The 121,896-nt window shown below is 52.9% G+C and overlaps 3 protein-coding genes and 1 long non-coding RNA gene across 8 annotated transcripts; 1 reads left to right on the top strand and 3 right to left on the bottom strand.

Annotated features, from left to right (window-relative positions):
- Positions 1–207: 207 nt before the first annotated feature.
- LOC135421255 (transforming growth factor beta activator LRRC32-like) lies at positions 208–6,718 on the bottom strand. 2 transcript variants are annotated; one of them, XM_064669531.1, is made up of 4 exons: positions 4,050–6,718; positions 2,818–3,968; positions 2,435–2,692; positions 208–2,252 (listed from the first exon to the last, which is right to left on the bottom strand). In XM_064669531.1, exons 2-4 carry the CDS (start codon positions 3,388–3,390, stop codon positions 270–272), a joined length of 2,814 nt encoding a protein of 937 aa, XP_064525601.1. In that variant the 5' UTR covers positions 3,391–3,968; positions 4,050–6,718; the 3' UTR covers positions 208–269. The 2 variants fall into 2 exon arrangements, with proteins under 2 accessions (XP_064525601.1, XP_064525602.1); XM_064669532.1 differs by lacking the exon at positions 2,435–2,692 and having other exon boundaries at positions 2,818–6,718.
- Positions 6,719–6,831: 113 nt separating this feature from the next.
- On the bottom strand, positions 6,832–72,017 carry EDA (ectodysplasin A). 4 transcript variants are annotated; one of them, XM_064669541.1, is made up of 8 exons: positions 71,663–72,017; positions 33,109–33,214; positions 16,932–16,961; positions 13,734–13,913; positions 12,417–12,451; positions 12,269–12,320; positions 9,960–10,081; positions 6,832–8,094 (listed from the first exon to the last, which is right to left on the bottom strand). In XM_064669541.1, exons 1-8 carry the CDS (start codon positions 71,936–71,938, stop codon positions 7,843–7,845), a joined length of 1,053 nt encoding a protein of 350 aa, XP_064525611.1. In that variant the 5' UTR covers positions 71,939–72,017; the 3' UTR covers positions 6,832–7,842. The 4 variants fall into 4 exon arrangements, with proteins under 4 accessions (XP_064525611.1, XP_064525613.1, XP_064525609.1 ...); XM_064669543.1 differs by having other exon boundaries at positions 9,966–10,081; XM_064669539.1 differs by having other exon boundaries at positions 9,960–10,090; positions 71,663–72,014.
- A 189-nt stretch (positions 72,018–72,206) lies between these two features.
- LOC135421189 (uncharacterized) lies at positions 72,207–75,568 on the top strand. Its single transcript, XR_010433891.1, has 2 exons — positions 72,207–72,738; positions 75,269–75,568. It is a non-coding gene; the product is annotated as an uncharacterized LOC135421189 (long non-coding RNA).
- A 6,261-nt stretch (positions 75,569–81,829) lies between these two features.
- Positions 81,830–107,094, bottom strand: NALF2 (NALCN channel auxiliary factor 2). The gene is made up of 3 exons (XM_064669530.1): positions 106,312–107,094; positions 89,678–89,849; positions 81,830–89,211 (listed from the first exon to the last, which is right to left on the bottom strand). The coding sequence occupies exons 1-3, from the start codon at positions 107,068–107,070 to the stop codon at positions 88,799–88,801; spliced, it is 1,344 nt and encodes a 447-aa protein (XP_064525600.1). The 5' UTR covers positions 107,071–107,094; the 3' UTR covers positions 81,830–88,798.
- Between the last annotated feature and the right edge of the window lie 14,802 nt (positions 107,095–121,896).

Here is a 121,896-nt window from a genome sequence, read left to right as displayed (position 1 = left end):
TTTCCTGCCCCTCACCAGACTGAGGAAGGCTTCAGAAGCAACAGCAGGTATTTAGCAGAGCTATTAAACCTTCTTGAAAGGCAGACAGGGACTTCTGGGAAAGCTGGGAAACACCCAGGTGGCCCCAATGGAGACAACTCCCATCCCACAGCAGAGCATGATTGATTTAAAGGGATCCTGCAGGAACCAGTGAGGAGACCACAATAATATGATTAATATTAATATTATTAATAATAATTAGAGTTCTGACTGATTGCTACAGTTCTAGGCTACACTTTGGTGACCATGTCTGGTGGCCTCTCCTGGGCTGGCCCCTCTCCTTTGGGGTGGGGCAGGGAGACCCCCACCCTGTTGCTCCGGAGTCCCGCACAGCCCGGAGCCTTCTGGCCTCTCCTCAGGAGGCAGAAAGCCCCAGCACTGAGGAGGGAGAGGCCCACCAGGACCACGAGCAGAGCCAGCGAGCCAGTGCCCTTGGGCTGGGGACAGAGCCACCGGGGAGAGCTGGTGATCCCAGCTGAGATGTTCCAGCTACGGTCCTGGAAGGAGCACCGGGCATCGCCCAGGTCCCGCACGGCCACGCCGGCCGCACGCAGCGAGTCCAGCCAGCCCAGAGAGCAGCAGCTGAAGGGGTTCCCGGCCAGGAACACCTCCCTCAGCCTGTGGGACCGGCTCACGAGTTTTCCCAATGTCTTCAGGCTGTTATTCCGAACGTCCAGGCTTTCCAGTGGGGAGCAGGACAGACCTGCAGGCAAAGCGCTCAGACGGTTCCCGGCGAGGTCCAGGACTCGGAGTGTGCCCAGGCAGGGCAGCGCTGCCCGGCTCTCGTCCATCTGGTTGCCCCTCAGAAAGAGTTCCTGCAGGGAGAGCTCCAGCCCCCCCAGGGCTCCCGTGGGCACAGACAAGTCCCTGTTCCCCGACAGGTCCAGGGAGAGCAGCGGGGTCCTGTGGAAGGCGTGGGGGTGCAGCCTGGTGATGTTGTTCTCGCGAAGGCTGAGGTGCTTCAAGCGAGGCACATTGTAGAAGGGGGTGCAGGTGTCTCCAGGGGCTGGAACGTGAGACCTCCCTCCCAAATCCCCTCCCTGGTCACTTCCCTGGCCCTCGCAAGGCTGGAGGTGGTTAGAGCCCAGGTCCATGGTTTCCAGCTGAGGCAGAGAATCGAAGAACCAGCGTGGCAGCACTCGGAGGGCATTGCTGTGGAGGTCCAGGGAGCACACGGAGAGCTCAGTGCGCTCTGCTGGAGCAGGAGAGGGGTCAGCAGACTCTGTGCCATTGGTGAGAGACTCCCTGGCCACCTCCTGGAGACAGTTCATAGCCAGGCTGAGGCTGTGCAGGGAGCCCAGGCTGTGGAAGAAGGTAAATGGGAACAGCTCCAGGCGGTTATTGCTGAGGTCCAAGTCAGCCACGTGTGACAGAGCGGCCGCGGGACGCACGGTCCTGTTGAACCGCCCCATCTCCTTGTAGGGCAGGACAAAGTCCTCCAGCCGGTGTGAGCCTGGGAGCAGGGAAGCAATAAGGTTGTTGGAGAGGTTTAAGTGTGTGAGATCATTGACTTTGGGGAGCTCTGGGAAATAGAGGAGTCTGTTATGGCTCAAGTCGAGCACTTGGAGCAGGTAGGGCTCCACTCCCTCCTCGGAGGTGAAGAGCTCCAGGGCGTTGTGGCTGAGGTTTAAAACTCGCAGCTGTGTGAGGCTGAAGCCAGAGATACACTGGATGGAGTTCAAAGCCAAGTTTACCACCTCCAGCTTTTGCAGAGGCTCAAAAGCTCCCTCCTGGATTTCCATGATGTAGTTGTTGCTGAGATCGAGCTCTCGCAGCCCTGGAGTGCTCCGGAAGGTCCCTGCCAGCAGCTTGGTCATCTTGTTCCTGGAGAGATCCAGCACCCTGAGGCTGGTGAGGTTGCTGATGTACCAGCCTGCCATGTGGCTCTCCAGGTTATTCCCTGACAGGTCCAGGACCTCTATATTCCTGAGCAGATGGAAGGCTTCCCCATTAGCCAAGAAATTCCGGTCTAGGTGGTTTGACCCCAGGAGGAGCGAGCGCAGCTGGGGCAGCTGAGCCAGGGTGGTGGCTGACACGGCTTCCAGCTGGTTGCAGCACATATCCAGGTACTCCAGCTGCCCAAATCCTGGAATGTAGCTGTCTGACAGGTTTCGGATGAAGTTGTTGGAGAGTTCAAGGTGCTTAATTCCTTGGCCAAGCTCCTCGGGAAACTTCTGCAGGCCAACTCCTTTGCAGGACACCTTTGTGGGGCTCTGTGGAAAGACAGGAGAGCTGTGAGCACGAAGGGGGGGCTACAAACCACAGCTCCAGCCAAGCCAGCTGCTGTCCAAGATGGGAATGAGCAAGTGGAAATGAGACTGTTCCCTCTTCCCATGCCCAATTGGTTCAGAGCATCCCTGTTTAGGCAGAGGAAAAGTGCTGTGGTGGGCTCTACCTTCCCTCTCGCTCCAAACTGGTTTCCTCTGGAATTGGAAGCCTGGATGGGGAGCAGCTGATTTCTCTCTGGGGGGGACAGAAACCAGCTGTTCCCCATCCAGGCTCCCAAATGCCTTTCTAACATCGATGGCAGCTGTTGGAATCCCTGTGCTCCATCCTGCCTTTGAGCATCTTGGGCACGGCAGGGACATGGTAACAGCTGGATGCTGGGATCACCTCGCAGGAGACTGGTTCGCAGATAGGAAAAGAGGAGAGGCTGGGAAGGTTAAAGAGATGGAGGGAGGTGAGAGCCATGGGGAGGAGACCCAGAGGGATGCTCACAGCCCCAGCGATGCTGCTGGAGCCATACCAGCCCAGGTGCTCCTGGGAAAACAGCCTTACCTGCTGGCAGGGCATGGACCTGGGCCTCGAATCCGTGCTAGACCAGGCTCTGAGGATGGATGGGAGCAGCCAGAGCAGCAAGCATCCCCTTTCAGCCAAGAGCATGTTGGGCTGCGGGCGCTGCCAGCCCCGTCCCGCTCCTCCGGCGCTCTCCGGCAAGCTGGGCAGGAGCCAGGCTCTGTATAAATAGGCTTCAGGATGGGATGGGGGAAGGAGATAAGGCATGTGGGTGTTCGTAGCTACGGAAGTGGGAAAAGAAAGACATAAGCCTGAAGAGGGGGAAAAACAGTGCAGAAAGCACTGCAGGGAAGGGAAAGAGAAACGGCGGGATGGGAGGAGGGTGCTCAGGTGATCGGGGAGACCGAGTGTGACATCAAACGCCAGGAGGCAGAAGTGGCACTTGGGAGAGCCGAGCGGGTTTGGGGGAGTTCCCCCGAGCAGCTTCCCTGTGGCAGGGACAGGCTGTGCCCTGTGCCAGCTCCTGTCGGGCAGCTGGTGCCGAGGGCACCGGGAGCAGCCAGCGAGGGCTCCGTGGCCATCCTGAGCCAGGGACTGAGCTCCGGGTGTGGCCATCGGGCATCACCGTGGGATTCCCGGCAGCCCCGGGCCGCAGGTGAGCCCGTCACACCGAGAAATTCCCCTCCCCAGCCGCCACAGCCCAGCCCGGGGGACTCTCCTGCAGCACCTGCCCCTCCTCGGGAGACAACGGCTCCCTGGGGTTCAGCTTCCCAGCGGGATGTGCAGAACTGGCATCCCCCTCATCCTCCTCTTCCTCCCCAGTCTGCTGTACTGCCAGTGTTCCTCATGTCCCCACCAGGACGGCTGCTGGGTCCCCTCCTCACCGAGGGCAGGAACCAGATAGGAACTGTCCCTGTGGCAGCTCCAGGTGGGATCTGGGCACCCAGAGCTGCACCCCACCCACAGGGACTTTTTTATGGTGACATGTCTGTGTCCCTGTGCCACCTAGTGCTGATACACTCTCCGGGGATGTACTCCTTGTGCTTCACAGGGTGTTCTCCAAAATGCACAGTTTTGGGGTTTTTGGCCCAGTGTGGCCAATTCCATCTGAAGGAGCAGCTCCAGGCTGTCGAGGGGTTACCCAGGGATGTGGAGTTTCAGCTGTGGAGCTCGTGCTCTAGTCCTAGAAGTGTCTGGCAGGAAAAAACTATTATATAGACATAAACCACATAAATAAATAAACACAGATAATATGTTTATGTAACTAAGCGTACATATCTGGAAGAAGCAGCATCCTGGCTTCTGCTGTGGCTGCCCCTCACCCTCCGAGCTTTGTCATGTTAGGATGTGGCTGACCCTCGAGCAGGACTAAGGTCCCCAGCAGGCAGGACGGGGTGACAGCCCCCCAAGGCCAGGGCTGGTGTCCTGGGCCAAGGCAGCTGTGAGCACACAGCACATCTGTGCAGATGTGAGACCCTGCCAGGGAAACACCGACCTCTGGATGAACCCTCGGCCCTCATCTCCTCTCCCACCAGCAGTGAATGTGGAGCCCCAAAAGAGGAACTGGCCCCTGCTCCAGCCCTGGTGCACCCGGCCCCGGCACTGCCTGGGGAAGCCCGGCTGCTCCTCCTGCACCCCCAGCTGCTGGACATGGGTCTGCACGGCCCATGGCACCAGCTGAAAAGTCCCCGATTCTGCGGAGAATCCCTGGGCACTCGCATCCCAGGGCTGTGAACTCCCTTTGCAGGAGCACTGGGTGTGGACAAGAGCCGGCTGAGGCAGCGGCAAACACTGAGGGGCTTTTCTGGGATTGTGATAAAGGCAAAGTGAACCTCACAGAACAAACAGGGAGAGACCTGCTCCTGAAACCCCAGGGTATCCTATGCTTCTTGTCCTTCCTGCCCTCCACGCTGGCTCCCAGGGCTCCAGAGGGGTCTGTACCCCCTGAGGCTTTCACAGGACAGGTCTCCAAAGGATGTGAGGACTGAGCAGCAGGACATGGGTGTGGAGGAAGAGAGGATAAATCCCCCGGCCCACGTCACAGCCATGGGTGACAGATGCTCCCAACCTGGGCATTTTGGAGGCAGGAAGGTACCTGGTTATCCAAGTCCATCGGATCCGGGCTTCTTTCCGTGCATTCCCCTGATGCCGAGAGCAGGAAGGTGAATCCTGAGCAGCTCTGAGCCCAACGAGGGGATGGCACCTCTCACACCCCCAAGGGATGGAGATGCTTCACCTTTCCTGTCCCATCACACAGGCACAGCCAACACTCTGCTGTGGCTGTACAGACCTTCCATGGAAACTCCTGGTGTGGCCAGTGAAGGACATCTCTCCGGGAACACCAAGAGCAGGAAGGAGCTTTACTTGCCAAGGCCACCTGCAGTCAGCAGTTCTCTGCTCTCCAACTCGGCTACACTGAGCTCACACTTCGATGTAGTGAGCATGAGAAAAAGCCTGTTAACACATTCCATGCAGGAATCACTCCCTCCTGCTCTCCTCCTGCATCCCAGGCACACACCAGAGAGGGGACAGTGGCGCGGGGCTTTTATGGAGAGAAGGGATTCTCCCTCTGCCTCCCCCTGCCAGCAGCCATGGAGCACATCTGAGATCCTGCCAGTGGGGGACAAAGAATGCAAACTCCATCCACAGCTCTCCCAAAGCCCCTGGTATTTATGCCTGCCCCCAGCCTTGCTGCTCAGGCCTGTTCTAAAGCAATTCTGTTAACGATTTGCTTAATGTTCTCACTACATACAGTTGTCCCCCTTCATTCTTGTCAGGGGAACATGTCCTTCTTAATCCATTTTAAAGGAAATAAACCACAAAGCCCAGAGAAGAGCCCTCAAGGCTCTTGCCAGTCCTACATGTTGAGGCTGAAGGGAGGACAACCCACTAAAAAGCAAGAGCAGCCCATTTGTCATGCAGTTGTCTTACAAACTGCAGGGCCCCTGTGAATAGCGAGGCCACGGCCAACGCCGGAGCCCCCGAGGAATATTTATCTCCCAATAACTGCAACACTTGGCAAGGGAGATCACTCACTACGGAAAAGTGATGGAGCCAGGAATGCTTCAGGCAGGGCGGACACTCCCGTGGCCACAGCAGTGCTGGGACATGTCCCGGACACGTCCCTGCAGGTGACCAGGGCTGAGCCACCTCTGCATGGAGGTGGAGCCATCACTGAGATCATGGAATCACAGGATGGCTGAGTTGGGAGGGACCTTAAAGATCAACTCATTCCACCCCCTGCCATGGGCAGGGACACCTTCCACTAGCCCAGGTTCCTCCAAACCCCGTCCAACCTGGCCTTGGGCATTTCCAGGGATGGGGCAGCCACAGCTTCTCTGGGCAACCTGTGCCAGGGCCTCCCCACCCTCCCAGCCAACAATTCCTTCCCAATATCCCATCTCACCCTGCCCTCTGGCAGTGGGAAGCCATTCCTCCTTCTCCTGTCACTCCACCCCTTGTCCAGAGTCCCTCTCCAGCTCTCTCGGAGCCCCTTTAGGCACTGGAGGGGGCTCTGAGGTCTCCCCAAAACCTTTCCTTCTCCGGGCTGAAGAAGCCAGTTTGGGACTTGTCTCATTTGCTACAACAGGCTGCCACTTCACTCCCCTCTTGAAAGCAAAAACAGGCTCTGAAAAGAAATGCAGGGAAACAAAACCCCAACCCAGAGGAGTGCGAGCCAAGGGCTGACACAACAGAGCAATTTGCGCTTCGGCCTCTCCTCAGCTCCAGCACATCTTATGGCTTTAGGTCTCCCCAGCTGAGGGGAGGTAACGGGAGAGAGTTGCTCAAGAAGCCAAAAGAAACAATAGTGTCCCAGCTCTTCTATTAGTCACCAGAAATCGAGTTATGACTAGACTCAGCAGGGCTCAGAGAAAAGAAAAAGTGGTGACTTCATGCTGGACCAGACTTTAAAATACAATTATTTTTTTTCTTTGCTAGAGACTCCATCACCACTTATTTAAGGTAGAAGGGTGCCAAGAAGAAAGAGGTGGGGGGGAGGAAGGCTAAAAACTACATCTAAAAGGAGGACAGTTGCTATTAAAACAGAAAAAGAAATAAATTTCCTGATTGAATATTTTATTCTTAAACATGACAAACTTCCTCCGAGTGTTCTCACAAGTACTTGTGTCTGCTCTACGCGGCTCAGTGAAGCCTGTAGAAATGTGTTCTGGTTTGCAAAATATTAATTAAAAAGGACAAAACAAAAACCAAAAAAAAAATCCCCCCAAAACAAAATACCCCCAACCAAACAGAACGTGCTGTAACAGCAGCAGTACTTTAAGGCAGCCCCCGGCGGGGCAAAGTTACCTCTGGGGTAAGGGCAGGAACTGAAAGGAGCAGAGGCCTGGACCCGGGAACCGGCGTTTTCTTTGGGATTTGGTGGTTTCTGGAATGTGGAGGCAGTTTCCTATCTGCTAAGCCTGCTCTAGTAAGGATTCCTCTTCCTCTTGCACTTCCTGCTTTTGCTTCCAAGCTCTGGGAAGAGGCACTTCCTCGCCTTCCTCGCCCACGCTCCTGAGGATGAATGTAAACACCACGACCCTGCCTCACCCACCTCCCTCCGCACCCGCGGCCGTTCCAGTTCCCACTGGGAAGGCAGGAAACCAGCAGCCCCCTTCCTTGCTCTGGTTAGCGTGCAGAAGCAGGAGTGCCTGGCTGGGACAATTGGGATGGGAGTCTGTCTGCTCCCGCTACCGCCTGGGATGCTCTTGCTAGTGCAACATAAAAGCAGAGACCCACAGCTCTCCCGACAAGCCTCGTGTGAAGATCACAGAGCAGAGTATCAGTGCAGTAATACTTGAAATACTGAGACAAGGCAGACACAACAGCCTTTCTTCCTCACAATGCTTTTGCAACCAGCTTTTTTTTTTTCTTTTTTTTTTTTTGATCCAAGTCTCCACGCAAGTCACAGAGGACAATTGTGCTTCCTGCATTCACATATAGGAATAAATAGCTCTGGATCAGTTTTCTTTACGGCCGGATTACAGAACCCCCTGAAATACTGATACGCTTATGAACAGCAGCACTGTGCAGTTCTGTGAGCATCCTTGGCCATGCCAAGTTCCTCTAGGATGCTGGTGCATCTCCCAGGCGTATGGCCCCAAAGAAAGTTGTGTGCTTGCTCATGTTGATGGAGATGTCAGCATGGACCATTTTCACAGCGATCTTCTGCCTGGCCTTAAGGAGGCAGACCCCGGCCGTGTAGCAGGTATTGAAGTTGGTCTTGCCGGTCTCAATACTCCGAGTGCATTGCAGAAAGGGCTTTTCATCCACCACCACCTCATAGCTGGCAAAATCTGTGAAGTTTATGTAGTATACCTGATGTGAAGCAGGGAGAAGAAAGGTGTTAGGGAGGGGACTGGTGCACGGGGAGCAAGTCCACATTCCTCTCGGTGTTCCCTGGCTAACGAGCCCCTCCTTGGCTCCAGCACACCTGTGCTCACAGGAGGTTGGCTTGTGTGAGGCAGAAGAACCCCAAGCCAACCAGGAAACTCTTGTATTCCGCTTCAGACTAAGCATGCAAGAATCCATTAATCCATGTGTCTAAGGCTGAGCTATAAATCCTGCTTATTACAGGGAAAATGACCTGCACAGGCCCCAGTGCAGAGCTGTGCAGAGCACCCTGTGTGCTACAAACAGCTTCTCATCCCACAGACAGACAGACACATTTGACTGAAGGCCTCTTGCACTTACCTGGCCAGTCCTGCTTCCCGGTCCCATGAGCCTCCTTTAGTGGTGACAGCAGAACTGCCCTAAGGTGTACTGGGAGCTGCCTCCTGGGTAACTGGACTCGAGGTGCTTCCAGAGGCACAAGCTATTCCAGGGAAAGCGCTCTCCCAACTTCCACAGCTTGGAAGGAAATCACCCTACAGTGTTCCTACTGATTTAACTTCCAGGTCTAGTAACCTGTGACTCGACTGTTCCTTACTTAACCCTCTCCCACACTGATTCCAAAGAACTGCATGAGGAAGACCTGTCCAAGGAGAAGTCAGTCCCAGGGAACTGCTCCTTCCTGAGAGAGGAAATCCAGCCCCTTTGGAGGAATCTGCTAATTCTTCCTAGTCTACACCCTGTGACCTCGGGAACTTCACAAGACTGGATCCCTTTTTTCCTTGATGGACCACAAATGACAAGGCTTCAGAGGCCAAACACTGTGGCAGCAATTAGCATTAGGCTAATTGCAAAACAATTATACTTTGGCCTGTGTGGAGTTATTTTTCCTGTCCCCATCCAAATCAGACACACCACCAGTTCCATGGAAGAGCATCTGACATCCACAGCCCACTTTATCTGACTTGGTAAAGTCCCAGTGGAGCTGCCAACTGAACAGGAGTGATATTAGAAACATGGAGGAAGGTGGAATTTGCTCAGCTGTAGTTGCCACACAGAAACCCTCCTGGCTTGCTAACATCTGCCCCAGAATCAGTTTTTCAGCCCACAGGTGGGTGGACACCTGAGTGCCCTGGCAGGGGAGAGCCCACGGCTCACACTCCACCCGGCTCAGCGATTCCCATCGGAGATCTGTGGGGCACTGGGAGCAGTGTGTTAAATGACAATCCTTATCCTGCTTTGGATTTGAATGGGGAGAGGAAATGATGCCTTATTAGCTGCACACTCTATCAGAACACAGCAGTTTCTCTCTTTGTTTAGCCCTTTCTGCAGAAGCAGGTGGGGACATCCATCGTTGGCACCAACCAAGGCGGCAGCGGAGCCATCCCGCTGCTGGTGCATCGTGTGGGATGAGGCCACACGGGAGAGGGGGAGTTACCTGGGCTGGAGTTTGGCCAAACCACCTGGGCCAAGAGCCCTATGTTTGCAGAGAGCGACGTGGCTTCGAAATGACTCCGAACTGCCTGGGGTTGGGCCCTACATTTCTTTTAAAGCACAGAGCGCAGTGTCCTCTCTGCAGGGAGGTTTGGGAGGGCTGGCAAGTGACTGCACAGAGAACTGGAGGATGAGCAAAGGGCACTGGTGGGCGTGGGATGGGGATAACCAATCTCTCGAGGGCGGTGTCACGGCAAAACGTGTGTGAAACCACGTCCTCCCGAGCACGCCCCAGAGCTGAAGCGGTTACAAGGACACACAAGCTGTTGGCATTTGGTAGTTGTCTGGAGCCCTCTCGTGGTTCATGCAAGGCTTCCATTGGAACACAAGTATAGGAGTTAGCCTAGGACCGTACTCACTTCTACCTGACTATAGATGAAGTATGTGCCGTCCACCAGTACCTCCAGCTCCCCACTGCGGGCATGCAGCTTAAACACCTTGGGGTTCATAGTGATGCGAGACCAGTCATTGAGGACTCCACCTGAAAGATCTCAGTATGAGAAAATGGCAGTCACTCAGTACCTGTCAGAGGAAAAGCGCGGGAGCACAAAAATACAGTCACACTGCAGGGGTCACACAAGTCAAGGAATTCAGTGGGACAATCCCAGAATTCAAGACTAGGGTGTGATAGTTGGGACTCCTCTCTAGCTCTGATCACACTGCCACTTGCTGGGGACACCCATTTCCTGCAGTGAACAGCATGACTGGGGGACAACTCTCCCTGCCCTCATCTAGGGTCATTCTCCTCATCCTCAAAAACAGGGTCACATGACTGATTTTAATTCTGGTATTCCTTGACTTCCCCATCCCTGGCTTTGCCACCAGCATTATCTTAACAAACACTTTGTCGTTAGGTCTCCAAGGTTTTTAAAAGCCAAAATAACAACAAAGTAGGAGATTGCACCATGTCCCACCCCTAACTGGGGTCCCTCCACATTGTTTTTTGTTTCTTTTCTGCCAAACTTTATATACTTGAAAATTATTCCTGTACCAGCTTGGCTTCCTCACACTCATTGTGCATTAGAGGTGGGATGTATTAGGTATCTTTTTGGAGGGCATCCCCTGCAAGCTGAAATTTGCTCCAAAAAGTCATTCCAAAGCTGGACTGCAACAGTAGTGTAGGTGCACTCGTGGACTCAAAAGGTATCAGAAGATTTCTACATGTCAACCCTGTTTCCTACCTCCTCCCCCCTAGAAAAAAAGAAAATAAAAAGAAGAAAGAATAGTACAAAATAGTGCAAGGGACCAAAAGGTCAGGGATTTATGGATCCACCACCCAGTCTTGGCACTGAGATAACTGACAACACAAGCACAGCTCTGCTCCCTGGATGGACCCAGGGGACAGACTTTGCTGTGAGCCCTGAACTGAGCCAGCCTCTGTAGGTGCCTCAGTTTATCAGATCCCACTCTTTTCCTCCCTCTCCACTCCCTGCCCCCTGTCCGAGCCCGCCAGGCTGCAGCTGGACAGAATTTCTGGCTCACAGCACCAGATTGTTCCCAAGCAGCAGGGAAGGACACTCACAGGGCATTCCCACTCTTAGACAGCAGCACACCCTCTGTAAACCCTCAGCACTCCCAGTAATAAAGGGATCATTGCTTTCTGAATGCAAGTAAACGGCATCTTTTCCCTCATATTGTTCCTGGGAACGGACGGTTTCCTTTGAGTTTTGGGGAGCTGGAAGCACACTGCCCTATCCAAGAGAAACTCCAGCTCCCACTCTCATGGCTGCTGAGGGAGAAGCTGCCCTCCCACGTCATCCCATGTATCAGGCAGGAATTCATGGACGGGGTCCTGCAGCCCCATCCTGCTGCACCCACCCTTGGGAGTCTGGGATGAGGGGACATGTCCCAGGGCTGTCTGTGCTCCCCAGGGAGCTGCACAAGGGGACTCAGAAAGGGGACAACACATCCAGCTCCTCTCCAGCCCAGCCAGAGCAGGGAGGCAGCAGGAATGAATGAGCCCCAGCTGTTGGCAAAGAGAGCAGGAACTTGAGGAGAACTTGGATGGGGATGCAGGGAGGAGGAGGAGAGCAAGGAGCTGCCTGTGGATGTGAAATGCCTCGGCAGGGCTTGGGATAATGGTCTAAAGGCTGTTGGTGGGGGTGGAGATGCTCAAGGGTTCCAGGAAGAGCTGGTGGCCTGGGCACCTTTGTGTCCTCACAGCACTGTGCCTTCCCCTGCCTTAAACTACTGGGAAACTGGAGAAACATATGGTAATGGGGATGAGGCAGGACAAGGATACGCTGAGGGATTAAAATGGAATGGGAGGAGGAAAGGTTGGCCATCGAGGGGCTGGGGAACACTGGTGGGACAACAGCAGGTTGGAGGAGGCACAAAATGTACCTGGAGGTCAGGAGGGAGATTCAGTGGGACAGAATTACTGGGATATACAGGATAGGGATAACCTGGGAGATAAACAGGAGCTCAGGGGAAATGGGAATGGAGACTCTTCTCATGGAGTCTGAGCAGGGGAACTGGACTGTCCTGGGGGATAACAACAGGGAAAATCTGGGAGCTGTGTTATGGGATGCACTGAGACCTAGATACGAGGTCATGGGTGCAGGGAAAATCTGGGAGCCCTGTTATGGGATGGAATTAGACCCAGGTATGAGGTCACAGGTGCAGGATGAGCCCTTTCCAGTAACCACCAATATCAAGAGATCCTTACCATTCTTCACTTGGATTGCTGAGCCTTGGCCTTGAAGGTGGACCACAGCTGGCTGCAAACACCAAACACAGCATTAGCAAATGTAGCCAGGAAATGTTTACAAAAACCCCTCCCAAGGCTGGGCTTTTTCCTGGGAAGATCAACCCACCTGGATGTCTCTGGAGCCGGCCTTGTCTGTGGCACCTGCAAAAGGCAATTTCATGTTGTTGAAGAAGAGGGTTGAGCGAAGAATCCCACATATAAAACTCCTCTTACCCCATAATAACCATTAAACCCCCACAGAAATAAAATTTCTCTTACCCCATAGTAATCAGTAACCCCCCATTAACAGGAGGAGGACAGCACCACAAGTATGGGGTGCAGGCAACATTAAAATATACAAAATATAAATATTAAAACCATATAAAAATTACATAAAGAAGACAAATATTCATCCTACATTTCCCTACTTTAATCCCGCATTTCTGTCATCAAAATTAAAAATTCAACCATTATTCAACCAGTTTCCACTAGAAGGAAAAATTGCACAACCCTTTCCCTGCTCTGTGGTGGCCAAAAGCCTCTTGGCTGCCAAGATGACAAGTTTCCCTCTGCAGTAGCTCAGGTCATTCATTGCATCCCAGCTCCACGCTGAAATCTCCCTTCTCCGGGAGCCAAACCCCTATTAAGGAGGAGATGCCTGTGGCAGGATACTGCAGCTGAGGCTTCCTGCTGCTCCTGCCTCTGCTCAGGCAATTAAGGATCACAGAATCCCAGAAATCCAGAGTGGTTTGGGTTGGAAGGGATCTTAAAGATCATCCAGTTCCAACCCCCTGTGGTGGGCAGGGACAACTTCCACAATTTCTGAGATAAAAACTGAGAAGTCTCCAAGTTTTCCCTTGAGCCATGTGGGCTACAGGGTAATAGCTCTGACATCTCTGGAGATGTGTTTATTAATATTAAACTGCTCATGTAGATATAACAAACATTGCTGATGGGAATGTCCACTAACCTGCATTTTAAGGAGTTATTAAATTCATAGATTTTAGCAAAATAATCACCACACGACTCTGTGGAGAAATAATGTGGTGCAGACACAGGGAAATGGAGAAAAATGGAACCAAGAACTGCAGGAGAAAACCATTTTTCTCTGGATGGTAGGAGAGGGAAGGGAAGGTAGGGGTGGCAATCTGCTGTGGTTCCTGCCTTCCAGGTCCTGATGCAAAGAATCATGGAATCACAGACTGGTTTGGGTGGGAAGGGACCTTAAAGCTCATCTCGTTCCACCTCTTGCCACCTTCCACTAGCCCAGGTTGCTCCAAGCCCCATCCAACCTGACCCAGGACACCCGAGTCCTGCTCCAGGATGCCGTCCCATCACATCCGGACACTCCTCGGGGGGAACACGGAGCCCTTTTATTCCCGTGTGGCATCTCCCGCGCCGGCGGCGTCCCCAGCTCCGAGCAGAGGAGGGACAGAGCTCTCACCTGAGGGGCCCTGCAGGCCGGGGGGTCCCTGAGGGCCCGGCGGGCCAGGGGGGCCGGGCGGTCCCATGACGGTTGTGCCGGGAATCCCGGGGATGCCGGGAATGCCGGGGGGACCCTGCGGCCCGGGAGGACCTGGCGGCCCTTGGGGACCGTTGGGCCCTGGAGGACCAGCCTTCTTTCCTGGAAAACACAAGGTCAGGTGTTACCTTCTGCACGTGGGGTGGGCTTTGACCTGCAGGGAGCAGCAGGCAGGGGATGCCCTCAGGGGCAGCGTGTCCCAGAGCTGGGCACGGCCCTACGGCTCTGGGATGCTCGCTGGATACAGTCAGGATGCTCCCCGTGACCCATGGACACTCCAACACACCCAGCCAAGGCTGGAGTGGTAAAGTCCAGGTGACCCACTCCACAGTTTCTCAGTTTTCTGTTTGTTGATGGAAAACAGTGGAAATCTTCCCCACCTGTTACACACTAGGATTAGGAGATGATCCCCACGGCTTGGTCTCCTCCAGAGGGCAGTTCAGAGCTGAGCTGCAGCGTTGCTGGAGGAACCCCTGTGCTGCTTGTGCCTCAAAATAATTAAATATGTTGGGCTCTGGATGGAGGGGTAAGAGAAGGACTAACCCCACCGTGAAGATGGAAGCACTGGGAAATTGTTATAATCGTGGAATCACAGGATGGCTTGGGTTGGAAGGGACCTTAAAGATCATCCATTTCCACACCCTGCCCAGTCCAACCTGGCCTTGGACACTTCCAGGGATCCAGGGGCAGCCACAGCTTTTCTGGGCAACCTGTGCCAGTTATTTTATAAACCTCATGGAAAAAAACTTTCTTCCTTAAAATGATCCTCAAACACATCACGTGGCCCCAGGAAGAGAAATGGCACAACCACATCAGTAACTACTCATACAAATACAAAGTGGACTGAAACCAGGTCTGCAGGGAAAGCCTGGCCTGTCCTCAGCTGATTTTCCAGGTCCCCAACAGAAATTATGTTCTTTTGATGTAGTTATTAAGATGCCAGTTTTTAACAGCTTTTATGCCAAAGTGCATAAATGGAGCAAAATCACTCCAATTGCTGCCACAAAGACCCCAGTAGGACAGAATTAAACACTTTGCTACATGACAGCAGCAGTTGGGATATGAAATTATGGTTATTGGAATAGTTTCCAAGTACATTTATGTACTTGTTTCTCTACTAATATCCATCTTTGTAATGGGATAAAACTATAAGGAGAAATCCATCTATTTTAGTTAGGACAGGGGTGGAAATCTCTAGGTGGCCATTAGCCAGGAACATGGGCACATGAACATCAGTGTGGGACAATTGTGTGGGTAATTTAAACATCCAGAAAATTAAGTTAAAGTAAGGAGAGGTGAGTAAAATAACACTGGTGTCCAAAAAAAGGGAGGGGAAAGGTTTAAGGGGACAAATCTCCACAGCACTATTTCTGTCCAGATCAGCAGCCATGACTTCCAATCCAAGTTGGCCACAATCCAGCCTTCCCCTAATCCAGAGATTTCCTTCCTTGGGCTGATGATATGCCTTGGAATTAATCACCCTGAATCACATCCATCACCTCTTCCCCCTAAAACACACTGAACTCCTCTCACACATCCCTCGATCCAGGCCATCCGAAGGGAGGATCGAACGCAGGGAGTCGGGAATGCTGCTGCTGTCACTCCTGGCTTTCCTTCCCAAGAGGGATACAAATTACAGCTGGTTTAACTCATCTGCCTCAGAAGTCTGGTCTGCTACTAAGGGAGCTGCTGGTTGAGCAGTGAGACAATTGCACATCCCACATTTTCTGTGCGTTCCCCTCCTCCGAGTCATTTCAACTATTTCTCTGCATTAGCAAATCCCACGTATTAAACTCACAAGGCAAAAGATATTTGATTTGTTTGTCTGAGGGGACCCCAGCCTCCCTATCAGCTCTCCAGGGAGGGTCCCAGCACCCAAATCGCAGCCTGGCAAGTCTCCTGGTGTCTGTACCCACACACCAGGCAGGCTCTGAAACGCAGAGCAGGCAGGACCAGGGAGTTCTCCTTAATCCTTGCCCAGCAAACAATAAGCTGTAACTCTAAAAAGAATTAAATGTGACAATACCATAAAATTGAACTATTTTATACAGCTGTATATAATACAGCTCTAGGAGATCTCCCTGCCTCTCTGGAATTGCTCTGAACGCCACAGCCATCACTTGTTATTAGCTGGGCTGATTTAATGTGGGTTGAGGGTTTCTGAGCTTTGTTAGGACAAACTCCTCCAACATAAAATTTTATGCTGCTTCTGAGTCAGTACAAATGAAGTCTCTAACTGTGGCTGTTTCTACCTCCCAGCTGTGCATCTGGAGTTTGCATCCAAGGATTAAAGTGATTTGATGTGTTATTACAGTAGGACAGACATGGGAAGCTCGGCTGCTCCCGCTGTTGATGGTGGGGATGGAGCAGGAAGGGCTCTTGAGGGACACAGAGAATTGCTGAACAACTAACTGTTCTGTTAATTAAATACACATTAGCTAAAACAGGTAGCAAGCAGAGAGTTGCCATTGCAGCTGTTGTCACCTACAACCTGTTGTGAGCTTTTAAAGCACTCCCAGAAGCGTTTGGATGGTTACAAGGGGCAAAACCAGGTAACTGACTGCATTTCCCTGGAACTGAGACTGCAGCATGTTTACGAGGAAAAGCTGATGGAGCAACTCGGATCCTGGGACTCACCCAAGCTCCTGGTAGTGTTAAATGTTCCCCAGGAGTCCTACAGAGACAAGGATGGCATCAGCAATCCAAGAAACACAGGGCTGCCTCCTGAATAACCCAAATCCCAGCAATCCACCAGTGGGTGTTAGGAAAAGTGGGATGCAAAGTGTGTCTGTTGGGTTTGGTGGGTGTGAAGGGGACCCCAGGCTGCTGGTTGGCAGGCTGGGGATGAAAGCCAAGGCTGGCAAACAGCAAGTGGCTCCTGATGCTGGTTCATGACTCAATTCTACTCCATTCTCTAATTACAGCATCTTCAGGATTACTTCTATAGAACATAATTAACTTCCTTCAGTGTTAAGGGAAGTTTTAAGGGTGTTGTGGGTGTTATCCCTGCCCTTCCCAGTGCTGGAAGCTGCTGCTGGTTTCTCCTTTGTGTTATCCAAAGAGAACTCACAGCTGGGTGACAAACACAGAAAGGAAAATTAAGTTAAAACTCAAACTTACCCTTTTTCTTGTTTTTCACTGAGCTTGGACCTACAAAGAAAAAAAGAAGAAAATTAGTGAAATTCAGGGATCATTTCAGTGGAGCAAATCCCCATTGCCATTTTATTTTCCAAGTGGACAATGGATGAGTTTGTGGCCCATGAAGCTGCACTGGAATGGTCTGAGCTGAGAGCAGTAACCCAAATATTAGAGCATCACAGAGCAGTTTGGGTTGGAAGGGATCTTTAAAGATCATCTGGTCCAACCCCCTGCCGACTCCTTGTGAGCCAAGTTGTTTAAAAATAAGAACAAAATACTAAAAAAACACAAAAGCAAAGAATTATTATGAACTGGCTGTTTTGAACAATGGGAACCCAAAGCTCCCTAGCATGAAGAGAAAATATTTATAGTGAAGCTGAGAAAAGACAGAACTTTTTGAGCAGAGGCTGAAGTGTGAAACATGTTCCATTGCTTCCCCAAGAATTAATCACGGATGGGAATGAACTGCAAAATTCCCCAAATATTCCCTCGCTGTTCATCAGTGAAATCCCTCTAAAACCCAGGTTTTAGCACATGTTGATGACTGAATCACCTTTAACTGAGATAGAATTATAACAAATGGAAGGTAACGAGGTTGCTTTGAGCCTGAGGTGGTGGAGAAAGGCAAATTCCCAACAGAAGTGCCATTTTTCCATGGTTGGTAAAAGGAAGGATGAGGGAAGGATCAGAGAAATACCCTGCAACATCACTGATGCCTTTTTAACAGGAATAATAATTTCCCTACATTATGCTCTTGAGTCATGGGAAAATTATGGAATTATCTATAAAAGGCATTATCTATAAATTTTAGGAAGAAATTCTTCCCTGGGAGGGTGGGGAGGCCCTGGCACAGGTTGCCCAGAGAAGCTGTGGCTGCCCCATCCCTGGAAGTGTCCAAGGACAGGTTGGACAGGGCTTGGAGCAACCTGGGATAGTGGGAGGTGTCCCTGCCCATGGTGGGGGGTGGAATGAGATGAGTTTAAGATCCCTTACGACTCAAACCATTCTGTGATTCTATGATTTAAAGTACTATTTCCGCTAATCCAATTTTTTTACAATCTAATTTTTTTACAATCTTCACACTATTAAAACAGGCAGACGGGACAACACGTGGGTTTCCAGCAATGCCAGGCCCAGATCTCACCAGGAAGCCACACCAGCAGCTCCACCACGAGCAGACAAACTGCCAGACCTAGGCAGGGCAGACGAGCTCCACTTTTTTTGCCATTCCCGAGCTCCACCAGCCCTCGTTGGAGGCACCAGCTGGTTAACAACATTTCCAGCGAGGAGAAAAGAAAAAAAAAGTCCTTTAAAAATCCCCCCCTGCCCCCCAGCCCAAGGCAGCGAGAGGGGAGTGCCGCGCCTGTGCCTGCGCAGCCCTTGGAGTCACGAGAGTTTATTTCATGTTCCATATATCACACCATTAGCGCCACGACCAGAGTGAAAGTACAAATAGCTGCGGCCAGCCAGACACATCGGGGCTGCCTGCAACCAATTAGCTTCAAAGATGAATGGGAGGAATGAGAACCACATGGGATGTCAATGTTCGCAGTCCATATTACAACACGCGCATCTGTTCCAGGCACGGCAGAGAGAGATGTTACGGCCCTGCAAGTGAAGCTTTCGACAAACACGGGGAATACTCCTGACACGAGGGGGGGGGAAAACCCAGCGTTATTAGGAGCTTGGGAGCTTCTGACTCTCTGGGATTTTGCCTCCCAATAGCGAGGGTGGGGGATTTAATTGCAGCGCGGAGCTGAAGGTTCGACTCATGGAGCAGAAGACAAAGTTTTGCTCAGTTTTGCTCAAAATGAGCTCAATTCATGAGCTCTTGCTCAATTTAGGCCACAATGGTAATAAATTACTGAGTCTGAGAAGCTGAGGGCCACGGAAATTTCAGATCAATGCTCCCTCAGAACAAAAGGTGCTGAGGCGCAAGGCTTAGAAACTTGACTTCATGCACATTATCCAAACACTGATGCGCAGAGGAGAAAAATTATAATTAAAAAGTCCTTTCTGAGAGGTTTTCCAGAGGCCAGAACCCAATATTTAAGCAGTAAAGCTTGTTAAATGCTGCAGTGGCTGAACACAAATAATACTGTTATAATATAACGGATGCCCCATCCCTGGAAGTGTCCAAGGCCAGGTTGGACAGGGCTCGGAGCAACCTGGGATAGTGGAAGGTGTCCCTGATCCTGTCCTGATGGGATCTGAAAGCAATCCAAGGCCTCAGCTGCTCCCTGGCACCTCTCTGCCCTTCTTTATAGAAATAACCTTAAGTGCACCTTTCCTATGTCACCCCCATTCCTCATGAATCCCTTTACACATCCATTAGGAATGTCCTGGAGATCCAGCTCCTGGTGCTGACTGCCGGGATCAAACATGACAGCCACCCAAGCAGAGTTATCCTTCTGGACTTCTACCCTTATTCCCACTAATCCTGCCTTCTTCCAACCCCCTTTCCACATGCTGTCTGCATACTTTTGAGGTCAAACCAGACCCCAGACCAAGGGAAGACCATTCCCCTTCTACATTTCCTGTCTTTCAACTGAAATTAAATCTACATTTAAACTCTAATTCCTCCCTGAAGGAGCTGCCAGCTCTGTTCACTCCCTTGTTTTAGCTTTGCCAGAGGGAGGGAAGTGGACCAGAACTGTTAATACAGAAGAGGACTGGGATAGCAGAGAGGACAGGCTGGATGGCTTTGAAGGATAATAAGCATGGAATGAGGTTCAGTCATACCAAATATATAGTCCTATAAAATATATATACATGGGAAATAATAAACTGCTCTGCTGGATCATGGAGCTCCTCAGGACAACACCTGCATGTGCTCAGTTGCTGTCACTCAGCCAGGCAAGGCAGAAATACAATCCTAGAATGGGAACACCTCTGGAAGACAAGGGGAAATCCTGCTGCCCTTCAGGGAGCGGGTGTAAAAATCCCGGGAGCAACACAGCCAACCCTGATCATCTAATGCAGAAAGGTGAACTGAAATGAGAAGAGTTTCACAGAAGGGCTCCTGGGATGGTCAAGAAGTGGTCAAGCGAGCCATCAAAGCTGGGAAAGGGTGGAAGCACCGCTGGGAAAGGCTCTGGTGATGGGCACGGAGGGAGAAGACCTGTCAGGGCTTCAAGGACAGCACTGGCATGTCCTCACACGTGTGAACTGCTCTCCAAGACCATCCAGCTGGAAATGAGAAGGCTCCTGGGAAGGAGCACAGGCTTGGAGGGGATCTTCTGTCTCAGAGCAAGAAGCCACTGAAGTGACCTGGTGTCACTGGTCGCTGCTGAAATGTCTCTCCAAAGCTTATCAGTCCCTCTGGGAGGTTATTTTTGCCCAACTACTGAAGCTCTGGGGCAGGATATGGTCTGACTTGAAATGTTTAAGCTACCTGATCTCCTCCTAACATTTATATTCCCTTTCCTTGGATTTCCTGTGGGAAAAGCCTCTGACTCCTGCTGCAGTAACTCAGGTCAGCTCCATCCTCTGCCAGCTGAGTTCTCCATCCCAGGATGGGATTTCCCCAGCCAAGGTGAGAGCAGGAATGCTGCACACTGGGCTTTGGAGACCCTGGCTTTGAGCAGCATCCCAGAGCTAGACTTCTCCAAAAGCTTATTTTCCACACGTGTTGGGAAATAAAAGGGAAGGATAACAAAAAAGGAGGGAATATCAAGCCAGGAAGAGTGGTAAACTTTGAGGGAAAGGTACAAGCAGGAAAGGACAACTTTATATGATGACAAAACCCCAACCCAAACAGAAGAGCCCCCCTGGAATTCCGCAGAGCCACCACAAGTGGAAGGCTCCAAACAATTCCAAATCACTTCTAGCAGAAGCACAGTGGGTTCAGACACAGAATTCTCACTTTGAGCTGAAGAAAACATTTGCAAGAGATGAGTTTTTGGTGCACAAACCCACAGCTGTGGCCCAGCAAGCAGCAGAAGACATCTAACCATGCTTGAGGGAGCAGGTTCCAGCCCCAGCAGCCCTACCATCTGCTGGACCACTTCCAAGGGCTTCAGAAAAAAAAAACCAGATGGTGATGCAACTCAAGGATATTACATGTGACATGTTTTCTCTTATAAAGATTAATAGGGTTACTCTCCCCCCCCCTCTGATTTCTCTTTCCTCACGCTACACACTGCTATGATTTACTATAAATACAGAAATATCCCAAACTTCTTTAGGACATATGCTGATATAAATAGGATATTAAAAAACCCCTGCATTCCCTTATTAGCTGTGTGTGTGTGGATTAACAAGAAATAGTTCAAATTCCTGCAAAACAGTTCAAACTGGTTTTACTGATGGGAACAGATCTTTGTAATTACACTTATTTTATATAAAACCTATAAAAGGGTGACTATTATAGAAATCAGTCAAACAAAGGACATACCTACAGAGGCTGCTGAATGTGCCTGAATTCCCAGTTGCCAAGAGCAGGATGAAGTCATGCAGTGCCACAACCATGTTTTAGCTGCATCATTCAGTTTAGAACAGACACCAACTGATGTCTTCAAGGTGTTCTTCCAGTTTGGAGAAGGTATGGAGCAGCAACCACCATTTTTAGGTGTCCATCCATCCTTTCCAGGCTGTGCCAACCTGTTTTCAGAGTTCACTGCTGCCCCCTGGGATTATTAAGGTGTCCCTTGTCTATTTTCCTGGCACTAAGTTATTATGGAATAATTGCCAATCTTCTTATTTAAGCACCAGACTAGTCTGGGGTATATGTAAGACCAGATACCTCAAGTGAGCCATCCCTGTTTCCATCACTGTTCTGCCCTGAGAGATGAGAGGGTGGAGGTACTGAGAAATTATTTTCATCCCAGGTTACAAACACAATCAGAGACAAAATCCTGGTGGTTACTGAGATGTCAGCATCACCCAGAACTGTCACATCACTTCTCAGTCCTTCATAAAATAAACATAAAATTGTTAAGTCATAGTCACAGAATGATTTGGGTTGAAAGGGACCTTAAAGCTCATCCAGTCCCACCCCCTGCCATGGGCAGGGACACCTCCCACTATCCCAGGTTGCTCCAAGACCCATCCAACCTGGACACTTCCAGGGATCCAGGGGCAGCCACAGCTTCTCTGGGCAACCTGTGCCAGGGTCTCCCCACCCTCACAGGGAAGGATTTCTTCCACATATTGAGCCTAAATCTCCCCCCTTTCAGTTTGAACCCATTACTCCTTGTCCCACCATTCCAGTTCCTGATGAAGAGTCTCTCTCTGGCTTCTCTGCAGCCTCTTCAGATACTGGAAGCAGGTGGAGTCCCCATCCCTGGAATGACTGGATGTGGCACTCAGTGCTCTTGGCTGGGGGACAAGGTGGGGAAGGGGCACAGGGTGGACTCCATGATCTTGGAGGTCTTTTCCAACCTCAGTGATCCTGTGATTCTATAAATCCTGCCCATCAACCAACCCCTCTATCCCTATTTGACCAATACTAAGGTGGAAAAGAGAAGCTCAAGTGTTACCTGAGATTTCAAGTGATGACAAACCTCCTGCTGACGTGGTTGTAAATTGTCCCAATGAATAAGATCAAAACCCTCCACTTGGTCAAACCTCCAAAATTCAGTTGTTTCCTTCACAGCAGCAGTGCAGTGACATTCACTTCATTCTCATGGGTAGGAGATATGTAAAGCTTTTCAAATATTTTTAAGCATGGCCTTATTAATGCCAGATTACGGTGGAGTTGGGGAGAGGGGGATGTCAGCTCCCAACACATGCTTAATCTAGAACATGTGCTTTGGGGGAGGTTTGGAACCAATATGTTTTCAACATTTTCAGGAAATTTGGTCTATCCAGATGAAAGCTTCTTGGACCTACTGAGCTATCAGTCAGTGATACAAACACTGGAACAAGAGGAATTTTTTCCCTTTCCCTGAAAAAGAAAGTGCTGCTTCACCAACTCCAGGCAGAAAGGTAACAGGTCTTGAAGAGCAGCTTTGGCATTATTACTCCAGAATATTTAGAAAAGATGATAAATTATAGATCAAGGAAAATATCCCAGAAGTAAAACATATCCTGTGCTACTCCAAACTCCTGGTGTGCCTTGCCAGAGTGGTTTTTTGAGGGGTGGGATAAGGAAGGGAGGTCTTCTGCTAAGTGTGGAGGGAAGATGCTGCCCATACTTTCAGGCTGGACCCGAATCAGGATGTGATGCTCCAGTACAAGGCTAGAACTAATTTCAACAAATCTGAATATAGGGAATACATTCTGTAAGAAAACAGAGGGAACTCACTGTACAAAGCAGGGGAAGGATGAAACAGCACTGCCTGATGTGTTCCTGTGTAGGGCAGAGCCCAGGGCCATTCAGCATCCCTCGACCACCACTGCTGCTTCTCTCTCTCTGCTTTTGTTTCAATCTCATTTCAAAACTCTTGGAAATTTGTATGTGAAAAGGCCTTAACGGTCTGTTTCTGGATACATCCAACACTGAGAAGCTCCACGGCAGCACCCCATAAACCAGCACCCCATAAACCAGCACCCCATAAACCAGTGCTCCCTCCTCGTCCTTCCTCCCGCAGCAGTTCCCAGCATGGCCCCCAGGGACATCCCCCCCTGCTGCTCCACCTGCACAGCACAGACACAGCCCAAAACTTCAGCAGCCTTTGCTCAGTGGTTGCCCCATCCCACTCCGGAGTTACAGGCTGCTGAGTCCCCAAAAATGGCTCAGAGCCAACTCATGACTGACAGTTCTGATTCCCCACCCCTGTGCTGGACTGAGCTGCCCCACACCCAAAGCCAGGCTCCCAAAGCCAGTCTCCTCCAGCCTGGGAGATCAAGGAGAGTTTGCAGCTCATTCTGGGCTCTCCAGAGGCACTCCCTTGGCTACATCCACTTTTTGAGACAATTCTTCAGCTCTTTGATGGACTTTTCCCACATCTCCAGGGGAATTGTCCCACACTGAGGTCAATTCTGGGGCTGCTTGGCCAAAGGGTGTGAGCAGAGCTTGTGCACCAACACCAAGGGCTGAGAATCACTTCTCTTGTGGTGGCTTTGGTATAAGAGTGGCCTTGTGCTGCCTCCCTGCTCCCCTCCTTGCATTCCACCAAAGGACAAGCCTCTATCCATGTGTCATGCAGATGAGCAGACGCTGCTCCAGGAGCTCCATGGATCAGTAGCCTGCTCCCTCCCTATTCCTCTGATCCCGTACACCAGACCCCAGTTCAAGCTCATCGGTCTGAAAACACACGGAGAGAAGTCACAGCTCATCCCAAGCCATCCCTGGAGCCCCTGGAGCGACACGAGATGCCAGAGAGCCACAATCTCTCCTCTCAAGCAGCTTCAGATGACACAAGATATTCATCACGGAACAGGGTTTTTTTGTTGTTGTTGCTGTTGTTGTTGAGAAAAGTTTTTTTCTCCTGCCAATACTCAGAGACTTTTGCCTGCCTTGACACAACCCAGACTCTTCAGGGAATAACCTGGTCAAGCTGTTAAGGATAGTTGAAAACAAATAAACAGAGATAATGCCAACAGTGACAGCAGGTTGGGATGTAGTTTATCCTGATTTTTACACATATTCAAAGGAAAAAAATCTGCTTACTGCAGTTCAAGATGATCAGAACTGAAGTGTGAGTAAGAGACAGACCTAAGGGACCATCAGTCTTCAACCTGCTCCAGGTAAAGGTGCCATGCTGAGCAACCCCCCAGCTGGAAAGGACAGAAGAAGGAGGATGAATGTAGCTGCTCTCATGCATTCAACAGGTTTTTCCACCTTAAAAAGGGTGATGGGACTCAAAGGTCATCAGGTGCTGTTTGAAGGGAGGTGCTGGAGCACGTGGAGACCCACCAGCCCTGGGTGTCTCCTAAGGAATGAGGAAAAAAAATAGGTGCAGGATTGTAGAAGAACCAGGCTGGAACAGAAAGTGTCCCATAGAGGTCTGTCACCTCTGCTGTTGTCACCTCTGTCACAGTGTTGGTCCTGTTTAGGGGAAGAGGGCTGGATCCAGTCATTCCAGTTCCTCAACTCTGTTTCTCCAACACCCAGAGCTCTGCTGAAAATCCTTCCTCGCTGCTTTCTTGGGTAAGGCTGAGGTGTCCTTACTCACTGCAATGGGAATCACTTTATAGGATACAAAGAACAACCAAGCTGATTCATCTCCTCCACCCCATCCAGATCCACCCTGGGATCGGTGGCAAGGCACCAGGACAACCTGCTGGTACCATGAAGGCTCTAAAAAACCATCTCCAGTCTCTGCTGAGTAGGTGCAAGGACACCACAGCACAACTGTGGTCACGAGCAAAAACAAAATCCTGCTCCCAATTAACTACAGAGCCACTGTTGCTGGCAAACTAACACTGCACTGCCTCCTCAAAAACACAAAAAGCCAATCAAACATAAATCCCCACCCTTCTCAACTCGCTCCCACATAATCAGTCCCAGCCAAGTTCCTGGGGTTCACACCAGAACCTGTGGCCTTCATATTTCATTTTCCACACTCTCGTTGGCTATGGAAGGGGATGATGTGCCTTTTGTTTCCCTTCAGGCGTTTAGGTTGGATTCCAAGCACTGGGTCCTTCAGCAGAGCTGACAAACAACAGCACTATCTCAAGGCTTTTTTTGGCTCTGGCTGGACTCACAAGGCTGATTTTCTATACACCACTGCACCCTATTGCTTACTTTATCAATCCCACATATTTGAACCCAACAATTTAAAGCGTGGTATTACAGCTGTGTTTTTATTTTGTTTGTTTTATTCGGTTGTTGCTTAACACAAAACACTCTGACATTTTTAGTCACATCCCACTAAGATAAACAACTAACATATGTCATGAATTCCAGCAGAAATGATTCCCAAGTGGTGCTGCAGCAAGGTTTTAACCCGGCCTACGAGAGGCTCTCCCAAATTGTTTGCTGGATGTTTGAAACGCGCCCTTCCCACCACGGGTATCCATAAGGAATCGAGGGCAGGTGGGAGGAAATCTCTTGGACTGCCTTATCCCTGTAGAACTTGACATGTTTTTTCTCCTTCCCATACGTAATTCTGCCTAATTGGATGGAAAACCTCTGTAGTGTTGAGCAGCTGCCTGGGAACTGATGGTTTAATTACATGGAACAGCGTGGAATTTATATCCAAGGATCTGTCTGTGTGCACCCACATGCACTCCTGTGTGGATGAGTCTGAAAAGGGGGGAAAAGAAGGGGAAAAAAAGGGGGAAAAAGGGGGAAGAAGAAGGAAACCCAAGAGAGACCCCACCACTCTTGGGAAGACTGGATGAATTTGAAAAGAGGGAGAAAGAAGAGGAAAAAGAAGAGAAAAAAGAAGGGAGAAAAAGGAGAGAGGAAAAATGAGAAGGAAAAGGGGGAACAAGGGGGGAAAAGGGGAAGCCCAAGAGAGATGGCCCCCTACACTCATAGAAAGATTGGATGAATTTTAAAAGGGGGAAAAAGAAGAGACAAAAAGGGGGAGAAAAGGCAGGGAAAGAGGAAACCCAAGAGAGGCCCCACCACTGTTGGGAAGCCCAAGTGAATTCCCTGCAGCAGCTGGGACATGGGGAAGCACTGCCTGGCTCAGCCAACTCCTGTATTTGTCCATCCAAACCAATGAAGGGACTGCCCCAAACCCTGCTCGTGGGAGCGGGGTCAGACACGGCTCCAACAGTGTCTCCATAGATCACAGCCAACAAAGCCCTACTGAAAACAGGCAGCCCCACACCTCATTCATCCAGTCCAAACCCCTGCCCAGGCAGGGTCACCTGGAGCAGGTGACACAGGGACAAATCCAGGTGGGTTTGGGACGTCTCCAGAGAGGGAGACTCCACACCCTCCCTGAGCAGCTGTTCCACGGCTCTGCCACCCTCCATGGAAAGAAGTTCTTCCTCACGTTGAGGTGGAACTTATGGTGGTTTAGTTTACAGCCCCTGCTCCTTATCCTGTCGCTGGGCACGACTGAACACAGCCTGGCCCCCTCCTCTGACAGCCCTTGGAGATACCTGCGTGGATCAGTGACATCCCCTCTCACTCCTGCCCCCAGAGAAACAAGCTTATTCAGCCCAAAACCTGCAGGAGGAGGCTTCCTGCAGTCGCTGGGGCAGGACCCGAGTGGGAGCTGCCACACTTGCCCGCTGGAAAGGTGGATGTGATCCAGCTCTGCACCAGCTCCTCGGCTTAGAGCCACCGGACAGGCTCGGAGCACGTGCTGAGCAACTCGTGCCTGCCCGCAGAGCCCTCCCTGGATGTGGCCAGAGCTGGTTTATGCACAGAAACCCCAGCTCAGCTGCACGTGCCCCAGCAAACAGACAGTGGAGCCTCTGAGGCTGCGGGCAGGGCTCGGCAGCACCGGAGGAGCTGAGCCCTCGCAGCGCTCGGTGCGCGGCTCCCGCGGCTCAGACCCACGGGGCTCAGCTGCAGCCACATTCCTGCCCCGCCGGAACATCTGCTCCCCTCTCGTCAGCCCCGGCCCTGTTTTGTAACACAAGAAACTATCTGAGATTCCTGAAGTTCAGTGTTTGACCCGAGGCGTTCCGAAAAGCCCCGGTTTTCAGAAGTGGAATTCAGACGGAATCACCAGTCACTTCTAATAACGCCGGGCCCTGTGCGACGCGCAGCTGTGGGAAGGGCTGAGGAGTTCACTTCAAGTTTCAGCACAGCCTGTGGGAGCACCCAGGATCCATCAGGACAGTTCTGCGTCCACCCACAAGTGCAGTCAGTGCAACTGTCTGAAAATGCCACCGAGGGGACACTGAGCAGAGAATTCCTTCTCGTCTCAAGCCTCCTGAATATCCCCAGCAACTCAAACTCTTCCAGTGGCCACCCCACCGCCTTATCTGAACCAGACAGGAGGTACCAGGGAAGGACAAACACCCCCCCCAAAGGAGCTCCACGGATGGAACAAATCAGCAGCACCTCATCACAGCCTCACAAACATCCAAATAATGAAGCAGGGTTTCTTCTGGAACAATCCAGATCCCAACAGGAAGGGCTAGAGAAGAGGCCAGGAGGCAAACGGAGGTTGCAGATGGGTCAGAACACACTGATCACTGTGAACCCTGTGAGCCAGGACAATTCCTCATCCCAGCCACCATGCAATTGGACTTGTACCTCTCCCAGCAAGTTAATTGCTTTTTATATTTAACATCCAACTGGGACAGCAACATAGCAGAGGTCAGTGAGGAATTCTGGACTCCAGCAGTTCACAGAAACATGGAATGGTTTGGGTGGGAAGAGACCTTAAAGATCATCCAGTTCCACCCTCTGCCATGGGCAGGGACACCTTCCACTATACCAGGTTCCTCCAAGCCCTGTCCAACATGGCCTTGCACACTTCCAGGGATGGGGCAGCCACAGCTTCTCTGGGAATTTGTGCAAGTGCTATCACAGAGCTGGAACCAGCACCTAAACATCGCTCTGGGATTTAAGGTACAAGACCTTACACAAATCCCTGTTATCATAAGCCTGGGAATAACACGTGGATAAGGCTCTGTAAATAAACTGCAGCCTTAATTTTATCACAGTAGTAACAAATACTGACAGCAACGTCCCAGGAAAGGGATGAAGATCGTCCCCAAGGACCCAGACATCATCAGAATCCCCCCCTTTCTCCTGCTCGGGGGGAAATCACAGGGAAGTTCTGGGGGAGATCAGTCAGAGCGAGCACTCCGTGGTGAGCCTTCCTTTTGGGAGCGTCTCCCGCGCTCCAGGATCCAGGAAATGTTCTGTATTTACTGCGTGCTCATCACCATGGTTTCGCAGCACAATGAGGCTCTATCGCCCTGCATCCATCTGCGTTTCTGGGAATGCCGGGGCTCTGGGAATTGCACGGGGCCAACACAAAGGCACCGATTGTTCTGGAGGCAGAGGGACGAACCTGCCCTTTCCACAGGAGAGGAAGCCGGCAGGAAAAGTCGCTATTGTGATCTGGATATCAAAAAAATAAGGGGGAAAAAAAGTCCCATTGCATGGTGGGCGCTGCCAGGTTGGGAAGGGGGATGGCTGGGACATGGCACCTGCAGGATTGGGGCAGTCCAGCAGGAGCCAGGCACCTCCAGCCAGGCTCAGGAATCAACTACCTGCTAAACCATCCAAAAGCCATCCTAAAAGCCAGGCTGGCATCAGCTACCTGCTAAACCACCCAAAAAACATACAAAAATTAACCTAAAACCACCCTTAAACCATCCTAAAATCACCCTAAAACCACCCTAAAAAGCAAGGCTCTGGCATCAGCTACCTGCTATCCAAAAAGCATCCCAAGACCACCCAAAGATCATCCTAAAACCATCCTAAACCCGCCCTAAAACCACCAAGTGACTCCTAAGAGGGTGAAACACTGGACCCAGGTAGGTGGTGCCTCACTTTCAAAGCTCCAGGTAGAAGCAGGGATTGGGAGGAGCTTCTCCTCCCCCAGAATTTATTTTTCCTTTCAACCAAAAGCCTTTTGCAGCACTGAAGCCCTCGAGTTCTCCTCCAGGACTTTCCTCAGCAGGAAGAACTGCCAAAGTAGTAGGAACCAAATTGTTGTCAGCTTAAGGACAGCCATCTGCTCAGCCTCTTCCCAGCTGCCCTGCTCCGAATCAAAGCCTGGATAACAATCCCTCATGTTTCTCACCAAGCTCAGTACGAAAAAATCTAGGAAGGGAGAAAAAAAAAAACCCAAACCAACAACTCCAAACCCAAAAAGCAAAAAACCCAGAAACCAGGAAAGCAGCCCGGCAGGGATCTAACTGGGAACAGAGATGAAAGTAGGAGAAAAAGAAACTATTTTTTTTGTTTAAAACAATGTTTTTTAAAGAGTCCTATTGACATCTGCTTTGTAAATGCTCTGTCATTATTTATAACCTCAAGAGCACGGAATTGTCTCTGTAGTTACAACCGTGCTACTCCCAGATTTTGGCTTTGTTAGCAAAGAGCCAGCAGCATTTTTACTGACGCTCTGGGAATTGAGATCTAACATTTCATACCCAGTTTATTTAAAAGTGGACTAATTTAACATTCTTGATGGTTCCTTTTAGCACAACTGTTGCTAATTAGCAGCTCCGGAATGATTTGTTCATCTGGGAGCAACAGCGGTTCCACAGCAGCATAAATACACCAGGGCAAAAGGGAAGGAGGGGGAGAGGGGAAAATGAAGGAGAGGCATTGGAGAGAGTCAGGTTTTAGGGAACTAAAGGGAATTACGTGACAGGTGGAGTTGGCAACACAGAGGAGAAAAAGCCACAGTAAAAATAGAGTAAAAGGGATAATCCTGGTCCTTGAGGAGCAGGAAAAACTTGTGGCAGTTTTTAAAGCTGAGCAACTGTTGGGTTTGATGCCACGGACAGGAAAGTGGCTTAAAGATGATGATCCCAGGACTGGGACAGGCATCAGCCCCCAGCGATGCCCCACAGTGTCCCAAGGCTGGATGGACAGATGGACAGTGGGGTGGGAGCCAGGCTGGCACCACGGCCAGGACACGACCCCGGCTGCTCTAACTGGCTCCAGGGCACCGTGTGGGGGGGACACAAACCAAAATGAAGCAAACACCATCATAAAACATGCCAGGCGGGTCAGAGGGCTGAAACCAGAGTCCTTGAAGGAGGAGCCCCTGGAATACCGGAGTCATGTTTGGGAGTGACAGGATCCAATCGATGGCTTTGCACTGTCTCACACAATTTTTCTTGGGTTTTTTAACAAAGAGGCACCAAAGCAGCTTTGCTGCTCGTGGCCTCCCACGTTCCATCCCTGTGGCTCTGTGCTCTGGGCACAGCCATCAGTCTCCTCTGCCCATATGGAACCAGCTCTGCCCTGTCCCAAACCCTCCTTTTTCACAGCAGAAGACTTGAAAGCAAATTCTCCTACAGAAAAAGCTTTTAGGGGAGAAACCAGGTTATTTCTGATGTTCATAAATCATCAAAGGCAGCCTGTTGTGGGTACCAAGATGAGCAGGACTGGAAGAGCCGGGAAGGGGATGGAGCAGCCTCCCTCCAACCATGGCTTACAAGCTTGGATCACTTTGGTCTTTCACTGCACGTGTGAAAGGACTTGAAAGTTCATAAAATTAATTCCAGACAAATATTAGCGAGGCCTCAAGTGGAAAGCACATCTCCTTCCTTCTGGGAATTTATAGTTCATCCACTTTTATCTTCTGGAGGCTCTTTGGAGATCAAAGATTTGATCGACTTTCCCTTTGCAAAACTCACGGAGAAAACGGTGTTATCAGTGCCGTGACATGACTTTATTTATTAGTGTAATGATTCATTGCCCTGCTCCAACACCAAGATTCCTTCACGTAGGTCTAAAACAAACAGCACAAGTTCCCCAAGGACAGGCTCTGCTTGTTTATTGATTTCACGGTTGTTGCAAGGTCACTCCCTGCCCTGACAGCTCTCACTTGTTAAGTGCAGCTCTACCCAATAAAACCACCAGGGACAAACACGAGGCAACCAGTCGCCAAAGCCATGAGGAACACGACCTGTCCCTCTGGCAGTTTTCCCATGTCTAGTAGCTATGAGGTCAAAATCCCTAATTTACAAAAAGATACAGATAAGAATCCCAGAATCACTGAGGTTGGAAAAGCCCTCCAAGATCATCAAATCCACCCTGTGCCCGATGCTCACCTTGTCCCCCAGCCCAGAGCACTGAGTGCCATGTCCAGTCCTTCCTTGGACACCTCCAGGGGTGGGGACTCCACCACCTCCCTGGGCAGCCCCATTCAGTGTTTAAAAACCCTTTCCATGAAGAAATTCTTCCTAATGTCCAATTTGAACCTCCCCTGGCACAGCCTGAGGCCGTTCCCTCTCCTCCTGTCCCTTGTTCCCTGGGAGCAGAGCTCGACCCCCCCCCGGCTCCCCCCTCCCGTCAGGGACTTGCAGAGCCAGAAGGTCCCCCCTGAGCCTCCTTTTCTCCAGGCTGAGCCCCCCCAGCTCCCTCAGCTGCTCCTGCTGCTCCAGCCCCTTCCCCAGCTCCCTTCCCTTCCCTGGACTGGATAAGTGGTGGAAGTGCCCTGCATTTCTGGAGTGACTCAACTCTGAGCATCCAGAGAATGTAAAGGAAATCTGGGAAAGGAATGCCAGTCATAAGAGGACGACACATTTCCAACCAAACACAAGGATGATGAGCAAAGCCCTTGTTAGACACCGACTTTCAGCATCTCCCTCTCCCCTGCAGCGTTTCTCTGCACATCTGGCAGTGCAGAGGCAGCCTGAGGGACGAGGCTGATCCCTCCCAACATCTGCCGGCAGCGCTCCATCGGCACCGCTCGCATCCAGTGGGAACTTGCTACCGACACAAGCGGCTGGTGAAGACACTGGGACAGATTTCAAGGAGCCGCTGGAAAAGGACCCGGATCCTGCCTGAGCCATGTGAGCACCAGAGCGACACCGGCCCCGGAGATGATGGACCACACGGAGCTGGAATCACTCAGGGAGTCTGTACCAAATGCATCATACTTGTCAGCGTTCCGGGGAAGAGGAATCCAGGGAGTTTCACCGAGCTTTTTCTTGGAGCAGAGCCACAGGGAAATGCTTTTCCACTGTGAAATCGCAAAGGTTTCAGGGGAGATGGGAAACTCATGGAACTGGACAGGAAAACTAGCGACAGCCAAGAGGATTATAACATAGTCAGGCCTCGGGCTTAGCAGGCACCCAGCCACACACAGACCACTGCTGCAGCATTCCCTTCCCCACTGTCCCTGGCATCCAGTCCTTTCTCCTCTCCATATAAAAGGGCACCTGTGCTTTCCTGCAGTTGGCAACCACGGGAGCTCTTCCAGGAGGAAATGCTCACGTCTTAGGGTTACAACAATCACAAAAATACAGGACGGGAAATTAAATCCCTCACACTGAAATCAGGTACCTTTCCACTCTTCTAATCCAACTCCGACTTCCCTTCACACGGGCTTTCAACCCACCTGAGACTCCACTGCATTGCAAAACCCCCTTAGAGCAGTTACCATTTCATGATCCAGATGTTCCCAGCTGTTTGTTGGATTATGAATAGCTCCTTGATGACTTCGAGCAGAGACAGGTGTGCAGAACAACAAATAAAGGCATAAAAGTACAAATTACTGCCTAAAACGAGCACAGAGCTCACTGTCAGAGGAGTCAAGGATGGAATTCCTAAGCAGCATTAATTCACACCAAATCACCTGACCTACAGTTGCAGAAATCAGAACTCCTGGAATTCCTCATCTGGAAGGGAACCAAAATCAGAGAGAAGCTGAGCAGGACTCACCGTCGGGCCCTTCGCTGCCTTTACTCCTTTTATTCCGGCGGACACGTCTCCCTTCTTCTCCAACGTGCAGCTTTTCCTCGGGGTGAAAGAAGTTCAGCAAGGCCAGCTGGAAGAGAAAGGACAAGTCCAAGCATTTTTGAAGGGCCGGTTTAGCTGAGAAGAGAGATTGGAGTCTGAACACCAAACCCATTCCATCAGGGATAGAGTGGGAGAGCCAAGGGAGATATGAGGTGGCTGCTCAGGCATGCTCAGCTCATCCCAAGCAGCTGTGTCCCCTTGGAAGCAGTGTAAGACTTGGGGAAACCCAACCTGAGGGGTTTCAGCAGGGAGAATCCTTCCCTGACAAATGGGGGGGCTGCAGGACAGGGACACAAGGAGATCTATACTGGAAATAATGAAACACACTAAAGGCCGACATGATCATTTCTAATTATTCTCTGCAAAACTGGCACAATCCTGGAGCTCTTTCACCAGCATTACTCACTGCCAGTAAGTTTTTCCTCTCTGAAGCTCTCTTCTGCAAGCCTTATTAGCTACTGAGATTCAAAGGTCTTCAGGGACCTTTAAATCCAACCCAATATGCCACATAAATTAACACTTTAAACCTAGAGCAACGACATTTATAACACAAGCTTTTCCAAGAGGCAAAACTTTTATGTAGTGACCTCTTATTCAGGAAAAAATTGCTGGTGCCTTTAAAACTCTTTCACAGGCCTTAAATCAACATCCCAACCCAAAAATTGTAATTTGGGCTAAGAAACCAGTCTCCCAGCTACCCCTGGGCATGGCAGTTCATCACCAGTGGCATTTTCCCCAGCTATTCCCACTTCATAAAATAAGGAATTCAAAGATTTATTGGGGACCAAACACCTTCTGTGTGTTACTGCATCCACCAGCAGCCAGGGCTGCTCCCACTAGGATGGGGTTTTCTTGATGCTGAATAAACCCAATCACAGTTATTTAAGCTGTAAAAGCACAGAAAACCCAAACACAGCCCAAGACAAGAACCAAGAGGCTTCAAAAAGCAGCCCCAAAGGTTATCAAGCACGTTATTGTTCTGAGAACAAAACCTGTGGCATCAAAAGCATCTTTGAAAGAGCAGAGGAGAATAAACACCTCCTGTGAATGGCTGGATAAGAGAGCAGCTCCTTAAGCTACAGCCCATAAAAGTCCCTATCAATGGGAATAATCACTGAAGGCCTCTTTGCTTTGACAAGCCCCGGGGCTCTCACCTCCCCTCTCCAGGCCATTCCCAAGTGATTTCCCAGGCACACACCTCTCCTTCCAACCTCAGCATCCCAGTCCTGCTTCATTCAGATTTCACACCTGCATCTCGCTTTACTCCAACAAGCTCCAGTGCAGACCCACCGACGGGATATGTTTGGAAACCCTTTGGTTTCCCACAAAGAAACCCTCAGAGCATTCCTCAGGTTCCCAGGGCGTTTCTGTTTCACTCTGTCCATGTGCAGGCAGGTCTGCACTGCCTGCAAAATTCCTGCTTTTCTGTCCTTGCAATGATTCAGCCGTTGTGGCTGAAAGGGCCCCGGAACACTGCGGGATGACCTGGGATCAGCTCCCAAATGCCTCACCACGTGCACCATCAGACTTTCAAACATCCCCAAAAAAGCAACGCTGAGAAAAATTTACCTGCCTAAGGAAGGACAGTCGCAGGGTTGGATGGAGAACCAAAGGGTCTCTTTTACAGCAAGGGGTAACTGGTGAGTACAAGGGGCACAGCTCCCTGTGCCCACCTTCCCAAACCTCCCACACCCCACTGGGCTGCCCCAGGCACGGAGCACTGGAGCAGGAGGCTCCTGTGAGCACCACCAGCACCTTCCGCGACACAGCAGAGCAAGGGATGAGCAGAAAAGTGAATTTTTCTTTAAACCACTTATTTAACTCAAGTTGAAACACTGCAGAACTAATGGAAAGGACAAATTGCATTATAATTCGGGTTAAGATGCCAGTGAAATGCTGTTATTGCTTGGATGCCTTACTGGAGCTTTACCAAACACGATGAAATAGAGGCACTGAAAAGGAAGCAGTGGAGAACCAGCCCGTTGGGATGTGCAGCCTCCTGCCCCCAAACCCTGTGGATCTGGCCAAGTGACACACGAGCTGCTCCCAGCACAATGCCCAAAGCTGACACTTTTCGTCCTGAGCAGATTTTGTAATGGTACAACCCCAGTGGTGTCAAAGCAAACAGGTTTCTCCCAGGAACAGGCTGTTCCTCCAGGCTGAACAACCTCCACTCTGCTGCTCTGCTCTCACCCAGGTTTTATTCTGATGTCACTCATCACTCAGAAAAACACTAAATATTGGCTAAAAGTAATCTGCCCACTAAACTCTGTGTTTCTAATAAGACTGAGTCAGAAAGAGAAATGACAGTGAGGGGTGAATGACTGAAACACACCTTTTACTCAGGAAATAAAACAATAAAGCCTGCATTTTTTATTGTGACCACACGAGCTGCTGTTTTGAGACAACTGGTACAAACCCCTGTTTCCCTGAAGAAGTGACACACCAGTACTCCACGCTCAGCCTGAGGGAATACTTCCACAGGGCTTTTAATTATGCAAACAATGGCATTTAACCTCCAGTGCCTGGCTCAGAAGGGTTCAGAGGTCCAGGCAGGGAGGGAGGGAGTGCTCAGGATCACTGTGGGCACCAGGGACAGGGCAAAGGGTAAGGAAGCCCTTGCAGCCACCCCAGGAATGCCCCATTCAGCCCCGAGCTCCTGCACTGAGGAAGGTCAAGTCTCTCTCCCATGACTCAAGGGCTCCCTTGTTCAGGGGCTGCAGCTGTGGGAGGTGGGGGGACACTGGGGCTGCTGGCACAGCCATGAAGGGCCTGTCTGTGTCCGGCTGGGAGCGCAGCCGGCACCGCTCGGAAGGGCAGGGAGGATTTTTCCATTCATCACCCCCGGGATATTAATAATATATTGGGAAGAAATCCTTCCCTGGGAGGGTGGGGAGACCCTGGCAGAGGTTGCCCAGAGAAGCTGTGGCTGCCCCATCCCTGGAAGTGTCCAAGGCCAGGTTGGACGGGGCTTGGAGCAACCTGGGCTAGTGGAAGGTGTCCCTGCCCATGGCAGGGGGTGGGACTGGATGGGCTTTAAGATCCCTTCCCACCCGAACCTCTGCATCACCCTGTGGATCATGGGGCACCCTGGCTGTGGCACCATCTCTCCTGGAAGGTCTAAAAGGAATTATTACCTCATCCATGATTTCACTGAAACTCCTCATCCTCAAAGTCACAGAGAACTGATTCTCTCAGACTCTGCACTTCCAGAGCCAGAGTATTTTTGAGGAGCCCAGCACACACAACTTCTCTCTTGGGAGCAGGTATTTTCCCTGCATGGCTCTGCCCCAGCGACAGAGAAGTCTGAACCACCCCCATCTCCCTCCTCCCCCAAATCAAAGCCCTCAAATTACCTCTAATTTTAGAAACACCGTGAACTTTAATTTTAGAAACACCGTGTAAAGCCATTACAACTCAGTCATTCTAATCAAGAGAATCACTATAGGATGCAAAAAGGTCAAAAAACCAAGAGAGGAAAAATCCCAAGGGGAAGCCAGACCTCAAAATAACCTGTGAAACAATAGCACAGGCAAGTCTCACCAGGGGAATTGGTTCTACCTTGGTTTCTCTCACCAAAACAAAGACAAACAAAGGCATACATAGAACAGAGCTGATTTTCCCTGCAGAACCTGTGCTGGAAACGTGGGACAAAGCTGTCCTGGGATCGATGTCAAGGGAGCACTGTGGGAACTCCCAAAATATTGGAGCCTGTGGTCACTCAGAAACTCATTTGTAAGGATGGACATCCCACAATCTACACAAGAAGGAATAAAAAATTATTTATATAACCCCCCCATGTTTCTTTAAGTTACGATAAAATAGGAAGCTTTCTTCAGGCTGTGAGCCCCCAATGTACCTCAGAGTTATAACTGGACACACAAACCACAAACAGTAAGAAAACCAAGGCCTGAGTGCTGCAGTTACTCTCAAATTTCCATATTTTAGTGCATCACTCTACAAATGTCTTAAATAATGCACATCCCTCAGAAACATTTTACAGGAATGAATCACAGGGTCACAGAATGGTTTGGGTGGGGAGGGACCTTGATGAACACCCAGTCCCACCCCCTGCCATGGGCAGGGACACCTTCCACTACCCCAGGTTGCTCCAAGCCCCATCCAACCTGGACACTTCCAGGGATCCAGGGGCAGCCACAGCTTCTCTGGGCAACCTGTGTCAGGGCCTCCCCACCCTCACAGGGAAGAATTTCTTCACAATATCCCATCTAAATCCACCCCCCTTAAGCTCAAAGTCACTCCTCCTTGTCCTATCACTGCAAGTCCTGGTCAAAAGCCTCTCAAAGAACCACAGGATACCAAGGAAATGTATTTCCAACAGTCAAACGGCTTGGAAACAAGAAAAGTGGAAAAATATAACCCAACCTATGCAATTATGCACAAAAGGTGGATTTTTTCCCTAGGCAAAGCCAAGTTGGTAGGAAGAACAAGTGTCACCTTCCTGCAGAACTGGGACAAACACTCAAACCTGCAGATGCACAAGCCCTTCTTGTTGAAAAGTGTGTTCTGGCAAAGTCTTTCAGAACATCTTCATCACTAATAAAACCTCCTATCCTCTGCATTCAACGGCTTCCAATTCCTCCTGAGAAAACAAGTCCAGCCAGCTTTAGATCTCATCAAGAAACCCACACTCTGCTACAGCTCAGTGTCTTAAAGCACCCGAGGAAAAAAAAGCATGAAATCATCCCCTTGCACGATTGTTTGGGGGTATTGTTAAGGTCAAATTCCCTCTTCATTTGCAGTTGGGGAGATCCTTAGTGTGAGGAGCCTGACAGCCAGGCCAGGCTCTGCAGCTGCATTCTTTGCAAGCAATACTGTTGTTTTTCTGGCGCTCTGAAGTTCAGCCGTCGGAGGTTGTGGTTCAGAGCAGCAGCTACTTGAATATCAGCCCCATTGTCCTCCAGAAATTCGCCTCTGGTAACACGTGGTGCAAAAAAAAAAAATTAAAAAAAATCAAGTAGATAATTTATTTTCAAGCAGACTAGAAAGAAGCTCAGGGAGCAGCTTTGCTTTTATGAAAAGAAACCCCATTCAACATATTTTAAGTCTTGCTTTTGTCATCGTTCCCTGCTCCTCATAAAAATGCAAGCAGTGAAAGAGTAAACAATTCCCATTTCAACATGGCAAAACTTTGACACCATGTCTTGTCTACAGGACAAGCCACAGCCCTGAGTGCAGAACTTGTGGAACATGATATATACCATGGGGGAGAGGAGCACGGGGTGTGATGGAGAGAGCAGAGATTATTATACATTCTCCACTCCCCCACCTGCCTTCCTCAAAGCTGGTGTTCCCAGCCTGGCTGTGTGCACCCTTTCCATGGGTCTGGAGCAGGTTACACTCCGTAACAAACCGCTCCACCAGCTTTTTTCTGCAGGGAGCCCAAGTATGATCCTCGATGTCAAGATGCCTGTAACTATTCTGATCCCTATTGCTTCACCTCTCTCACCTCCACTCTCAACACCAGGCACACCCCTGCTCTGTCCAGCTGCTCACCCTGAAGCCCGAGGTCCCAGGGGCACAAACCATCAGCTTGGAGTCAGTGTGAACCCACCACAGCTCCCCCTCGCTCCCACCTGCACACGAGGATCCTCTCCGAGGCTTTCAGACCCAACGGGGACCTCCAAAAGCTTTTTCTACCCAAAGCTATCCAACAATCCAGAGAACAGAAGCACCAGTGATGCTAAGGATCCTATCCAGGTGGGAAGTTTGGGTGGGAGGAGGGGTTGACCTACGGCTCTGTGTGGGAGCTGTAGCAGCAGAGCCGCCTCTGTCCCAATACACACGAGGAACTTCACACATGACAACCAAGGAGCCAAGTGAGTATTTGGTCACTAGAAAACAGAAATGACCCTGGTAGATGGTTCACCTCCTCGTAGGTGGAGGTGGACCAGGAATGCCATGGACCAGGAGCACTGCACCAGCTCCTGCCAGCAGGCAGGAACTCCCATTCTGGCACACCTACAGTCCTTAACATGCCACCAGCACTCCTAAGAAGAGAGTTCGAGGTGCTCTCAGCCTGCTGAGCAGCTCTGTCCCTGGGCTGAAAAGCCCCTGCACAAGGACTGCACAATCCTCGTTTGGAGAAGACCAGGGAGTCACACTCCAGGTCTTCTAGGGACTGAGGTAACAACCCCTGGAGAGCAATGAAAGAGGAGGGAGACTATTTTCCTAAGCTTTTATTGGTGTTTTAACTTCATTGCCCAGGAAAGCCACAGTATTTTGCAGCACAGAACACTAAATCCAACTGGCAGCTATCAGTCCCCTCATTCCAATGGGACGAACACGGGGAATTCACTGTCACTGGAGGGTGAAACACATCTTGTAAACTTCCCTTCAGAACCAAACCCTTCCCAGAACCTTCCCTCTCCCTTCCTCCTTGTCACACACGTCACAGACCTTTAAGTAGATCTACACCAGCAGTGCTCACCTCATGTACTGCTACTCCAATTCCAAAAAGGAATTTCCTCCTTTCCTCTAATCTAAACCTTCCCCATCTAAAACTTAGCTTCGTTCAAAAAGCAACACACCAAACATTTATATTCCCACCGCTGACCCAACTGAACACACCACTTGGTTTTTACATTCTATCGACTCAGGGAACCTGGAGCAAAAGCAGGTAAACCCTGTCAGGGCAGAAGCAGCAGGCAGGTGCTCTTCATGGGAGAAGGGAAGGGTATAACTCTGGAGAAGGAAGGTTCTGGAATTCCTACAGCACAGGGAGAATAACTTATGGAACCCTGAGAAAAACAGTTGCCGTCATAAATCTCCCTAGAAAATCTGTTTCAGTATAAAATGGAACCAGGTGCACAGTGCAAATCCCTGGTTCCACGCACACCACAACTTCCACTGACATAGCAGGGGCACCTAAACAGCTAAATCTGACACCAAAACAGCACCACCTCAAGCCTGGAAGACAGTGATTTGGTTTACAAGGATGTCTGTCCAAACAGTTGTCTCAAGACACCTCTCCCTGGAGCTGCCTCTGGCTGGTGGCTCCCACAGGGACACTGGATGGAGACACAATGCCCCTGGGATGGACCCGACCTCAGCAGTGCAGCCACTCCGAGCCACAGCCGAGGCTCCCCACTCCTTCCACCTGTTGGCACTGGAGGGAGAGCTGAAACACAAGCCAGATGTGAGGAGAACAAGGTCAGAGCTGAGTTTAACACTGCATATGAAGACACCTGCAGTAAATTTTTTACTGGTAGCAGGAGTAAGAGGTTCCTGCTGCAGAGTGCGGGTCCAGCACAGCAGAGCTGCGGGAACAGAGCCCCTCGCTGGGAACACGCTGGTTAAAGCACTGAAAAGTATCAATGTCAGCGCAAGGTAAGGAACTTAAATCAGTTCCTTTTGTCTCCTAAGGAAATCAAATATAGCTGTGAACCAGTGCCAGGCAGGATCTGCTGTCTATTAGTAGGAATTCACAGTTTTTCACATTTTAATTAGCCCTTGTAGTCCTTTTCAGGCCCATTTTCAGCCAGCTGGGCTGTGTCCCCCTCCATATGGAGGTCATGGTTTCTCCTCCTGCATACCAACAGCAATTCTTTCCTTATTTTAGTATTTATATTACCTAAATATGGACACTCTTATAAAGCACAGCACACACTTGCTTTGGGGGAACCCAACCTTCAGAGACTCAATATCAACCATATTTTTTCCTTCTGCTTTCTCCATCTGCACCTTTGCTATTGCTGTCCATGACCTGGATCTTCTCCAGTACATCCAGGACAGCATGAGGTCAACAGCACAATCCCCCTCAAGGCCACGACCCCCTTAAAAAAAAATTCCCCAAATTAGGTGCTGCTCCAGCAAAGACCTTCAGTGCTCTGTTGCCATTTTTCAGTTCTCTGGTATTTATCCTTTTATCTACGTTCTACACAAACCCACTGCTGGAGGTGGGACCAGTTGCAGCAAAGAACTAGTTTGGATTCACTCACTGAGATGATCTCTATGGGAGAAAGTTACAGGACAACATCTGTCAGACGTTGGAACTCATGAACTTCATTCTGTCCTTGCTGTCAGGCAGCCACTCCTACCCTTTTTGTGGGAAATCTTCAGAATTCTGAAACCTTTTTGCTGTTTAGACAGATAAGGTGTTCAAGGAGGTGTCCAAGGCCAGGTTGGACGGAGCTTGGAGCACCCCGGTCTAGTGGAAGATGTCCCTGCCCATGGCAAGAGGGTGGAACTGGATGATCTTTCAAGCCCATTCCAATTCAAACCACCCTGTGATTCCCTGATTCTATGATAAAAAGTTTTATAAACATTTTTCCTTGCTCCATAACAAACCCAAGACTTCCTGTCCAAGTGTGTTTTTCCTTCCAGCACAAGGGCTTTAAAATCCTGTTTTCTCAATCTGGATGTTAAATTTGGCCTTCAGCTATGATTAATTTTTATGACATTTTATTGGAAGGAGAAAAACGGAAGGGGAGGAAACAGGAGGAAGGAATCAAGTAGCCAAATCAAACTGTATTGCCATTAAAATGAAAACAAGTCTGCTGTGAATGTAACATCCATGAAATAATACATCCAGTACAAGGACAAACAGCCCACCACAGCAACCGGGAAATAATCAGATTATTACCCAGGCATCCACTTGGAGGGTGAAGGTTTTAACGGCGGTTCCCATTCCCGCAGGAACTCACAGAATTGTGGTGAGAGACGGCGGCTGCCTGGTTAATTCTGTACAGGTAATCTGCTCAAATAAATTATGCTTTGTTGCTTAATTAATCAGGTCCACCGCAATTAACGTCAAGCGGCCCATGAGCTCACGCAGACGGATTAACAGCCCCGCGAGCGCCTGTTTCGTTTCGGGGCCCAGCGACGGGAACAAGTCCCTGCAGGGCAGGGCCGGGTGTGGTGCCCTGGTGTGCCAGGGATGGTCCTTCCCTGTGGGAACTGCCCCACTCCAGATCCCACAGGGGCTCCTTGGAAGCAAATGGGACACAGCACGGGAATGGGGGCAGGAGGGAATGTCCCCCTGAGCCCCGGATCCAGGAAGCACCAAGGGGCTGCTCAGCACTTGGCACCGGAGAAGCTGCCACCAGATAAATGTAGGGCTCGCCAAAAACTGGAATTACAAAATCATGGAATGGGTTGGGTCGGAAGGGACCTTAAAGCTCATCCAGATCCAACCCCTGCCATGGGCAGGGACACCTCCCACTATCCCAGGTTGCTCCAAGCCCCCATCCAATGTGGCCTTGGACATTTCCAGGAGTGGGGCAGCCACAGCTTCTCTGGGCAACCTGTGCCAGTGTTTTACCACCTCATTGTAAAAATAACCCAAATTCTGCTGCTGTTTAGTCCCCTCCTGGCTGGGCTTACCCTGTCTCCAGGGTAACCCCCTCTGGGTTCAGGAGCAGCTCTTATAGCCCTGGCCACACCAAACCACTGGCACGAGGGGAAACAACACCCACAGCACTTCACCCGTGGATCCTCTCAGAAGCAAAGCCTATGGCAGCCTGGCCCCACCTGCCAGCTGTGCCATCTCCTCACCCTTCTGAACGTGCTCTAGGTTATCTGGGCAGCTGAGGGGGCCAGAGGAGGCCCATGGGACCCCTGATGGTTCTGCAGGGGCAGTGGCCGGTGAGGTGCCATGGGACCGACCGCGCGCATCGTGCTGCTCGACCCAGGGACCTCCTAACCCACCACTCTGCCTGCAGTGGAACAGCAGAAAACTGAGCTTTGAGGGATGAGCTGCACGAGAAACGCCAGGATGTGCTGTAGAAACGGAAACTACTGGAAAAGAGCTGGGAGGAATTCAGGAATGTGAATTTTCCACAAGCCACTATCTCACACAGTCGGTCCCGAACACCAGCAACGTGCACTTCCCCAGCCGTCTCTAGGCTGAGCTTTGGGGCTGCCAAACCCAGCTCCACTTGCTGCTGCAAGGACCAGACGGATTCCTAATGAGAACAACATTCCCTGCTCTGTCTCCACATGGCAGCAGCGCTGCTTTTAGCGCACACAAACCGGCCCCAAACCCCACGGCCCGCGAGCAGGACCTGCAGTGGCACAGCACTGGCGAAGGGGTCGTGGGGCTGAGCAAAGCAACCCCGTGATGCTTTCAGCAAACCAACCTCAACCACAGCACCGAGAGCCACCGCAGCACCAGCACAGGAGGCAGAGGTGGCAGCTTGTGCAGGCCAAGCCTTTCTGCTCCGGGCTTTGAAGTGCTGAACCCGACTCTCGCTCGTCTTCAAACGGCAGCAGAGGCTGCAGAGGAGCAGCCGGCACAGCAGCTCCCACGGCGCGGGCCGGGGCCGTCGGACCAGCCAGATGTTTCCATCCCCAGAGCCAGCCCAGCTGCTGCACAGCTGCCTCACGTCGGGCTGTGTCAGCTCTGGTGCGAGAGCAGCGCCCGCTCGAGCTCCCTCATCACATGTTCTTACTTTCTGACGCCCAAAGAAAAAAGCTTTTGTACAGTTTGACTTGTTTGTTGAGAGGAGTTTAAGTATTTAAGTAGTATTTTAAGCTGGTGGATAATGCTCGTGCCTCTGCAGCAGCTGCTTCTCTGATGTATGGACAAACCGAGGCACTGGCAGACTAAAAAAGAACTGGAAGGTTAAAAAAAAGGAGTCAGGAAAAAAATTTCTGCACAGTTCTTAAAATGAGGACTAAGCTGGCTGGGGCTACTGGAGTTGCCCAGCAGCTTTTGACCCCACTTTTGGCACTGGAATAGAGACAATTCCAGCAGCAGAGGGCAGGGAACTTGCCACCACAGAATCCCAGAATGATTTGGGTTGGAAGGGACCTTAAAGCCCACCCAGATCCACCCCTGCCATGGGCAGGGACACCTTCCACCAGCCCAGGTGGCTCCAACCTGGCCTTGGACACTTCCAGGGATGGGGTAGCCACAGCTTCTCTGGGTACCCTGTGCCAGGGCCTCACCGCCCTCCCAGCCAACAATTCCTTCCCAATATCCCATCTAACCCTGCCCTGTGGCACTGGGAAGCTGTTCCCCCTCATCCTGTCCCTCCAGGTCCTTGCCCAAAGTCCATCTCCAGTGTCCCAACTGGAACTCCAACACACACCTCACATGGCACATGGGGAGTCTCATCCAGGCACTCCACACACTCACCACTAACAGGAAGCACTGCTGTAGTGAAGGAAAATTAGGAAAACAACCCCCTCCTGCAGCCAGGGAGTATTTTCCTGCTTTTCCATGCGAGACCAGCAGTGACATCGCTCGGGGCTCGGTGTTAGAAAAAAAATAAAACACTGTTTACAGACAGAATTTTGCAACTTCTCCAAATGTCACCCCGGGTCACATTTTGCCCGTGATGGGGACACAAAACCTGAGGATAACTCTGAAGCCTGTGTAGCCCTGGGGGTGCCTGGGGCAGCCCCTCATGTGCACCCTGTGGCTCCAGCATGGACATGGACACGGAGAGACAGCACCACGTGCTGAAGAAGGACCTATAAACCTTCAGAAGGCTTGAAACTGAAGAAGGATGGAAAATGTTTAGCTTTTGCCAGGAAAAAGTATCAAATATATCCTCATAGGATTTTTCAGACAGTTTGGTTTGGGTTTGTTTGTTGTATTCTTAATTTTTTTTTTTTCTTCTAAAGCTGAAACTGGTTTCCTAAATCATCTCGGACAGACAACCAGGACATCACACAATTCAATACCCAAACAAAGACTATTCCACTGGTCAGCTTTTGCTACAAATTGAGTGGATTAAACCCTTTATTTTTTTGATAATGATCAGCCCCACTGCCTGCAGGGCTCTGGAAGGTCAAGGGAAGGATCTGGCTAAAACCCCATTTCTGAGGAGTGGCAGCATCAGGGACCAGCTCAAACCACCACTGCCAGAACCCCCCCAGGGCTCTCAGGGTGATCCTGGTGTCATGATTTATTCCTCTGACCCCTGGGATCAGCCAGGCTGGGAAAGGCTCCCACACAGCCCCAAATGAGGGGGATATTTTACCATAACCTTAAATAAACAAAAGCAGCAGAGAGGAGATGCTGCCGGGAACTACAAAGGGCAACTGTAAACACAACAGCAGATAAAGCAGATGGATGTTTTAAACAACCATTTGCACTGGAGAAAACACATGGGATACGTCCCCGAGCCCGCGGGGAATGAATTTACTGCAGCCAGAAACCACGTGGCACACTCAAATTTCCATTTATAACCATTACCTGCTAAGCCTGAAAAACCCACAAATAAAATCCAGGACAGCAGAAATTTGTAACACTGCAACGAGAAAAAGCAATGACTGAGGCTGCCACGTGGAGACAAGGAAACTGGGAATCCTGGGGAGAGAGTTCGAGGTCTACGGTGAGAAATGCTTCTGGTGGTTTTAATTCCCAGAGATCAGACACCCACCACCCCAAAGGAGAGGGAGGTGCTTGGTCTGGATCACATCAGACTCAGTTCTGACCTTCCTTTGCTTTTCAAGCAGAGAAAACAACTTGATTTTCATTATTAGCCTGGGGAAACACAGGGATGAGATGGAACGTGGAGTGAGCACAGCAGTGTGAGGAACCAGCCTCTTGTAATGGAGCTTCTAGAAGTAGCAAAGAATAGAAATTACCAATAAAACAAATAAATGGATTATTTTGGAATGACACCACCACTTAGATGATGGTATTTTGGTGGCAGCTCCCACTGCCCCGACAGCACCTTCACCTCCAGCTTACGGCTGTATTTTTAAATTTAAATAATTAAACCATGCCCAGAGAGGCAGGAGGAGAACACATTGCTCTGGATCAGAGGCAAACTCAACAGATGCATCCACTGGACTAATTCAGAAACGCTTGGCAAGACCAGAATATGCCAGATTCCCAAAATAGCCCATTTCCCACTTTCCTCTAAGTGCTTTGCTCTGCCTCCACATGGCAGCTCCACACATGGGGCTGGGATTAAGGGGGAACATTTCACCAGTGCTGGGAAGGGATCTTAGATAAATTCAGGAACACTAATGATCCCCCCCTTGTTCCCAGATGCTCACATATATCACTCATCAGGGAGAGCACAAAATCAGACAACTTTATGCCGCGAGGTCACCACTCGAAAGGAGGAGCCACCCAAGGCCTCTTTCAACTTTTAGAGTCAAGAAAAAAAAGAGAAAAGCAGCAAGAACACCTGAGAGGGATGAAATACGCCCAGCACCACAGAAGCACGAGGTGTAAACCCCCCAAAACTCAACTCACTGCTAAGAAACTCATCACCCGTCACTCGAGCGTGCAAAGCACTCGGAACCTCCCGAACTTGCTTTCTTCAGGGATGCCAAAAGAAATGTCAGTTTTCCATTACCGAAGGGGAGGAGGGATTTCTGAACCGGCTGTTTGTGTGCAGGCAGGAGCTCCAGCAGCAAGTCCCAACACCTTCCCCTCCGGCCCTGCTTTATGGCCTCACCCACACCCCGAGTGGCGCTTTGTCAGGCCCCGGGCGCTGACACGTCCTGCTCTGCACAGCTCCCCTCGATGGGAACCAACAAAAGGCTGGGCTGTGTCTCTGTGGATTAGCTGCTCTCATCCCTCTAGCCAGGAGCTGTACTTGTACTGTGCATTTATCACGATAATTCCCTCACCCAGGATTAGGCAGAAATCCCAATCAAAGGCAGCGACAGCTCAAAGCACCACAACCAACAGCGGCTGCTCTTCAGCACCAGGAGATCCGGGAGAGGCACGAGGTCTCACCAAGACCCTCTCAAAAGTGCTTTGCTACAAGTATAGCCTCAAGCTGTGCCAGGGGAGGTTCAAATTGGACATTAGGAAGAATTTCTTCATGGAAAGGGTTGTTAAACACTGAATGGGGCTGCCCAGGGAGGTGGTGGAGTCCCCACCCCTGGAGGTGTCCAAGGAAGGACTGGACGTGGCACTCAGTGCTCTGGGCTGGGGGACAAGGTGGGCATTGGGCACAGGGGGGACTCCATGGGCTGAGAGGGCTTTTCCAACACCAATGATTCTGTGAAGTGACAAAGCACCACTTTCTGAAAGCTGGACACTGAGAAACTTTGGCCAGGGAGAAGTGCAAACAGTCAGTGATGGAAGCTGCTCTTCCACCTCTTTCCTAGTTTAGCACCTCCAGCATCTCTCACACACCCTCAGCTCTGCTGCACTTAAAGCTTCATCCATTATCCAGCATCTCTTCCCAAAGAGTCCCATCCCCAAGATCCAATATATATAATATATATATTGAAAAGCAACCTCTTTACCAATACTTCTCAAAAATTGGTACAAAATACACCACAAAAACACATCCCTCAGTATGAGGCTCCACTTTCCCACTTTCCCAGGGACACCATGCCAACACTCCAACACAAACCTAACCAGATCTGAGGCCTATCATTCACAAGTGGGTGATGAATGACATTGGGTTTTACAAATAATCCCCTGAACAGCTGCTCTGCTCCCCACTTCCCTCCTGTCCCTGCCCAGACTCGCTCCAAGGCTGCTCCCCGGGCTCCAGCTGGTGCTGCAGACACAGAATCACACACTCACGGGGTGGTTTGGGGTGAAAGGGACCCATTTGGGGTCATATTCATCACAGGGCATATTGGCTGACCAGGCACAGTCACCCAAAATTGAGTCTCCATTGCCTGAGTCACAAAATGACACCTCAATCCCCCCAAACTCCAACAACAACGTTTCCAAACTTGTCATTTCCAAAGAAAAAAGAAAAAGAGAAGCCAGAGGAACCGACAGTAAATGCAAGGAAAATCTGCTGTTAAAAAAACACTGTTAGAAAAAACAAATTTCAAACTCTGACACGTAACAGCAGGTTATCATGTTACCAAACCCCTCTAATTTTAGTTAAAAAGCTCTAAACCGCACAATTATCAAACTCCAGGCATTAAATGCTGTGTCTTCATTAATTTCACATCTTTCCTTTTGTTAAACACTGATTAAGAGACTTAAACTGCAAACCCCAGCATAAGGCCCTTTACACTAAAAGGCAAACAAAAAGAGAGGGAAAAAGCTTCATTCCTGCTTCAAACTCACTAGTTTGGGCTTGACAAATCCCTCCTAAACCAGCCAAGTGCTCCGTGTGCAGGCACCATCACAGCGAAATGATCCTTCTTTCCAGTTTATCCCAAAGTCAAACAACTTGTGCAAAATTAATTCCTATTTTCTGTAGAGTGAACACTCCCAAGCTGCAGTACCCAGTAGATAAAGGGCTGGATTTTTCCTGGCAACTCAACCCGCCCCCCCCCAAAAAAAAAAAAAGAATAAAAAGAAAACTTAAATAAGACACAAACCATGAGCTTTCATATAGCTTGAGGTCATTGTCTTTCTTCTGGTAGAGGAACAATGCTCATCTCCAGTGCACTGCGTGGCTGGGGCAGAGATCAAACAGAGAGACAAGGAGATAATTTATGATAATGAATAGCAAATGAAAATTAAAAAGAAATTAGGATTAGGAAGGAAAAAAGGCTCATTGAAATGTAAGCTGTGTGGGGGAATCAGCATCCTCGGGCAGGCACGGGAGCCTGAGCCATCGCAGCCCCGACGTGCAGGACCCGGCACGGCAATTTTTGGGGTGAGGAGGAATTTTGTAGGGCACTTAAAGAATTTTAACATCCCCCCACAGCCGTGGGCAGGCTGAGGGGCTCATCACTCATCTCCCAGCAGAGGCGAGGCAGCGATGGGATCGCAAGAGTCCTTTCAAAGAGCCGTAACCAAAACCTGCACATGGGCTCGCGCCGCCAGCTTGAACTCACATGTTGCCTGAGAGACTTTACAGCAGGGTCTGGAGAAAGAACACACATAAACACAGTGCCTACACAAGCACAGAGCCTGGAGAGAGCGAAAAAAACCCAGAAAAAAACAAAGAAGAAAGGTTCTGGAATCCTCTGGCAGGCTTTGAAACAGATTTTGTATCAGCTGACAAGCGTCCCAGCTGAGCCATCCCTGAACTTCTGAAGGTTTGGTTTGTAAACAGTCAGGAGCAACCAGTGGATGGAGGAGCAAGAGGAGGTGGAGATAAAAAAATAAAATACCAAAAGTACTTAAAAAGAGAGAACAAATGGAAAACTACCTGCTGCAGTGCCAGATATCAAATAAATAAATAAACAAGTAAATAATCTAGTTCGTGCATGACCTGCCCAAGACAATGTAATTTCCATCACTGTTATTTTTTTGACTACCGTAACTTCCTGCAAGAGTCCACGAGCCATAATTCACAGCAGCCCTGACCCCAGGGAACACGTACTCACCCACTAATCTCCCCAGCAGCTCAATACCAGCACATGGACCACTCTGAGCCTTGGGCCCAGACGCTACAAATTAGTTCTGACTATGCAAATCACAGCCATAACACTAAAAACAAAGTCCAAAACAATAGAAGAGAATCTAAACCTCACCCAGAGACCATTTGCTCACAATATAATTTTTTGTAACACTTTCTGTATAAATCAGAGCAGCAATGGCCTGGGTTTGATGACTTTATTCGGGGATGAACATGCTGAAGCCTCTTCTAGTGCAAAAAAGGCTTTTCCAGAACCACCTTGTCCCTGGACACCACCTCCAGCCCCCTGGGAATGGAGGGGACATTGCACAGTTCCCATCCTCTTCACCCACGGATCAGCTCCAGGTTGATTTTTTCAAACCAATATAAAATCACAGGATGGTTTGGGTTGGAAGGACCTTAAAGCTCATCTCATTCCACCCCCTGCCACGGACAGGGACACCTTCCACTAGACCAGAGTGCTCCAAGCCCTGTCCAACCTGGCCTTGAACCCTTCCAGGAAGCATTTCCATCAATCTGTCTCTGTCCCACTCCACACAAACCCCTCAGTGCTTCCAAAATAGTGTCAGAGCATGCAAAAATGGGACTGATGGGAAGCCAAGCCACCGTCCTGCCAGCAGTGGGTGACACAGGTTTTCGGGGCACACACCTCTCCCTCCCAGAACAGTGAAGTTTCCCTTCAACAGCCTCCTGCAAATGAAATCCCAGCTTTCCCCCGAGCTGCTCCGGCAGTTTGGGATGCCTTTTTTTCATTAAACCACTCATTCCAAGTCGAGAGCCTTTCCTAAATTTAATTTGAGCTAATCACTTTCTTGCCAAAGGAGAAAAACAAATCAAAGGTTTATTCGAATGCTATTGAATTCAATGCCTGTAAATTTAATTTCTAGCTGTACTTTTGTTTAAACATTTTACCGCGTTAATTACAACAAGCCATGCAAATTAGCCTGCCAGTGGAATAAAAGGTCTGTTATAACAGATAATAAATAGCTTTGAACCATAAGCTCATTAAGATGCTGTTCAAGTGTGTGCTCTGACTCCCAGGTTGAGATCAGAATCTTCATCCCAAAAGCGGGAGGAGGATCTTTGGGGCAGTACAAGCTGCTGGTGTGGAATGTCACATTCTTTCCAAAGGAAGATCCTGGAGCAAGAGGATGGTCTGGAACCCAAAACCTCAATGTCTGGTCTTGGGCTCCAAGGGAGCTATTTCAGACAGGTACCATGAACCCCTCACACTATTTCTGCCTATCCAGGACCATTTAAATGCCAAGCTTGGTGCAAATAAATGATTTCTTTAGTTGAATCATTGACATCCTTCAAGCCCTGCTGCCCTGATTACCTTTTTTAGGTCCACATGGAAAAACAGCTGAAGTGCCAAACACATTCCTTGCAGCACCTGCAGGAGAAGCTCAGCACCTTTCTGGTCTTTCACAAGGTCCCACCTTAACCTGCTCTGAGCCTGCAGCCCAACAAAGGCTGGAGCCCAACACTGACCGAGGAGAGGCAGGAGGGATGGAGAGACCTGAAGTGGTTCTGCCTTCACAAGACCTGGGAAAGATTCTGCAGACACGGAGCTGAGCAGTGAAGTTTCCCGTGCTGGCTGCAGGTCAGCTACAGGATATGCAGGATTTTGAGGACATCTGCTTGATCCTCCCCTTGTGATCCAACAGCCTGAGAAAGAGAAAGGTTGCCTGCCAACATGTTCACAGGCCTGATATGCTGCTGACACGGAGCCAGAGGAGACTTTCCACTTCCAAGCGGGAGCAGGTGATCCGCTGATATGAGTTACTGCAGGGCTGCAGCAGCCAAGGCTTGCACGGGATCCTGGCCTATCTGAGGGAAAACTGTCCAGCAGCCAAGTGCTGAGACACACAGACACCTGCACGTCCCACAGAGGTGTGTGAATGTCCCCCCACCCAGGGCCACCACAGCCCACGGGGCAGCTCTGAGCCCTCACCCTGCAGAGGAGCAGCCACACGCCGGGGCTGAGATGGGGGAGACCTGCAAAGGCACTTGGATATAGTCATTCAGCACAAGGAAAAGCTTTTCCTCACAGGCAGGTGAGACAGGAATGTGAACACCAGCACCTTGGTCAGCAGGACACTGGCCCTGAGCTCTGGACCTACTTATCTGGGACCTCTCTCCAAACTGGTCAGGGCTGTCCAAGCACCAAGACCCCGCCAGTGCTCCTTCCCTCCTGCCTTTTGGAAGGACACCAGTCCCAATGCCAGACTCTGATCACCACCCCACATCCCATGGGACCAGAGGTGACTCAGTCTCAGCCTGAGGAACATCCCTCTCCTCTGTGCAGGGCTCAGGGAGGAGAAGGAGGCGGATCCTCTCTGTACCGATGGCTCCCAACAGCAAGGTCACCATCCCACCTTCTGCTGGATGGAGGCTTGGAGGCCATGTGTGCTTGGAGCTCCAGCCCAGCCCAGACAAACAGTTTTGATGCTCATAGCTGGGTCCCGTAGGGAATTATACCCTCCTCACTAAACGGGAAATGAAACAGCTAAAAAAATCCAATCATCAATCAAACAAGTCTATCAACACCAGCACTGGCTGTTCTATGGATTCAAGCAATGTCCTGCCTAAGGAAAAAGGAGGATTTACCACAGAGAGGAGACCACCACTCGCAGTTCTTTCAGGCATCATCTCCCTCCTTTCCTCAGTGAAGATGAGAAATCCTGGGCAAAGCACCTCCAACTGCTCCGCTCCCACATGGCCACGCAGGCAGCAGATGTTACAACCACACATCTGGCACATCAATGGCTCCCCCTGATCCCTTCTGCATGGACATCAGCCCACTGATCTCCTGAGCCAATGTGGGTTTCAAAACAGAACACAGGCAGGTGTCTGTCTCCCCAGTTGGTCTTTTGGCTCTGTTTTAAAGGCAAGGAGAGCCAACAAGAGCCGTAGGGAAGTCACAGAGCTCTGGCTGGAGGTGGTGACACAGTGGCTCAACACACCAGGCTGGCTTTCAGGAGTTGTGGTTGGAAAACTGTGGCTCAGCCACCTCTGCCATTTCGGCCACAGAGGCTCCTCAGCACCAATATCTTCCCATTTACAAACTGGAGTGAAACTCTGCCCAGTCCAACCATCTCCTGCTCTGCAGAGTTCCTGCAAGGATGAAATCCACCCAGAACAGGGCCAGAAGAGGACTTAGAATGGAACGTAAAGCCTGCAGCTTGACTTTGCAGCCAAAAAGGAAGAGCCTTGACCAGATTCTCAAGGTATATAAAATAATCACAAGGTGGAAGAAAGAGGAAAGAACTGAGATTGTGGGGATTTACTCTTTTCCCAAGCAACAGGACAAAAGGAAATGGCCTCAAGTTATGCCAGGGGAGGTTTAGGTTGGATACTAGGGAAATTTTCTTAATGGAGAAGGTGGTCAGGCATTGGCACAGCTGCCCAGGGCAGGGGTGGAGTCCCCATTCCCAGAGGGATTTAACAGCCCTGTGGATGTGGCACTTGGGGACACGGGTCAGTGGTGGCCTTGGCAGTGCTGGTGGACGGTTGGACTCGAGGGGCTCAGAGGGTTTTCCAACCTAAACGATCCTGGGATTGTATGAAACAGAAAATGAAACTAAACCCAAAGAAAAAGGGGTGTTCGAAGGTGAGGTGGGTGCACAGAACAGGACCAGGCCCTTCTGGGGACACACAGAGGTCTGAAGGCTGGGTTGGCTCAACCCAAGGGCACATGGAGGGGTTTGATGCCTCCAGCTCCCAGTTCTGGAAACATAAGCCTCATTTATCCTTCCTGGAAAGTATGGGCAGAGGGGTCTGGTAGGTTTGTGCTATAAAAAGAGAATGGCACAACACAGAGGAGAAGGAATTTTCCATTCAGCATTAATTTGTTTCCATTAACACCCAATTGCACGGCTCACTTTTAGAAGAAAAGCTCTTTTGTTACAATTTCAGGGGCTGAAAAGGCCAATGAAGGGCAGAAAATGCTCCTCCCCATAACAATGGCTTCACTAAAGAGAGCAATATCAGGGACCATATTCCTGATATTCCTGGCGTTTAAAAGTGTAGGGAAGTCACTTACACATGGAGTTTGGGCTCCTCCTGCCATAAGTTATTTTGTCATGGATATAGAAAATTCCAGGGAAAAGCAGTAGCCATACGAGCATCTTCAGTAATAAACTCCTCCCATACTTCAGGATAATTGTTTGCAAAGAATCCTGGAATGGTTTGGGTTGGAAGGGACCTTAGAAATCATCTTGTTCCAACCCCCTGCCATGAGCAGGGACACATTCCACTAGACCAGTGATGTAAAGGGAAAAGCATAATCCATAACTGAAACAAGGAAGGAAATCCAGTAGGATCAGATTAATAAAGAAATAAACAGAAAGGTGATTCTGCCCTTTTCCCTATAATAAAAGTCACTTATCAGGTTGCAAAAGGGGGTTTTTTTGGAAACTTGTCTATGTCTGACAGATGAGACATTGGATATTGTAAACCCTTGCTACAGGGTTGATGCAAACTCTGGGAAATCCAGAACTAATCGCAAATATTTACTTCTGATAAAGATATTTGAACAAGTGAAAGGAAGTTTGACAGAGGAATACGATTTGTCGGAGCTGGAGGACGCGGCTCCTGCACGCAAAACACTCTGAGCCTGCTTCTAGGGGTCACAAACCACTTCTCTTTGCTTTCCTACCCTCATTGTAAACCCTTTCATGGCGGCTTTGAGAGATTTGCAGTGCTTTCCAGCCAAGCTGGCACAAACCTCCTGCCATGCAAGCCCTGGCCCAGCAGTCCCACGGTGCCATCCCAGCTCGGGCCTCCACACCCTGGCTTTGACAAAGGCACAGAAGGGTCCTGCAGCCCCTTCCCCAGCCATCACTGGAGCAGCATGGGGTTCTGCAGGTCAGAGCTCTGGAAAACCTTCCCTGGAGGACCAGGATGGCCCCAGCATTGGCCAGAGTAGAGTCAGATCCCAACGTCCACTCACTGCCTGTGTTTCAACATCTTGGTATGTTTTTACTTACCAAGAAGTGAAGGGCCCCAAAAGTCAGGACATGGTAGTTTCACAGATGGATGGAAGTGGACAAGGGATGGAGACTGTAGTGGTGAGGCCCTGGCACAGGTTGCCCAGAGAACCTATGGCTGCCCTATCCCTGGAAGTGTCCAAGGCCAGGTTGGATGGGGCTTGGAGCAACCTGGGGTAGTGGAAAGTGTCCCTGCCCATTGCAAGGGGGGGGGGAAGAGATGATCTCTAAGGTCCCCTCAACTCAAACCATTCCATGATTCTGTGACACACTGAGATGGGGGAAAAGGGGCAGGAGGGACCACAGTGCCTTGAGCCACAGTTATGGGAAAGCAAACCTACATATGAGATATGGACCATTTTGTCATAGCCCACGACACAACCATGAGTGTCCCATAGTTGGGACACAGGGAAACCCATCCCAGGAAAGACTTCCAGTGCTATTTGCAGTGCAGGGGACGGGAAGCTGGTGAGCTGGGGCAGGTGTCTCTGAGCTAGGGAGGAGGAGGGGATGCTCCAGCCATCTCCCAGGCTGAGCCATGGCCTGCACAGGCCGGCAGCCACCACAGAGGGCAGAGACACTTGGGTGCCCAAAAGCAATGCTAGGCTGGAAGACGCAAAGCCTCGACCCTGCGGAGCACCCCTGGGAGAGCCGGGGGGGGGCTGGAAGTGCCCCCCAGCCCGGGAAGGCAGCTGAGAAAGGACAGGGACATGTATGACCCACTTCCCGGCCGTGCTGGAGACCACGTTTCCTCACGGCCCCTCAGCTGTGAGTGCTCGCTCAGCCCAGTCACGTCCCACAGCCCAGCACGCGCTGGCAGCGCCCGCTCCCTCCAAAAAACCCCCCCTCGGGGGCACCCCAGCCCTCCACAACCCTGGGCATTCCCAGAAAACCAACAGCACCACGCTCCCTGCTCCTCTCCCTCCAGCCTGGCAGGTCCAACATACGTGCACTGCACTGCTGCCCTTCTACACAGCCCAAAATCTGCTTTGTTAAGGGTTTTGGGTTGTTTTTTGTCTTTTTGGTTTTTTTTAATACCACGTTTAAAGTTGTACATTGTTCCAAAGTTTCCTTGTTTCATGTCATTGTTTGTTACTGTGTTTGAAAGTTGGCACATATTTGTTCAATTAAAGATTTATTTGCACTATTTGTTGAATAAAGATTATTCTTGCTAAAAGCTAAATAAAGTTTCATAAAAACTCACACATCCCATAAACAAAATACAATGTCCTTTCCAAAAAAGCGTTGCACAAAACATTTCAAAATCACTCAATTCATTATACAATAAATCCACACACAAAATAACAAGACCTTGCCAGAATACATAATAAAATCTCATTACAACACTTTCAGACCGGAGCTTCAAAGCGGGAGCACAAAGACTGCGCGAACCCCTCGGCCTTGAGCCGTTGCCGGCGGCGTGGCCGGAGCGGCTCCGTGGTCACTCCGAGAGTCTCAGCACCCCCAACAGCACCCCTGGGTGCCACCTCCTGGCCTTCCAGTGGCTCCAAACCCGAGGTGGCTCCCGGCCAGCGTGTCCCCCGCCCTGCCCCCGCCCTGCCCCGGGCTGCATCCCATGGCCATTGTGCGGGATGTCCCCCTGGCTGGAGCGGAGACGTCGCTCATGGCCTGAGCGTCACACAAAAGCCTCCCAAACCACAGGATCACGGGGAGAAGGGCTTCCAGCACCACATGAGCCCCGAAAGCAGAGTCCCACTCAGCACCCAAACCCCACGGATCCTTCCAGAGCCCGGCACATCAATAACCAGGTTGACGATGGTTACAGTTGTGAGCTGAGAAATAAATCCTTTAAGTTTGCACCAAGGTTTAGGGCAGAAGGCACTGCTGAAATACACTCAGGGAATCCCAGCCATGAAAAAGCATCCCTAGACCAGCGAGAGCCCTGAGATTCACTTCCAAAGGAAAACGGCAGCCCTGCTGCTTTGCTTGCACCCAGACAAATGCCAACACTGAACGTGCCAAAGGCACAGGCAGCACCGGCCTCTGGGCATCTCAAACTGGCACAAAAGAGGACACTGGCATTGCCACTGCCACCTGCCCTGGTCATGCCAAAACCGGAATCACAGAATATCCTGAGCTGCAAGGGACCCACAAGAATCATCCAGCCCAGCTCCTGACCCTGCACAGACACCCCAACAATCCCACCCTGTCCCTCAGAGTGTTGTCCAAATGCTTCTGGAGCTCTGGCAGCCTTGGTGCTGTGCCCACTGCCCTGGGGAGCCTGGTCAGTGCTCAACCACCCTCTGGGGGAAGAACCTTTTCCTGAGATCCAACCTAAACCAGTTTCAGATAAATCTTCTTCCCCCCAGCCCCAAGTGACCACACTGCCAGAGCTGTGCCGCTGCACATGATCTCTGTCCCTGAGCAATCACTGTCCCAGCGCACAGAAACACCCGCCTGTGGAAAACTGACATTTTAATGTACAGCTCCAGAACACCACAATTCTTCCCCCAACCAGAACTTGGAAGCTGGAGAGGTTTTGGGGTCTTTTTCCCGGGTTTTAAGTGCCACAAGAGAAGCCCCCATCACCGAGGGCTCCCGAAGGGCAATCACCATGCACCAGCTCCGCTCCCTCCGGCAGAAATCTGCAGCTTTATGGATGCACTCACCTACCCCCCTCTGAGCAACAGCTGCCCATGTGGGTTTGGTTAGTTTGGAGCAGCTACTCTGCAGCAGCACTGGCAAGAAACCCCCCTGTGCCGAGGAGCCCTGGGCAAGTCCCAAAGGGTGAGGAAAGGGATGACGGAGCACGACGGGCGACGGCAGTGCCTGAGTCTCGCCTGGCTGGGTGTGACAGAGCACCCAGGCTCTGCTGAGCAAGGAAAACTCGGGAATAACACTAGGAAGAACCTGCTGAGAGAGAGGAATGAGGCTATGGAATAGCTTTCCAAGAAAAATGGAAGTGGAGTTGGCTCTGCTGCCTGAACAGCGAAGGGCAAGCAGCAGAAAAGGGGGGGCGGAACGAGATGATTATGGAGGTCCCTTCCAACCCAAACCATTTTGTGATTCCATGATAACGGAGACCACAGCACTGATTCCCTGTCTCCTGAAAACCCAGCTGCCGACAGACACATTTTCCACCTGGAAAAGCTCCTTTAGTTTATTAAAATCAGCTGCTAAAGCTCACGCCAGAGGAGGAGGGATGGGGGACAAAGGCAGCCGAAGGACAAAGACCCTTGAAACGGGTCCTGGTGAGAAGATCTGAGGTACTCAAAGGTCACCCCACTCCACAGCAGGGTTAAAGCTCTGCTTGTTCCTGCCATTTCAAGCACATAATCACTTGCATTAGTTGCTAGAGACGCCTCCCTCCCAGTTCTTGGTGAATATCTTGTCTCCCCAGGCAGAGCAGTATGAACTCATCGTGGTTTCCCAATCCTGACTGGGGGCTCCGTGAGCTACTGGCAATACATTTAATAAGTTATTATGCAAATAAAAACTGGACTCGGCCAAGTGAAATATGCTGGCTCTTCAAGTCCCATCTGCATCACAGCAAGGATCTCAATGAACTTTAAAATACTTATTGTCACCACAATGGGCAATATTATATTCTAGTTTGGATCTGTTCCTTCAGAGCATTTGCTCTCATTTGTAGATATTTTTAGATTTTCCTATCCCACTCCTCATTATGAAACACTGAGCTGCAGATTGATTTATTTCTTAAAAGCAAGTTGCTGTTTTCCCAATAACAGATTTAACAAATTTGTTCCACCTGTTCAGTTATGCTTCCAATGTCTTTTTTGTGGTTTCATTGAAGTTTTTTTTAATCCAAACCTCAAAGACTCTAAACTCAGCATTAAAAGACAAGCTCAGCATCATCACTACCACTCACAATTCAAATGCTGCTCCAAATTACTGCAAGCTTTCATTTGTAAGTCGATACAGACAGTAAGATTATGGAGCTTAATGGCTGTGGGCACAAACACACGCTCTTCCCAAGGGCATTCTCCTACTGTAAATCCTACTTCAGTGGAACAGGGGCTCACTGCATCCTCCTCACCATCTTCCTCCCTCACCTCAGCCACTGTCTTCAAACAGAGAGCTATTTAAACAGAAATTAAATAATCCTCTATATATTTATCAGAGCCCCTTGAGCCCAGGGTTTTCCATCACTTTATTGCACCAGCAGGAGAAGCTGTGGCTGCCCCATCCCTGGGAGGGTCCAAGGCCAGGCTGGACAGGGCTTGGAGCAACCTGGGCTAGTGGAAGGTGTCCCTGCCCATGGCAGGAGGTGGAATGAGATGGTCCCATCCGGACCCCATGAACTGCTTCTAAGAACAACTCACCTGCTCAAACCACCTATTTTTGCGTAGCCTCAATTCACAACTGACCATGTAAGAAGTCCAAGCCTTAAAAGAATAATTTTTAGCTTTCCCAAGACATTCTTAGGAAGGATTTGAGAAGCAGCATTTCAGTGCACGCTTTGCTGGCTGCCGGTGCGAGTGCACAGGTGTGCACGGAGCTGGCCAAAAATTCGGCTTCATTTTTATGCAAAGAGTTCTGTTATGGAGGTACCACGGGGGAAAAAGAACACTGTATGAAACAACCCAAGTCCTTCCAATCTGAAAACATGCAATGACAGCAGAAGCCTGAGAATAGTCCCAGAATCATTCAGATTGGAAAAACCTCCTGAGATCATCCGGCCCAACCATTCCCCCAGCACTGCCAAGGCCACCAATAACCCACGTCCCCAAGTGCCACATCCACACGGCTTTTAAATCCCTCCAGGGGTGGAGACTCCACCCCCGCCCTGGGCAGCCTGTTATAGGCCTGGACAACCTTTTTTCCTTGAAGAAATCCATATATCCAACCTGAACCTCCCCTGGCACAACTTGAGGGCATTTCCTCTTGTCCTGTCACTTGGGAGAAGAGACCGATCCCACCTGTCTACAGCCTACTTTCAGGTAAGAGGGAAGGTCCCCCCGAGCCTCCTTTTGTCCAGGCTGGGCCCTCCCAGTTCCCTCAGCTGCTCCAGACCCTTCCCTAGCTTCATTCCCTTCCCTGGACTCGCTCCAGCCCCTCAATGTCTTTCTCATCACGAGGGGCCCCACACTGGCCCCGGGATGTGAGGGGCCCCAGCAGTGCCCAGCTGCCACAGCGTCACAGTCTGACCCTCTGTTTCTCAGAGATTCACTCAAAGAGGTAAGAGACACCAGCCTTGGGGTCTCCAGACTGAAATTTGCATCAAGGCCCAGCATCAGCTACTGCAGCCCCCTCAGAATTACCCTCAGGCACCACCGAGGCTGAACCCCCCTGGTGACACTGCTGCACCTCTGTCTGACCACCCAACCTACAGCCACTGCCATCATTCCCACTCAGTACTCAATCCAACACTCCTTGACTTCCTTCAGCACGATACTGGACGGTGCAGCAAAGTCCAGTGTGTCTTTGAAGCCTCTTGACCCACAAAGCCCAGCTCTGCTGATCTGCAGATGCAGCAATCAGCACTTCCAAAGCTGATTGACCGGGTTTTCTTCCCCATGGACAACAACCCTGGCAGATCACGTTGGAAAAAACCTTTTAATAGACAAAAAGGTCAAACTTAGCCCAAACCAACCACCAACTCATGATTTCCAAAACAAGCAACCCAATTCCCTGTACCTAAAGCTAAAATGGAGCACTGTGCAGGACTCTTCATCCTTCTGCAACTCAAGCTGCCACACTCATCTCCACTGGCTTCCAGGCAACCTACACCAGTAGAGCTCCCTAAATCACTCACATTATGGTGTCAAAGCCATCTCTACACCAAGCCCAGCTGAATCAACCAACCTAAAAGCCACCACAGCAGCAGCCGCCGGGGACACAGGACCAACAGGGCACCGTGTAGAACATGGACAATCTCTTCCATCTCTAAACCGCTGGTAACCGCCATAAATTTTCCCTACAAAGCCCAAGAACTTCAAACCCAGAGAACCAGCCTTAAAAAAAACCCATCCAAGCAGTTGCCCTGGGTTTTGTTACTGCTGTTACATCGTAGGCGCCCGTCAGCCTGACACGTCCCGACACGAGAGCCCTCAGGAGCCCCGACCAAAGGAACCCACGGCTCCTCTTGCTCTGTCAGACCTCTCCTCAAAGCACAATTAACTGTGCTGCTCCCCCACAACCAACCTCCTTACCAGCACGAACATCTCACGTGGGTCCGTTTCGGGGTAAGACCGAAAATAAAGACAAGGGAAGGCGAATTTCTGGAAGAGCAGTAACTCCAGCTCCGTTCTGGGAACGTAAGGCATATTTCATGGGAAGATGTCAGCTACTCGCATTTAATGCTGACAGTGTCATTTGCCCTTCAGCGAGAAGAAAGGCATGTAAGCAACACAAACCAAACGAAAATTTCCCCATTGCGAAGCATTTCTGCCAGGAAACACAGTCCCAGTGTCATGTTTCTTATGCCCTTCCTTGTACAATAACCCTCGAAGGCCACACTTCCAAAGTTTTATTACTCGGAATTTCACATGCCAGAGTTCACAGAGCATCCCAGACACCCTTTGGACCAGCTTCATTCCAGTGCCTTTCTGCATCATGTAAAATCACATTGAAATCAGGGGGAGCAGCTGGATCAGGACCAACATCATCACTTTAAAACCTGAAGTAACCTATTTTTCCTGATTTTTCAAGTCAAAGTGTCCCTAATTCTCACAAATGAAGCTTTACTTCATTCTCCAAACACAAACAACGACCAGGACAGAGAGAATGGTGGATGAGCATGTGGCACAGCACACTGATCCTGCCAGAAACATTTATTACTATTTAATAACACTTAAGACCAATTCCAGCCCCAGCACGAGGCAATGGTGAAGCCCAGCTGGGGTGGGGGTGAAATAACTTTTGGGGTCACAGCAAGGGCTGCAAAAGTTACTCCCCTCCACCCCTTCCAAACTCAGTTTTTACTGCCCAAATCAAATGTTTTCCTTTAGTTGTTTTTAAACCACCTCTAAGAGCCCCACAGACTAAAGTTAGAAAGCATCACGCAAAAAACGTTCAATTCCAGTGTTTTTAAAACTGTTTCATGCACTATCTCACCACACTTGGCCTCACTCCAATTAACCACTAAATGCCAAGGAGTCAAACAAAAGAGCAAAAAATCATTTGTTATCTCGAAGCTGCATCTGCTGACGAACTCTGCAGTGGGTTTTTGTTGCTATTGTTCTCCAGGTTTGGGCTCTTTGAGTACTTAAGGATAACAAAATCCTTAGGTAAATATGTCAGGAGACCTTCCCTGTCAGCCGTCGCCTCGGGGTGTGATTTCTGTTCACAGACATAAAAATTTTTGCTATTTGCCAGATTTCAGAGAGCAAACTTGGATCCCCTGGGAGATACCTGGCGCTGCTCTTGTGCACCCGCAGCAGGAATATTTAACTGCTTCAGTACCTGGTGCTGACACACAGCTCGGAGCCACACGGGACCTCCTCTGGGACCTGACCAAAATGTAACTGCCCCAACCTCCCCCATCAGAATTATCATTTATAAATTGGGTTTTCAGCATCTTCAGACATGGAAAAATATGGTTGTGAGTCAGGAGGACCCATCAGCAGGGAAGCTCACGGTCAGGGGTCTCTGGAGGTGTTCTCCTGAACCCACCTGCAGCCACCTGCACACAACTGGGCTCAGAAAGTCTTCTTTAGGAACCAGCTAGCTAATGTTTCAACCAAAATCCCTCCCTGGTCCAATATCTAGGTACCAGACGGGAAGAACTTGAGTTATTCTCAGCTTAACGTGACAATCAGTCCTCACCTCAGCCAGGGGACTGCAGAGAGTTCCAACAGCCCTTGCACGAGGTGCTGCTGTCTGGAAGGGGGGCAAGGGTGGAGGGAAGGGGATGGGAAGCATCACTAAGGCACTGAGAATCCCCAAATACCATATCACTTCCAAACAGCCCTGTCACCCTGCAAAGCAGGAGCAAAGCAGCCCAGCAGCTTAGGGAGGAAAGAGTTGACAGCTCTTTGCTGTATCCAGCGTCATTTTCCTTGGCAAATCCAGGCTGTTGTTGGAGGCTTGCGCCAGCCGAGCTGAGCCTGCAGGAGCAACACTTTGTATTTAACACTTGAAGACCTCAGCTCCCCAGAGCTCATCCCATGGCCCCATCCCGGCCGGCACACGGGGCTGGCACACGTGGGACCAGCCCTGGCACCACACACGGAGCCAGGCCCTGCCCAGGCCCTGCAGCCACACACGGGAGCGGGAATCACGTGTCGTGCACGTGTGTTTGGAGAGGGATCCTGCTTTTACAGGGATGTTCTGCTCTCCCCTTGGAGTGTGCACCGGCGGCCGTGCCCGCTCCGGGGCTTCACCACCGGCTGGGAATTGGCAGCAGGGGTGATGCCAAGGTACCAGCAGGAAGCTGTGGAGCCCAGCCCGACTCCCAGAGTCCATGGCACAGTGGTTTAGGGATTTAGGGATTCCCCTGCTCCATCTGCTGCTTGTGTTGAGCCCAAAATGAGAACCTTAAAGCTCATCCAGTCCCACCCCCTGCCATGGGCAGGGACACCTTCCACTATCCCAGGTTATTCCAAGCCCCATCCAACCTGGGCTTGGACATTTCCAGGCATGGGGTAGCCACAGCTTCTCTGGGCAACCTGTGCCAGTGCCTCACCACCTCACAGGGAAGAATTCCTCCCCGATATCTCATTTAAATCAACCCTCTTTAGTTTGAACCCATCACCCCTTGTCCTTGCACCCCCAAGTTCTAAGCAGACCAGGAATCTGTGGACGAGCCGTATTCTGAGCTAAAACAACTCTTGTCAACAACAGGAGAAAACTCCAAATTGGCAATAAAGATATTGCTAAATAGAAAATTTAATAATCCTTTAAAAATGGCAATTAACATCTTTTAACTTTGCCTTCCCCCCCACCATAGAAAAGGTCTCCTTTTGACCTCAAAAATCTCTCAAAATTTACTCCAATAGCATATGGAGATAACTCCTAGTTGGCTCCTCTTGCCCTTGGATGGAATCACTCCCTTTCCCAGCAAGAGTTAACACCCCAGACTGAGCAAGCACCAACAAGCCCTTCCACAGCCCCAAGGCAGCCAACTACTCATTGAGTTCATTATCACTAAAAAGATACAAACAGCTGCAGTATAAAACCCAACTATTTTCTTTACGGGTTTTCATCCTGCTCTCTAGATGCACCTCATCAGCTGCACATCCAGCAATTCTCAGAGCTGATTTTTCTGCCACAGGGTATGTTTTATGGGAAAATGTGAGAATTTCAGCTTTCCAGGTAGAACTGTTGCCTCCCCTGCAGCCCCGGGAACAGCAGCAAAGCAAAAAATTACAATAAACCCCTCACTTTCGAGTCTGAACTGTCTCATCCTCTCAGCATCAAGGCAGGTTGGCAACAGTGCCAGCTACCAGCTTTAAACGCTTTATCCTATTTTCCTATCCCACGGGAAAATTAGAATAAAGTGCTGGTAAAGGGTAGCGGTAGCTCAGCAATTTGTTTGCAAAGTTAAGGAAATAATTGCTCCAAAATTATTTCCTGGATTAATTTCACTGAGCCCAGCACGTGGAGAAGACTGGAAGGATCATACAAAGTCTGTTTAGGCCATTAGTGCCTGTCCCACACAGTGTCCCCATCCTCACACTTTCCTGGGAAACCCAGGGAAAGCCGCTGAGGCTTCATAGATCAGATAATAAAAGGAAGGATTCAAAGATTTGTTTCTTTTTAGAAAATATAAATATTATTATCAAATAATAGTGATATTCAAATACTTTGATTTTTTTCCCCTGCTGGACAGGGCACACTGGTGTTCTCACCCCTCTGGGAAGGAATGCAAACATCAGTTGATTAAAATAAGAAACAGAAATGGGAGAAGAGACAGCAGGGAACTTGCTCAGAGAAGCTGTAGAAGTGTCCAAGGCCAGGATGGACAGGGCTTGGAGCAACCTGGGATAGTGGAAAGTGTCCCTGCTCATGGCAGGGGGCGGAACAAGATGGGCTTTAAGGTCCTTCCCAACCCAAACCATTCCATGATTCTGTGATTAGGCAGCACCACAACCCAACACAGCATGTCCCCAACTCTCCCACCCACATAAGATTTACAGTTCCAGAGCCGGTATCTGCTCCGAGGTGGGTTTTACTTCCAATGCTGCCTTAATAAACATCCTCGCTGTCTCCCCCTCCAAGGTGCTTTGTTCTCAGGAGAGGCTGAAAGCCCAGAGGTGCCATGAATTGCAAAGAGGGATTAAAGGACAAAGGGCCAGCCCTCCACTGCCCTGGGATGGGATTTAACCCACTGTGTCACCACCTGGGACACCGGGCACTGCCAAGGAGGGGAAACACCGGAGACAGGGAGGGTCTGACCTCCCAAAGCCACATCTGCATCCTCTCTGTGGCTGTGCTGGCTCAAACTGAGCCCACGCCTGGGTTAAGCCAGAGGCAGCTCTGGCAGGAGGGTGAGCCTTCCCCAGCCCCCTCCTCCTCCTCACTGCTCCTGGAAGCAGCCAGCAGCTCCCAGCCCTTGTATCCATGTCCTGCTGCAACGTGCAGTGACCACAGCCCCGAGCAGCACAACACAACCCTGGCCATGGCACAACACCATCGGGAAACATCCACCCCGGCACAGCCACACAACGCTCACTGCAGCAAAGCCACCACAGCACAGCCACCCACCACAGTGCCACGCCAGTCATCCCCTCGTGGTGCAGCACCCACCACAGTGCCACGCCAGTCATCCCTTCGTGGTGGTGCAGCACCCACCAGGGTACAGCCACCCAATGCCTGCTGCTGCAAAGCCACCGAGCTCAGCCCCACGCCATGCAATGACCCCCGATCCTGATGGATCCCTTGCAGCTCAGCACATTCCAGGATTCCATGCCATGCAGCACAGCTCCGTCCCATGAAACACTGGCCATTTCAAAGCCATACAAAAAACCCCCACGACGTGCAACCCCGGGCCGAGCAACTCAACCCCAGGCCATGCAATGCCTCCTGTTGCAAAGCCATGCAACTCCACACCACACCATGCAGCGAGAGCCCAGGCCACACAACACCCTGCCACGCAATGCCCTCCGTTGCCAAGCCATGCAATGCATCTCCCTGACGTGCAACCCCCACCACTGCAAAGCCACACGACCCACTGCCCACCGTTGTTCTCCCACACCTCTCCCGACACACTCCGGAACAAACTCCCGAACGAACCCTAGAGGAGGCTCGTGCTGGTGCCAGGGCCCATCGCTGCCCGGTTCCTCCTCACTCCGTGCAGAGCTGAAGCACTCACAGCCTCCCATCCCATCTCCAGTCGCTGCCGTTTCTCCCGGTGCCCGAGCGCAGAGCCTGGCGAGCCAAGGTGCAGCCCCGAGGTGCAGCCCCGGCAGGAGGATCCTGGCACTCCCCATTTGGAAGGAGTTACAGCCCTGGCACCCCATCAGTGTGATCCTGCCTCGTTAGTACTTTGCACTTACAGCAGCATTTCATTTGGGCTTATGGAAAGAGCTCATTTTCACAGGCACCCATCTGGGAGTGATTATTCCTGCTGTAGTAGCATCCAGGCCCGACTGGCATCGGCACCATTAGCACACAAAAACCAGAGTTTAACAAGAGAGCACTTACCACTGCAACCACCCCATAAAGGCACTTAACTATGTTAAAATTGCATCCAAATCTCCCTGTAATTCCACGCTTGTGCACAATGGATCCTGACAGATTACACCTCTTCAGAGACACACTTACCACTCACTCACTCACTGCACGGAATTTACTCAGTGCTTCACATCCCCCAAGCCCCCTCAGCCTCTCCCAGACCGGCTACCTTCTGCAGCCAGACACCTCTAAAAATAACATCCTCCTAAAGTGTTGAAAGATATTAAAATATAAAGCCATTAACATATAATAAGACTGGAATGAGAGCTCCGCATGCTCTGAAGCTCTCAGGGTTTGGCTTCCAGTCAAGAAAAATATATTGGATTAGTATGAGAGCAAAATTAGGATGGTGTGCAGTTTAATTAGCATTACAAGACACTACATGTGTATGGGAGAGCAGAGAAGATTTATGTTATTATGTGGTAAGAAAAATAATGTTAAAATGTTAGAATAATATGGGTTTGATACGGTGCTATGTACTCCGGGGTTAAGGGAAAGATAACTCTGGAATGCCACTGAGTGTTCTTAAAAACCCAGGTTTGAGGGTTTGCCAGTGAACTCCTCAAAAAATTGTGGAAAAACCCTGCAATTTGGTCACGAGTCGGTCAAACACTCTGGCAACAACAACGGTCTCCGTCAAGGAATTCAATAAACACTGGTAAAACATCCTGGTCCTCACACAAAGTCACAGTACTAGTGCTTCACAGAACCAGCAGAAAACAGAAATAAAGCAAACACAGCTCAGCTGGGGAAGGGGATGATGGGGCAGAGCTGGCAAGAGCCTGGAAGGGAAGGAAGCGCCGTGCTTCGATTGCATGCTCCCTGCTGCCCTGGTGTTATTCCTCTGTTAATCACATTCCTCTGTTTCCAGCAAGACATCAGCATCCCCACTCTCCTCCATAAGCTGCAGCCCATCCTCCTCTCCTTCCTGGGCATCACTGGATTCACCTCACAGTTGTTCCCAGCAGCCACAGCTGCCTGCACTCCCCGGGTCAATAATCCCTGTGATGCCGACAGAAGCTTCAAGACAGCAGTTGGAATTTATATTTCATATTTCCCAGCTGGTTCATCTCTCCCAGAGGTGAGATTTTTCTCTGTTTACCTCCTCACTATTCCCATCTTCCCACACTTTGAGGATGTCCCTGGCAAGATGCATCCATGGCCACCCTGTGCTCAGACATTCCAAAGCCACAGCTACTTTTTTTCCTCCCTTTTCCAAAGCAGAGTTCCTAAGCTCCAGCCCTCACAGTGAACAGCTCAGGAGTGGTGACATCCCACCACATACAACACAGTGTCCATCTCACCTGCTCAGTGTCAGGGGGCACAAGGAATGGCACCCAAACAGCATCATAAATCTGGGAATAAGGATGCTGGGAAGGTCCTGTTAGAGTTGAAGATGTCCCTGCCCATGGCAGTGGGGTTGGACTCGATGGCCTCAAAAGGTCCCTTCCACCCCAAAGCCTTCTGTGATTCTACAGTTCCAGGGACCAGCCAGGCTGTCTGCACACAGCCAAAGGAGACAGCTCCTGCTCACACCAGGAATTAACACCACAATACACACAGGGATGCACCTCCAACCCCCGGGGCACAGCTCATGCTGTATTGAATTTCCCAGTGGATGCAGCGCACCAGATTTTGCCTGGAATATTCATAGGCATAGCAGCAGGAATATGTTTTCTATCTGATATCAGGCAGCCCCCCCTTCCTGCGCAGACCCTTGGGCAGCCTCTGGAATGTCTGTCGAGGACAGGCACTACTGAGGCGGAATGAAGGCAACCAGAGCCCAGCATTAACCAGACAGAGCTCTGTGGGCTCCTTTACTGCCCTGTGAGAGCCTCCTCCAGCTACAACCAGGACCACGAAGTGGAATTCGAGGGAAAACCCACCATAAATCACATCCCTAATCACCATCTTGTTTCTGCACAGACCTGGCATTTCCATAACCCAGGATGAGAGTTGTGAAATCCCAACACACGTGTCCTGAGCAGGTATTTAAAGGTCTGAGCCTGCAGGACAGTGTGCAGAGGCCGCTGATGCTGGAGAAGTGTTTCCAGGACACTCTGCTCAAAGCTTTCAGCACATGGCCAGGTTTCAGTTTGGCCCCAATCCATCACTGCCAGTGCAACCTCCTGGCTCAGGAAGCAGGTACCAGACAGAGGGATGAAGGTGCATGGATGAGCTACAGGAACGCTCAGGTGGGAGAAGCCTCTGGAGCAGCTTTTACACCTTTAGACCCTTTGACAGCACATTGTGCCAATCAAACCTGCCTCTGACTCAGGAGCTGGGACTGACAAGAAAGGGCAAAACAACTGCAATTTCACACTGGTGAGAGAAAAGAAAGGAAGAAATCCTTCCCTGTGGGGGTGGGGAGGCCCTGGTACAGGTTGTCCAGAGAAGCTGTGGCTGCCCCATCCCTGGAAGTGTGCAAGGCCAGGTTGGACAGGGCTTGGAGCAACCTGGGCTAGTGGAAGGTGTCCCTGCCCATGGCAGGGGTGGATCTGGGTGAGCTTTGAGGTCCCTTCCAACCCAAACCATTCCAGGATTCTCTGTAAGTCAGGAATGCCAGTGTGAGCACTGCTCAAAAGCGGGAGCATCCCGTGTTAAAAAGGTGAGGAGCAGAGACCAGGAACAGACACCATGGCACAGAGGAAGGTGAACACTGGGAACAGAACTGCTGCTCAGCACATTTTTTTGGATGACTCAGCACTCCCCTCCCCCCTTCCCCCAGCTGCAAGCGCCTCCACAATTAGTTTGATTCGACAGAACTGATGGTATTTGATCCCATTCCAAAGCCAGCCCTTGGCAGCTTTTCTGCCTGTCTCGGGACACTCTCAGGGCACACGCTCCGCTTGGCATTGGCCAAAAAACATGTTTTGGCAGAAACGTGGCACGACACGGATTTGGTTGGAGAAACAGCGCAGGAACAATGCTCTGCACAGCTCAGATATTACAGGGGTGATTTTTTGACAGCAAGATACAATTTAATTTAGGCATAAAATACTCCAAAGGGCAGGAAGCAGTGCCCTGCTGCGGATCTCCACGAGTGGAGCCACAAGCAAAGTGCTCAACAGAATCCCTCTCCCATCCCACAGCACACCCACCCGAAGGGATTATCTGGATTTTATCCCACCAGCCAAGGCTGAAGGCACCAGTGCTCCCCAAACTCGCTCTTGCACCTCAGAGCACTCGAAGAGTCGATGAATTAAAGCAGCACTAACAAACCCCTCATCTCGCAGCCAACGTGGTGATGCAACAGCCGGCGGGTTCTGGGACAAAGATGTGGACTACAATGCCTCACCCTCTGCCATGAAAAACTGCCCTTGGATCCTAAATGAGTTACATATTTGGATACCCTGTAAGATAGGGAAGCGGGGCCTTATCGAGCTGCCAAATCTCACTCCTGTCATGAGGTCATTTCTGGCACGTGGCCAGGTGAGATTTCAGCCAAAATCTCGGTGCTGACCATCGCTCCCCATCCTTCCCCCCCTCGCTCCTCTTCCTCCTGCCTCAGGTCAGGAAGGCGGGGAAAAATAAAATAATTAAAAAATAAAGAAAAAAAGGGTCAGGAAGGGCAGTGTCTTTTGTTTTTAAACCAGCCTGTACAATCACAACACACACACACTCATTACTCAGTCTCTTCATTGAGGACACTTCACACAGCTGAGGGGCGGTTTGAGGGCTCAGAGCACCACGGTCTTTGGGATGCCAGGTACCCCGCAACACACCCCAACTCTGACCGTGGCACCCAGCAGAGAAATGTCATCGACCAGATCTCCCGAATTAATTATTTAGTAATTTTGGCTTCATTTTTGCAAGCATCACGTGCACGGGACCACACTTTGGGTTTACAGCAGCACAGCTCGGAAAAGCTGCGAGGAACCCCACACGCCCCCTGAAGCTTAATGATAACTTTCTGAGTAAAGCTGTTTGCAAACACCTCGTTTCACTGCTTTAACCATCGAAGGGATGTACTCACAGCACCCCAGGACGTGGAAAGTGGTTGTTTTTAGCTGCACATCAACTCAAGTAAATGGCAAGGCAGAAAACTCAGCACGGAATGGCGTGAGCAGCACTACTACAAATCCCATTAATCACACGTTGTCAGGGCAGTTCCCGACCGGGGCAGTGAGGTGCCAGCGCTCTGGACATTCAGCCTTCCCCATGTCCCCACTACCAGGAAACTTCCTCTCACAACCAACTCCTTCCATACATCCCAAAGAATTTTCCATCTTAAGCCTGACAGGCCAGATGTGAAAGAAAGAAAGAAATAATTAGTGTTACCTTATCTGGAGTACGCCAGCTGTACCAGCAATGCCTGGATCTCCATACGCATCCCGAGACAAATTACCTAACGCTGTAATTTATGAACGTCTCAAGTATTTGCCCTGGTATTTCATTATGCACTCGCTGGAAAGAAGAGCTCTAAAGACTAAACAGATCCAGCACGATAACACGAAAGGCACTCCAGCCGCGTGCTATTCCAAGGCAACCCAAGAATCCCAGCACGACATCGAGCTGCTCCGGCTCACTTAGTGTTGACACTGCCGAGGCAGAGAAGGGAGAACAGAGAGCCATGACCCGAGAGCTCGGGTTCCCTCCGGTTCAGCGCTTAACTGGGATTTTATTGTGGGAAGCTGCGGGATCCGGCAGCGGTGGAAGCGCAGCCCGGCTTTCCCGGGGGCAGCCGAGGCCGGCGCGGCGGAACCGCTGCCCGCTGCCAAGTGGGAGGAAGAGTTCCCAAACTCGCCGCTTTATCAAAGCTATTTTTGTCCTTCCTCCCCCCACACTGATAAGTAGCAGGGCGAGGACCGCCGGGGTGCTGGGGTTTGGCGTCTCCCCCCGAAACCCCGCTGGGACACCCCCGGCAAAGCCACCCGGCACCTTTGGGGAGCGGACCATCCGCTCGGGAGGCTCAAGGGGGAGGAAACTCCTTCCTCCAGCTTATCCTGCTCGCAGCGAAGTTTCGTGCCTGGAAAAAATGAGCTAAGTTTGCGAGCGGAGGCCCCAGCTCCGCTCCGGCCCTCCGGAGGCTCTCGGGACAGGCGACCCCCCCGGGGGCTCAGGACAGCCGTGGGGACAACCGGGAGACAGATGCCAACCTGTCCTGCACAGAGTCAGGAGCTGCTGCAGGGGGAACACCGAGGCATCACGGGCAAGGCTGTGCACCTGGGTTGAGGGGGAACTGAGATAACGAAACCCACCCCAGCTGCAGGGAGGGGAGCGAGCGGAGGGCGATGCGGGACTGGGATCCCCCGCACACCACGGGTACGGGGTGACCTGTGCGGGGCTCCCCGGCCGCTGCACCCGCGCCCGGGGGTCCCCCAAGCCCGCTGCCCTCGGCCAGGGCTGGGCTATCGGGAGCGGGTTCGACGCGGCGGGGCTGTCGCTACAGGGAGGAGGCGGCAGCAGGTGGAGCGCGGACGGTCCCGCAGCCCCGTCACCCCAGCCCGGGCGAGGGAACCCGCGCTCCCCCCGCGCTTCACCCCCGCACCAGAGTTTGGGGCTTCCCCCCTTTTCCAAGTAACCCCGACCGGGGGGCTGTTCCCAAGCGCCCCGGGGAGCGGCACCCGCGCCGGGGATGGACGGGGGACGGAGAGGGGATGGAGGGGACATGGAGGGGGGATGGAGCCCGACACCGCGGTGTCCCCCGTCCCCGCCCGGACCCACCTGCTGGCGCCGCTCCGCGCCCTCGGCCGCTCTCTGCGGGCGGCCCGCGGCGGGGGCTCCGGGCGCTGCCGCCGTCCCGTCCCGTCGCGGCGGGGCCGCGGGCTGCGGGCCGCGGTCGCGGCGGAGCTCGGAGCGCAGCTCCAGGTAACAGCCCAGCGTCAGGACGTGCAGCGCCAGCGACAGCGCGAAGAAGCCGAGGAAGAGCCGCCAGCTGCCGCCGCCGCCGCCGCAGGAGGAGCAGGCGCGGGCCGCCGCCGCCCTGCGCTCCGCGCCCATGGTGCGCTCGGGCGGAGCGGAGCCGAGCGGCCCCCGCGCTGCTGCTCCCGGGGCGCGCCGGGCACCGCGGGCTGCGCGGCCGGGCCGCCTGCCCCCGCCAGGGGGCGGGGCCGCGGGCACGGGGCGGGGCCCGGGCCGCGGGGCGGGGCCGAGGGGCGGGGAGGGACGGGGCCTGGCAGAGGGTGGGGCGGGGCTTCGCCTCGGAGGGGCGGGACCAGGCGCTGGGGGGGCGGGGCTCCACCGGGGAAGGGCCGCCGCGGCGCCCCGCCAGTGGGCGTGGCTTCGCCGGGGAGGGGCGGGGGCGGGGCGGGGCCCGGTTCGCCCGGTGGGCGGGACTTTGCCCGCGGTGGGGCGGGGCCGGGCGATGGGCGGGGCCAAGCGGAGCCGGAGTCCCGCCCCGCTGCGCGCGGGAGCCGCCCCGGGCCCGATCCTGATCCTGTTCCTGATCCTGATCCCTATCCTAGTCCTGGTCCTCATCCTGCTGCCCACCAGCTCCCTCACCGGATCCCAGTAAAGCCCCCCGGCCCCTGGGTTGCTGGAACAGCGGCAGGAGGGCAGCGGGACCCTCCAGCTGAGCAGGGGGACCCCCAAAGGAGCCTTTGCACCACGGGGAGCAGTTTATTGACCGTTTATAGTCGAGGAAGCAACGTATCAAAAGGAGTCTGCAAAGTCTTCGCAGGTTCTATTACCAGTCAGAGGGTTTAATGGATAACGAGATAGATAATGAGATTAATAAGGTGCTGTGTGATGCTCACCTGCCACGGGCTGCAAGGAAATTTGGATCCAGCGTTGGAAACTATGTGAGCAAACCAGAGAGGTGGCCTGACGAAAACAGAATGTGATTTGGAAAAATAAAAGGAAAAAAAGAATAAAATAAGTTGTTAATGTCAGGAGAGGAGGCTGTGAGGGGGAGGCAGGAGGTGGCACTGCTGAGGATTCCAGCTGGTTTTAGAGGATCTGATAACGCAGAGCAGGTCAGCTGGGGAAGGAAGTGCTGGGAAGGGATGTCAGAGCTGCCACCAGCTCTCCAGGAAGGGCCCCCTCACCAGGGACTGTCACCAACACATCCCTGGGATTGGGGTCCTGATGCCCTGGGTGGGCTCGGGGAGCTGGGTGGTCCTGTGCAGGTCTGTGTTCCCATCATCCCAGAGGCAGGGTGAGGTTCCCACAGGGCTGTCCTTTCCAGCCCTTCCAAGTCCTGGAGCACATTGTCTGGGAATTTGTGGGGTCTTCATCACACAGATCACAGCCATAGAGAGTCCAGTGGTGGCTTTGTCCTGCCTTTGGGGAGGAGGACGGCCTTTTCCAGCCCTTCCTATCCTTGTTTTCCTGCAGTAGGGCTTTTCCTTCAAGTTTTGTGTCACAGACATGAAATTACATGAGAAGCCTCTGTTTTCATTTAAGAAAGAAATGTTTCCCTAATATTTGTGAAGAAAAAAACTGGAAGCATTAAGCTCTGCCAACTCCAACAACTGAGGAGCAGAAAGCAAATAAACACAAATGAACCCTCTGTTCAAAACTCCATAATTATTGTAGGAACATTCATAATTATTTGAGTGCTTAGTGTTGTTACTGGTTTTCACAGAAACACAGAATATCCTGAGTTGGAAGGGACCCACATGGATCATCGAAGTCCAATTGCTGCACCACCAAAATCCTGTTTTTCAAGGTCAAAATCCCAAACCAACCATAGACTGACTGACCCAGACTTGCAGTGGCCTCGTTCCATTTTCAAGAGTCATTTATGTTACTTTTAGAGTGAATTGTAGAGGTCAAGTCACCCCTGTGGTTGGGGCAGTGGGAAGACATGAGCTCACCTTTCCTGCCCGGATCTCACCAGGGACATTGGCCAAATCCTCAGACTGAGGGATTTCTGCCTCCTAGAGCAGGTTGTTCAGCATCCCACTAATTAAAAAGGATTTAATTAATATATAATTAGTATGTGTCTTCCCAGACCTGAGAGATCCTCATGCACGGACTGGTTGAGCCCCACAGTCGATGGTTCCACTGGTTCTCTGGTGGTTTATTTTCATTTCTCTTGTTCTGAACAATCATCCCCTTTCACTGCCACCCCTGATTAACTTTGTTACATGGATGAAGAACCAGGACTCCAAGGGGTCCTGGTCCAGGAGAGGCAGGAACCAGAGGACAGGGAAAAATGCAGAAGCAACAGGGATTCTCGATGCTATGGATGGGAAAATAAAGAACAGTCAGGAGGGTCCTTGGGAGGGTGGGCAGAGGCTGAGGAGGAGGACAACACTCAGAGGACATGTCTAGAATGACTTTTTCTCTTGATTCCCAAACTTGCTGTTTTTTTCCCATCATCCCCTTCCCATCCCAGCAGGATTTAACCAAAGGTGGGAGGAACCTGCTGTAGCTCAGGAGATCTCCCTTCCCTCTGGAACGGGTACAACTCTCTGCATAGCACAGGGCACTCCATGGCTGGTCCCAGCTCACCTCTCCATGCGAATTCCACAGATCTGGGAATCTCTCAGAGGGATCTTGTAAAGCAGATCTGAGCCCATTCCGTATTGACGTTTTGGCAACAGCTGTAGTTTCTGCAGAGGCAACAGAGTCAATTTTAACATGTGTGACCTAAAAGCTTTGGAATTCCTGACTTTCCTTTGAGGAAAGCTCAGCTAAACTGCAGGAAAGCCATCCCTTAGTCTCTCAGTGGTGTCAGCAACAACATGAGCACAATAAAGTCTCCTGAAACCTGAAGTCCTGGCGTGCCGACAGCGCATCCGCAGGCGTTTACAAGCCCTCAGGATGGAGGATCCTGGTTTTATAGGGTCTCCACGCAGCCCTACAATTACCATTCCTTTTTCCCAGTGAGATCCAAGATGTTCCATACAATCTGCTTTGCTTAAGACTGTTTTTTCAATAACTATGAGCTCTGTCTCTGCAGGAAAGGTCTATTTGTGTCCAACTGCTTCCATAGGGGCACCGATTGAGTAATACATTTGTGTTATAAGAGCAAGAAGTACTAAGGAATTGTGTTCACAGGATGCCTCCTTCCTGGCTCTGTGCTATTCCAAGATTTTCCCTCTCTCTCACACCATCACTGTCTCTGATCATTCTCTGATCCCTCCCATTTTACTCCATGAATTCTTATAACATTTAGTTGCCCAGAGAAGCTGTGACTGCCTCATCCCTGGAAGTGTTCAAGGCCAGGTTGGAGAGGGCTTGGAGCAACTTGGGCTAGTGGAAGGTGGGAAGGTTGGCAGGAGGTGGCACTCGATGGGCTTTTTACAGTGCATCCTTTTTACAGAGAATGAAAAATTGGTGTATTGACTCTTCCTGTGCTTATTTTCATGTTTTCCCCCTCAGAAATGAGAAGATTCTGACTTCTAAGAACCAGCAGCACACTGACACCTCATTCCCCTGCGCAGCCAAGCCCCTGCTCTGCTCTGAAGGAAGATGGAGGCCTGGTGGCTCCGCCAGCTCCCCTGTCCCATCACAGAACAGGCGGGAGGAGGTTGGGCTGGGGAGGCTGAGCTCAGCCTAAACACAGCTTCTTCTAGAGGGGGTAACCAAGATGTTGCCGTTGGTTCTGTTGTATGTTTATTTATATGTTATTTGGTGCTAATGAAAACCAAATGTTCGGAATCTATTCAGTTCTTTAACTTTTATAGACTCATTGTCTTTATTTTCAACTGTGCAGCCGTCTCCCAGCCCACCCTCCCCCGGACTCATGGCAGTGCCGTCGGTGTCCGGCCTCAGCTGTGCTCTTACTCATCCTGGCTGGAACAATGATATTCCACACCACGTTATACAACCTCCCCGGTGCTGCCTCCTGCCCCCGACCCCTCGGCTCCCCACGGGCTCCCCACGGCCCCGGGCAGGGCCAAGCCATTGTCCTGGGGGGTGCCGGTTTCGGGATCCGCCGGTGCCAGGGAAACAGGATACGATCTGTGCCTCGAGGAGAGATGTGATACATGAAAGGCACCCTTCCAGAGAGCCCAGAGCCCACGCTGCCCCTCGGAGCGGGGGCACCCGCTCACCAAGGAAGGGGAGGAAGGGGAACCCTAACACTGAGCCTGGCCAGGAACCACGGGGAGGGGGCTCCTCTCCCCTGCCCCTTGGGGGGGAGCCTCCAGGCTCTGGCATCCCTGGTGCCATGGTTTATTTTCTGTGGTGGTGTTGGGTCGTAGGTTGGGCTCGACCATCTCAGAGGTTTTTCCTGCGATTCTCCTGACCTGTTTTCCGGGGATTGGGTGCTCCTCAGGGAGCATCCCACCCAGCCACGCTGTCCAGGTGGGAGAACTCCAAAGCAGACCCCTCCTGACCTAAACCAAACAGTGACACCCTCACAGCACAAGGGCCTGGCAGCTGCTCTGCCCACATCCCTGCCAGCCCCTTCTAGTGCCTGAAGGGGCTCCAGGAGAGCTGGAGAGGCACTTTGGACAAGGGGGAATGGCTTCCCACTGCCAGAGGGCAGGGGTACATTAGATTAGCACCATATTTTGGGCATAGGAAACTGGAACCTCAGTTTCAGGACCATTGTGTCTTCTCCTTCCAGAGGGAATCCTGACAGGAGAGGTCCTGGAAATCTCCTGCCCCAAGTTGGTGGCACATGTGCCTATTTCAGCCTCCTTGGCTTCTGCTTTAAATTCCATGGATCATCCTTTGAGGTAATTTGTGCTGAGCATTAGGAAAGACAAATGTAAAGTGACCGAAATCCTCTGGAGGTGGAGGAGGGCCACAGCCTGAGCTGCAGGATAGAATCCCAGGATGGTTTGGGTTGGATGGGACCTTAAAGTCATCCCATCCCACTCCCTGCCATGGGCAGGGACACCTCCCACTGTCCCAGGTTGCTCCAAGCCTCGTCCAACCTGGCCTTGGACACTTCCAGGGATGGGGCAGCCACAGCTCCTCTGGGCAACCTGTGCCAGGGCCTCCCCAGCCTCACAAGGAAGGATTTCTTCCCAATATCCCATCTCACCCTGCCCTCTGTGAGGGTGAAGCCATTCCCCCTTGTCCTGTCCCTCCAGACCCTCATCCAAAGCTTAGTTTCAGACTAAACTTGAACTTTTAAGCTTTTTGGGTAGGGCAGGGCGAGTTCGGGGTAAAGAACAGAAACCCCAGCTTTAAAAAGGGAAAATCCAAGGAATTCATATCAAAGCAGGAACAGTCATAAGGATAACACATGGAACTGTCTTTTTCTGCTCACAATCTTAGTGATTGAAAACTGCTCACCACAGCCCTGATCCAGCTACAGGACCCCACATCCGGGGCTGAGTTTCCAGGTGACCCAGGATTTCAGCAATTTGCAGCCTCGGGACTGCTAATAAGAGATGTCAGCAATAACCAAGGGAGGAAAACCCACGTGTTTGTTTTCCCAGACATGCCAGAAGTGGTGGATTTAAGCGAGGAGAAAGATCACAAGGCTCAGTCGGAATATCCTACATAACACAGCCTTAAACCAGCAATTTCCTCTGTGGAGCCTAAGTCAGATCAAGGCAGGATAAAGGTCTCCATGTGAGCCTGGCTGAGAGGATTTGGGAATGGGTAGGAGCCATTTGCTGGGGATGGAACAGTAAAAATTAAATGGGCTCTTACAGAGGCCTCTTTCAAGCAGCTCCGAGTGCCATCAGCCTTCATCTCCCCTCGAGGCTCCACGAGCTCTGGACTCCTGGCTTTGGGGTATGTGGCATTTCCAGGCTGAACCCACCGATACAAACACGTGTGTTTCATCTGAGATTGAAAAAAGAAATGATTGAAAAATAGCAAACCATGTAATCCTTGTAAGGAGTAATTCCCTTGCCATTTCCAAGCACGGTCTTGGATGGGAAAGCCGGTTCCTCTGGATCAATGGGATGAAAACATCTGCTTTATCTCAGAGATATCTGAGAAGGTAAGACCTGACAGTTCTTTGTGGAAGTCTATCTCCTTTGTACATCTAAATTACATTTACTGATATACAACGCTGACGTTTTGGGTAATGCTCGTAGATCTCACAACCTTCTGTTTCAAATTCACAGTCTTCCACCACTCGAACTATTATTATTTTTACCAGTCCCAAGGGCGTGCTGGAGTCTCTTTGGTACAAATTAGAAGGGCTTTTATGAAAAACTTACAGTTTATAGAAAAGAGGTTCCCTTTGGCTTCCCAACCCCGAGGTAGTGACAGCTCCCACCGGAGCCTCGCCCACAGCGGGTGTTTCAGCATCGACACATTCACAGCCCGGCTCAGAGGAGCTGACACCCTGGGAGGAACAGCAGCCATTTCCCCCAAGAGACAAAAAAAAAAAAAGCCAAATGTTGACAAGTTTATGAATACAAACACGTCAGGGGTGTTCTGACAGAAGGACTTTGCTCTGGGCCGGTCGCAGGTTTACCTGGGTTTGGTGGTTAAACCAGGCTGAGCTCTGAGTGAGGGGAGAAACAGCTTTGGGGAAGACAAGACTCATCCTGCACAGAACAAGTGCTAGGGTTGAAATGGCCCAATGATCCCAACCTAAACAATTCTATTAAAAAAACCCCAAACTCAAAGAGTTTTGGTGCAAAGGTCAGGTCAAGGGTGAGGTGGTTGAGTGAGAGAGGAGGGAGGTGGGAAAATGCTGAGACTGGAGGAAGTAGAGTCATAAAATCATGGAATATCCTGAGTTGGGAGGAACTCACAAGGATCATCAGTCCAACTCCTGGCCCTGCACAGACACCCCAACAACCCCACCCTGTCCCTGAAAGGATCATCCAAACCCTCCTGGAGCTCTGGCAGCCTTGGGGCCGTGCCCAAACCCTGGGGAGTCTGGTCAGTGCCCAGCCAGCCTCTGGGGGAAGAACCTTCTGCTGAGATCCAACCTGACCCTGCCCTGACACAGCTCCAGCCATTCCCTGGGTGCTGTCACTGTCACACGGAGCAGGGATTGGTACCTGACTGTGAGACCTTGTTAAAGAAATCCATGGAAAAGGTGGTAGATCAGAGATGAAGGGGAACTAGGAAATCCAAGAGAGATGGGGGCAGCAAACCCAGCCCTTCCCAGCCCTTTCCCCTCACAGGCTTTCCTTCAATGTAATTAAAGCTCAATTAATAAAGACATGGTTGTTGTCAGAGGAGGAAACACATCAGTCTGACCTTGATCTTCCTCAGGTACCAAAATAGATCCAACAGAATGACACAGACCCTTGTGCAGAGCCAAGGCCACGATCCAAGGGAGAAATCAGGATAAACAGGGCAAGGGAGGAAGAAATCATGCAGTAAAACCCATCTGGCAAACAGCATCCAACATATAAATCCATATAAACCCACCTTCCACAGCCCTTCTGGGCTCTGCTGGGGCAAAGGGGATTCTAAGGGAAAATTAATTGTAAGCTCTTACTTAATGCAGACTTTGAGACAAAAAGAAAAGAACAAAGGAGTCCTCCAGGCAAAAAAATGTGGAAAATGACAATCATTAATAACTTCAACTCTTCACTACAGGGTTTTCATCAGTTTGCTGAGGTGGCATTTCACTGTCCTGTCACAAAAGCCACAACCCCCAGCAAAAATACCTGTTTTATCACAGAGAAATAAATTAAGAACTTCTTACCAACATCAGGAGCTCCAGTTGGAGTGGATCCAGAATGTACAGACTTGGAAAGGCCAAAAACCATCCTGAAGCCTCCTGGTAGGTGGAAAACACACCCTGAAAGTGCATTGCTGTGAGTAAGACTCCTCTCTTTAGGATTCTAAGTCTCCCAGGGTCAAGTGTTGGTGTGAAAAATGAGGCTCTCACACACATTTTTAGATCCACAGTAACAAGTTGCCGGATTTCCATGAATCCTGAGTTCTCCTCTGCCCAGGGAAGATAAAGAAGCTGCAGGGGCCCTGAAACGGTTCACAAATACAGATGTTTATAAGATGCACATGCTTGAAAATGATATTTTTTGCTTTTTTGATAAATCAGAAAAGAGAACCTTGTGTGTCATCTGCTCAACCATATAAACAAATATATGAAAAGAGAACTCCTTATTCACATCCAGAAGGGATGAGGTTTGAAATCCAGACCCCACCCAGGATTTCAGCATCTGGAGAGTCCCATCTCGCACCTCAAAGCATTCCCAGGCCTGGACTTTGATTTGAGTCTGCAGCCCTTTGTGTTGTTTTCTCAGGGGCGCAGCATTTTCCAGGCTCTTTCCAGCAGAAACATTTCCATGCTGCCCATTGCAGTTTTTATGGAGTCACGAGGCAAATTTACAGCTGAGAAACTTCTCCCCCCTCTCCAGCCGCCTCCCAGCTTTGATGTCCACAGCCCTATAGCCATGAAAATTCATATCCACTTAAGTCACACCAACTTCAATCCCTGCTAATGAAATCCCTGGGAATCAGCACGTTCCTGGGTGGATTTTCAGCTGCTGCATCAGTTTGGGCACTGGGTGGCCACCAAGACATTGCCCTGGGCTCTGCCCTATGCACACTGTGAGCTCAGGCAACCAGGAGGTTGGTGGGAATGAGCAATGGCACGTGGATTGCTGGGATAAATCCTGCCAGCAGCACTCCCAAAGGGGAAAGCAATCCCAAAGATCCTCCTGAGAAGCCTGGTGCTGCATCCTGGCACTATGCATCAGCCCAAGCCCTTGCAGGCCCCTTATATGTGGTTCCCAAGGCTCAGCTGAGGCCCAGAGCTGCTCAAATTGGGGCAGTTTAGGGCACACCCAGAAGGAATCACTATGGAAAAAGGGACTGGGGGCTGCAGGCATTGGGAATCACCTGAGCTGGTCTAATTCCCTGCAGCAGGATAACCTGGGGCACCTGTGGCCTCCTGGAGACAGGCTCCAGTGTGTTGTCCTGTCTGGGGGACTAAACATTCTGCCATCTTCCCTGGGCAATCTGTGCCAGGGCCTTACCCCCCTCACAGCCAAGAATTCCTTCCCAATATCCCATCTATCCCTACCCTGTTGCAGTGGGAAGATATTCCCTGTGTCTTGTCCCTCCATCCCTTGTCCCCAGTCCCTCTCCAGCTCTCCTGGAGCCCCTTTAGGCCCTGGAAGAGGCTCTGAGGTCTCCCTGGCACCTTCCCTTCTCCAGGTGAACCCCCCCAGCTCTCCCAGCCTGGCTCCAGAGCAGAGGGGCTCCAGCCCTGGAGCATCTCTGAGGCCTCCTCTGGACTCTCTCCAGCAGCTCCACGTCCTTGGGCTGCTGTTCCCAGGGCTGGAGGCAGCTCTGCAGGGGGGTCTCACCTGAGACAGGGACAGAGGGGCAGAATCCCCCCTGCCCTGCTGCCCACGCTGAGGGGGTGCAGCTCCCCAGTTATTCACCCCTCAGCCCAAATCCCCCCTCCTGCACCTCCCACTCCGCTGGTTTTCCAGCACAGCCGGTGCCTCCCCCCCAGTTTGCCTCCTGCACCAGTCTGCTTTTTTAAACGTTATTTCTATTCCCATCCAATTTCATCCCCTTTTCCTCGTGTTCTTTCCAAACAGGATTTCCAGGTCGGGGCAGGACCAACCCAAGTGTAACTGCAGAGCTGTGTCCCGTGGCCTTTGCAGCCTGGCAGCAGCGCTCAATTTGGAGCGCAGTATCCTCGCTCTGTTCCACGCCGAGATCTGTTGTCCAGATGAATTAATTCCAGATTATATGTGGGTGTGGACTTCAGCTGGGCAAAATTTGGATACCCTGGTTGAGTCATTATTCTCTGATGAATCTCTTGGTGACAGCCTTCGCCCCTATTGTTCTGAGGTGAGCCCCGTGGCAAGAAATGTGAAGGCAAGAAACAAAAGAATATAAAGAAAGGTTACGAAATCAAATTCAGTTAAGGCAGGGTTATTGTCCCTCCATCCCGCCTCTGCCGTTGGATTTGGCAGGAAAACAACACCCGTAGGACAGCGGAAGGGGTTCAGGGCAGGTTCTGGGGGAGCCCGTCCCAGTGGGACCCTCGTGGCCCAAACAACACCAGAGACAGGGAGGAGGAAGTTTATCATCAATTCTTAACATTTTATTTCTTTACTGGGTTAAACAAGGAGCAGAGAAAACCTCGGCCCCAAAATACAACAGAACTGAAAGCATTACAGGTACAGAGACTATTGAACACAGAGAGTAGTAGGATAATATTTTAATACAACTGAATTATAGCATGGGATTGTGTTTTTGTTGGGTTTTTTTTGTTTGTTTTTTGTCAAACCAGTTTGGAAAATAAATGTAATAGGAACTAGTGCAAAAAAGTTCTAAACATGAAGCACAGTGTATAAAATGGCATAAGAAAACTGTCCCCTCGAGGACACAGTCACTTTCTTATGACAGAGGGGAGAAAGAGAAACAGAAGGGGGGTGGGAACAGAGAGGGAGGGTCGGGAGGCGGAGGAGGAAAGCTGGAAAGAAAGAGAAACCGGGCAGGGGGATTAGAAAGAATATTTTGACTTCAGCAGTATGTTGGTTCGAGTTTCACCACCACGCACTGGAAAAGGACCTTGTGGTCGGTCTGAGCTCTGTCACCACCGACATGGCACAAGCACTTGAGAAGGGTTCGGTCACGAGCAGCCTGGGCACACGCGGGCACAGCCGGGGTCGGGTCCCCACAAGATCCCCACGAGGTGCCCCCGAGGTGCCCTTGTGCCCCCCAGCACCCCCAGCCCGGGCAGGGAGCCCCAGCCCGGCTGCCGGACCCGCATTCCAGAGGGAGAAGGGCACACGGGCAGGGATTTGGGGGCTTGTCATGCTCTCCCTGAACACATCCCTCCTTGAACCATGGAGTCTGCTTCCTCAAGGACCCACATGTGGAATTTCTTCCCAGTTCACACTCCCAGGCACAGATGGGAGCGTCTCCCTTTTGAAGGCATCTCGTAACGATGTCCGAGCACCGGAGGCTCGGAGAAGCTGGATTCAGTTTGGTTTGGAACAGAAAACCAAACTAAACATCCATCAGAGGGATGGCTGGGGATTCCCAGGAATTCCTCCCAGGCAGAAGCACCTCTGATTCCCACAGGGGAGGTGTCCCTGCATTCCCAAGGTGTTATCCCAGCCTGGAGCTGCCCTGGTCAGCCAGGCCTTGCTCCAGCCTGTTCCCACCATGGAGCCACTGAGCCTCCTGCCCTGGAGAAACTGGCTGGATGCTATTTTAGGGAGAGCTGGTTGGAATTCCTTACAAATTGCTATTCTCTCCCAATCCGCTGCCGCCTGTTCCAACTGTGTGAGCAGAAAAAGTGTGATTGATTTTTTTTCTTCGTTTTCTTTTTGGAAAATGAAAGGTTTTGTGGGAAAGGCCTGTTCTGGATGCATTTCTCAATTTGCAAAAAAAGAAAAAAAAAATCGGTCATAATGATCAATCTGGCTTGTTTTGACAAGTTTCAAAATAAAAAAATCACTGTCTGGCTCAAAATGTCTTTTTGTTTTGCAACTCGGGCACGTCCAGTTCCCAAATACATTTAAAAATGGCAAAACCAAACCCAAATTTCATAAGCCAAACTTAATTCTTGGGTCTTTTTGTTGAGTTTCAGTTTATAACAAGCAAAGCTGTTGACTTTCTGGGCTGAAAAAGGATCATCCTAAAATGCTAACGAGGCTGGAAACTGCTCCTAGCCTTGTCTGGAACACAAGACCTGGAGATGCAGTGCAAGGAAAGATGGAGGGACGGGGCTCAAGAACTCATCCATCTCCTGCCCAGGCCTGTGAGAGGGGCTGAGAGCTTTGATAAAACCCCAACAACTATTACAAGTTAATTTTTTTTAATGATCCTTAATTAAAGATGGTTTATCCTCCACCACAGCATTCCCTCTGCTCCCTTCCTCCCTCCCAGTGCAGGCTGGAAGATCACCTAAAGAGTCAGCTGGACCAAGAATACCCAAAAATTGCTGCCAAAACCCCTCAATTCCTTGGAATGGACTTGTGGTTGGAGCTGTGCAACCCCTGAGCTGCTCTGATCTGGGAGCTCTAAGTAGGCTCCTTTTGGGGGGAAAAGGGGTGAGTTTGGGGTTGTGTGATGTTGGTACTTCCAGCTGGGATGCCCATGAGCTTTGATGGCCTGAAGCAGACCATTAACATCCAACCTGAACACCGGACATGGCCCTTCCCAACTTTTCCAGAATAATTTAAGAGAGATTTAACCCCCAGGGATGGGAAGCCCCAGGGCAGCACACAAAGCTGATACACAAAATTCCCTGTCCCATCACATTCTGGCAGAATCCAAGAATGTTTCTGTCCCGACTTTGTCTCTCCCAATTCCTTTCCAGGGTATGGGATTAGGATGAATCAGAAGCTGAAGGTAACTTGGGGTATTGAACCTCACCACGCGGCTCTGTGGAAATCATGGAATCACAGAAAGGTTTGGGTTGGAACGGACCTTCAAGACCATCTAGTTCCAACCCCTGCCATGAGCAGGGGCAGCTTCCACTACCCCAGGCTGCTCCAAGCCCTGTCCAACCTGGCCTTGAGCACTTCCAAGGATGGGGCAGCCACAGCTTCTCTGGGAAACCCAAATATCCATCACCAAACCTCCACGCTTGGTGCCACCAGAAGAACAGGAGGGACCTGCAGAGCTCAGCAAGGGAAGCTCCATGGCATCGCTCCAGCAGATCCTGCCCCAGGAGCAGCAGATATCAGGGATTTTCCCTTCCCAAAGGCAGGAGTGTCTCCCGGCATCGCCCGCAGTCCTGAGTGGCAGTGAATGAACTGCCCTGACATCTCCTATTGAAGCAAAGCAAAATGTGTTGAACAAAAACCATTTCAAGATGTTTTCTGAGTGTTGCCAAGTTACTCAACATGTTCTGCTTTAGTTGTCAGATGCTTTCAAAGCGATTTCCCTCACTCGGAGCACGAATGGTGAGGGCTCTCCCTGGGAATCTTTTGCCTGGGGCTACCACGGATCTGTATTTTCATAAGAAAAAGGCTCAACTAATGATTAATCTTTCCCAGAGGAATCGGGGCCTTTCTTTGGGATTTTTCTTCAGTTATTTTTAATTAATTTGTACAACTGGCAGCGACATGAAAGTGCAAAACCCGGGAATAATGATGTGGCCGGGCAGGACCCGGCTCCTTTTGCTCCTGCAGCCCTGCCCACACCTGGATCCTGCAGGGACATCATCATCCCTCAGCTCCCCAGGGATGAGAAGCCCCTTCACCAGGGAGGAATCACTGCTTCCCCCTGGGAGTTTTCTCCCAGCAGGAGAAGTTTATCCACTGAAAGAAAGGTTGAGTGTTACATCTTAATCCCAATGTGGGGCACCTTCTTAAAGGAGAAGAGATAGGATCACTGGATGAAAAGAAGAAAGCCCCTTGGTGTTAAATTCCTGGTGGGATAAATGCATTCAGACCTGGGGCTTTTCAAGGTGGCTGTGGGAATGTGGCTCTGCAATGGCTCCTGGTCTGGCAGACATCAGGCTTGGGGTGAAGTGTACCTGCATGCACAGGGCAAAGAACCCCATTCCCTGCTTAGCCAGGCACATTCCCTCCTTATCCAGGCACATTCCCTTTTTATCCCCTCCTATTGTAATAAACATAATGCCGGTGGGATGAAGTGAGACAAAGTCACCGTCTGCTCTCTGGGCCGTTCTCTTGTGGAGCAAAGACAGAGCGATCAGGGATGGAGGATTAGGAAGGCTGTAATGTCAGAGCAAAGGGAGGATTTTTATCCGACGGGCTCCATACACCGCTTCCAGCTGCTCTGGCCTGCTCCGGGAACAGCCTCGTCTGGATTCGTTTAAGGAGATTGGCAAAGTGTTGAATACAGCATATGGTGCCCTAAAACCACAGAACTTATTGACAGCAGCCCAGACTCACTAAATAAAAGATCTCCTTCCAAAGCCTCACTCTGTGAAGACTCAGCACTTTCCTCCCAGTCGCACAAGGTAAAGCCCCAGCCCAGGCTCTGCATCCCGCGCGCTCCCGCTGCCCACCCACGGTACCTCACCCCTGTGGGAACACCTCCTGGGAGCCACTGCCTGGAAAATATGTCGGTCTCCTACATATTTTTCTCCTACTCTGCCCTGCAGAGTCCCTTGCCCGGCAGATGGGGCTGAACATCCCCCCAGTAACCACCACAAGCACCCCAGTGCAGAACCGGCTCCGCTCTCCGACTCCCTGGGATGCAGCGCGTGCTCCCGGCCTCCCGAGGTGAAGCCTTCAGCTCACATTAGGGAAGGGGAAGACATTTCTCACAGCTCCCAGGTTATCCCAGCAAAACCCTGCCAGCCCCCTGATGATAACTTGGGATATTGGACCTCACTCCTGTAGCCCTGTGGAAATCATGTAATCATAGAATGGTTCGGTTGGAAGGGACCTTAAAGCTCATCTTGTTCCACTCCCTGCCATAGGCAGGGACACCTTCCACTATCTCAGCTTGCTCCAACCTGAACACTTCCAGGGATGGGGCAGCCACAGCTTCTCTGGGAAACCCAAATCCCCATCACCAAACCTCGGTGCCCCTAGAAGCCCCCAAGCCCAGCCGGACGCTCCATCGCCAGCAGGGCACAGGGGAGAAGGGGCAGGGAGAAGGACACACCTCCCTCGGGATAGTCCCTGGGCCAGATCTGGCATCTGGACGTGGTGCAGGGACCGAGCCGGGGCCACCCCACCCTCCCGGCGCTGCTCAGTGTCCCAGCACACAGCGAGCAGGGCCAGTGACTCAGGGCCACTCTGACACACCACACGGGGCTGTTCTCTCTCCACACGAGTCGCTCTGAGATTGGACGGAGCCTATCTCCGAGAGAGGCGCCTGGAATCAGCTTAACTCTTGGCAGGACATGAGAAATCTAATTTCCTCCAGGATGCGGCTGTCTGGAGGCAGGGATGGGGCTGTGCTCCCTCCCCTGGCCTGCCTGGGAGCTTTTGCTCCTCGACAGAGCAGCTCCACAGGACACTGCTCACGGCAATCTGAGGGCTCGGATCCCTCTTCGTGGAACTGCTCCATGTCCAAGTTCTCAGATCGGTGTAAACTAGGCTGAAAATATAAGGATGCCATGAGGAGCAGTAAAGTGAGAATCATCCTACCTTTTCTGGATAGCAACAGCAAAGGAATCTGTTCGGGAAACACTCTACATCTTCCATAAGCATCACCTCTCCCACCCCCAGAACCACGGGATAGCGGGATCACAGGCCTCGTCTCTGCAGGACTTTGGTTAACAGGCAACTGGTAGCGTGTAAACATCACCCCAAAGCTCTGAGATTCAAGCCAAAGCAGGAATCAAACATTCAGCTGCTTCTCAGAGCCTCTTTGGTCTGGAAATGGGCTGGAAACATCAGGAAACCTGTCCTTCCCACGAGATGCCCGGTACTTCCTTCTTCCAGCCGGGCAGGAAGTAGCTTTGCTCATGGGGCTCTGCTTGGTTTTGCTTCAACTCAACGAACCAGAAACCACAAAATTCCTACAGTCCTCAACACTGGGACTTCTCAGACCCTTGCAGATATTTGGGATTGGTTTGAGATGCAGCAGGACATTCCTCCTGCTCCACTCCTGCCTCCCAGCCGGGCTGCAGTGATCCACCCAGGGCTGTAGTTTCCCCATCAAGAGCCAGCCTGGAAAGAGAGGGAGCATCCCACCTCTTCTTGGAGCAAAAAGCAGGTCCACATCCAAACCATGACCTCATGCTAAAATGCCCCCTCCTTCTTCCCTGCCCACCCCAGGACAAACCCTGGTCCCTGGTGCCCAGCCCAGAGGGGCAGTGCCATTCCCCAGGCACCACCTCACAGCGTGCACACTGGGAACAGCTCTGGTGGGTGGGTGGAGCATTGGGAATTTCCTAGGAAATGATCTGGGGATCAGATCCTAGGGATCTGATGTCTGTTTGGGGCTGAATCCCTGGATACACTGAGCTCAGGTTAAAAACACCCCAAGTGAGTTGAATGAGACTGCACCAGCCAGCACCTTGACCAGCTGAGTCCAGCTGTCCCAGCTGGGTTCCCAGAAATTTCCTGATCTGGGGGTATCCATGGATAAGAAGTATTCACAAAAACTCTCCTCCCCAGCTGGGCTTTGTTAGTGTCTCTTTTTTTGTGTGGGAGACTCTCTCTACAAACCAGGTTTCTCCAGCCCTTTTGCCCAGTCCTCCTGCCATCCAGTCGATGATTTGTAGCTGGGAAGCATGGAAGGATGCCTTTGGGATGCCCTGCATCCAACTGTTACTCCCTCCCTTAGCCTGTGCTGCTGGAGTCACATCTCCCTAACTCCTCACAGAAACCAGCCAAAAAGGACAACAAAAAAGGTTACACCAAATCATCAGGACACTTGGCAAAGTGGGATGTGGAATGCTGGGGATATCCCTCCTGCTCTGGGCCTCCTCCCTCTCCACCTCCTTGCACAGAGGAGCAGGAAAGGCAAGGCTGGAGGAGCAGGCTGGGATGCAATGAGACCAACCCCGAGTGGTGCCACAGTGAAGTGTCACAGCATCCCACTGCTGCCCCAAATCCCCTCAGCGAGGGCAATGCCACACCGAGGATGCTGCGCCCCACGAGGGTGGTTCTGCCTTGAATTGGCGAGTTTTCCCTGGGACAGGAGTGGAGGGGCAAGGCTGTGCCAGGAGGTGCTGCCCCTCCTCCTGCTCCCTTGGGATTCTCAGACCGAGGAGAAAAGGAACAAGGGCTGGGCCACCCACCAAACCCTGGCACGGCGCGGGCGGGGAAGGCGCGGGCGCCCAAGGCACTCGCGGCAGCAGCCAGGGAGACACTCAGCAGTCCCACGGGGACCCTCCTTCCCAAGGGACCCCCTGCCCTCCATCCCCCCACCCTCATGCCGTCCCTGCCCCGCTGCCACTGACCGAACCCTTCTCAGCGCCGGGTCCCGCAGCCCTGTGCGCGTTAGAGACTCTTCATCACGGGGATGCCCCGCGCGAGCAGCTCTTGGGGGGTGTGTGTGCGTCACCCCCAATCCCGTGCCTCCCATTGGAGGAATAGCATGTGCCCCCCTTAGTGGAAAAAGATCTGGCATTCTCAGTGGAGGTCGGCCCTGCCCTCCGTGTCACTCGTCCCGTGCCACGCTCTCCTCCAGGGCGGGCAGGGCCTCCAGGCCAAGCCCCCCGGCCGCGCCGCCGCCACCGTGCACGCTCGAGAAGGACACCATGGTGTGGAGAAGCATCAGGACCAGCACGCACAGTCTGATCCTGCTGCTGCCGAGGCGAGACCCTGCGGAGACCGGCAGCAAGGACGGGGAGCGGGGCTGGTGGTACTGGTGGTACTGGTGGTGGTGGTAGAGATGGTAGTGGTTCTGCTGCTGGTGATGGACGTGGGGGTCGTGGCGGTGGAAATGGAGTGACTCTGACGCCGTGGATTTGGGGGATGTGTTGTCGTTGCTGTCTGGGGGGTGGTCGCAGGAGTCCCATTGCACCTCGCAGCACTTGGCCTCCTCGTCGGGCAGCTGGTTCTCCAGCAGCCCTACAGGGAGGAAGAGGGGGAGGAGGAGGCGGTCAGTGGGAGACTGAGGACGGGGCTGTGGAGGGAGCAAGCCAGGTGCTGCGGGGTGGGCAGAACCTGAGAACCACGACACCCAGAGACCCCCCAGGACTGGCCCCCAGCAACTGTGAGCCTGCACAGATGAGCAAGGAGTGCTCAGGGCTCCCCAAATCCTGTTCATAGTGGTTCAATGTCCCAGCCCTGCTTTAATCAATCACCTCCAGCCCCTTACATGCTTTAGCTTTCAATCAGAGGAAGGACTTTCACTTCCCATGTTAAGATGTCGCTGTATCCCCATTAACCCCTCCCGCTGCACCCCCAGGATGGCCCTGTTTCAGCATCAGGCCATGTGTTTCCACACTGCACTTCCTTCCACTCTGCCCCAAGCCTCCCAAACCCAGCATGTGGCTTGTGACCCGCCCTGTGCCCCGCTCCCAGACCTCCTTACCCGTACAGATGAAGCCAGGCAAACCTCCATAGATCAGCTCGTCATTGTCCGGTAACACAAAGGGGCACCTGGTCTGCACCTCCAGGCAGTATTGCTTGCATGGGATCCGCTGTCGGCACTGTTGTTGGGTCACGTTGAAGTACTCGGAGCACAGCCAGGCCTTGTAGACAGCCTAGGGGAAGCCATCAAGAGGGACTGTCACCTCCCCGAGCTGGGGTTGCTGAAGCCTCACAGAGACACGGGGTGAAAGGGGAAGGCAAAACTCCCAGGCCCCGTGAGAAATGTCTGCCAGGCCATCGGGGTCACTTATTGAACACTGATTGATTAAAACAACTCACTCAACTATCAGGAAGGTGGAACTCATCTCTCTGGCTAAATCCACCACAGAAATAAAGCTAATTACCACATGGAGTAATGTCCCCTGCAGACAGGCACCGGGACAGACTCTGCCAACACCAGTGACCCAAGACCTCAATCCATCATACAAAGGTTCCAACACTGCTTATCGCCTGTCCCAGAGCACCTTCCTCCTCCCTGAGACACCCCGCTGCTCCCCCGGGCAGGAGGAGGTTCTCCCTTCCTCTAAAGTGCTTTGGTCCCCATCAGCTCTGGATGTGGGACATGGGACAGCAAAACAGACCGTGGGCTGGTCTTTCCTGGAAATTTCCTGCTGGAAAGGCTGCTGGCCAGAAGCAGCTGGCACTGCTGGGATGCAGCACACGCAGCCGCTGCACCTCAAGACCTGCTGCCTCTCTCTCTGCCACCAAATAACATTTTCCTCACCTTCCCCACCTGGCCATGGGGGAGATTCTCAGTTCCCAGATATGTGGAACTTCCTGCTGTGCCATTTCTTTTGGAACCCACTCATTCTACAGGGATGTTCTGACTCTGGAATGTACCAAACAGCGGTACAGATGTCCCTGTGTGCTCCTCTCACCTTCCTGATGCTTCAGGTTGTGCCTGGCAACATTTCCATATGGAAGAGCAACCTGGGGGTTCACCTGTGACTGCAAGGCTGTGCCACATCCCCTGCCTCTCTAGCCTGTCTGGTCCCTGGTTTCCCTCTTCCCTTCCATCCTGTGTGTGCTCGAGCACAGCCCAGATGGCTTTGCCTGAATCCCCCTCATCTCCCCAGTATCAGGCACGGGTGGAAGCTGTTTGTCTCCACTGGCTGCAGCAGGGAGGGAGGGAGAGCTCCTGTTTCTCCCGGTGAGCATCATTCCTCAGGCTGCAAGAAAGCCACGGCACCCCTGGGAAGGGCACCCCCTCCTTGGTGCTTCCAGCTCATCTAAGAACACATCTGGGCACCAGTGACAGCACTAGGGTCATTCCATGACCACATCCAACTTCCTTTGAAACCAGCTGGAAAGGACTCCCCGTGATTCAAAGGGAATGAGCTTCCCTCCTCGGCGTGCTTGGAGAAACCCCGTGCTCCTCTTTTCAGTGGCATTTTCATTTTCTGGAGGCTTTGAAACCATCAATTCTTTGTTTCCCCATGTTTTCCATAGATCCTTATCATCATTTGTTTGGATCATGGTGGTGTCTCAGGATTAAAGCCGGTTGGGAAATTCTCGGCAAGTTATTTTAGTTTCTTTTTTCCCCTGGAAAATGCCAAATCATGAAAACCAGAGTTTTCACGGAAGCGTGTTAGTTTTGGTGAAACTTTCATCACAGAAAGTTTAATGGGAAGCAGGACATGATCCACGGAGTGAGCATTTCAGAGCAGTCCCAATCCCCATGGCCAGGGTTTTCCTCTGGGATGTGGCAACACAGCTGTGGTCCTGCTTCTGCTCCCTGTCCCATTGGATGTTAATTACTGGGACACAGTGGAACGGCTCCAGAGAAGGAACCAGAGTGTGAGGACACAAGTGGGAGGGAATATTTCAAGCTCTGGATCTGCATCCCTACGCCCAGCCCCATCTGGGACAGACACCCCAAGTCCATCCCTCCAGCTTAGCCTGTTTTCCAGGCCTTGTCTGGCTTAGGATAAACATCTCCACCAGTGGGACTTCCTCGTGTTTCCCAAGGAGGTTGTTTTACAGCACTTATCTCGCTGCCTACAAGTTTTCCTTCATACTTGACCTACATTTTTCCATCCAAAAGTTCACTCCCTTCAATCATTCCAGACACCATCCCTCTCCCTCCTCTCTGTTTACACATTTCTAATATTTGCAGACGTATCACGCTCCCCGTTAGTCATGACTCAGGCGAGCTCGGCTGATTTACTCACGGCATTTCCTGCCCGTCTCCCTCCCAGCTCCAACTCTCTCCCACGCTGCTTCCCAGATCCCAGTCACATCCACAGCTCCCACCTGGGGACACGTGCAGCCTGGTAAGGAGGGATGCTACACTGGATTCTCTAGCAGAGACTGTGGGTGTCACTGGGGCTGTCCCAGCTCCAGATTTGGGCTCAGTGACCCACAGGTGGAAAGGGCAGCTGGAATCAGAGATTCCCAGAGCCTGGCAGGATGGAGCTCAGGCTCATCCCGCTCTCCTGAGGAAACACAGCTTGCACAAGCAGACTCTGCATGGATCTGCATGTTTTCCATACAAAATTTTTTTGTTGATTCCCATCAGGGAAGTCTGGCAGAGGGTTGAGGTCACAGAAAAGGATATTCCCAGGAATTTAATGGGAACGCGGAGTGAGAGGCTGCAAGGAGCTGGTGATACCACCGGAGAGGGCAGAGGAGGTGTGCTCATCCAGAAACTACTTCCCTTTCCCCTTTCCTTTCCAGTGCACCCACCTCCCCACAGGGAAGCACCGGAGCCCTGGTCCCAGTCAGCCCTTGCCAGGCTGGGCTGCGGATCCTCTGGATGTTGCAGCAGGAATTCCCACAGCTCTGCAGGATGGAAACTGCTCACAAATAGAGACAGCAAAGACCTGCTGGTCCAACAGCCTGCCCCACTCCACTGGGATCACGCTGATGAGGGCAGATCTCCAGGAGACCCCGGCCATCCTCCCATCATGCATCCGCAGAGATCCTGTCACCAGCCACAAGCAAATTCCCTGGGATGCTCAAGCTTCTGGTATCTCTGAGCTTACCCCACACATCCTGCTTTACCTTATTATAAAGGACATGTGAGAATTTAGGACAGGAGGAAATTTATTTCCTGCTTAGATCAACAAGGAAAGCTCCCTGTTTTCCATCCTTGCCCTCTATGGATTCTTCACGGTTGGTGTTCCTTCCATTCTTTCTGGTTTTGCTTTTGGCAGATCTCCAGACTGGCCAAGTAAATGTAAGTAACCTGAACTCCAAATAGCTCCATTTTGGTGCCCTCTTCCTGCATTTTTAGCTCAGAGGACTGGCTGGATGGCTCCAAGAAAGCACACGGAGTTTTGCTGCCCAGGAAAGGAGCCAACTTCAGACACCCAATTTATAAGGGAGGAAGAGGAGGAGGAGGAAGAGGACAGGCTATTTGTCTGCATCAGAATTTTGCAGGTGGGATGAAATACCTCATCATAAAAGACATTAAAAAGATACAACATGAACTGGATTTCCAATAGCTAATTAAGCTACTTGTCTGCTTGCACTTCCAGCAGGATCTGGAAGCAGCAGTCAGAGGAATGGCCCTTTCACAGGGAATTCTGTGCCAAATGGAGCTCCTTCCTGCCTGCTCTCTTCCCCCTGCCTCCTGGATAGCATTCCCCATCAAACAGCTTTTCCAGAGTCTTTCTGTGTCCTTATTATGTCTGCACAAAATAATATACTAATTCTTAAAGTAATTTGGCCACTTCAGGGCCAGTCTAGTTGCTGCCAATATGTTGCAAAAACTGGCATTGTCTGTTGAACCATCCCAGCTAAATTTTGGGACAACAAAGGAGCAGGGATGGAGCAGCATCCTCAGGATGCAACACCTTTGCAGAGGATGCAGTGCTTGGGATAGTTTGGATGCTCCCTGGGAACACCAGCTGTAATTAACACAGCAAACTGTTGTCCCATATGAGCAGGAATCAATGCTTGGGAAGTTTCCCCAAGGAAAATCCTGCTGATGGCCCAGTGGTAACAAACTCTTCTCCTTAATTACAGGCAGGGGCTAGGGCAGCATTCCCAGCCCAAATTCCACTTCTCTGGAAGGGTGATTTGCAGACTGGAGTGGGAGGAGGACAGAGAGGGAAGCAGGGAGCTCTCACCTACAAAATAACCCTGGAAGGAGACCTGGGAGAGTGCTTGGGCCTGAGGCTTTGGATCACTCTGGAAGCTGGGCTCTTCCATCATGACTCTCCTTCCTTTTCCTCTTTGAGGACATGCTCAGATCTCGTTCACTCATTCCCAGCTTCCAGGTGGGATGAGAGGAGAAATCCTTGCCTATCCCCACCAGACCACCAGCTGGGAGCAGCCCCCTCCCCTCCCAGAGCAGTTCCCGGGACTCACATTTCCATCCTGGCCTGAGATGAGCATCTGGAGTGGCTGTGCCTCATTAATCTTGGACACAGGGAAATGAGTCCTGCTAATGAGCCGCTCGGGCAGCTCTCCAAGCTCTGGCACATCAGGATGCAGCGCGGGAAGCAGGACAGGCTGGGGGGGGGAAAGAAGAGCTCCTTTGGATGGCAGAGGATTAAGGGAATGCTGAGGTCCAGGGCTGGCCAGGAGGAGTCACAAACACAAGCTTCAATGTCCAATTACCACTGTATTCAATTACTGCTGCCTGCAACTTGGGCACGAACAATGCGGAGCTTTAAAACAGCTTTTTTTTCTTCATTTTTTTAAAAATTCTCCTTGCTATGGGCTGTTCCATCATCATCTCTGGAACAGCTGGATTTTTGGTAACTTCTTTGATAGTTCTGGAGCTGTGTTATCCCTGCCTTGTCACAGTCACATGCTCTGGTTTGGAAGGGGGGGAGAAAAACCCCAACCCCAACCCCAAAAGCCAACAACTGTGCGCGATTACGGGGTTTGTATTGTTTGGACTTATTTTTTTTAATATAAAGTTGACTTTGGCCTGGTGCTGACAGCGCTGGAGCCGCAGATCCTCCGTTTCCCACCCAGGGGAGGCGCGGGCCGGGCGCCTCTGCCCATTGTACCCGGCACCGGGGGGCACGGAGGGGTGGTGGTGAGGGCACGGCCACGACACTGCCAGCAGGAACGGCTGGGACAGGGAGGGGGGCTGGCTGGGAATGGAGCTGGATGCACACGGGCCGTGGGGTGCTGGGAACGGCGCTGCTGGGAACACCGGTCGCTTGGCAGCATGGGTATTCCTCAAACACTGCTGGAAACTACACACGGAGTTGTTGGACTGGCATCCTGCTTGCCCACCAGAGCCAGCTGGCATGTGCCCATGCTGGGCTCTCCGCTACCCTGCAGCCCACCCCTCTCCAGGGCTGGTTTTCCCCGAAATTCTCTCCCAGCCATCCCGTGGCACCAGTGGGTTCCCACCTGTCGCACACCGTGCCAGGGCACAACGGGCACAGGGGGCATGTGCCGGGTCCAGCACTGACCAGGCTCGTCCTCAGGGAGAGTCCTGGGCAGTGGGATCCCCTCTGAACTCCCAAGCCAGTGCTTCCCACCCACATTCCAGGTCCAGACCCATGTCCTGTGACCTCACTGATGAAGTCACTCCCAAATTACCTGGAAGCAACTCGTCAGAGGTACCCACTCACCACCTCAGTGATTTCTGAAGCACCCAATATTTTTTACCATTTTAGCTTTAAATGCCAGTTCTTGGATTAAGGACACTGTCCAAATGCTCCTTCTTTTAGAGGGAAAAGCCCAAAATTCCTCCCTCCAAGCTGCTCAAACCCAGTTTGAGACACACAACACCCCAAGTGCTCATTGTTCCAAACTAAGAGAGAACAGCTTTAAAGTGTGACACCCCCACACCTGACACACTCAATGCCCAGGTAACCCTTCTGTCACACGTCACAATGTCAGGGAGCTCGACATACACCTTGGGAAGAACTGGAGTGGGAAAGGATGGAAGAACCAGCATCTCAACCTGTCTCTGTGACCGGACGCACACCATCAGCACCCACAGGCGCTGGGCTGGGGCAGCCCCAGGCAGGGGTGGCAGTGCCAGCTCCCAGCCCTGGGAATGCTCCCAGGGGACAGACACCACAGTTACAGCCCCACTGCTTCGCTCATATGCTCACAGCACCGAGGACTGCAGAGGCCAGGGAAAAGCCTGGTCTCATCCCAGCAGATGCCATGCTTCCCTTGGAACAAACCCAGGAGGAATAACCTGTGACTGTGGTTGTACCAGAGCAGGAAGCATTCCCTGGAACAGTGGGATTCACCGGATGGCCCTCTGCAGTCGGGCCTGTGCTGAGGGCACAGGACACGTGGCATCCCAGCATGGCTGTGCCTGTGTCTATTGATTAATCTCACTAATTAATGCCCAGCTGGATGAATGGGAAGGCAGTGACCACTGCCAGACCCTCCTGCTTTCCACAGCCAGTACCTGTCTCTGTGCTGTCCCAGGTCACCCCATTTCCTTGCCCAGCAGTGTCTGCAGTCCCTTCCCTCCCAGCCCAGTGCAGCCTGGCTATGGTGGCTCTGCAGCCAATGGGATGTGGATGCAGATTATCCCTGTGGTGCAGCCCCCAGTCCTGCCTGACTGCTCCCGTAGATCCCAGCCTGCTGCAGGAGGCTTTTGGTACCATGTCACTGCTAGAAAACATTACAATTCCCATTACATATTTCTGTTTCATCATTAAACTCCAATTTGGGACAGACACATCCTTTGTCCAAGGAGGAGGAGGACGGGGTGGCAGTGCTGTGCTCGCAGCTGCACACAGACCCCAGCTCTCATCCCGGCATTCCTGATGGCAGTTCATTCCCTCCCTTCCCACACTCTAGGTCTGTGTGTCCCCTCTCCTTGCCCTGGGATTTCCCTGGCGGTGTCTGGGACACTGTGGCCCAGCCATGGTGGGCTGCCCGTGGGCACTGCTGGCAGCCCCCAGCAGCAGACAGTCCCTGTCCCGAGATCCACCTAATTCACAGCAGCCTGGGAGCACAGCGAGGCCGGAGGGATCAGCATTCCCATGCCAAGCGAGGGGCAGCAGTAACTCCAGGCTGCTGCTTTGTGCTCTCCTTTCAAGAAGGGTCTTGGCTGGGCTTTAGAGGAGAAGAGCAGCTTGCTGGGAAGGGGAGGCCAGATGGGAGTGTGAAGCTTTGTGTGGGAAGGGGATGGACACCAGGAGACTGGGACAGACAGCCAGTGGCCAGGGAGTGAGCAGTTCTCCTTGGCATCTGGAGGAGGTGTCCTGTCTCCCCTGTGACACTGCATGGCCATGGCCCAAAGGCAGAGGTGTCCCAGGGTTGTCAGGAGGTCAATCCTCCAGTTCCAGGGCCTCACCACTCCCTTAGTAAAGAATTTCTTCCCAATATCCCATCTAACCCTGCCCTGTGGCAGTGGGAAGATATTCCCCCTTGTCTTGTTCCTCCAGACCCTTGTCCCATGTCCCTCTCCAGCTCTCCTGGAGCCTCTTTAGGCACTGGAAGGGGCTCTCGGGTCTCTCTGGAGCCTTCCCTTCTCCAGGTGAACACTCCCAGCTCTCCCAGCCTGGCTCCAGAGCAGAGGGGCTCCAGCCCTGGGAGCATCTCTGTGGCCTCCTCTGGACTCGCTCCATCAGCTCCATCTTGTACCCATCCCTCACCTGCCAGGTCCTGGTGAGGCTGCAGGTAACCAGTGGGTTAGTTAGCAGCCCACCCTATCAGCCCAACTAACTAAAAAGTAATTAAAGACCCCTATGAAGTTGAAGAGGACTGAGCTGGGACAGAGGGAAAGTGAGGTCCCTGCAATCCATTAGCCTGGCTTGAGGAATTCACTCCCATTAGATACTGCCGCAGCCAGGAGCTTAGCAGGATTCAAAAGTGGATTAAACATTTATGCAGATAATGAGAACATCCTGTTACATTAGATAGGATATAAAAAAATAAAGGCGAGACACTTCAGTGCCACGAGCCATAAATTACCCACCAGCTGATGGGGGCGAGCAAGAAGTTTCTCTGCTCATCCACCTTCCAAGGAAGTGCTGAGGTTGGAACATCATTTTGAGAAGGGTGAGAGTGCCCAGCCCAGCCAGGGGTCTCATGGCAGGGCTGCCTCACACCCATGCACATGGAAGGGCCCGATCCTGTGCTCTGCCAGGAGCCACTTGTTCTCACTCGAGTGAGGCATCCCACATGGAACCACTTGGCACGAGTGGGAATGGGACAGGCAGCAGGAGGAACATGGACCCTCATGCCATATTGTGCACCCCACGGAAGGGGTGAGCAGCAGGATCTGGCCTGTCCCAGCTCCCTCATGCAGCCAACAGCAGGGAAACAGAAGCATCCCAGCTCCTGGGCAATTCCCACAGTCAGAGAGTGTCACACAGTTTCTCACATCAGTGCTGGGGCTGCTAAGTGTAACAGGTCCTTGCAGCCACCTAAACTTGTGCCCAGAGGTCCCTTAAATGCAGGAAAAGATGATTTCTAGATGCTTATCACCACTCCTGGCAGCTCCTACTGATGGAGACACAGAACTGGACATGGTTCCTGTCAGACCTGAGAGCTGAACCTCTGTTTTCTATCCCTGGCTGAACATCACTTGCAGGAATCTCCCAGTCCCTTCCAGGGGAGGAAAACCCCAGGATAACCCTCAGTCTCAGTGGTGAGCAACAGGCAGATGCTGCTGGCTGGCATCACTCCTCAGGCAGCAAGCCCCAAGGGATGTGCTCCTGCAGGGAAACCCCATTCCTGCTGCTCTCCCCTAGAGCAAGCCCAGGACAGGCTGGGGCTCTCTGCTCCTCTTCCTCTCCTCTCCAGGCTCGGTCCCCTGTGCCATCCCTGCCCATTCTGCCTTCCACTCCCAGGCCTGGAGCCAGGATATGGGCAAGTCTTGGGAGCTGACCCTGGGGATCTCCCAGCCACTGCTGCCTGCCAGACCCTTGGAGACAGCTGGCACACAGAGCCTTGGGAATGCCTGCCTGGCACTGTCACCCACATGGCAAACGGGTGCAGGAGAGAAGTAACGAGTCACAGGGCACAGAGGTGAGCAGAGGGGTCAGAATCTTTGGAAGCACTAACACAGAGAGACATGAATTCCAAAGCACAGTGGGAAGCTTCATTATCCTTCGCAGACTGGAAGTGCTTTCCCTGCATTCCCATGAGCAAGGAGTGTCTGGAGAGCTGCCCCATGCTCTGAGCCAGTCCGCCATCCTGGCAGCTGCCGGTGCTCCCTGATGTCTCATTTGAACAGGAGAGCAAGGAATGCTGGCAAACAAGTAACACACCACGGCAGGAAAACCCCCACATGCAGAGACTCCTGCGGATGCTGCCTCGCCAGCCAACGCTGCCCCCCCCCACATCCAGCTCCACGGAAAATGACACTGAACACCAGGAGCAGGTCAGGGAGAGACCCAGTCTGGAGGGGGTTGAACTTGGCACTCCTATTACGTTAAACACAAAACCAGAGCTCTTTCTCTCTCCACGCTAGTCAACCCTTCTCAAACTGAGTCTGTTCAGAAAATTACGAGACAATCTGCGCTTGTCTCCTCTCCCTCCATGACCACCAGCAGTGGGATTGGTACAACGCAGTGCCTGTGGGCACAGGGTGCACCAGGCTCCCCGTTCTGGGCAACACAGGCTCTGGCACAGTCCTCACCAGGAGAGCCCCCATCCCAGCCACTTCCAGTCCCCCTTCTCCAGCTCTGCCTTCACCCTCCTGCCCCTCCACAGCCTCCACTCACCAGCAGCGCTGCAGAACTGCTGTGAAGGGATAAGATGTCAAACACGTGTATCTTTTACTCCCGAGGGGATGAGCAGGGCAGGTGGCATTTCCTTCTCCAGCCAGGACCAGAAGCACCAGGATGCTGACACAGGCAAGGCTCTGGAAAGCCAAAACCTCGCCAGGTGAGACCGTTTCATGCTGCTTTTTCAACGCAGTGGCCACATCAGCAGCATCTGGGGGAGCCCATGCTGCCAGCATTGCTCCTCCCTGGGACACTTCAGGAGCATGGATGGGAGAGTCCCCGAGGAGATGCCAGGAGCAAAAGCGGAGCGGGGAAGAGGAGTGAGGCCGAACCAGCCGAGCAGCTGCACAGGCAGCTGCCGGCTCTGCCCGCAGGAGCCGGGGCTGGAGGCAGCGTGGACAGATGGCTACTTCTTGCCCAGGCAGCCTCTGTGCCTCATTCACAGATTTGCTGTCCCTGAGTCATTGCCCTTCAAACGACAGCGGAGCCAAGCTCCTGCGTGAAGCCAGGCATGAGTCGCATCCTAATGGCATCCTGGTGACAGCAGGAATAGCCCCTGGCAGCCAGGTATCTCCTGCCTCTGCTGCCTCCCACCCTGGCAGGCAGCTCTGGAACCAGGCAGCAGAGGAAAAGCCCTGTGGGGCATCTGGGGAGGCAGGCCTGGGGCTGTGGCATGTTTTGATGAGACTCCTCTGTGTGTGGTCCTTGGGACTGCCCAGCAGTACCAGGGTCAGGCCAGGCCATGTGTGATCAATCCTTGCTGGGCACGAAAGGCTCCTTTCCCAATGAAAAAGAATCCTGTCCCCAGGGAGGGACCATGTGAAGCCCTTTGCGAGGGCAGGCCCAGTGATGTCATGGGTTCAGCGCATCCTCTTCCCCCTCTCAGTGCCCTCTGTGGGGGGTTTCTGCCTCCTCTCTCCTGGCAGTGCCGGGCTGTGGGGACGGCTGGCAGTCAGCACCAGCACATCCCTCTGTGTGTGGGGACAGCACATATCGTTACCTGGGCCGAAAAGCAGCGTGGCAACGGATGTGCACAGCAAGGGGGACCAGGGAGCTGTGTTATTTTCCTGGGTCACACGTTTTGTCGATGCCGTCATGGACACTGCTGAGCTCCGACTCCCAGAGCCTGCCCACACCCAGCAGGACCAGCTGGATACTTTCCAAAAGGCATTGCCAGCTGCTGAGCCTCCTCCAAGGAGCTCGTTCCACCTCGCTGGTGAAGCCCCCATGCCCACCATGCTCCCAGGAGAACACAGGTTTCCATCTGGCACAGGCAGCAGCAGCACAGCCGGGAGCACACGGGAGCAGGAACAGGCACCACCATCACTTGTCGCTACTCAGTGACAGTTTGACGGAGATGGATCTCACCCTCCCTCACGCTCATCCCTGCACCATTTGCCAACCTGCCTGTTGCTGCACAGAGACCTGCTGCTGCCTTGGGAAAATTCTGGGTTTTCCCTGAAGCACCACAAACGGGAAGGGATGAGGACCGACAGACAACATGGACTGATGGACAACAACTGCAAAGCAGGGAGCCAAACACCACCCAAATCAGCAATAAATCCGCCCATTCACACTCTGACCTCCACACCAAACTGGTTCATCCCACAGAACTTGTGTGGGTCCAGTCCTTGAGATGTCTCAACCCCAAACAAAACCCAGAACTGTCCAAGCGCTGGCTCAGCATCTCCTTCCCACCCAGTTGGCAGCACTGCCACACATCCCAGGCACTGCTGGAGCGTTTCTGACACTCCAACACTTTCTTTACTACAGAGCAAACTCCTTCCATCCGTTCAGTTTTTGGTTCTTCTGTTTTCCAAGCTTTGATCTTTGTTTTCCAGCACTGAAGAGACACCTGACACAAGGCACCAGAACCGGGCCGTGCCAGAGGCTACAGCCACAGCACTTGCACCCTGAACCCCACAGGCCCAAATTCTTTATACAGTTTAATCCCACCTTTGTTCAGCGCTGAAAATGACTCCCTTTGCTCCCATGGAAGGGGTGGGTGATGTAGAGCCACACACTCGGCTAAGCCCATGCCTGTGCTGCACTTGCTCAAGCTGCCAAATGACTGCGCTGATCTGCTGGAATTACTTTGGAATTTACTCGGGAACCTTTTTTCACCTCATGAAATGCCAGTAAAGCTCCACCTCAACGGCCAGGCTTGTGCTGGGGGAGAACCTGCAGGTGCAGCTCTGGAGCTGAGAGGTGTGTGCGAACAGCCTCTCCCCTCCTGGGTGCTGCTGCTCCTGGAGCAGCAAATGCTGCAGAGGGGACCGGGTCCAAGGTGCAGCTTTGCAGTCACCCATCAGTGGATTCTCTGGAAGCCTCAATATTAATGTAACCCCCCAAAAAAGCACAAGATTTTGGTTAAACCACTTTTACTGTGGGTCTCAAGGGACCTTCCCTCCGTGCAAGGAGCCATCCAGGCTCAGAGCCAGAGTGCACCAGGTTGAGCAGCATTTTGGATAAGCCCAGCCCAACCTGAGCTGCTTCTGTGAAGGTAAAATGCTGCTTTGGTTCCCCCAAGAGGCGTTCCTGGCTCTGGGATAACCCCAAGACATGGTACTCCCAAAGCTCCCACCCCAGCAGGCTTGTGTTTCCAGAGGATGCTCCGGAGGGAGGGATGCTCCACAGAGACGCTGATTGCTGATGCTATTCCTGGCTAGACAAGAGCCAGAAAACGGGACCCTGGAGGGTGCTGAACCCAGGCATCATGGATTTGCTCCTTGCTCGGTAGGGGCTGTGCCAGGCACGATGCCACAGCAGGAACCAGCCCCCATCTCTCACCGCACCATCTGCCCGCCCACCACAGGGAAACACCGGCAAATCCTTGGGAGTGAAATCCTGCTCTGCCAGGCTCCCCAGGAGGTGCCAGGGAAACCAGAGGTGCAGAAGCAGGTCTGCCCGGGGCACAGCGGGATCCAACAGCCAGGGGCCCGCGCACGGAGAAACCTGGTAATCTAATAAAATCTGAGATGCTACAGGTCCTGTCCAGCCCGGCCTGCCCAGCTCTGCTGCCAGCCTCGGCCTGCAGCTCCTGCCTGTCAGCCCTTCTCTCTCCACAGCTTTGTTTCTTGCAGCCTAATGAGTCCTTAATTCAGCAGGCTTTGTCCCATAGATCTTGATTTGCCCCCGGACCAGAGGGAGGGGGCACTTTGGGAGCGCTGTCCATGGCGGCTGCTGGGGCAGGAGCCAGAATGCACAGCTCTGCCTCTGCAGGAGCAAAGCTCTCATCTGGGAGCTGAGCTGGAGCAACGCCGCTCTTTCCCTCCTTGGAAATGTGGAAAAAAGGCATAAACCAGCCTTAACCATCCCACAGGGCATTGCTTTGCAGGGACAGGGATTTCTCCCTGCACGAAGTCCTGCAAAGCCTGAACCAACAGCTTGTGTGCTGCTGCTGCCCCACATTTCCCAAGGCACATCCATCTCCAACATCCACATCCCCAGGCCATCACCTCCTCAAGCCCTTTTGGGGATGCTCCAATGTGTCCCCACTCCCACATCACCCCTAACTAGCACCATGACCCAGCAGCTGGCACTCACATCTTCACTGCAAGAGGTGAAACGTATTTGAGAAGATGGATGGACCTCGGGGACCCGCCTCCCCCTCTCCATCCTGTCCGCAGGGTGCCAGAGCCCTGCCCACAATGTCCCCAGGAGAGACAGACCCCCCGAAATCCCACCAAATGGGAAATGCAAACAAACAATAAACTCCAGAAATGTTCCTTCACAGTTCACTGTCTCTCAGCCACTGGGATTTCTGGTGTTAGTTGTAGGAGTAACAAGTAAAACATTTCCAGAGTGTGATTTGGAAGTTGACGGTGCTGCACAGGAATAACAACGTTTGCAGAAAGTGGGATCTGCCCGGGAATGATCTCCAAGCAGAAAATAAAAAGGCCTGGGAGAGCATTACAGCAATGAGTAATCTCAGCAGTTGAATTACACACAGACCCCACCATTTCACAGGATTTCTATTTCCCAGGGAGATTCTGACCCAGCCTTCCCCAAGCTCTGGGCACAGATGGATCCAGGATTCGGATGTTCAGGATGCCATTTCCCCTCCCAGCAGCACCTGTCTTTCCCACACCAAACCTGGGCACAGCCCTTGGGATGATTTATTAACAGGGAATGATGTATCTCCTGAAATCAACCCGCAAGACTCACCCAGTTCCAAGTTTGTAACTTGGGGTCAGACCTGCTGCCACGGGATGGAACTGGCAGCTCCGGTGGGGCTTTTGTGGTTGCTGTTGTTTTAAATGAGATGGAATAAAGAGCCAAAATCCTTGGAATGGTTCGGCTGCCACAGAGCTCCCTGTGTGCTGTTTATTGAGCCACACTTCTTTGGAACAAAATTCCAGAGGGATATGTGGCTCTGCAGAGGGAAGCTGTGTGCAGGTGACCTGGAGCTCCTGTGCTTCCCTACTTTCAATTTTCCAGCTGCTGTTATGGGATGGGAAGGATGCAAATGGGAAGCAGCACTAACACCCTGTACACAGCCCTGCTCCCACAGTCCTACGCCCCAGAAATACCCTTTAAATCCTGTTTCCCCAGCTCCAGGGCTCCTGCAGCCAGAGTCCCGCTGGGAGGGCTCTGCAGGAGCCTCTCCCACTGGCCGAGCTGCCCCTGCCACTCTGTTTTCCTCCACCATCTCCTATTTTGCTGTCATTTGCTCTCAGATGTCACCATCAAGCTGTACCTCTGCCATCCCTCAGGAGTGGGTATTATCCAGCATCTGGATGGGAATTACAAACTCAGGCTGCTTCAAAAATCCCGCCAGCCACATTTTTTCCAAGGCAACGAGTAACTGCAGGCCCTGCTGAAGTCCAGAGGACTGGAAATCAGGCCAAAACTCGCTCATCAGCATAAGGCTGGATGAGTTTGGCATTAGCCTTGTTTCACAGATGGAGAACAGCCACCGAGAGGGAAAGGTTGAGACTCGTGGGTGTGAAAGGCTGGAGTAAGGCACCTAAATACGCAGTGAACGGCCTTAAGATAAGAAGCCTGATTTGCACAAGAGACTGAAACACACGGGAGCTCCAAGGGCTCCAGTTGGAGCCTGCAGACTCAGGCACCCTCATGGAAATTTCCCCACAGGTGGCTCAGGTGAGCATGCACAGGCTGGCCCTGCTGCTCATGCCTCCTGTTGCTTCCCAAGTGCCGCCTGTGGAATGCAGAGCTGGTGCTCTCAGATGCTCTCGGGATGTACCAACGTGACATGGAGCCAGTTTGGAGGTACGAGTCCTGCCACTGCCTCCAGTTCTGTATCTCCCAAGCTCATTTCCCGCTTTCCCATCAAGGATGTTAAGACCAGGGACACTTAATGAAGACTCATCTGAGCACGGATTTGTTTCTACCTACTTTGGAGTCCATGGGAACATCTCCATGCCCAAGACCCAGAGGTAATGATTATTTTCTGATCTCTGTTCGCTTCTCTCTCTGGGTCTCTCGCAGTACTCGGCAGAGATGGAAGCTAAGCCTGAAGCCGGGGTGTCTCTGCTCTACCAGACACAGCACAGGGAGACACTGCTCCTGCTGGGCCCCCGGGAGCAGGAGCAGCACAATGGACAGCTCTGAACTCCCCGTGGAAGCAGAGCAGCGGGACCAAACCACTCGGAGCAGGCTGAGTACTACATCCCTCGGAAACCGCAGGGAGAATTTGGGCAAGCAGATTGCAATTACCTGGCCTGGCACGGGCCCAGAGCGGCAGCTCTCGCTCCTGTCCAAACCCAGCTCCTCGCAAAAGAGACCCTGGAGCGGCGGCCGGGATCTCACCGCCGTGCCCTTGGTGAAAGACACACCTCGGTGTCGCCAGCACTGTGTCCTGGTGCTGCTCCCACCCTTTCCCAAGGCATGAACGTCACACCAAGCGCTGCCCATGCTGCCACCTCACAACTCCTGTCCCAGAAGAGCAGTGGCCAAGCTCCGTCCAGTCACTGGGGGGAAGCTCTACCACTGTCCCTGTGGGGACAATGCTGTCACACACCCTAAGACGTGGCTCCAAGAAAGGGAAGCAGATTTAATTATCGAGACCATTCTGCTTCCCAAAGGGAATGCACACAGGTGAGTCAGGCAACTCAGAGCAGGTGGGGATTGGTGGAATCAGGGCTCCCAGAAAAGGATGGGAGCATCCAGCAGAACCACACTGGGGGCTCCTATGGAGACCCAACCACGACTCTCATTTGGGAGAGGTGGCACGGTGCAGAGCTCGGTCCCACTGGTGCTGGGGGAGACAACCAACCTATCCACTTTTGGAATATGGAGAGTGCCCCAGGGCTGGGGATGGTCAGTGACACTGGGGGGAATCCCAAAGGGGGAACACCAAGGGGGGGAGGCACATCCCAGCATCCCCAGCCCGGCTCCCTGGGGAGAAGGGGTAGAAAAGCTGGAAAACAACTGCTGTATAAGGGGAAAGGGCCCCAGCACCACAGTTCATCTCAGGTCACCACTTATCTAAAGACAGCCAGGCAGAGCCCTGGGCTGTCCCAGGAGCAGCAGCAGGCCTGAGGCAGCAGTGAGAGGCACCATGCCTGCCCCAGCCCGGGCAATGTGTGGAACCTGGGTGGAACCTGTGCCCACGTAAAGGGCTGTGGGTGAGGCTGGCAGGGAGCGGGGTGCCAGGATTGGGATGTTGGGAGTGGAGTGTCAGGAGCGCAGTGTTGAGAGTGGGGTGTTGGGAGTGAGGTGCCAGGAGCTGCCTGTGCGTGGACAGGTGTGATGTGTGAGTGCTCATTCAGGCCAAGCCCTGCTTTGCTTTCTTGCTCCCACCACCCCATCCCAGCCTCCCTGAAGGCTCCAGACTGAGGGCACTGGACCACCGCTGCCGGGAGGGGCTCGGGGGGCAGAGGGAGACCCCAGCCTGCGGGCAGGAGGGCTGTGGTACCCCCACACAACCGAGCCCCCTGTGGCTCAGCTCAGCTCACCCAGGCTGCCCTGGGGACCCCGGGATGCCCCGTCCTACCTTGCAGTCTGTCAGGCAGGATCTGACCGAGTACTCTTCCGATTGCAAGTACTTCTCCAGCAAGAGGTCGAACTCCTCGTATTTTTCCTGAGCGTGTTGGTCCAGCCGCTGGTACGCCTGGACACAGCTGCTACAGGCCTCCCCGCCCAGCGCCCCGGCCGCCGCCACCACCAGGTCCACCATCAGGTTGTCCAGGCTGCAGTCCAGGCCGTCCGGGCCGGCCATCTCCCGCAGCAGGTCCCAGATCGTGTAAGTATCACAAAAGGAGAGGTTGAAGTTCCTGAAGTAAGCCTGCAGGAAGGTCCTCTTGGAGGAGGGCGAGGCGAAGAAGGGCGCGGCGGCGGCGGCGGCGGCGGCGGGGGGCGAGCGCAGGGGCGCGCCGGGGGCCCGCGGGCGCTGCGGGGCGAGCAGCCGGGCGCACGCCGAGTCCAGGTCCCCGCGGGCGGCGGGGCAGGGCCCGCCGGGGCCGCGGCTCAGGTTGCCCAGCAGGGCCTCGCAGCTGCCGCCCGCCGGCTCGGCCGCCAGCAGCGCCCGCGGCCCGCGGCCCCGCGGCCGCTCCCGCGCGCGCAGCTTGGCCCCGGCGCAGAGCCACAGATGGTCGGAGAGGAGCACGGTGAAGAAGAGGAGCGAGGCGAGCGAGAGGCGCCATTTCTGCGCCCGCTCGGGGTCGGCCACCGGCTTGTCGCTGCGGCGCGGCGCGCAGCACACGGCCCCGCCGGCGGCGCCCCCGCGGGGGGACATCCAGGCGCCGCGGATCATGCCCCGGGCGCGCGGGCGGCCGGCGGGCAGCGCCGCGCTGCCGCCGCTGTCACCTGCCCCGCGCCGCCGCCATGCCCGCGCCGCCCCCGCCGCGCCGCGCCGCCCGCCCCGGCCCCGGCCCCGGGCATGCCCCGGCCGCCCTCACTCGGCTTTCCGCTTGCCCCGGCGCGGGGCCGGGGCCGCGCCGCGCCCGCCGCCGCCGCCGCCTCCTCCCGGCCCCATCGCCCTCAGTCTGTCGCCATCTTCGGCCGCGCCGCCAACACCTTGAGGAGCCGCGAGCGCTGCGCCTGCGCGCTGCCCCCGCTCCGCCGGCACCGGCTCGGCCCCGGGCACGGACACGGGCACGGCAATGGGAACGGGAGTGGGAACGGGAACGGGAATGGGAACGGGAGTGGGAACGGGAACGGGAATGGGAATGGACATGGGAACGGGAATGGGAACGGGAATGGGAATGGGAATGGACATGGGAATGGACACGGGAACGGGAATGGGAACGGGAGTGGGAACGGGAACGGGAATGGGAATGGACATGGGAATGGACACGGGAACGGGAATGGGAATGGACACGGGAACGGGAATGGGAATGGAAACGGGAATGGGAATGGACATGGGAATGGACACGGGAACGGGAATGGGAATGGACACAGGAACGGGAATGGGAACGGGAACGGGAATGGGAACGGGAATGGGAATGGACATGGGAATGGACACGGGAACGGGAATGGGAATGGACACGGGAACGGGAATGGGAATGGAAACGGGAATGGGAATGGACATGGGAATGGAAACGGGAACGGGAATGGGAACGGACACGGGAATGGGAAGGGGAATGGGAATGGGAACGAGAATGGGAATGGGAATGGACACGGGAATGGGAACGCACACATGGGAATGGAAACGGACACAGGAATGGGAACGAGAATGGGAACGGACACATGGGCACGGCAATGGGAACGGACATGGGAATGGGAACGGACACAGGAATGAGAACGGGAATGGGAATGGGAACAGACACGGGAATGGGAATGAGCATGGGAATGGGAACGGACGCAGACACGGGAATGGGAACGGATATGGGAACAGGAATGGACACGGGATCAGACATGTGAACAAGAATGGACACGGGAATGGGAATGGACACAAGAATGGACACAAAAATGGGCACGGACATGGGAATGGGAACGGACATGGAAACTGGCATGGACACGGGAATGGGCATGAGAATGGGAATGGACATGGGAACAGACATGGAAACAGACACAGAAACGGGAATGGACGTGGGACTAGACATGGATGCGGGAATGGGAACAGACATGGACACAGGAATGAACGTGGGAATGGACATGGGCACGGGAACGGACACGGGAATGGACATGGGCAGGAACACGGGCATGGACATGGATATGGGAACGGACATAGGTACGGCCACGGGAACGGCCACGGGCACAAACTCGGACAGGGGAACGGCCGCGGCCCCGCTCCCCGGGCACGGCCCCGCACGGGCCGGCAGGTGCCGTGGTGCTGAAGGACAGCTCCGCCCGCCGCGCCGCGGGCAGCGCTGCCCGGAGCGGGGAACGGGCGAGGGAGAGCGGGACACCCCCGTCACCCTCACCATCATCACTGTCATCCTCATCCTCACCATCCTCTTCTCACTCATCTATATCCTCACCCCCATCCTCACCGTCATCCTCTCCCTAACCCTCACCCCCGATCCACCCTCATCCTCACCCCCAACCTCTCCCTCACTCCAACCCCAGAGCCCCGGGCTCCATGCCCAGCTGGGGCCAGTCCCGTACCCATCCTGGTGTTGATGAGCCCCATATGGGCAGGTCCCGGCAGAGAAGGGCTCTGAGAGCTCCAGCAGCAGCCACGGGGGGGGGGGTCGGGCTCTGCTCCCAGGGAACAAGGGACAGGAGGAGAGGGAACAGCCTCCAGCTGTGCCAGGGGAAGGCCAGGTTGGATACTGGGAACATTTCTTCACAGAAAGGATTGTCCAGCCCTGGCACAGCTGCCCAGGGCAGGGGTGGAGTCACCATCCCTGGAGGTGTTCAAAACACACATGGATGTGGCACTTGGGGACATGGGTTAATGGTGGCCTTGACAGAGCTGGGGGAACAGTGGGACTCCATGATCCCAGAAGGCTTTTCCAATCTAAACGATTCCGTAATTGAACTTGAAGTCCTGTTGTACACAGAGCTACAGGCAGAGCCTGCTCAGAATCTGCTTCTCCATCCATGTATCCATCCTCACCCTCAGGCACCAACCTGGCTGTGGCAACCAGTTCAAGTGTTCCTTATTCCTGGAGCTTTCCAGAAGTTCTGTCCCAAAGTGAACCGGCTCCTTCAGGCCACTCAGCTGTGCCGAGGTGCTGGAGCTGGTTGTCCAGGCTCCCTCAGGATGGCCCTGTGTGGGATCCTGCAGGCACAGGGAAAGTCACTGGAAGCTTTATCCTTCTCACTGTCATCCTGACCTGTGAGGTCAGTGAGCCCCCCAGGAAGGGGGAGCCCACATAGGGGCTGTCACCCGACAAAGAGCACATTACTCCTGAAGGCCACTGTGCCTGAGCTCCACACGCTCCAACAGCTCTGCTCCAGCTGAGGCACTGAGGTGGGGAAATACCTGGTGTGGAGCCAGGAGAGGTTTTACAGGCGGAACGAACAAATGTTCAACATCACCAGGAGTGATATAAGAACTGCAGCCCAGGCTGGAGGCTGAGCTCCTCTGAACCATGGCACAGACACCTGTGGCTCCATAGGCCACAGCTCAGGGGACACTTCCCTCTGGCTTTTCCACCCTGCCCCTCCCTACTCCTCTGGTGTGTCCATGGCCGGGCTGGGAGGAGACACTGGAATAGCTGAGAGTGCTACTCCTGCAGGTCTGAGGTTCCCTAGTGGGTTTCCTTTCCCAGGACTGCCTGTGCCTGCCCTGTGCACACAGGATCAGACCAGGGTTCTTGGAATCACAGGATGGTTTGGATCAGAAGAGTCTTTTAAATATCATCTGGTCCAACCCCCAGACACCTTCCACTAGACCACATTGCTCCAAGCTCCATCCAACCTGGCCTTGGACAGTTCCAGGAATGGGGCAGCCACAGCTTCTCTGGGCAACCTGCGCCAGGGCCTCCCCACCTTCACAGGGAAGAATTTCTTCCCAATATCCAGTGTAAATTTCTACTCTTTTTAGCTTCAAGCTGTTCCCCCCTGTCCTGTCACTTCATGGCTCAGGGAGAGCACTGCAGCCAGGTCAGCAGTGTCCTGTCTTTTCTGGTCTAAAAAGAGCCTGTGCCCAGTTCAGCACCACCTAATGAGATGAGGCTGCACCAGCCCTGCCCTGTTTGCTGAGAGCTCTGTTTCCAGGGCACAGCACTATTTCCACCTGGGAGTTTCCCCTGCCTGGGAAAACATTATCTGCTCCTCCCACTCCCTGCTCCTGCATCACCAGCAGCTCACACATGGCCCTTGAAGAGAGAAAGGATTTGCTCAGCCTTCCTCTAGCTTCTCTCCTTCTACTACTGCTGCTGGTATTTCAAGAGAAATATGGTTTATGGGTGTTTTCCTGCTGTATTCCAAGGGCAATGTGGTTTATGGATTTTTTTTTTTTTATTGCAGACATGGATGGGCTGGCACTCAAGTCCTGGGTTCCTCAGGTGGCAGAGACAGCTCCTTCCTGAGGAGGTGGTGCTCAGACTTCCCTGGGGAATTTGGAGAGTTTCCATTATTACCTGTCACTAATAAACTGGCTGCCTAATGAGGCAGACCCTTGCTGGGGATAACCAGCTACTAAGACACCCCAAATCCACCTCACCCTCCCTCTGGAAGCTGGAGGATGCTTTACCCATTGTGGGAGTGTTACTTGTGCTGAGCTGGAACGAGCAGCATCATGATCACACGTGTTTGTCATGTGGGCCCAGTCCCAGCAAGTCCTGCTGCCTCCCAGCTCCCAGCCAGAATGCAGCTGAGGTTGCTTCATGCAGAGAGAGCAGCCCCAAGAACTCCCCAGACAGAGCAGCCCTTGCTCCGGCAGCGAGTAAATCAAGGACAAGCATCTAATAGCCAGAAGGTGGGGAAGGAGTGGATGTACTGGGCCTTCTTGGAATGAGGCTGGGAAAGAAGCCATGTGCTGTGGTGCCACTTCAGTGTCAGATAGCAGCAGTCCCCTGCCCATGGGACGCCTTTGCTCCCTGCTGGCGCCAGGCTGTGAGGGAACGGCTGCCTCCAAGGGAAGGGCTCAGGGAGCCCCTCTCCCGGGGCACAGTCTCTCCCTCTGGCACTGCCTGTACCACTCTCATTCACAAATCCCATCCCCGGGCTGGCTCCGTGCCCTCCCGACCTCAGTGACCTCGTGTGGCGCCACTTGGCTGCATTTGGAGGCATCTCTGGAATGATGACAGTGGAGTCCAGCCCTGGTGCTAAACGGCCCTCCCGGGACAGCCCTTGGAGCAGGGCCTGCCAGGCTTCAGCTCCGATTGCTTCAGCTCCCAAACAATGGGTGCTGGTGGGGACTCTGGCATGGACTGGATTCCACAGGATCACTGAGGTTGGAAAAGACCTCCAAGGTCATGGAGTCCAACCTTTGACCAAATACCACGTTATCACCCAGCCCAGAGCACTGAGTGCCATGTCCAGTTGTCCCTTGAACACCTCCAGGGATGGGGACTACAAGCCCCTTCCAACATTATACTATCCTTTCCTTGAAGAAATTCCTCCTAATATCCAACCTGACCCTCCCCTGGTGCAGCTTGAGGCCGTTTCCTCTCCTCCTGTCCCTTGTTCCCTGGGAGCAGAGCCTGACCCCTCCTGGCTCTCTCCTCCTGTCAGGGAGATGCAGAGAGTAAGAAGGTCCCCCTGAGCCTCCTTTTCTCCAGGCTGGGCTCCCCCAACTGCTCCTGGTGCTCCAGCCCCTTCCCCAGCTCCATTCCCTTCCCTGGACACACTCCAGACCCTCAGTGTCTTTCTGTCTTGCTGGTCCAAGCCAGATGCCGTTGGCTGTTTTGGTGGCACTTCAGGAAGAGCCTGTGCCAATGGTGAGGGGGACTCAGCAGCCTCTGAGACCTTCCACGCTCGTGTCATGCCAGACCACTGTGGTGCCAGGCTGGAAAGGAGGGTCCAGCTGAGCTCCCCATCCTGCTGTTACTGCTGCATTCCCTGCCCTCTCCCCGGGTCCTTTTCTTGCATTGCTGATGAGGGAGGATTTAATTTTGGGTTCCATCCTATATTTGCAGGAAAAAGGCCATTCTGACCCTCCCTGGTGGAATTCCAAACACTTGTTCTCCAGCCCAGGAATCATGGGGTGACACAGCCAGCCTGATCCCAGCCTGGCATCCCCAGGGGGAAGGAGCAGGGATGGACAGAAAGCATGGAACTCACTGCCCTCCTACTGCTACTGCTCTTGGAGCACAGGCTTCCTGTGGGTCTTCTCTGTGTGAACCCCAGCCTGTGTCCATCCCACACCAGGTCCTGCTGCCCTGCACCCCAGTGTGGGCTGGAGATCCCCCCAGCTCAGAGGGGAGCAGGGCTGGGATGGGCTGCAGCACCCTCTGCTCTCCCTGCAGACCCCCACCCCAGGCCTTTCCTGTTCCTTCCCTGATATTCTTTACCATCTCCTGGAAGAGACCTGGATGCACATGCTTCACCACTGTTAAAATCATAGAATCTCCTGAGTTGGAAGGACTCACAAGGATCATCCAGTCCAACTCCTGACCCTCCACAGACACCCCAACAATCTCACCCTGTGCCTGAGAGTGTTGTCCAAACCCTCCTGGAGCTCTGGCAGCCTTGGAGCCGTGACCTCTGCCCTGGGGAGCCTGGTCAGTGCCAACCACCCTGTGGGGGAAGAACTTTTCCCTGAGATCCAACCTGACCCTGCCCTGACACAGCTCCAGCCATTCCCTGGGGTCCTGTCACTGGTCACCAGAGAGGAGAGCACACCCCTTGTCCTGCACCCTCAGCTGCCATCAGGCCCTGGAGCCAAGGGATTGGGAGAGCAGTGATGGAGGTGGCACAGTTGTGGAGGTGGCACAGTTGTGGAGGTGGCACACTGACGGAGGTGTCAGGGCACTCTGTGCCAGCTGTGAGCCAGGGGCAGGCTCTGTGGCTGCCCAGCAGAGCTCCCTGCCCGGGCTGGCTGCAGCCCCATGCTGCTCCCAGCTGTGAGCGCTCGGAGCGAGGGAGGGGAGCAGGGAGAGGGTTTTACAGCCCGCAAGAGCAGATGTTGCTAATTGAGCCTTTGAGCTCCATGCCAAGCCGTGGCATGGAAGCTCTGCCCGGGTTTCAGAACCACTGCCAGGTCGCTGGCTTTGAAGACAGTGGGGGTGGGAGAGGGGGAGGCCGTGCGTGAATATCAGATTGGGCACAGAGCCTGAAGCCAGGCTGATAGACCCACGTCTGCACCAGCAGCTGCTGGGAAGCTCATCCCACTGGAGCAAAGGAGCCCTGGAGTGAGGGTCCTCAGATCTGCTCCTCAGCCAGGGCTGGGCCAGGACAGATTAATGTCTCAGTATAACGAGGAAGGGGGCACCTACAGACCCAGGTGGTTCCTCATTTCTCTGTTATTTCCTTTGGCGGTTAAAGATGAAGCTCTTGTGAGCAACGGCAGGTCCTGGACCTGCCTAGGAAGGAGAGAGGACCTGACGCCCGGCTCGATCAGAGCATCCTATGAGGGCGGTGGGGCACTGGAACAGCCTTCCCAGAGAAGCCGTGGCTGCCCCATCTCTGGAAGCGCCCAAGGCCAGGTTGGAGCCACCTGGTCTAATGAAAGGTGTCCCTGCCCATGGCAGCGGGTGGATTAGATGGTCTCTCCTGTCCCTTCCCACCCAAGCCATCCCCTGGCCCCTGTCCCGGGGGTCCCGGGGGGTCCCGGTGTTCCCGCGCGGGGGTCGCGCCCGGCGCTGGTCCCGCGGCCCGTCCCTGGCGCTCTGCTGCCCTCGCGCGGCCACCGGGGGGACTGCGGGGACAGCGCCGGGACAGCGCGGCCAGGGGTCCCCAAGGAACTCCAGGGATCCCCAAGGAACTCCAGGGGTCCCCAAGGAACTCCAGGGATCCCCAAGGATCCCCATAGCGAGCTCCCACCCCGTCTCCCCCCCATGGCTCAGGGATGGGTGTTGCTCTGTGCAGCAGCAGTGGAGCCTCCCCCGTGTCCACAGCCCCTGCGGGGACAGGGGTGGTGTTACCTTGGTGAGGAGGTGATGGAGACACCCTTGTGCCCACAGCCCCCGCAGGGACAAGGCAGGTGTCACCCGGACGGGCTGTGGGAGCCGAGACCACTGCCATAAAGCCCAGTCGGGAAGCACCAGTGTGGCTGCTCCCCAGGGACAGGCAAGCTGAGAGCAGGGTGACCCCAGCACTGGCAGTGCCCTCACCCAGCAGGTGCCACCCCCAGGGCTGGGAGAACAGCTCAGCCAGCCAAGGAAAGCACCAAGCCTGGCCAGGGCTCTGCAGGGATGGGGGCATGGCCACACCACGGCTCTGAAGACCCCCAGGAGCCAGGGCTGGAGGCAAAGCATTATGGGCATCTGCTGCCACCCCAGAGACATCACCTGCAGACAGGTCTGTGCTGGGGACAGGACCCACAGAGCTGGAAATGCCCACACTGAGGTGAAGAAGGAGCTGAGGGCTCCAGGCTGAGCTTAAATGGAATCACAAACAGGTGTGTGGGGAGGCCCAGGTGAGACTGCTCAGGCTGTGATGGCCCCACAGTGCCCCAGGACCTGCACTCCATCCCTCTTCCCTCAATCTGCCCACTCTCCCCTCACTCTTTTCCTCCTTTCTCCATCCCACGTGCCTGTGCTGGCTCCTCTGTGCTGAAATGGGGTGGGAGGCTGAAGGGGGGTGGAAGGATGGGGGCCAAGTAGAGGCCAGAAAAAAGTGGGGACTGAAAAAGGTGGGGAGGCTAAAGAGGGTGGGAGGCTGATAAAATTCTAGTGGGAAATGGAGTCTGAGAGTCTGACAAAGAATGTAGACCACTGAAGAATGGGAGGTTGAAAAGGAGCAGGAGTCTAAGGAATAACTGGAGAGCATTAAATTAAGTGGAGGCTTAATATAAAGCTGAGGCCAAAAGGAATAGGAGGACAAGGGGGAGTGGGATGTGGGAAAGAAGTGAGGGGCAAAGGGATGCTGAATAAACAGTAGAGCCTCCCAAAATGCGGAGGTTTAGAGGGAGTGGGAGGTGGGTCTTGGCATAGTTCCCTCCTTGCCCTTCCCGGCCCCACGGCTCCGTGTCATGGAGCCGGGCGTGCACTAGAGGACAGCCGAGCTCCACGAGAGCGGCCCGGGCAGGAGCCCCTGCAGCCCCTGCGCTGCCCGCCGGCACCCACAGCCCCCGGCACCCTGTCCACGGACACCGCCCCGCCCCGAGCATCCCACATTTTGGAACACCCCACAGCCCGGAGCATCCCCACAGCTCAGAGCAACCCCACAGCCTGAAGCATCTCACCCCTCAGAGCATCCTCACAGCCCAGAGCATCCCTGCCAGCCCCGAGGATCCCTGCCAGCCTCGAGCACTCTTCCAGCCCCGAGCAGACCTGCAGTCCAGAGAACCTCTGGCAGCTCTGGGCATCCTTGGTACCATTCCTCCAATCTCAAACACCCCTGGCAGCATCCCCCAGCGCTGAGAACCCCTGGAAGCATCCCTGTGGCATTCCTGTAGCCTTGAGCATCACTGGAAACATCCCTGCAGCCCCAAGCACCCCTGGCAGCATCCCTGGAAACATCCCTGCTGCCCCAGGCATTCCCCAGCCCTGAACCCTGCCCAGCACTCTCCAGGCTCTCAGGCCTCCTGAACATGGGACTGACAGGCTTGGGGCTGGCAAAGGTGAAATTTGGCACTTCTTGTATGTGGAGTTTAGAGATCCTTGTGCTTTATTTAAATCCCAAACCAGGAGTGTCACTTCTCAGGAGCAGTTCTGGAGGGTCCCGGAGCTGCTGTAGTTGCACAGTAAACATGGGAAATGTTCCCCTTCTCCCCAGTTTAGGGTCAGACTGGGTGGGGGCTCTGGGTGCTGCAGCAGGCCCTGCTGCCAGGAGCCACTGCTTGTGTTAAAATTAAGGAAGGATGAAAGGATATGGGACATCCCGGCCGTGGTGGTGTGGTGGGCACACAGCCCATGCTGGGGGTCCCCAGCCAGCCCCCCGCCAGGCCACAGCCTGTTCCCACAGAGGGGGCTCCCAGCTGGGAGCCAGCTCTGCCTCCCAGATCCCATCCAGAGCCAGAAAGTGTTTCCTGATGTTTAACCTCCACTTCACCCCGTCCTCCATGTGCACACAGGCAGCCATGGCCTCAACACCAGCCTGTCCTGTCCCTGCACCCCCGCTGTGTCCCCCCTCCTCTGCTGCTCCCTGGGGGCAGGGGATGGTCCCTCAGCCCTGTCACAAACCCTCCTGGGTGTCTCCTTCCAGGGGATCAGCTTATCCACCCCATCCCGCAAGGGCAGAGCAGAGCTGGGACCTATTGGACTGGCACCACCTCTGGAGGGCTCCTTGAGGGGGGGAATGCCTTCCCTCTCAGGGGGCCTCCAGCCATCCCACGGCCTGGGAAGGTGGGTGTCCCCAGCCGTGCTGCCACCCCCCCGGGTGTTCAGGACCCCCGTGGGCCCCTCCCGTGGGCAGCGTGTCCTGGGTGTGGGACCCGGGGGGGCCGGGGTGTGCTCGGGGGAGCAGAGCAGCTGTGTTTACTTTCCAGCTGCTGGAGGGAACAACAGGGGAATTTTTTTTTTCTTTATTCATTTTATTTTTTCGAGGCTTTGTGTGTCCTTCACCAGCCAGAAACCGTCGTGTAAACATCCTGCTGCTTTGCCAGGAGGGGAGAGTGAGGGGTGGAGGACGTGTCCGGCCTCCCACCCTGCAGGGCTGCCCCTCTTGTGCACCCCCCACTCCTCATAGGGCCAGGGAGCACAGGAGGGTGCTGACATCCCCCCAGCTTAGCATGGTGCCTGTGACCTGCTCAATAACCCCAGGAGTCCCAGGAAAGCAGGAGACACCCTGGCTGCAGCCTGCTGTAGGTGCCAGCCCCAAGCACAGCATCCAGCAGCTGAATATCCTGCCCAAAATGGTCAGTGCTGTCCCTTCAGAGGGAGAGGAGTTGGTGCCGGGGTGGCTTTGGGCAGTACCTCCTGGAGGGAAGAGATAGGGGGATGTCCTGGGGGAGCAGGTTGGGATATGTCAGGAAAAGCCCCCAACCTGCACCCCGTGGGCAATGGAGACTTGGCTGGAGAGTGTGTGGGAAGCAGATTGGAATCCCAGTGAGGGACTCCCTGACCTCCCATCATCCTCCCCCCCACGGCAGCGGCCCCGCATCCCCCCTGCCCAGTCCCTGTGGCTGCCGGGGTGGGGGTGGAGAGATGAGGGGGCACAGAGCCGGTGGCACAGCGCTGGTGGCAGAGGGCTCTGCAAGAATGCAGCCAATCACTCCACAAGGATTCCTGATCCCTCGTGCTGTGTGGGAGCAGGAGGCAGAGGCACGGCCTGGCACACGCTGCTGCCTCTGCCAGGGCTTCATCAGCGGGTTTGTTCCGAGTCATGGCCACTGATTAATCCAGGCTGCCTCTCTGGGATGCTGATTTCTGAGCCTGCCAGAGAGCACATTTCTGGTTATTATGCACAGAAAATTGTTCAGGTTCTGGCTGAATTATCGGTGTCCAGGGAAACGGAGCGAGGCCTCCGTGGGACCGATGCTAATGGCTCTGCAGCGGTGCCAGTGATGCTCTGGGGGCGTCAGGCGGCCTCAGGGAGCCTGGGACACACCCCAAGGCTCAGAGGGATATTTGTCCTGCACTGGATGGGAGAGAGGAGACCCACCACTGGCCCAGTGCAGCATCATCTCCAGTGGGGAGGAGAGGGAGCATCTGACTTTGAAGGAAACCCTCCCGACCGCAGTGCTCAGACCAAGTGTTGACTCATTTAACATCATTCCCTTGGCCAGGGAAACTTGGAAGAGCACAGGCAAGCCATGCTGGAGCCCATCTGCTCCCACTCCTCACAGCCCCGAGAAGGGCACTGTGTGCTGTCCCAGGGCTGGGTGAGGACAGGGATTTGCTGGATGCTGTTCCTGCTGGGACTGGAGCACTCCAGCAATGGCATTGCAGAGGAGCATCCTCCGGGAGGAGGCAAGTGGGAGCATCCTGGGTGAGAACTGGGGGGCAGCTCTGTGGCTGAGGGCTGGGATGAGGGCTGTGGGGACACCCAGCCTCCATGGGGACATCCAACCCCCAGCAGGACCAGGTCCAGCACCCAGGAGAGGCTCAGTGACAGCGGCTGGGCGTTGTTTGCCCTGTGGCTGGGGTTTGTGACAGGGTCAGGCAGATTGGGTTGTTTTCCTGCACTTTACAATTTCCTATGTGGTACTTTAATAGACGTGAGGGCGCCTGCAGCCTCCAAGGCACTTCGGTTTGGTTTAGAAATGGAAGTGAGTAAAGAAATAAATGCACCCAGGCCTCGCCTCCCCCTCCCTGCCCCCCTCCCTCTCTCGCTATCTCTCCGCAGTCCCTCACCGGCTTCCTCTGGCTTGGGGGAACCTTGTTTAATGCAAACACAATATATTTTTAACGAGGACTGTTAATTAGCCCCGGCCCCAGCCCGCTGTGCATGGCTTCCTCACAGCTGGGCCAGGGCTCTTTCAGAGAATCATGGAATCATTAAGGTTGGAAAAGCTCTCTGGGATCATCGAGTCCAACCATTCCTCCAGCACTGCCAAGGCCACTACTGCCCCATGTCCCCAAGGGCCATACCCACGTGGCTTTTAAACCCCTCCAGGGGTGGAGACTCTGCTGGACAACCCTTTCCATGAAGGAATTTTCCCTAATATCCAACTTAACCTCCCCCGGTGCATTTGGAGGCCATTTCCTCTTGTCCTGTCTCTTGTTCCTTGGGAGAAAAGACGGACACACTTCCTCTCCCCTTTGTGCAGCTGGAGGGCAGGTGCCCACTGGCACCCTGCTCCTGGCATCCTACTCCTGGCATCCTGCTCCCAGAATGGGCAGCCGCTGCCCCAGGGACCTGCCACTGGCACTTGTTTTGTGTTGATAAGGTGCCAGCTGAACCTTTCTCTGGGCCTTTCCCTGCTCTCCCAGGCCCTGAGGGCAAACATTCCTGGCATATTTGTCATGGTCGGCTCAATACAGCATCCTCCAGAAAAGAAAAAAAATCAAATAAAAGAAAATCCGGTTCTTCCACTGCTCCCTTGAACGTTCTTTTACACTTCAGCTTTTTAATTCCAGCCTCTGAATAACCCTCTTGGTGGGGAGGCCTGAAGAGCTGCAGCTCTCACCCAGCTGGGGCAGGGCTGGAGGGTGGGCTCAGCTGGTGGGGAGGGGCACAGAGGGAGCCCTCACCCTGTCCCCTACTCCTGGCACCCACAGGGACCCTGCTGTCACCCACCCTGGGCGTGGGGAGAAAGGAGCTGGAGGTGCAAAGGGTGCCTGTGGGGCCTATGTGTGGCAGGGACATGGGAAGGGTGGCACTGAGTGGCCATAAAAGAGAGCTGGAGAGCAGGGAGTGATAAATGAAAGGGGTTATACTGTTTGTTTTTATTGAGGTAAGGCAAAAGGATCCCAGGGATGCCCCTGGCACCCTGCTGTCAGGTGCTGAGCCCACAGTGGTGGCACTGGACCTGCCACCCTGTGGCTGAGCAGGTGGGTCCAGCACCGCCACCCCATCCCCATTCCATCCCATTGCTCTCTCTCCTCACCTCCCACACTCCTTTTGTGCCCGTTCTTCCACCAAAACCACCACCCTGCACGTTTATAAGTGCTTGTTTTTGAGGTGAGCAGCTGAGCTTCCATCCCAAAGCTCCCGGAGGAATCGCCCTGCCCTGCCACGGGCACTCCCCGGTGCCGCCCATGCCGCGGCTTGCCGGGAGCCCTCCCTTTCAAAGGACACCTGGCTCCGGGGGCGAGGGCTTCAGAGAGCATTCCCAGCTTGGGAAAAAGCCTCCCAGGCTCTTCCCCAGCTGTTTGCCTCCCCGAGCCCCGTGGATGAGGACGCGCCGCTGGCACGTTGCCTCCCCGCCACACTCGGTGCCACGTCTGAGGTACCACCTCGGCACAGCCAGGGTGGAATGGGCTGCACACCACGGCTGCCCCCCAGGATTTGGGGTCTGGGACAGGACAAAGGGCTGGAGGAGTGAGGGGGCAGTAGGAAGGGGTGCAGCAAAGCCCCTCTCCCCGTGGGCAGCTGCCCGGCGCTGCCGGGGCCAGCGATGCTCACGGCTTTCCCACTCCCACCCCCTCATCAACCCTGAGGAAAGTGATGTTTTTGGAGATGAATGAAAGGAAAGCCCAGGAACGCTGGCTGTGCTAATTCTGTCAGGGAGCCAAGAAATATGAAGCACTCCTTTGTTTTTTGGAGCAATTATCCTCTGTGATTTGGCTTTTCGTGTCTCCGTGTGTGCAAAACGAGTCATTATATCCCCCCTTATCTGTGGGGGGATCTGCCCTGTGCTCCCACCCCTCTCCTCTCACCCACTCCCGGGCAGCACTGGCTGTGCCACACTGAGGCACCCAGCCCAGCTCCCCCTTGAGCAGCGAGTCAGAAAGATGCAGAACATCCCTAAAAACACAGAACCACGGAATCATTGAGGTGCTCTGGGAACTCTGGGATCCTCCAGGGCCAGAGTCCCACCTGCAAGCTGCATGATAGGGCAGTGGGAGCATGGCTTCATGCTCCATGTGCTGCCCTGATCCCACCACTCAGATTTCCAAGCTTCAGGGCCAGGTTTGGGGCTGGCAAAGGTTCTGCAGTGGCCCCAAAGCCTCCCCCTCCTCTGGCCACCCCTGCACTTGGCTCTCCATCACAGCAGCTCCTTCTGCATCCCCTTCCCGAGCCAAGGGCTCCCTGAGACCCCCCTTATCTCTCCACAGGTCTGGCAGGTTTTACGAGGGGCTTTTCTTTTAAGGCACAGAGCAAATCTGTTGTGTGTAAAAGCAGGGCCAGGAATGCTGCAGGGCCAGCGGATGCTGTAGGGCCAGCCCTGCCTGGTGACACGGGTCTGGGGTCCCATCCACAATGCTGCCACTGTCAAATGGGACATTGGAAACAGCTGCCAGATAAAACATTCCTGGGTTTGCTGGCTGAAGGATTTGAGCAGGGTTCCTGCCTTTCCTCTCATTGCCTAAAGGGAGCTTATATAAAAAGGATGGAGAGTGACATTTTACATGGACAGAGAGTGACAGGACAAGAGGAAACTTTTAAATTAAAAGAGAAGACATTCAGGTTGGATGTTAGGAGGAAATCCTTCCCTGTGAGGGTGGAGAGGCCCTGGCACAAGTTGTCCAGAGAAGCTGTGGCTGCCCCATCCCTGGAAGTGTCCAAGGCCAGGTTGGACGGGGCTTGGAGCAACCTGGGCTGGTGGAAGGTGCCCCTGCCCATGGCAGGGGGTGGAATGAGATGAGCTTTAAGGTCCCTTCCAACACAAACTGTTCCATGATTTAACAGCCCTCACATCTGTTCTTTTCCCCCGGAAGGGACTCCATGTGCACAGCAGTGGTGGCAGGAGAAAGCTGGAGTGCTTCGTGTGTCCCTGTGCAGAGCAGGACCAGGGAAGCCACAGCAGGATAAACAAGGCTGAGCTCCTTGGGCTGCACCACATCCAGCTCTGGGGAACATCCCAGAGCCCCCCTCCTGTGTCCCTGCTCCAGCTGCAGCTGCCTCTGGATTGCAGAGGGCCCGGGCTGGCCGGTAAACACGGCTGGGGGCTGTAAACAGCCTGGGCTAAACAGGATGTGAGCGAGCACATCCCTCCGGCTGTGCCAGGGCCGGCACACGGACACGGAGCTCCTGCAGGGCCACGGGAATGGGCCAGGAGCCAGCGGAGACGGGAGTGCTGGGGGGTTACAGC

Source organism: Pseudopipra pipra, chromosome 13 (assembly GCF_036250125.1).
Source record: "Pseudopipra pipra isolate bDixPip1 chromosome 13, bDixPip1.hap1, whole genome shotgun sequence".
NCBI classification, from domain to species: Eukaryota; Metazoa; Chordata; class Aves; order Passeriformes; family Pipridae; genus Pseudopipra; species Pseudopipra pipra.
Note: the sequence above shows the minus strand (reverse complement) of the source record. Positions and strands in the feature narration are given on the sequence as shown.

Coding starts and splice junctions, on each gene's coding strand:
- LOC135421255 (XM_064669531.1), bottom strand. CDS start 3,390: ATGGCCACACCCGGAGCTCAGTCCCTGGCTCAGGATGGCCACGGAGCC. Junction 2,693..2,817: donor GGTCCATGCCCTGCCAGCAG/GTAAGGCTGTTT, acceptor TAACCTTCCCAG/CCTCTCCTCTTTTCCTATCT. Junction 2,253..2,434: donor AGTTTGGAGCGAGAGGGAAG/GTAGAGCCCACC, acceptor GTCTTTCCACAG/AGCCCCACAAAGGTGTCCTG.
- EDA (XM_064669539.1), bottom strand. CDS start 71,938: ATGGGCGCGGAGCGCAGGGCGGCGGCGGCCCGCGCCTGCTCCTCCTGC. Junction 16,962..33,108: donor AGGCAGCGAAGGGCCCGACG/GTGAGTCCTGCT, acceptor TTTTCTTTGTAG/GTCCAAGCTCAGTGAAAAAC. Junction 13,914..16,931: donor AGTGAAAAACAAGAAAAAGG/GTAAGTTTGAGT, acceptor TGTGTTTTCCAG/GAAAGAAGGCTGGTCCTCCA.
- NALF2 (XM_064669530.1), bottom strand. CDS start 107,070: ATGATCCGCGGCGCCTGGATGTCCCCCCGCGGGGGCGCCGCCGGCGGG. Junction 89,850..106,311: donor CCTGCCTGACAGACTGCAAG/GTAGGACGGGGC, acceptor GGCTTCCCCTAG/GCTGTCTACAAGGCCTGGCT. Junction 89,212..89,677: donor GCCTGGCTTCATCTGTACGG/GTAAGGAGGTCT, acceptor TCCTCCCTGTAG/GGCTGCTGGAGAACCAGCTG.